Below are 121,896 nucleotides of genomic sequence, written 5' to 3' on the forward strand. Positions count from 1 at the left end.
AGCAGCCTCAGAGGCATCCATGCATGCTGCCCCTGCTGTTTCCTGTCCATTTCCGTGGTGTTTCCATCCTTTTCTGAGGTTTCCAGGTGTTTGGCCAAGCTTCCCTGTGCAGAGCCTTGGTCCCCTTGAAAAATGCTCGAGTCTCCCATTGACTTCAATGGGGTTCGTTATTCGAGACGAGCACTCGAGCATCGGGAAAAGTTCGTCTCGAATAACGAGCACCCGAGCATTTTAGTGTTCGCTCATCTCTAATGTGTACATATTTTGTGTGTGTATATACTTTATGGGGGATATTTATCATACGCTGGCGCTCGTGCGCCAGCGTATGATAGCCCCGCCGCTGCAAGTTCGCAGCCCGATACATGAAGAGGCTTCTGCCTCTTCATGGATCGGGCTGCCAGTTGCGCAGCGTTTATCCTACGCCAGGCCCTGCCTGGCGTAGAAAAAACGCTGCGCAACTGGCAGCCCGATCCATGAAGAGGCTTCTGCCTCTTCATGGATCGGGCTGCCAGTCGCGCAGCGTTTATCCTACGCCAGGCCCTGCCTGGCGTAGAAAAAACGCAACCGGCGACTTTTCACGTATGAAAAGTCGCCGGCAGCAGCGAGTGCGCAGGCGCGGGGGCAGTAACGCCCCGCGCCGGCCCACTCCCGTCCGGCCGCGCCCCCCGCTCGTCTGGCCGCGCCCCCCTCCCCTTCACGCCCCTTCACGCCCCACTGGCGTGAAGGTGGCGGATTGGGAAAAATAATTGCAAAAGCTAGCAATAAGCTAGCATTTGCGATTATTTCAGGGCCTCTGCGCCAGTGGCGTTGCGCAGAGGTCCTGATAAATATGCCCCTATGAGTTTATATATAATGTATATATGAGTGTATAAATACACTCACCGGCCACTTTATTAGGTACACCTTTCCAACTGCTCGTTAACACTTAATTTCTAATCAGCTAATCACATGGCGGCAACTCAGTGCATTTAGGCATGTAGACATGGTCAAGACAATCTCCTGCAGTTCAAACCGAGCATCAGTATGGGTAAGAAAGGTGATTTGAGTGCCTTTGAACGTGGCATGGTTGTTGGTGCCAGAAGGGCTGGTCTGAGTATTTCAGAAACTGCTGATCTACTGGGATTTTCACCCACAACCATCTCTAGGGTTTACAGAGAATGGTCCGAAAAAGAAAAAACATCCAGTGAGCGGCAGTTCTGTGGGCGGAAATGCCTTGTTGATGCCAGAGGTCAGAGGAGAATGGGCAGACTGGTTCGAGCTGATAGAAAGGCAACAGTGACTCAAATCGCCACCCGTTACAACCAAGGTAGGCAGAAGAGCATCTCTGAACGCACAGTACGTCAAACTTTGAGGCAGATGGGCTACAGCAGCAGAAGACCACACCGGGTGCCACTCCTTTAAGCTACGAACAGGAAACTGAGGCTACAATTTGCACAAGCTCATCGAAATTGGACAGTAGAAAATTGGAAAAATGTTGCCTGGTCTGATGAGTCTCGATTTCTGCTGCGACATTTGGATGGTAGGGTCAGAATTTGGCATCAACAACATGAAAGCATGGATCCATCCTGCCTTGTATCAACGGTTCAGGCTGCTGGTGGTGGTGTCATGGTGTGGGGAATATTTTCTTGGCACTCTTTGGGCCCCTTGGTACCAATTGAGCATCGTTGCAACGCCACAGCCTACCTGAGTATTGTTGCTGACCATGTCCATCCCTTTATGACCACAATGTACCCAACATCTGATGGCTACTTTCAGCAGGATAATGCGCCATGTCCTAAAGCTGGAATCATCTCAGACTGGTTTCTTGAACATGACAATGAGTTCACTGTACTCAAATGGCCTCCACAGTCACCAGATCTCAATCCAATAGAGCATCTTTGGGATGTGGTGGAACGGGAGATTCGCATCATGGATGTGCAGCCGACAAATCTGCGGCAACTGTGTGATGCCATCATGTCAATATGGACCAAAATCTCTGAGGAATGCTTCCAGTACCGTGTTGAATCTATGCCACGAAGAATTGAGGCAGTTCTGAAGGCAAAAGGGGGTCCAACCCGTTACTAGCATGGTGTACCTAATAAAGTGGCCGGTGAGTGTATATCTGACTACATAAATGTGTGTATGAGTTTATACATTTGTGTGAGAGTGTATTAATGTGTGTATGAGTATAGAACTATATGTAAATGTATATAAATGATAAATCTGCTATGGGGCTGCGTGGGAACGTAAATGGAGGTTTTTTGGGGGGGGGGGCAGGGGCAGCATTTTCAAGTTTCGCCTCAGGCAGCAAAAAGGCTAGAATCGGCCCTGAAGGAGGTCACCTGCGGCGGCAGGCATCTCAGCAAAGGAAGGAGACAGGCACTTCCATAATGCTGTTTTCACCCTCCACCACTCTATGATGTTGCCACTATGTTTGGTTTCCCCCTTCATTTGATAGGAATTGAGGAAATGAAAAGCCTCAGTACTGATAGCCAAAAGCAGGAGTGGATACAGAACACAGAGGACATGCAAATATCCCATTTACTGGTCATCTTTGTTTTGGATCCACTCCTGTTTGTTTTTGGCTTTAGCAACACTGCAATGGATTATTGACCGATTGAAAGCGAACACTGATGGATGAAATGAATGGCAAAATGATCAGTGCCGTCAATGAAAATTACTCTCCACTCTTTTGGGGGGGTTCTACATGTATCCGCATTAAACGGAACAGGTTCTGTTGCCATCTATGAAATCATCTGATGTCAGTGTAAAAAGAGTGCAATCTTTGATGTTATAGTGGGATCTTGGCCCTCAGCTCAGTCCTTTTGAGCTGACACAGACATTACCTTGTCAGGCTGCATTCCCTCTTATTTGGTGAAGTTGGCCTCTGTAAGTGCACATGGAAGTGAAGAGTGAAGCGATTCTAAGAGGCGGCGGCTGTCATGTGTGTGTCACACTAAAACACAGCATTGTTTGAAGACCAAACCACACTCCCTATGCATATTTAAGCATAGCACAACGTTCTACAACACCCTACAGGCTCCCTGCAGACAGGAAATACGTGTTTTTAACGTTTTTCATCATGATTTGATTCAGGTAGAATAAAAAAATTTTGAAAAATTCAGGTCAAACGAATTTCAACAAATTTACCTATTTGCCTGATGTAAAGCATAATAATCAGTAAAAATCACAAAAATGTTAGGTATCGCCACATCTCAAAATGCCCGTTCTGTCAAAATATAAAAATGGTTATTCCCGGCAGTGAATCCCATAACGGAAAATGGCACCCAAATGTCTGAAACGCTTCTTTTACACCACGTTACATCACATAAAAAATGTAGTAAAAAGTGATCTAAAGGTTGCTCAGTCCTCCAATGGTAGCAATGAAAAATTCAGCTCATCTCACCAAAAAAATGACTCGCACAGCTTTTTGAAGCTTTGCTTTGCACTGCTAGCACTGATCGTGGGTGTTACCGGTAAGTCTTTGCTGTGCTATTACATCACAGGTCGTGAAAGGGTTAAGCTTGTTAAATGCTTAACCATTTAAGCATGGAACATAAATAAAACAAAATGGAGGTTCTATATGGAATCTTCAGATTTTGACAGTAAAATGTTTTATTTAGCCCTAAAGTTTATATGTACATGCAGGATAAAATGAGGAAACACATCTCAGATTTTGTTGTGCAGTTTGTCTAGAGTATGGTAACACCCCACATGTGTATGGGCCCATAACAGAGCACAGAAGGGAAGGAGCGCCATCACGGTTTTGGAGGGCAAATTTCGATGAAACAAATTTCAAGTGTTATGTAACATTAGCTGAACCTATAACACACCAGAACAAGAGGTGACTATACCCTTTTGATTACATGTTATTAACTTTCTTGGTAGGCATGCCAAAAATATATATATTCTGATACAGATTTTTTTTTTTACTTTTTGTTTTATACACTGTATAGCATAGATATTCTGTTATTTATGTTCTATGTGGTCAGTACGATTATGGCAATATCCCATTTTTACAGCTTTTTATGTTTGAATAATTTTGCAGAATAAAAACGCATTTGGAGGGAAAAATCACTTGCTTTTCCATCGCCGTCTTCTATGTGCCGTAACATTTTGACTTTTTGTTGATTGAGCTGTATTAGGGCTTATTTTGTACTTTTAATTGGCATCATTGTGGTGTAAATGTGACATTTTGATCACTTTTTATTGCTTTTTGGCTTTTTTTTTATGGTATTTACAGTATGGCTTCAATAATGATTCTATGGGTTGTTACAGATGCAGCAATACCATATTTGTGCAGATTGTGTGGGGATTTTCACTTTTTTATTATATGTGGGAGTTTTATAAATATGGGGCATTTAGGTGACTTTTATCTTTTTTTTTTGTTTTTTTTTTACATTTTATTCTTTAATTTGTAAAAGTTTGTATCACTTTTATTTTTACTTGCCTACTCTGGGACTTGAAGAAGCAATCATCTGATCACTTGTTCAAACTAATACACTGAAATACTGATGTATGGCAGTGAATTAGTCAGCTCATGCAGATGCATAGGCTGACATGCACAGTGACAGATCCTGTCGGAAACAGGACCTGTCAGCAGCTGAAGACAGAGAGTCAGAGAGTCCTTCATCATACCTTGGGTGTGCCTTGCAGACTATCGGCACCCCTGATCCTGACACGTAGGGGGTGGCGATCAAGATGGGGGCAGGTGAGGAAACCCTATAGACACAATGGTCTTGTTTGTCACATGCAGCCGGGCTCCTGCACACTGTCAAAGTTTACAATTGTCATGGTTACAGTTTCGTGAAGGACAAAAATGCATGTCCAGGTGCGGGAATTACCAACTGTCTTGGAAGTTCCTTTTTAGTCCGTGGGCATCAAGTGGTTAACTTTCATTTGTTGTTTTATACACTGTATAACATAAATGTTTTGTTATTTATGTTCTATGGGTCAGTACAATTATGGCGATATCCTATTTATACAGCTTTTAATTTTTGAATAATTTTACTGAATAAAAACGCATTTAGATTGAAAAATCACTTATTTTTGCATCGCCATCAAGTGGCATAATTTTTTTTTTGTCTGATTGAGCTGTATTAGGGCTTATTTGCGTAATAAGTTGTACTGTTTATTGAAATCATCAAGGTGTTTGGTCACATTTTATTGCTTTTTTTTTGTTTGCATACGCAAAAATCCTAATTTTTAAATTATTCTTTTTACTGTATTCACTGTACGGGAATAATTATGATTTTATTTTATTGAACAGGTTGTTATGGACGCAGCAATATATATTATATGTACTGTTTGTGTGGTGATTTTTTTTTTTTTTTTTTTAATACGTAGGAGGTTGATCAATTATGGGGCATTTAGGGGAATTGTATTACTAATTTTTTTTTTTGTGCTCCTGTACAGCTCCTCCCTCCCCCACTGATTTCAGCTCACTAGGCTGTAACTTCTGTGAAGGAACCGGAGGAAGGAACTGTGCTAGAGCACAAAGGTGGCTGCCAAGAGCTGAGGAGTGAGTAGCACAGACAAGTCATATGTTTTTTGAAACACACCCAAACCAAAGCCTAACTTCTGTGACTTAACAGAGAATTTTGTCAGGGTCAAAGTAAGTTCTAGCACACAATTATATTGCAAATGCTTAGAAAAGGCAGGAAGGCAGATGTGCACTGCAGGTGTAATGGGCTTCTGCAACCTGTCTTTAGTGAAAATGAGGTCCCTGGTGACAGGTTCCCTTTAAGAAATTTATCAGCACAGATTGTCAATACTATTATTTAGACAAAAAAATGTAAAATGTTTAAAAAGCGGATATTCACATTAAGGTTACATTTTCAATGAGCTACAGCATTTTCTCTACATATCAATTTGAATATGTTTATAGAACATATCAATGTTCTATAAAGAAAATGCATATGTTACATGCCCTAAACACCCACTTAATTTTCCCAAAGTGCTGGTAATTTCTATCAGTATCAACGGTTCAGTAAAATATTGATACCTGAAACAATGATGTTTCTGTAACTGGCTCAGGTTGAATTAGGAAGCAGAATTAGGTAGCAGGAATACCAACCAGACATTGCTATAGCTATTGTTTTCAACAGGGGTGCACCAGCTATGAAGCAAGTTGAGCCTCTTGCCTCAGGCAGCACCACCTGCATCAAGATGGTAGTGCAGCATCAGGGGCACAGTTATCTGCTACAAAGAAGACCGTGCTGCTCTTCACACCTGATGTCATGGAGAACTCACATACTATAAAAATAACCTGATACATTACTATTGGATGGGGGGGAAAGGGTTTGGGTTCACCCTAAGTTTCAAACTACAAAGCTAAGACTCCATTATCAGATTAACCTATTTTTCCATCTGAGTAGCAAAAATACACCGGAAAAAAGCTGAATTCTACAATCTAAAGTGTTCATGACAGTATGTAACCAAAAGTCAATATAAGGCTATTGTTCAGAGTTCTATTGAATGCTGCAGCATCATTTTTCCTCCTTAAATATGGTGTCAGTGAAGGCATGCATTTTACCCCTGTCTTAACTTACACAGACACATAATTTGCTTATAAAGTGACAAACCATATTTAGTGGATGACAGCCCTCTGGTGGATGCCTTGGAAAATTACCCCTTATTTATAATCCCTATAGTTTTCTAAAACATCCCAAAAAAGTCTAAAAATGCAAATAACACAAATAAATATGGTGTTTGACAGAAAATCGTTGCCTTCATAAGACTGCATATTTGTGTTTAGCCCTGTCTAAATGACAACATGGATAATAATTGTAATATAGTGTGACACTTTCCCAAATGCTCCATTTTGGAAATATCTCCTGGCCAAATCTGTCAGTTCATATCTAGGCCTCAGCTCTGAAACAACCCTTCAAATCCTGTCTCCTCTGCTGAGCTGAAGACGACATATTATATTACATGTTCTATTGATTTGTATGAGTTACTGTCTCACTGTCAGACTCTCTGAGGATTATTATTTAGAGCCGATCAGGTGGTAGCTGCACACAGGAAATTTTTGCTGCGTCTCTCTATAGAATTCAAGCCATAGTCTTCCAATAACTGTATTGTCCAAATGAAATTGATTTTCCATAAAACTCAGAAGCTGGATAAAGATTTTATGCTGGTATCTTTTTCTGTGCCCACTAAATTAGTTTATTTCTAGTATTCTGTAGAAATCATGTAGAAATCGTATTGTCCATGACTGTTACTGTACAGGAGTGGTGAAGACAGGGCCGGATTAAGGTTGGTGGGGGCCCCTGGGCGCAAAATCTGGTGGAGGCCCCCACTGAGTGTAGCGTACAAACGTCTTCCTGCTTCCTTTCCAATATGCTAGCAGTAACACAGCTACATACAGCCGTCTCGCCCCCAGTAACACAGCTACATACAGCCGTCTTGCCCCCAGTAACACAACTACATACAGCCGTCTTGCCCCCAGTAACACAGCTACATACAGCCGTCTTGCCCCCAGTAACACAGCTACATACAGCCGTCTCGCCCCCAGTAACACAGCTACATACAGCCGCCTCGCCCCCACTAACACAGCTACATACAGCCGCCTCACCCCCAGTAACACAGCTACATACAGCCGCCTCACCCCCAGTAACACAGCTACATACAGCCGCCTCGCCCCCAGTAACACAGCTACATACAGCTGCCTCATCCGCAGTAACACAGCTACACACAGCCGCCTCATCCCCAGTAACACAGCTACATACAGCCGCCTCGCCCCCAGTAACACAGCTACATACAGCCGCCTCGCCCCCAGTAACACAGCTACATACAGCTGCCTCATCCGCAGTAACACAGCTACACACAGCCGCCTCATCCCCAGTAACACAGCTACATACAGCTGCCTCATCCCCCGTAACACAGCTACATACAGCCGCCTAGCCCCCAGTAACACAGCTACATACAGCTACCTCGCCCCCAGTAACACAGCTACATACAGCCGCCTCACCCCCAGTAACACAGCTACATACAGCTACCTCGCCCCCAGTAACACAGCTACATACAGCCGCCTCATCCCCAGTAACACCGCTACATACAGCTACCTCGCCCCCAGTAACACAGCTACATACAGCCGCCTCATCCCCCGTAACACAGCTACATACAGCCGCCTCATCCCCAGTAACACAGCTACATACAGCCGCCTCACCCCCAGTAACACAGCTACATACAGCCTTGCTTCCCCCCAGTAACACAACTACATACAGCCGCCTCATCCCTAGTAACACAGCTACATACAGCCGCCTCGCCCCCAGTAACACAGCTACATACAGCCTCGCTTCCCCCCAGTAACACAACTACATACAGCCGCCTCATCCCTAGTAACACAGCTACATACAGCCGCCTCGCCCCCAGTAACACAGCTACATACAGCCGCCTCGCCCCCAGTAACACAGCTACATACAGCCTCGCTTCCCCCCAGTAACACAACTACATACAGCCGCCTCATCCCTAGTAACACAGTTACATACAGCCGCCTCGCCCCCAGTAACACAGCTACATACAGCCGCCTCATTCCTAGTAACACAGCTACATACAGCCGCCTCTCCCTCAGTAACACTGCTACATACAGCCGCCTCACCCCCAGTAACACATCAACATACAGCCGCCTTGCCCCCAGTAACACAGCTACATACAGCCTCGCTTCCCCCCAGTAACACAACTACATACAGCCGCTTCATCCCTAGTAACACAGCTACATACACACATCTGGCGTGCTGGAGAGGAGGAGAGGTGATCGCGGTTCACCCCTCCCCTCTCCATAGAGAATAGAGCTGCATGGTCGTTCTTACGGCCATACATAGAGCACGCTCTAATTCTTTTGCGGCCACAGCACGAAACAGTGAGTACTCGTTGTGCTCACCGTACCGAAGCACTAAAGACGCCTATGAGGGAAGTATATCCGGTAGCAAATTTGCGGCCAGATATACGCCCCCCATACATGTTCTTATACTGACATGTTTATACAATTACACACTGATATATACACACCTTTATATACTTATATACACACAAATAAAGTTCTACACTCGTATACTTGCACCCATATATACACACAAGTATACATTTATACACACACATTTATACACTCATATACATTTATACACTAATACACAGAGTATATATAAACTCATAAAGTATATACACACATACAGCAAATACACACACATTCAGTATATACAGCAAATACACACATTCAGTATATACAGCATATACATACATACCATATACCCAATATATATATATTTAAATGTACACACATATATGCTTATATAAATATATGCGTGTATAAATACAGTATATACGCCTATACACAGTAGATGCATATATACGCTGTACATACATATATACACAGTATATATATATATATATATATATATATATACACAGTAAATGCATATATACCCATGTAAACAGTATATACACATATACACAGTAGATGCATATATACACAGTATATACATATATACACAGTATATACATATATACACAGTAGATGCATATATACACAGTATAAACATATATACACAGTATAAACATATATACACAGTATTTACATATATACACAGTATTTACATATATACACAGTAGATGCATATATACACAGTATAAACATATATACCCAGTATATACACAGTATATACACATATACCCAGTATATACACATATACACTGTATATACACTGTATATACACATATACACTGTATATACACATAAATAAACAGTATATACACATTTACACAGTAGATGCATATATATACACAGTATATACATCTATACACGGTAGATGCATATATACCCATTTACACAGTATATACATCTATACACAGTAAATGCATATATACCCATGTACACAATATATACACATAAATAAACAGTATATACACATATACACAGTAGATGCATATATACACAGTAGATGCATATATACACAGTATATACATATATACACAGTAGATGCATATATACACAGTAGATGCATATATACACAGTATATACATATATACACAGTAGATGCATATATACACAGTATATACATATATACACAGTAGATGCATATATACACAGTAGATGCATATATACAAAGTATATACATATATACACAGTAGATGCATATATACACAGTATATACATATATACACAGTAGATGCATATATACACAGTATAAACATATATACACAGTAGATGCATATATACACAGTATAAACATATACACAGTAGATGCATATATACACAGTATATGCATATATACACAGTATATACACATATACCCAGTATATAAACATATGCACATATACCCAGTATATACACATATACACTGTATATCCATATATACACACAGATAAATTGATATGTATATACTTACCTTTTAGGGTGACCGGCCGTGGCTTCAGACGGGTGCTTGTTCGTGCGGGGGGTGGGTCTTTCGGTTGCTTGTTCGGCCGGGGAGGGGGTCGGTCGGGGGGGGGAGTGCTTGTTCGAGCGTGGGACGGAGGGGGGGGGGCGCTTGTCCGGCCGGGGAGGGGGAGGGGAAGGGGGGCGGCAGGTGCTTTGTCTAGCTGGGAGCGGGGGGGGGGGTCGCGGCGGGTGCTTGTTCTAGCAAGGGGTGGGGGGGGAGGTGGGGGGGGAGCGGGGTTGCTTGTTTGGGCGGGGGTTGGTAGCTCGGCCATGCTGCATGCGGGGTTGGCGGTCACCTGTGCTGGGAGGGCGGGCGGAGAGGCGAGCGCAGTGTCACCTGTGCCGGGGCGGGCAGGGAGGCGGTGTCACCTGTGCCGGGGCGGGCAGGGAGGCGGTGTCAACTGTGAGGGGGGATGGCGGGCGTTGAGGCGGAGTTACTGTCACTCGTGCCAATGGGGGCGGGCAGCTCCTCCATGCAGCGGTCATCTCAGGAGGGAGGAGGGGGGACGCGGGCGCGCAGGGGGTGCGATCTGGTGGGGGCCCCAAGGGGGGGCAACATGGTGGGGGCCCCGGGGCTCGTGCCCCGGGAGCCCCGCCTATAATCCGGCCCTGGGTGAAGAGATCTGTATTTGTAGGGGGGAACATTATTTAACTCAATAGATTAAGTACATCGCCCAGATAAACCGTGTCCTACCCTGTCTTGGCAACCTATGCATTGCAGATATAAGTTGCCATAGTTTGCCTGTAAAATTCATATGCTGAATGTTCCCATAATAACTTCATTAACTGAAAAAAGTGGTACAAGTGATATTTACAACATAAAAATTCTTAACATGAGGCTACAGGATATACCAACTGCCCTAGGATATACTAGAATCAAGAGTACCAGCATCTTTAGATTGTCGCAATGGCTAGCAGCACAATGATATCACTACAGCAGGAGAACACTGTGGGAGAGATAAGTTGTTTAATTATTTAACAAAAAGAGGGCACGGTATATATGTTTAAATTAATATATGTAAAAATTATTATGTATTCAGTAATTAATGGAGGCACCACATCTGTATTAATGTGTTATAAAGGGCACTGTATATCAATGAATTATTGGGGTACTATAGATGTATTAATTAATTATGGAGGTATTTCAGATGTATTTGCAACATCCCCCACCTGGGCCTACTATTTTCTTGTTGCTTGGAAGCAGCCGGGGCCCAGAATACCTGAGTGGCTGGCTATTGCGGCCTAGGGCGTGCTGATGTCACGGTGCTTGGTATGGGGACCGGAGGGCTGTCCTACAGCCCGGCAGGTCTCCAGCAGGTGGTGTGTGCAAGAAATATGGAGGGAGAGGTTGATGTACTGGTTCTCCCTGGGGCAACCCCTGAGTGCCTGTAAGATATGTCCCTGGGTAATGGATGGGGATCCCGTGGTGGTAACAGCCGTATCCAGGGATAAGAGGGAGGCAACGTTGTGCAAAATAACTCACATTTCTTTATTGAACAACCGCAGGCAACGGGCCTAAATGTTTTTACAGCAGATTCAAATTACTTGAGTGGTCCTCAGGAGAAGTGCACCAGCCTTGTAGTAGATGCAGGCTGGGAGAATTTGGATGGAGCTGTGTCCAAACTGTAGAAGCTGCAGCTCTGGATTTGAGTCTCCTGACTGTGGTCCTGGGATTAGGTTAAGTGTCAGCACTGAAGGTGTACTGAACACTGTCTCTCTCTTCACTCTGTCTCTGCAGACTGGACTCCAAGATGGACTCACTCTGACCATGTGCTCAAAGACAACACCTCTTGCTCTTCCCTGCTCAGGTGTTTTATTCTCCTGGTCAGGTGGTAGCACCTCTCCAATCACACTCCAGTTTAAAATACAGCCAACATCATTGGTCAATAACTTACACCCATTTAACAGCTACAGCTGCTATTACCTGAGATCTCCCTGCATTATCCCTTGCGCAGGCTCAACAGATATAAAGTATAAAAGGAGACATGGGATGAGTGTAGAACAGTGGACTACAACAGTCTTCATACAGCCGAGGGCCCATGGTTCCATGAATTTGCCCATGGGTTAGCGTTACATCAAAATAATATCATTAGGTAAATTAGCCTGCTATAGACCTGCACCCACTTTATGAATGAAGACTAATATACAAGAAAATGTATTTGTGATACATCTGGAGGAGCTTAGTAGGAAACATAACACAGTAACTGCTAATCTGCTCATTTCAACTAAGCTGACAATCACCCACCACAAAAAAGACCCCAAATGCCCGAATGTGAAGGAAGTCATCGGACAAATAAATACTACTTACACTTATGAGGCTATCATACCGTAGCGCAACAAAGTACCACAGATGGCAGCCCAATTGGACGCCTGGAACAACAGCCACACTAAGGAATAATTTCAGAAAATGTATTCATTCCATCTCAGCACTGTTTCCAACTACGTCGACCACAGAAACTTTTCAAACTTTTTAGTTAGTTATTGCAGTCCAGACTATATAAATGTAGATAAACAATAAGCAAAAAAACTATGTCTGGCCTGTAGGTCCAACTTAAGTGTCGGTTCACAACAAATGATTTCTCTACCCACTAACCATTACTAACCGAAACTCACTTACGATAAGAGCAACATGGGATGATAATACTAGTATATGAATGGGATCTATGTTTGGAAGTAGTATTGAGACTATTATTTTCTGCCTGGATGTTTGGAAAAATTTAATTAAAAGTTAAAAACAAAAATAAAGAAAATTTATTTGTTGTGTGTTTCCTTGGTTCTACACTGTATGGCAATAGACCATTTTTTGGCAAGAAAGCTATAGACAGTAGAACTGTTGCTTTCACCAAAGATCCCAAAGGATAGATATTTTTCCTCTACTGTGTGCAGCAGGTAACATTCGGATAGATTGGTCTTAGTGGCAATTGTCCAAACATCTCCCTGGCTGCTGTGACTGTGAGCATGTATAATCCTATTTACTTTATAACACAATGTAGCATTCTGTTTCACACTGGCTCCAGATGCTATATAATGTTTTGACTGCTTTGCATTCTTGGAATATACTTTGAGATTTGATAGCATTTAATTCCTCAACTTATTTAACTGCATTTCTTTTTTTTCATTCTTTTCTGCTTTCACAGCTGTGAAGATTTTTTGAAAAAGTTCCCCCCTAACAATGAATATTGTCTAACAATAGGTATTAGGTCTCACAAGGTGGGAAGGTAGTGACTTCAGAATACATACTATATGAAAGAGCTATATATGGGAAGATCATGGTAAAGGTTGAAGTTTTAGTTGAATTGGTATTGAGCAATATAGTAGGTGCCAATAGAGTTAGAAATGCTGCAACATTATTTTCAGCAGATTCCACAGTTTTTTGAACCGTTATGAGACAGATATATCTATGCACAGTGGAAAAGGTATTCACAGTGGATAATACAAAATGAAGGTTGGTGGGGGGCCCTGGGCGCAAAATCTGGTGGGGGCCCCCATTAAATGTAGTCCAGACAGGGAACAGAAATTGCTATACAAAGGCCACCAGCAATAAGTATATACAGCCCCCTATAACTATATACAGCCCCCCAGTAATCACTATATACAGCCCCCCAGCAATCACTATATACAGCTCCCCCAACAATCAGTATATACAGCTCCCCAAGCAATCACTATATACAACTCCCCCAGCAATCAATATATACAACCCCCTAACAATAACTATATACAGCTCCCCAGCAATCACTATATACATCTCCCTGCAATCACTGTATACAGCTCCCCTAGCAACCACTATATACAACCCCCTAACAATCACTATATACAGTTCCCCCAGCAATCACCAAATACAGCTCCACGAGCAATCACTATATACAGCTCTCCGAGCAATCACTATATAGAACCCCCTAACAATAACTATATACAGCCCCCTAGAAATCACTATATGCACCCCCAGCATTAACTATATAAAGTCCCCCTATAACAACTATATACAGACCCCATAACAACTATAAACACTTCCTATAATAACTAACTATATACAGGCCCATTATTATAACTATATACACAACACCTCCTATAATAACTAACTATAAACCCCCCATAATAACTATATGCACCCCCTATAATAACTAACTACATACAGTCCCATTATTATAACTATATACACACAACACTTCCTGTAACTAACTATATACCCCCATAATAACTATCTGCCCCTATAATAACTATATACACCCCCCTATAATAACTAACTATATACCCCCTATAATAACTATATACACCACCCTATAATAACTAACTATATACTCCCTATAATAACTATATACACTCACCAGCCACTTTATTAGGTACACCTGTCCAACTGCTCGTTAACACTTAATTTCTAATCAGCCAATCACATGGCGGCAACTCAGTGCATTTAGGCATGTAGACATAGTCAAGACAATCTCCTGCAGTTCAAACCGAGCATCAGTATGGGGAAGAAAGGTGATTTGAGTGCCTTTGAACGTGGCATGGTTGTTGGTGCCAGAAGGGCTGGTCTGAGTATTTCAGAAACTGCTGATCTACTGGGATTTTCACGCACAACCATCTCTAGGGTTTACAGAGAATGGTCCGAAAAAGAAAAAACATCCAGTGAGCGGCAGTTCTGTGGGCGGAAATGCCTTGTTGATGCCAGAGGTCAGAGGAGAATGGGCAGACTGGTTCGAGCTGATAGAAAGGCAACAGTGACTCAAATTGCCACCCGTTACAACCAAGGTAGGCAGAAGAGCATCTCTGAATGCACAGTACGTCTAACTTTGAGGCAGATGGGCTACAGCAGCAGAAGACCACACTGGGTGCCACACCTTTCAGCTAAGAACAGGAAACTGAGGCTACAGTTTGCATAAGCTCATCGAAATTGGACAGTAGAAGATTGGAAAAACGTTGCCTGGTCTGATGAGTCTCGATTTCTGCTGCGACATTCGGATAGTAGGGTCCGAATTTGGCGTAAACAACATGAAAGCATGGATCCATCCTGCCTTGTATCAACGGTTCAGGCTGGTGGTGGTGGTGCCATGGTGTGGGGAATATTTTCTTGCCACTCTTTGGGCCCCTTGGTACCAATTGAGCATCGTTGCAACGCCACAGCCTACCTGAGTATTGTTGCTGACCATGTCCATCCCTTTATGACCACAATGTACCCAACATCTGATGGCTACTTTCAGCAGGATAATGCGCCATGTCATAAAGCTGGAATCCTCTCAGACTGGTTTCTTGAACATGAAAATGAGTTCACTGTACTCAAATGGCCTCCACAGTCACCAGATCTCAATCCAATAGAGCATCTTTGGGATGTGGTGGAACGGGAGATTCGCATCATGGATGTGCAGCCGACAAATCTGCGGCAACTGTGTGATCCCATCATGTCAATATGGACCAAAATCTCTGAGGAATGCTTCCAGCACCTTGCTGAATCTATGCCACGAAGAATTGAGGCAGTTCTGAATGCAAAAGGGGGTCCAACCCGTTACTAGCATGGTGTACCTAATAATGTGGCCGGTGAGTGTACACCATCCTATAATAACTAACTATATACAGTTCCCCTATTATAACTAAAAACACAACACCTCCTATAATAACTAACTATATACCCCCCATAATTACTATATACACAATACCTTTTATAATAACTAACTATATACCCCACCAATGATAACTATATACAGTTATATACAGTTTATTTTATAAATAAAATTGTATATCACCTTCCCCAATGCGCGCCGTCCTCATCTTCTTCCCTCTTGGTTATCTTCGGAGGTGTACCAAGATGTCCGTGACCTTACACACAGCGTCGGCACCGTACACACAGGGCGCCGCCATCTTGATTTCCACGGATCGTCAAATGGTAGAGCAGGGAACTTATTGTTCCCAGGCTCTGCCATAGCATTAAGCATTAGTATGCGGCATGCCCCATGTGCGGTAGTTATGGTGGTGAGCTGGGACCCAAACACATAGTGGGCGAATCGGGTCGTCACGCGACCGCTCGAATCGCCCACATTTGGGGGGCCCCTTTAAGGGGAAAGTGGTGGTGGCCCTGCGGCTCGCGCCCCGTGCGCCCCCCCTATGATCCGGCAATGATTAGTCTATATACATCAGTGCAATAACAGGTAGTGCCAAATTGTATTAATGATACATCACACTTACAAAAGTACAATAAAATGGCTCTCTTTATTCATATACAGGCGGTCCCCTACTTAAGAACACCTGACTTACACACGACCCCTAGTTACAAATGGACCTCTGTATGTTGGCAATTTACTGTACTTTAGCCTTAGATTACAATAATCAGCTATAACAGTTATCACAGATGTCTGTAATGAAGCTTGATTGTTAATCCTGGTTCTAATGACAACCCAACATTTTTAAAATCCAATTGTCACAGAGACCAAATAAAATTTGGATGGGGGTTACAATGATAAAGTATACAGTTCTGACTTACATACAAATTCAACTTAAGAACAAACATTCAGACCCTATCTTGTATGTACAGACAACACCAATAGGAAAAGGAGATGAGCATAAATTGTAATAAAAATGCAAAAATTTATTGAAGTCATTTTAAAAATAGAACATAACAAAAGGGTAGTGTAGTTTTAGGTGCTGGGCAGCGAGCACACAATGGCTAACATGGAAATAGACAAGTTTAAAGTGCTTAGTGCATGGCCAAAAAGTGCAGTTACATCACAAAAGCAAGTTATGTAGCAAAATACCGCAATGCATAAACAAGGAGCGCACAGAAGGAAATAATGACCTGTACCTGGTGGGTTTGGAATATGAGAGCGCTGAGGAGAGGACGCTGCCCAGCACCTCCCCGACACGTGTTTCGTCCAGCAGGACTTTGTCAAGGGGTGGTGCTGGGAGGAGGCTGGAAGGTTTAAGTGCTGTTGGCCGGCCAATCAGAAGAGACAACTAGTTACACACCTAGTCTGTGGTCTGCCATACGAAGTCCGAAAAATTGCAAAGAGATATGATGGACTATCAAGTAGGGCGAGTTTATAGATGGACACATGGAAGAGGGCGTACTAGATATAGATCCCGATCCCGATCCATATCGGTTTCATCACAGGGCTCTGTTGGGGGACATCAGAAACCAAAGACTAGGAGTAATACCAAAAAACAGACAGGAGATACAGCTATTCAGAACTCTCAAAACAATATTCAGATTGAACCTCAGAATCTTGGAGCAAAGCGGAAGTGGACAGTGAATAACCAATCAGAGAAGAGATCAAAAAATCAACTTGAGGTGATTAACCTTTCCTTCAGGTCCCTCTCTGACCCACAATGTAGGGGTTTGAATTTTTCCCCAAGTAACAATCTCGATTATTTTACAGCATTAAAGGACTTACATTTATTCTCAAGAAAATTACTTTTGGGGAAACTCCATGGTGGTGGCGAAGCAAGATTGGAAATTGACAATGAAAGGGAAAGGGAGGCACTACAAGCATTGGAGGAACTCCAACAAGAACAATCTATTGAAATTCAAGGTAGGTTCCCTCAGGCCATCATGCCTAGATCCAGGACGTTCCCCTCTCTGTCACTATGCCCCCAAATAGAGATCTTTACTAGACTTGTGGCTGAGGATTTGAAAGCCTTATCAGATTTGAGAGGTAGGAGGAACGATAACCTAACAGCTCAAGAGCGGACAGCTTTGAAGGAACTGCAGTCCTTCGATGATGTTGTCTATAAGGCGGCGGACAAAGGGGGGAACGTCGTGGTGTGGCCAAAAGATAAATATGAGAAGGAGGCCCTGCGACAATTACGCAAAAAAGATACCTATGAAAAGCTTCCCTTTAATCCCATACGAGGATATAATGGTCAAATCATTTCCATTCTGGACTCAGCAGTGGAATCGGGAGTGATCCCAAAAAAAGTATTTGATGGATTAGTGGTGAAGGAACCTAAGGTTCCAACGTTTTATTTACTCCCGAAAATACATAAGGACCCCGTCGACCCTCCTGGGCGCCCTATAGTCTCTGGCATTGGGGGCCCCTGTGACCCTAGTTGCAAATTCATCGATTTTTACTTAAAACCTTTGGTTGAAACTTTGCCCTCATATGTCAGGGACAGTATGGACGCACTGCTGAGGGTCGACGGGATCTGTATTGAATCGGACATGATGTTGGTAGCAATTGACGTGGAAAGTCTATACACGTGTATTAGACATTGTGATGGGTTGGAAGCGGTAAGATTCTTCCTCTCAAACAGCACATTAGATCTGGAATTCCGATCACTGATATTGGAACTTCTGTCTTTTATTTTAACCCACAACTTTTTTACCTTCAAAGATCAGTTCTATGTGCAAAAGCAGTACACTGCCATGGGGGCCGCCTGTGCACCGTCTTACGCCAACCTATTCCTAGGTTACTGGGAGAGAACCATCTTTGGCGATGACTGTGCCAGGTGTCCCCCCATGTGCAGTGCTGGCTGAGATATATGGACGACGTGCTGGTTGTGTGGCAAGGGACGGAGGGGGAGCTGATCGAGTTCATGCGGGAGCTTAATGACAATAGATTTAACATCCATCTTACTTATTCATATAGCAGGACCAGGGTGGACTTTCTGGACATCACGATTGAGGTTGATGCTGAAGGATATTTACAGACCGACATGTACAGAAAGCCCACCTCTGTGAATGCTCTCCTGCATGCTTCCTCGGCTCACCCCCCGTCCACTATACGTTCCATACCTGGAGGTCAATTTCTAAGAGCCCGTCGTATTTGTTCCACAGATGGAAAATTTGAATATCAGGCTAAGGATCTTGAAGAAAGATTTAAAAACAGGGGATACAGCGGACGCTGTATCAAAATTGGCTATCGTAATGCCAAAAAGAAGGGACGAATGGAACTACTACAGCCAAAAAAGGAAACAAAAAGTGACCGCAATATCCGATTTATATCAACCTATAACAAACAATGGGATAATCTGAGAGGTATTCTTAGTAAACACTGGTCCGTTTTGAAAACAGATGCTGCATTGAAAACACTGCTGACGGAGAGACCGTTACTTACGGCAAGGAGAAGTAAAAATTTAAAAGACCTACTGGTACAAAGCCATTACGTCCCCAAGATGGAATATCCCTTTGGACAGAGGACAAAAAAGGTAGGCAGTTTCCCATATGGCAAATGTATATCCTGTCAAAACATACAACGTGCCCACTCTTTTGATGCGGCAGATGGAGGTAGGACATATGAATCAGGGAGTACATCTCATGTAACACCACGGGGGTAATATATTACGCGACGTGTGAGTGCCCAAAAATTTATGTGGGACTTACCTCGAGAGATCTAGGTACAAGAGTGAAGGAACACGTAAGGGATATCATGAAGGCGAAAAGTGCGACCAATATAAGAGAACTAAAACCGGTGCCGCGCCACTTCTACCACCACCATGGATGTGACCTGAAGGGATTTCAGGTAAGGGGCATAGAAGTGGTGCATTGTGGAGTCAGGGGGGGGTAACCTGAAAAGGATTTTAGCCCAGAAAGAATGTAGATGGATCGTGCAACTTGGCACCATGTCCCCAGTAGGCCTTAATGAAGCCCTGAGCTTCGCTCCATTCTTATGAGCTGAATAAGTTGGAAAATTGTCTATATCCGTTCATTAGATTTTAACTATATATATATTTTTTCTTGTATTGAGTAGAAAGATTACATGCTGGGAGGAGCTGGACTTTATGATGAAATAAGATGGGAGAAGGAATAATGAATTAATAGAAGAAATTCACGTTTGTGGAACGAAAATAATGGAATAAAACATAAGAAGCTGTTGGAATGAAGTCGTAATATGCTTTGTATGTTTAACATGTTTTGTATGCTTAGGAAAGAAATTATGTTTGGAGGAGAGTATATTTGTATATATCTTTAATAGAGATGAGCGAACATGCTCGTCCGAGCTTGATGCTCGGTCGAGCATTAGGGTACTCGAAACTGCTCGTTACTCGGACGAATACTTCGCCCGCTCGAGAAAATGGCAGCTCCCGCCGTTTTGCTTTTTGGCGGCCAGAAACAGAGCCAATCACAAGCCAGGAGACTCTGCACTCCACCCAGCATGACGTGGTACCCTTACACGTCGATAGCAGTGGTTGGCTGGCCAGATCAGGTGACCCTGGGATAGACTAGCCGCTGGCCGCGCTGCTCGGATCATTCTGTCTCTGGATGCCGCTAGGGAGAGAGCTGCTGCTGGTCAGGGAAAGCGTTAGGGTGTTCTATTAGCTTACTGTTAGGCAGGAGTGATTCTCAAAGAACCCAACAGCCCTTCTTAGGGCTACAATAACGTTCTACTTTTTTTATTTTAATTTGCATCTTTTACCATTTTGTGAGGAATTAGCAGGGGGACTTGCTACCGTTGTGTTTAGCTCTTAGTGGCGCACATATCCATAGCAAAGACCGAAGTGGGAAAATTCAGTAGGGGTTGGATTTCTATTAGGCAATAACTCAGTGTCATCTCATCTGGCATAGTAGTGTGCTTCCTTTGATACTTGGCTAGAAAATAGCCATAGGAGAATACAAACAGCTTCTTGAAGCCTACAGTAGCGTTCTATATATTTGATTTCTGGTTGATCTGCTGGTGGCTGTAGTTTCTGCAGTGCATGTACTTGCCAATTCTGAGCAATTTGTAGTGAGACTTGCGACCGCTGTGTTCTGCGCTTAGTGGCGCACATATCCATAGCAAAGGCCGAAGTGGCAAAATTCAGTAGGGGTTGGATTTCTATTAGGCAATAACTCAGTGTCATCTCATCTGGCATAGTAGTGTGCTTCCTTTGATACTTGGCTAGAAAATAGCCATAGGAGAATACAAACAGCTTCTTGAAGCCTACAGTAGCGTTCTATATATTTGATTTCTGGTTGATCTGCTGGTGGCTGTAGTTTCTGCAGTGCATGTACTTGCCAATTCTGAGCAATTTGTAGTGAGACTTGCGACCGCTGTGTTCTGCGCTTAGTGGCGCACATATCCATAGCAAAGGCCGAAGTGGCAAAATTCAGTAGGGGTTGGATTTCTATTAGGCAATAACTCAGTGTCATCTCATCTGGCATAGTAGTGTGCTTCCTTTGATACTTGGCTAGAAAATAGCCATAGGAGAATACAAACAGCTTCTTGAAGCCTACAGTAGCGTTCTATATATTTGATTTCTGGTTGATCTGCTGGTGGCTGTAGTTTCTGCAGTGCATGTACTTGCCAATTCTGAGCAATTAGTAGTGAGACTTGCGACCGCTGTGTTCTGCGCTTAGTGGCGCACATATCCATAGCAAAGGCCGAAGTGGCAAAATTCAGTAGGGGTTGGATTTCTATTAGGCAATAACTCAGTGTCATCTCATCTGGCATAGTAGTGTGCTTCCTTTGATACTTGGCTAGAAAATAGCCATAGGAGAATACAAACAGCTTCTTGAAGCCTACAGTAGCGTTCTATATATTTGATTTCTGGTTGATCTGCTGGTGGCTGTAGTTTCTGCAGTGCATGTACTTGCCAATTCTGAGCAATTTGTAGTGAGACTTGCGACCGCTGTGTTCTGCGCTTAGTGGCGCACATATCCATAGCAAAGGCCGAAGTGGCAAAATTCAGTAGGGGTTGGATTTCTATTAGGCAATAACTCAGTGTCATCTCATCTGGCATAGTAGTGTGCTTCCTTTGATACTTGGCTAGAAAATAGCCATAGCAATAGGATAGGATTGTTTGGTTTTAAAAACTCAAAAAAAAACAAAAAACACAATGCTTCGAGCAATTTGTCCACCACCAGTCAGTCTTCCACGCAGTCCACCCATGTCACCGAAATCCCCACTCCTCCAGCTCCTGCACCTCAGCCTCCTCCCCCCCAGTCTGCCCCCTCCCAGGAAAATTTGCCATTTGAACCGGCATACTCTGAGGAACTGTTTTCTGGACCCTTCCCACAGTCACAAACCACTTGTCCGGTTGCTGCTGAGCAATTTTCCGATGCCCAGGTTTTCCACCAGTCACAGTCTGTGGGTGATGATGACCTTCTTGACGTAGTGGAAGTGTGTAAAGAGGTGTCCGACGATGAGGAGACACGGTTGTCAGACAGTGGGGAAGTTGTTGTCAGGGCAGGAAGTCCGAGGGGGGAGCAGACTGAGGGATCGGAGGATGATAAGGTGTCAGACCCAAGCTGGGTTGAGAGGCCGGGTGAACACAGTGCTTCTGAGACGGAGGAGAGTCCTCGACCTGAACAGGTTGGAAGAGGCAGTGGTGGGGCCAGACGGAGAGGCAGGGCCTGAGCTGGTGCATCAGCGCCACTGTCAACTAGTGAAGCTCCCGTGGTGAGGGCTCTTGCGGCGAGGGCTAGATCTTCAGAAGTGTGGAGGTTCTTTAAGGAAACACCGGATGACCGACGGACTGTGGTGTGCAACATTTGCCAAACCAGGCTCAGCAGGGGTTCCACCACTACTAGCTTAACTACCACCAGTATGCGCAGGCATATGAATGCTAAGCACCCCACTCAGTGGCAACAAGCCCGTTCACCTCCGGCCGTGCACACCACTGCTCCTTCCCCTGTGTCAGCTGCTAGTCAGCCCCCTGCCCAGGACCCTGGCACAAAAACCCCATCGTCGCCTCCACGATCCTCCACAGCATCCACCAGCGTTCAGCTCTCCATACCCCAGACGCTGGAGCGGAAACGCAAATATAGTGCAACCCACCCGCACGCCCAAGCCCTTAATGTGCACATCTCCAGATTGCTTAGCCTGGAGATGCTGCCCTATAGGCTAGTAGAGACCGAGGCCTTTCGCAACCTCATGGCGGCGGCCGCCCCTCGGTATTCGGTCCCCAGCCGCCACTACTTTTCCCGATGTGCCGTCCCAGCCCTGCACCAGCACGTGTCAGACAACATCATCCGTGCCCTGACCAACGCCGTTTCTGACAAGGTCCACCTGACCACGGACACGTGGACGAGTGCTGCCGGGCAGGGCCACTATATATCGCTGACGGCACATTGGGTTAACTTGGTGGAGGCTGGGACCGAGTCTGACCCTGGGGCTGGTCATATACTGCCGACGCCGAGGATTGCGGGGCCTACCTCGGTCCAGGTGTTTCAGGCCTACTATGCCTCCTCCTCCTCCCACCCCTCCTCCACCTCCTCCTCCGAACTACCATCCGTGGGCACGGCGCCATCAGTCGGTAGCTCTAGGCACAGCAGCAGTGCCGTCGCTAAGCGACAGCAGGCGGTGCTCAAACTGCTGAGCCTAGGCGACAAAAGGCACACCGCCCAAGAGCTATTACAGGGCATCACGGCGCAGACTGATCTGTGGCTGGCACCGCTGAACCTCAAGCCGGGAATGGTTGTGTGTGACAACGGCCGTAACCTGGTGGCGGCTCTGCAACTCGGCAGACTGACACATGTGCCATGCCTGGCCCATGTGTTAAATCTGATAGTGCAGCGTTTCCTCAAGACATACCCCAATCTGTCTGATTTGCTCACGAAGGTGCGCCGCATCTGTGCGCATTTCAGGAAGTCCAGCCCAGATGCTGCCACTCTCAGGGCAGCGCAGCGCCGCCTCCAACTGCCCGCTCACCGACTGTTGTGCGACGTGCCCACGAGGTGGAATTCAACACTGACCATGTTATCCAGAGTTTACCAGCAGCGCAGAGCGATTGTAGACTGCCAGATGTCAACTTCCACCAGAACTGGTAGTCAGGTCAGTCAGCTTCCTCAAGTCTACAATGAGGAGTGGACGTGGATGTCTGATATCTGTCAGGTGCTGAGTAACTTTGAGGAGTCAACACAGATGGTCAGTGGCGATGCCGCCATCATCAGCCTCACCATCCCGCTGCTTGGCCTGTTGAAAAACTCTCTGGTCAGCATGAAGTCGGAAGCTTTGCGCTCGTCACAAGAGACGGGGGAAGAATATTCCCTTGTTGATAGCCAAAGCACCCTGAGGTCTGTTTCTCAGCGCATATCGGAGGAGGTGGAGGTGGAGGAGGATGAGGAGGAAGAGGAGGAGAATGTTGGCGAGACACAAGAGGGGACCATTGTTGAGTCCTTCACTGTTCAGCGTGTATGGGCAGAAGAAGAGGAGTTGGAGGAGTTGGAGGAGGAGGAAATGGACAGTCAGGCCAGTGAGGGGAGTGAATTCTTACGCGTTGGTACTCTGGCGCATATGGCAGATTTCATGCTAGGCTGCCTATCCCGTGACCCTCGCGTTCAAAGAATTTATTCCAGCACCGATTACTGGGTGTTCACTCTCCTGGACCCACGGTACAAGCAAAATCTTTCCACTCTCATCCCTGCAGAGGAAAGGAGTGTGAGAATGCATGAATACCAGCAGGCCCTGGTGCACAAGCTGAAACAGTATTTCCCTTCTGACAGCGCTAGCGGCAGAGTGCGTAGTTCTGCGGGACAAGTAGCGAGGGAGAGTAGGCGAGCAGGCAGCTTGTCCAGCACTGGCAAGGGTACGCTTTACAAGGCTTTTGCCAGCTTTATGTCACCCCAGCAAGACACTGTCACCTGTCCCCAGTCTCGGCAGAGTAGGGCTGATCTTTACAGAAAGATGGTGAGGGAGTACGTAGCTGACCATACCATCGTCCTAAATGATCACACAGCTCCCTACAACTACTGGGTTTCAAAGCTGGACATGTGGCACGAACTGGCGCTGTACGCCTTGGAGGTTCTTGCCTGCCCTGCCGCTAGCGTCTTGTCCGAGCGGGTTTTCAGTGCAGCTGGTGGCATCATCACCGATAAGCGTACACGCCTGTCGACTGACAGCGCTGACAGGCTGACGCTTATTAAAATGAATAAAGGCTGGATTTCTCCACCAGGTGAAGGAAGCTCAACCTGAATAATTGATCCACTCCTCCTCCTCCTCCTCATTTTCCTCCTTCTCCTCCTCTTTGTACAGTAAAGCAGAGGAAAATGGCTATTTTTTGACAGGGCCCACTGGCTCTTGCTATAGTACTTCATGCATTTAATTTTTCTGGAGGGCCACCTACCCGGTCCTCTGTTTGAAACAATTTTTGTGAGTGCCACATACAGGCACTCAATCTATTCCATTTTTCTGGAGGGCCACCTACCCGGTCCTCTGTTTTAAAAAATTTTTGGGACTGCCACATACAGGCACTCAATCTATTCCATTTTACTGGAGGGCCACCTACCTGCTCCTCTGGTTTGAAACATTTTTGGGACTGCCACATACAGGCACTCAATCTATTCCATTTTACTGCAGGGCCACCTACCTGCTCCTCTGGTTTGAACAATTTTTGGGACTGCCACATACAGGCACTCAATCTATTCCATTTTACTGGAGGGCCACCTACCTGCTCCTCTGGTTTGAAACATTTTTGGGACTGCCACATACAGGCACTCAATCTATTCCATTTTACTGCAGGGCCACCTACCTGCTCCTCTGGTTTGAACAATTTTTGGGACTGCCACATACAGGCATTCAATCTATTCCATTTTACTGGAGGGCCACCTACCTGCTCCTCTGGTTTGAAACATTTTTGGGACTGCCACATACAGGCACTCAATCTATTCCATTTTACTGCAGGGCCACCTACCTGCTCCTCTGGTTTGAACAATTTTTGGGACTGCCACATACAGGCACTCAATCTATTCCATTTTACTGGAGGGCCACCTACCTGCTCCTCTGGTTTGAAACATTTTTGGGACTGCCACATACAGGCACTCAATCTATTCCATTTTACTGGAGGGCCACCTACCTGCTCCTCTGGTTTGAACAATTTTTGGGACTGCCACATACAGGCACTCAATCTATTCCATTTTACTGGAGGGCCACCTACCTGCTCCTCTGGTTTGAAACATTTTTGGGACTGCCACATACAGGCACTCAATCTATTCCATTTTACTGCAGGGCCACCTACCTGCTCCTCTGGTTTGAACAATTTTTGGGACTGCCACATACAGGCACTCAATCTATTCCATTTTACTGCAGGGCCACCTACCTGCTCCTCTGGTTTGAACAATTTTTGGGACTGCCACATACAGGCACTCAATCTATTCCATTTTACTGGAGGGCCACCTACCTGCTCCTCTGGTTTGAAGAATTTTTGGGACTGCCACATACAGGCACTCAATCTATTCCATTTTACTGGAGGGCCACCTACCTGCTCCTCTGGTTTGAAACATTTTTGGGACTGCCACATACAGGCACTCAATCTATCCCATTTTACTGGAGGGCCACCTACCTGCTCCTCTGGTTTGAAAAATGTTTGGGACTGCCACATACAGGCACTATCCAAATTAAATTGTCTCCATAGCAGCCTCCACACGTTGTCTCCATTGCTACCTCCAAAAGTCGTCCATATAGCTGCCTCCATACATCGTCCCTTTATCAAACGAGGTGTGTCAGGCAGAAATTTGGGTTGTTTTCATGGATTCCACATCAAAGTTGTTAACTTTGTCGCCACCCTGCTGTGTTATCCACAAAATATACTGGCAAACTTTTACCATTTAGGGATATTATTTCAGCGCTTTTTGCGCATCTGTTTACATTCCCCTCACCCGGCATATCCTAAACTTATAAGAACGCTACTACACTTGATCTTATACAAAAGGTTCTTAGAAGTGCTGTTTGGGGAGTAGCCTAGAAACAGGGGCTTGGATTGGCGAAAGCTCGCCTGGCTGCAGAGCGCCAGCTCCATCACAAGATCCAACTAACATAGTTGCAGCACCTTTAATCTACTACTAGTTCACTGCCTCCATAATAATAATAATCTTTATTTATATAGCGTCATCATATTCTGCAGCGCTTTACAAATCATAGGAAACAAATACAAATGTAATGTAACAGAGCACAACATTTGTATGGAACAACAGGAGTGAGGTCCCTGCTCGCCAGAGCTTACGGTTTATGAAGATGATGGGGTAACACGAGGTAAAAGAATATTTAATGGTCAAGCCATTCTTCTTAGGGAATAGAAAAAAATATAATAAATGGAATTGCTGTCGCTTGAAACACTCAGCCGTCATCTTATATACCAGGTCCAGGGTGAATGGGACTGCAGAGAAGTCTGGTGCCTGTTGGTTGCTGGATAACAGATGGGAGGACGACACAGGACGGGTTAGTAGAAGAGTTAAAACTTCATGCAGTTAATGAGTGTTATAGGCTTGCCTAAAGAAATGGGTTTTAAGAGCATGTTTGAAACTTTGGAGGTTAGGTATTAGTCTGATAGTCCGGGGCAGAGCATTCCATAGAATTGGTGCAGCTCTAGAGAAGTCTTGGAGACGCGAGTGGGAGGTCCGCACTAGGGTAGAGGTTAATCTAAGATCACTGGCGGATCTAAGAGCACGGGTTGGGCGATAGACTGAGATAAGAGAGGAGAGGTAGGGGGGTGCAGCATTATACAGAGCTTTATGGATGAGGGTTATTATTATTTTAAACTATTCGAAAGGAGACTGGCAGCAAGTGCAGCGACTGGCATGAACTGTAAGCATACATGGTCCCCTTATCAAACGAGCTGTGTCAGGCAGAATTTGGGGTTGTTTTCATGGCTTCCATGTTAACTTTGTCGCCACCCTGCTGTGTAATCCACAAAATATACTGGCAAACTTTTATCATGTAGCGATATTATTTGAGCGCTTCTTGCTCATCTCCTTTGGTTCCTCTCTGCCACCCATTGGTTTGAAGCCTGAGTCCATTTAGGGTATGTCGCCATGCCACTCTCTAGCCTGCCGCTGCTGCCGCTGCCTCTGCATGCCGTCCCCTATAGTGTCAGGGTCAATTATTGGATGTTTTAGATGCTATCTAGCTTCATTCTGTCACTCTGTCATGGCCATGCTGTTGCCCATAATTTTGGCATAATGGTGCGATTAGGCAGCCTCAGAGGCATCCATGCATGCTGCCCCTGCTGTTTCCTGTCCATTTCCGTGGTGTTTCCATCCTTTTCTGAGGTTCCCAGGTGTTTGGCCAAGCTTCCCTGTGCAGAGCCTTGGTCCCCTTGAAAAATGCTCGAGTCTCCCATTGACTTCAATGGGGTTCGTTATTCGAGACGAGCACTCGAGCATCGGGAAAAGTTCGTCTCGAATAACGAGTACCCGAGCATTTTAGTGTTCGCTCATCTCTAATCTTTAAAAATTTAGCACTTTATCGTAAATAGTAGTCTTCTAAAGAGAAAATACGTAACCCCATAGGGTTAAGAGATGGAAGGTAATAGTTAATTGATTGCACTATTATTAGCACTTTTTCTGGAAAAGATAGGGGGATTAATATCCCTCTCCTTTAAGTTGGATAAATATTTGAATATGGGAAGGGGTATATTTTTCTAAAAATTGTTTGTCTGTATATTTCTGATATGTGTTTGTACGACTTATAAAATTGCACATAGCACTTTGTAATTAGCACTTTATACAAACTTTGCACTTTATGTAATATTGGAGATCACTGAGATATATATATTTGTATAATATTGATTGATGTTGGGCACTTTATTTTTGAGATATATATGTATAGTCACAAAATGTATATTTAACACAATTAACATAACATTTAAAATTTCACAATAGGGTAACTTATACCTTCCAAGATGTCTCACTTTGGCATACATGCATGCATATTGCCACTTTTGTTTTGACTAATAATAAATTACGACCTATGTACCTTACTCTATATACACTATTTCCTTACCCTTGACTGATTTCAATCCGGATGATGGCGCATGCGCAGTAGACACCTCTGGCTGGTTGGCATCTCCCGTTGCCTAGGGCGCATCGATAGCGCTGTCGGATTCCGAGCGTGCGCACTAGCTCCCGGGCACCGGAAGTGGGGCATGTTAACACGCCGGAGATCTGTTCGAGGTGCATGCGCAACTCAGTCCATCCGGTGGTAAAACATTTAAATTCCGGCTCCCCAGCGTTTGTTTCGTACCCCCTGAGGAAGCGTGGGCGAAACGCGCGTTGGGGTGTCTGGGAGCTGTCCCTACCTACACTACATCATGGGTAAGACACTGTTCTTTGACTTAAAGTTTCACCAAGGCTAAATTACTATACTTAAGTAGGTGTTTTCCAGGCATATATGCACTTTATTTACTTACTGGGGAAATAAGCAATAAACTGTGATAGACCTATGGTGAACATACCCTCTTGTTAGTGAGGTGGGCAGCATACTCAGACCAATATTATTGGATATCCTCCATTTAACATCCATTATAATTAAAATTTTAATATATCAAGGAAATAAAAAACTTTATGTAATTTTATTGGAGAATTGTGTGACTCCTTATTTTTCTTGTGGTATCTAGTTACACACCTGAATGAGAGCGACGTGTGGAGCTGAGTATCAGCGGCGCATGCTCGGCGGCATGGGCGGAAAAGCGAACCAGGGGGCGGACACAGCAACACCCAGAGCACATCACGTGATCCAGATGATGCGGTGACCGACCCACCCGGAAGCGCAAACGCCCAGGGGTCATCGGGCATGCGCACACTCCTCCAACACATCAAGACGCCATATTTAATAAGGGCAACTATAGGGCAAAGCAATATAGTGTACCAGTGCATGATGGGTTAAACAAACAGTAACATGAATAAGTGTGTGCTTAGGAACGATGTTGTGAGCAACCAGTAAAACATGAGTGTTGCTGAACAGCAACGATAAAAATAAGTAAATGAGTGAAGTGGTGAGTGGGGTATGTAAATGAGTGGAATGTGTATGAGTGGAATTAGAATGAATGAAGATGCCGTATATAGGCAATATTATGCGCGGTACATCGATGACATCTTCATCGTCTGGCAGGGGGATGACAGCCATCTGAAACCCTTTATTGAACAGCTTAATGATAACCAATACAACATCAAGCTGACTTGGTCCTCTAACCCTAATTTTATAGATTTTCTTGATATCCGTGTCTCCAAAGATTCTTTGGGATATCTTCAAACGGATGTCTTCCGAAAACCGACATCAACAAACACCTTATTACATGCTACCTCTGCCCATCCGATTCAAACTATCAACGCAGTCCCAGTAGGACAATTCCTCCGAATGAAACGTATTTGCTCTTCCCCTGAGGAGTTTGAAAAACAAGCGGCTGATCTATCTGAGAGATTCCGTGAAAGAGGCTACAGTAAGAGATCTATCTCTAAGGCATACAAACGTGCCTGCAGCACTGATCGCACCTCCTTGCTGTACCCCAAGAAGGCCAAACATACAGTTCAACCACCACGGTTCATAACCACCTATCATAACAACTGGAAGGATATGCAGAGCATCTTCCATAAATACTGGCCGTTACTCACCTCTGATCCAGTCCTGGAAAAGATATTAACGCCTTACCCCTCATTGGTTTCCCGGAGAGCTCGCAACCTAAGAGATACTCTTGTACATAGTTACCAGGTTCCCGATCCGCCATAACGTATCTTTGGGGCACCACCACCAAGATGGGGGAGCGCCCCCTGCGGTAAATGTATTTCCTGCCCGAATATGGAAAAATCTGAATACTTCCTCTCCTCTGATGGTTCACAACAATTCAAGATTACTTGGCCTATCAATTACGCCACAAAGGGCGTAATTTATTACGCCACATGTCCCTGCAAGATGATTTATGTAGGCATGACAACCAGAGAGTTGAAATTAGAATCCGTGAACACGTCACAGGAATTCTCGCTGCTGCACCTGTGTCCCTTGCGGTGGACATTCTCAAGCTGAAGCCTATACCTCGACACTTCAGACAGTAACATCAATCTGACCCGACTGGATTTCAGGTAATTGGCATTGACCATGTTAACCTGGACCTACGGGGGGGAGCTTTAAAAAGCAAGTTGATCCAACTTGAATCTAAGTGGATCTGGACACTACAGACAGTGTCCACCCAGGGCCTTAACGAAAATTTTGGGTTTTCAGCCTTCTTGTAAGTTGTGTCATTAGTGGTTCTTTCTGCCGTTCTCTGTGCCCGCCCCTTGTGGTGCCTATTGCTGTTGTTTTTAATTTATGTATTTTAACATTTTGTCTCTTTGTTTCTTGTCTTTATAGAACACCCTTTAAGTTGGAAACTGCTGGATATTCTGACCGTCCTTTCTCCTGTAGACCCCATGCACCTTGCTCCTCTCCTGCAGATCGATTCTTCACCTGATGTCTCTTTGCACCATCGGATCTTCACCCCCATTTTTTCACTTTTTTAGTGTCTTTCTGACACTTGGTATTTTTTTCACTTCGGACATATATCCTTTGTGCAGTGTTCACTTTTGCTGTTTAATTCACAGTTTTAACAACAATTCATACACTTCCATGGTCCTAATATATTTTTTCCTTCACTCGCATAATATTGCCTATATACGGCATCTTCATTCATTCTAATTCCACTCATACACATTCCACTCATTTACATACCCCACTAACCACTTCACTCATTTACTTATTTTTATCGTTGCTGTTCAGCAACACTCATGTTTTACTGGTTGCTCACAACATCGTTCCTAAGCACACACTTATTCATGTTACTGTTTGTTTAACCCATCATGCACTGGTACACTATATTGCTTTGCCCTATAGTTGCCCTTATTAAATATGGCGTCTTGATGTGTTGGAGGAGTGTGCGCATGCCCGATGACCCCTGGGCGTTTGCGCTTCCGGGTGGATCGGTCACCGCATCATCTGGATCACGTGATGTGCTCTGGGTGTTGCTGTGTCCGCCCCCTGGTTCGCGTTTCCGCCCATGCCGCCGAGCATGCGCCGCTGATACTCAGCTCCACACGTCGCTCTCATTCAGGTGTGTAACTAGTTGTCTCTTCTGATTGGCCGGCCAACAGTACTTAAACCTTCCAGCCTCCTCCCAGCACCACCCCTTGACAAAGTCCTGCTGGACGAAACACATGTCGGGGAGGTGCTGGGCAGCGTCCTCTCCTCAGCGCCCTCATATTCCAAACCCACCAGGTACAGGTCATTATTTCCTTCTGTGCGCTCCTTGTTTATGCATTGCGGTATTTTGCTACATAACTTGCTTTTGTGATGTAACTGCACTTTTTGGCCATGCACTAAGCACTTTAAACTTGTCTATTTCCTTGTTAGCCATTGTGTGCTCGCTGCCCAGCACCTAAAACTACACTACCCTTTTGTTATGTTCTATTTTTAAAATGACTTCAATAAATGTTTGCATTTTTATTACAATTTATGCTCATCTCCTTTTCCTATTGGTGTTGTCTGACTTTTGAGCATTTTTGCAATTTTTGTGTCCTCCTTGCATTGCATTGCATTGCGCATGTTTATGTATATGTAAATGGTCCATTGGTATTTATAGGTTTTGTGTGCCTATCTTGTATGTAACCCGGGGACTACCGGTTAACATCTTGTATGAATCACAATCCAACCCCCCCACCCACCAATCCTTGGCCGAGTACGCTGAAGAAAACAAAAAAGAAAAGCCATGTAGAACGGACCCAACCACTCTCGAGAACTCCGTCTCTTAAACCTTCCATTCCTTCCATATTTCAGCTTCTTTACCATCCATTCTGATGCTAGATTCGTACTTTCTGACTTTCCCCACTAAGTTCTGCCATTTATTAACCTCCGTTTTTTTTTCTCCATTCCAATCTTTAATGATAACCAAAGACCCAGAAATAGCAATTCTGATACTAAAATTTTCTGATTTTTCGGCGTGGCTATAACTGAGGTATAACCCAGGATTCCCAGAATGGGTTTGAAGGGCAGGGCAAGGTCCAAGCCTCCCTGAATCTTTGCAAAAATTTCCTGCCATAGCTCCGTTATAAAAGGGCAGAACCAGAGGATATGTGCGATATCAGCAGAATTTTGTTTACATCGGTGGCACTTTGCGTGTACCTTCAGACCAAATTTCAACAATAAATATGGTGAATAGTATACCCTATACAAAATATTTATTTGTATAAACTTGAAGTTATCATTCAAGGATATCCCTTTAATTCCCCTATAAATCTTATCCCAGTGTTCGTTACTTAACCCACTTTCCCCATTTCACCTGACTCGGGTGTACTATCCCTTTGTTAATTTCATCCATTATACCCTTGTATATTCTGGATAAGTGGAGAGTGGAAGGGTTAAACTTAACGCGACAGTATGAAGTATCATCTGGCAGCAGCGCAAGGTGCAGCCGGATTGGGATGGGGATGGGTTTAAATATATTCCATGAGGGCGGCGCATGGGCTGAGGGTAATCTTAATAAAAATAGATATCTGAACCTCTTAGCCTGAGTCTGTTTCTAGGTAATGCAGCTATGGGTAATCTTAATGTGCATGTATGTCTAAGCCAGTGGATTGACCCTTAGGTAATAAATGAATATGGGGAATCAATTCACATGTAAGACATCTGGCAAAAATTGCATGGAAAGGTGCCCTAAAGGGTAGGAAACATGGTAGTTTCTAGCGTGGATGAAGATGTATTCTTATTATTCTTTAATGCACGCATTTTGGTTGGTGCCAAGTTTCTTTAGGGTTGGCACTCTTCTAAAAGTGAATTTTGGGTAATCACTGTGTCAAATAAGCATGCGTATCTGTGTAGTATAGTCCAGTGTTTTTTGGATTCCACCGTTTTGTGGTCTGTGGAATAGGTTGTGATGAAATTTAGACTGCGATCAGTGTTTTGGGTGGATACCCCTTTTGTCGGAAGTGTTCTCTCAAGATATTTAATTGTTGTCTGTAGATAGTTGCGTTGGTACAATTTTTTCGTATCCGTTTACACTGGTTGTACAGAACGTTAGTAAGCCATTTCCTGTAATGCGAACTTGAAAAATCCAGGAAGCTATTAACATCTACTGACTTAAAGAACGTTTGGGTCTTTAGTTTCGTACCGATCTGATCCAGGGATATTAATAGATCCAGGTACTCTATGCTCATGGAGGAGATATTAATTGATATTGAGTGCAGGATCTTCAAACGGGATGAAGTTCACGGTGATACAATATACCTCATAGATTATCTTTTATGGGCAGGGGAATGCAAAAAAGAAAATCTATTCTGTCATTGATTTTTAGTAATGTATTTTTGGGCACTCTATTAACATCTTGCCTTCATTCTATGGTCAGTATGAATATGTTATTACCAAATTTATACAGACCCCGACTTAAGGATACCCGACTTACAGACCTCTCAGCCCATTGTGACCTCTGGAGAACTTCTCTGGATACTTTACTTTAGTCCCAAATATAGCTGTTCCAATGTACATACAAATTCAGTACAAACCTAAGAACCAATCTTGTACATAACCCAGGGACCGGCTGTATAGCGGTTTATGTTTAAGTAGGTTTGTAGAAAACTCATGTGGGGAACAGATAAATCATTTGATTTTGCACCACCATCCTTAACTCCTTAATCACGGCCGTATTGAGATTCTACAGCGGTCATTAAGGGTACTATGGCGGCGTTTCAGAAGAAGATTGCAAGTCATCTTCTTCAGATTCTGTGTGATTAACCCCTTCGATACTGTGCTCCCTCTGTCATCCAATGGCAACCTGCGCCTGTAATCACAGGGTGCTGATGGTGTCACATGGGAGCTTAGGGTCCAATAATATATTGTATTAAAGCAGGGGTAGGGAACCTATGGCTCGGGAGCCAGATATCGCTCTTTTGTTGGCTGCATCTGGCTCTCAGATCTTTAAATAAATGGTGATGGCTGCTGTGTGTATCTTAGACTGATCACTGGACACAGGCAGCGATGTTACCACTGTCTGCGTCCTTTGTACGACCCAGGTGCCATCGCCGCCATCATCTAAGCCTGGGTCAAAGAGAAGAGCATGGGAGCAATGAGGAATTGGCTGCAGGGAGCGCTGGTAAGGAATATTCTTTTATTTACTACTGGGAGTATATGCTGCGGGTACCTACCGTATATACTCGTGTATAAGCCGAGTTTTTTCAGCACAAAAAATGTGCTGAAAAACGTCCCCTCGGCTTATACACGAGTGTATTACCCCAAAAAAATTACCCACTTAAAAAAATAAACTTAAATACTCACCCTCCGATGTCAGCGCGGCTCCCCGATGTCGGCACGGCTTACCGATGTCCCCGATGTCAGCGCGTCCTGTCTTCTTTCTTCTCCGCGGCTCCTCTTCTCTCTTCTTTCTTCTATCATCGACGCGGCCATGTTTTCTTCATGGCCGCGCATACTATGACGTCAGCAGCGGCCGCGTCATAGTATGCGCCTGCTAGAAGAAAACATGGGCGCCGGAAGAGTGAAGAGGAACCGCGGAGAAGAAAGAAGACGGGACGCGCTGACATCGGGGACATCGGCAAGTCGCGCCGACATCGGGAAGCCGCGCTGACATCGGAGGGTGAGTATTTAAGTTTATTTTTTTAAGGGCAGTGGGGGCAGGCTGTATACTACTAGGGGCAGGCTGTATACTACTAGGGGCAGGCTGTATACTACATGGGGGCTGCTGTATACTACAGGGGGGCTGCGGTAGACTACAGGGGGGCTGCCGTAGACTACAGGGGGACTGCTGTATACTACAGGGGGGCTGCTGTATACCTCTAGGGGCTTGCTGTATACTACATGGGGGCTGCTGTATACTACTAGGGGCTTGCTGTATACTACTAGGGGCTTGCTGTATACTACATGGGGGCTGCTGTATACTACTAGGGGCTTGCTGTATACTACAGGGGGGCTGCTGTATACTACTGGGGGCTGCTGTATACTACTAGGGGCTGCTGTATTCTTCTGGGGGCTGGCAGGCTGTATACTACTGGGGGGGTTTGACCAATGCATTTCCCACCCTCGGCTTATACTTGAGTCAGTAGTTTTTCCCAGTTTTTGGTGGTAAAATTAGGGGTCTCTGCTTATACTCGGGTCGGCTTATACTCGAGTATATACGGTATCTACTGGGACGCATGTGGTGGGTGTCAGGATTTGGAGTAGTGAACCCCCTGGACCACCGCAGACGATGATGTAAGCAGACAGCTAGGACCGGAATCTAAGTGGCACCTGGTCTTCACTGGAGCCTGCCACAAAGGAGGATGGTCTTGCTGCAGCGTGGTACCACCAGGTCATTACACAGGCGTGACTTGTCCACGGTGGCAACCAAGGTTGAGGTACAGGATCACTAGGCAGTCTCAAGGTCAGGAACAGGCAGACAGTGAAGGCAGGTGGCAATGATGCGAGGTCGGAGCAAGAGGTCAGGGCTGGCAGCGAAGGAGCGGAATCAGGAACTGGTCTGGGATCACATCGGGAGGTCAACACTTGGGAAGGAAACACTGTGGAAAGCTTCCTCATAGGCATGAAGCACTAAGATCTGTTGGGGAAAGCTGGGAGCGGGTGGCCTTTATAGGAACCCATGAAGTGGGTAGCGCCAATCAGCGGCGCACTGGCCCTTTAAATCCTAGGACAGGAACAGGAACGCGGAGAGGTGAGTGAGCTCGGAAAGTGGCGCCACCACGGAAAGGGGCACGGGTATGCCTGCGATCCGAGACGTAGATCACAGGAGCACCCGTGACACTTGGACTACCTATCTACTTGGGGGAATGTGCATATTGTACGGATCTCATGGAATAACATTTTAAAATATTTGGCCTTCATGGCTCTCTCAGGCACAAAGGTTCCTGACCTCTATATTAAAGGGTAGGTTATCACGCTTATTTATATTTTTTATCACTATTTTGCCTCCTAATTTGTGTTGTTTGTCTCTTTAATTAATTATTGCACAAGATACTTTATTATAGTTACGTCATCATATGTAACTGCAGAATGTATTATTATCTCAATATATGTATTTTGTATAAATATGTCTTTTGTTCCATCTATGGAACAATAATAACAAATATAAATAATTTTCTTTTTTAATGTAATTCCCACATCTATGCACTTATGTTTTAATATGCCTATTCTTTGTATATATCCTTGAACTACCTTGAGTTAATACTAAGATACGTATCAACATTATCTTCTTTTGCACTAATCTTGCGACCGTCGCACGGCCTGTGCATGCACGGCTCTCCCCAGTTGGAAAAGGAGGGTAAAACGCAAGCAAGAGTAAGAACACCATCCGCCAAAGGCATACACGCTAATTGGATTGCTGTATATATATTATGATTATTTGACACCAGGTTACCCCTGAGGAAGCCACAGGTGTGGCGATACGCATGGGGCATTTGCCTACACTCCCCCTGAATGCAGACTTGATTTGGGTAATATATATTTTGACCGGTGCTAGCATGTCATTATACCTGTATGGGTAGGCTATTCAGTTTTATCAAAACTTTTTGCGATTCTGTTTGAACCAGTCATACATATCCGCATTTGTATTTGTATATTTTGTGCTTGCATTATCATGGCATGGTGGTAGTGTGGAGGGGCACAACTTTTGGTTACATAATAACCATTCACTGCACATAATTTGGAACATGCATATTAAATGTTTTTATTGCTGTTTCAATACATTTGTGTTTACTTTTGCAATTAATCCTATTTTATGAGGACTTTTTTTACATACCACCCTGGCTTCATGTAGTTTATGGTAGTTTATGTAGTTTATGTTTATGGTGTGGGTCCTTTTATGTATGGACCTTATTATACAACATATAACAATCAATGACAGGACATATATTGAATATTAGGAAAGAATTGGAACAAACTATTAACTGAACCCAAATTGGAGGCCTACATTGATACTCGCAAAAACAATTATTTCAAGAAGGGCACGTAATCTTAAGGACATCTTGGTCAAAAGCCATTTTAAATGTCCTGTAAACACAATCGGAGGAATCAGATTAAAAGGATTAAATGCCTGTGGCAATTTTAATATTTGCCAATATATGACCTCGACTGACCACGTTGAGGACCCTGTGGATGGCAAGAGATACCAACTTAAAAATTACATCAATTGTCGTACAAAATATGTTGTCTATGCAATCATATGTTCTTGCCCCAAAGTATACATAGGGCAGACCTCACAAGAATTGCGTAAAATAATTCAAAAACGCCTATCCACAATCTCTACAGCGAGATGGGACTTTGGCAAAGACAGATGCCTCACCACGGTTGCCTCACACTTCCATTGCCACCATGGAGGTAAGATTAGAGGGATCAAAATTGTGGGATTGGAGAATACAGGCGGTCCCCTACTTAAGAACACCTGACTTACAGACGACCCCTAGTTACAAACGGACCTCTGGATGTTGGTAATTTACTGTACTTTAGTCTTAGTTTGCAATAAACAGCAATAACAGTTATCACAGGTGTCTGCAATGAAGCTATATTGTTAATCCTGGTTCTTATGACAACCCAACATTTTTAAAATACAATTGTCACAGAGACCAAAAAAATTGTGGTTGGGTTTACAGTTATAAAATATACAGTTCCAACTTACATACAAATTCAACTTAAGAACAAACCTACAGACCCTATCTTGTACGTAACCCGGGGACTGCCTGTATCTTGAATATAAGGAAAACTAAGTGGATTCTCCAAACCCAATCTATGACACCTAGAGGACTTAATGAAGAATTTCTTTTTAGTGGATTTTATTAAAAAAAAACAACATCAACTTTGATATTTTCTTATACAGTAGGATGTTAATTACACACCGAGGCATTATTTTAAAATGCATCTGTATGTTAACTTGGATACGTATATACAGTATAATGCATGGTGGCATGGTATACCCATAGCCAAGTATATCATATTGTATTAAAGGGTTATCACGTTTATTTATATTTTGCCTCCTAATTTTTGTTCTTTGTCTCTCTTTTTACTTTTTTTTTCAGCACATTGTAAAGATATACTGTAATGGAACATGCAACAGACAACTCTGTTCTTAGTAAAGTGGCTGAACCAAGTCACTGCAGTTTACACAAATTCCAGTTAATGGAAACTTATACAGAGAAACCTGGTCTGATCACTACACAGAAAACTGAGCTGTCTGCCTCCTGCTTATAAAGCGGTGTGAGGGTTCCCCACTAGTGATGAGCACAATTCAGGTCTGTATCAAATTTGTTGGGTTTGGCATACACAAACCCAGAGACAAAACAAGCACTGCTGCTCAGGATCTGGGTCCATGTTCAGGAAAAGGCAGGAAGTGGACAATGAAGCAGCTTCCTGTCCCTTAGCAACCACAGACATGTCCCCTGTAGGCATGCTGTGAAGAAGACGCATGTGCAACATCCCCCACCGGGGCCTAGCCCTTGAGGTGCGGCCTGGAGACAGCCGGGGCCCGCGGTACCAGAGTGGCTGGCGGTTGCGGCCTAAGCACGCTATGGTCACGGTGCTTGGTACGGGGGAACCGGAGGGCTGTCCTACAGCCTGGCAGGTCTCCAGCAGGGTGGTGTTGGCAAGAAATGATGAGGGAGAGGCTGCTATAGCGGATCTCCCTGGGGCAACCCCTTAATGTCCCGAGTGTGAGTCTCTGGGTGATGGACAGGGTGCCGGTGATGAAGGCAGCCGTATTAGCAGGGACCAGACGGAGACAGAAGTTGAAGAAAACAACTTACAGTTCTTTATTTGAACCGGCAGGAACCGCAGCAACGTGCCTTTAACAGGTAGATGGAGTGCTGAGATGTGAGTTGGAGGGAGCCTCAGGAGATATATCCTGCCTTCCCAGCCTGGATATAGAGGGCAGGCTGGGAAGGCAGCTGTGTCCTGGAAGGAAGCTTCAGCTTGTTCCTGGATCTCTTCAGGTATCACCTTTAAAGGTAAGATGATACCCCTTTTCCTCACTACACTAACTCTAGTCTGATGCTCCACTCTTCAGAGGCAGGGGCTAGGCTCTTCCTGCTCTGGTATGGGCTAGACTGAGATTGCTCACGCACTCACTGATCTCTAGGATTCTCCTACACTGGAATCTCTCTGAAAGAAGATCTCCAATTCCTCCAGAACATTCCTGGCCAGGGGGTTTTATTACCTCCCTTTTGTCAGGTGGTGGCTGCTCCTCCAATCACATCTCAGCTTACAGAGGACAGGATGTAACACAGATCATTGGACAATAGCATTTTGCATCATACAAAATACTTAACCTCTGCCTTGCCAGGCAGGATTCACCACTGCAATATCCCCTATGTCCTATAAGGACCATGTAGTGTAAGGTGATTACATGCAGGTGGGACGTATTCGCAAACCCTCCCTCGCCATTGCATCGGCGAGGGTGTTGCATACCCCGGGGGCAATTGAAAGAGCCGCCCTCGGCTCGACTACAGATGGTTTGGGGCACAGAGGGGGCTAAGGGCACTTCTAGGAAGTGCAGGCTATGTGAGGTGTAGGGACAAACCGCCCATGGTCCTGGAGACAGGCACCTGGGTTGGTGTCGGACTAAGACAAAACATGTAGCTGTATGACAGTTGGTCGCTGACGCCATTAAACCAAACTGTACAGTAGGAAAGGTGTGGTGTCATGTCCTGTAATCCACTCCTTGCACCAAGGCCTGTATATTTGTTGTATCAACACTTCTTCCCTGGCGGCAATTATATAGTGTGTGTATATGCATTACATTGGCATATGTGACACGAGTACCTCCTGACTGACAACCTTACCCATGTATGGGTGGCATCCAGGTGCTAACTCCGTAACACCCCCGGTCCCTGTAGGACCCGCAGTTTACGGACTACCCCCACGTGCAAACCTCGGTTTGAGGGATCAGGTAGAGGTCAGTGTTTTACACAAAAAGACGGTCCGACACAGCCACACTACAACCTGAAAAGCCTATGAAAGGGTTAATGCAGACTACTGGCATATATGACAGTGTGCAAACAGGTGATAAATTCACATTGGCTTAGGAGCCCAATGGGTACACATCTTGAACGTTACAAACGTTACAGAAGTAGATAGGCTACTCAGGGTAGCACGATAGCAAATGTCTCTTTTCCTGCAAAGAAAAGGCATGGAAGTGCAAACATAATGTCCGTACCTAAAAAGGAAGGCATTAAGTGCAAAATAATAATAAGTTAAGTGGCAACTTTTCCTTGGTAGTATATGCCAAAAGTCTCACAGAAGGTCTCTAATGACAAAGTCCATCTTCTGGGTACAGCCCTTGATGTGGGGAAAAGTGCACTGAGATGCAAAGCGTCTCCTCTGGTGTAGAGGGACAGAGTCCTTTGAAGAAAGAAGCTCTTGACTGAGATAAATAAGGGTAAGAGTCTCAGGAAAGTCTCTGGCTCTTTGGGGAAAGGACAGAAATATACAATATGTACATGGTACAGTACCTGAAGTGGGCTACAGCCCTTCAGGGGTTACTCTGCATCTTCGCTGGGTTCAGCAGGGACAGGATCCAAAGTCAGCAGGGAATCCTGTGCATCCTCAGCGGGAGTAGGTGCCGGCTGGGGACACCCGGTGGCAGTAGCGGGTACTGCAGGTGCAGCAACATCCTCCGGACCTTCAGGGGGAGGAGCACTGTCGCCCGGGGTGTCGGCTGTTCCAGCCGGGGGCTCAACTGAGCCAGGGACCACGGAGGGGTCCAGAAAGAAATAAACTGGGACCTGCGGCAGCGCCGCAGCTCCCTCCAGCTCCGGTTCTTCCGGGGCCGGGTCATCACCCCATTGGTAACCGGCAAGGGGAGATGTGGGCCTAGACGGAACCTCCGGACAAGGTTCGCTAGCCGGGATGTCTTCTCCCACAGAAGAGCCGCGGGACCTGGCAATACTCCCGGCCGGGGAAACGGTGGGGGTGGCGCCCTGGATCATGCCCGGCCCATGGATGGCAATGGGACCCGTACTCACGATTACCGTGGATGGGGCATTCACGTGGGTCACCGCCCGGGGACTCGCAGCCGAGGAAGAAGAGGTGTTCGGGGATTCCGGCCACTCGTCGTCCTCATACCAGTCGTCATACGGTGGGTAGCGGTCCTCATCGGAGTCGGGGATCCGGATCACACCAGCCGCCCAGGGTCCTCGGGGCCCCTCTTGCAGGGAGAATTCAATGCACTCGCCTGGCTTCAGGTTGTGCTGGCTCTCCGGCAGATCAGGCCTCTTGACAGACCGGCGGGGTATAAATACTTCCCGTCCGGTGTAGTCCTTGGTGGCGAAGCCATAGCCACGCTGCTTATCGAAGAACCGGACCATGCCGGGGGTGCGGTTCTTTTCCACCAAGGCTCCAGCTGTAGACCGGCCGGCCATGTAGCGTTGGGCCTCCTTCTCGCGGCGTCGCTGCTCCGAGACAGCGTCCCGGAGTCGCTGGCGGGCGGCCTCACCTCGACCTCGAGGCTGCGGAGGTGCCGGTGCTGGGGCTCGTGGCTCCGGTGCAGGCTCGGATCTCCGTGATGGTCGGGCAGGTGCCGGAACAGGAGCGGGAGCAGCCGGAGGATCAGGAACCATCACAGCAGGGCTAGCAGGCCGAACAGCAGGAATGGTAGGCCTCGGAGCAGGTGGAGCGGCAGCAATAGGCCCAGGCGCTGGCTCAACAGGAGTCGGGGCCTCCCCACGTGGCGCCTCCACGTGGGCCTGCGGTACCGGAATGGTAACCGGGATAGGTACGAGGAACCGCCCGGGTGGAACTTGGTACTCCGTCACCGTCTGGACATACCGCCGGGTGACGAATGCTCGGGTCAGTCCTCGATGCAGCCGGTGCCCAGCAAAGGGCCTCCGGACCGGCTGCGCAGAGACCACCACCATGGTCTCCAGCACTTCAAAGAACTCAGGACGCTCCACAGGAGGGAAGGGCGGAGGACCCCACATGATGCTGTCCTCACTGTCCAAAATCCACTCGAGTTCTGGCGTTTCTCTGAGGCGGGGCAGGAAGTCCGCCTCTAGCCAGTGGGAGGAGTCCAAGTCCTTCCCGCCAAGAGCTGTGGCGGGCTCTAACTTTTCCTGCGCCACAGGAGGCGGGGTTCGCGCCATTCGCGCGTGGGTGGAGCTTGGTGCGTCATCTGGGTTTCCCGCCAGTGAAGGTTTTGGCGGGCTTGAATTATTTGCTGCGCCACAGTTTCTGAGGTAAAATCTTCAGGTGCGGCAGCGCCGGATGTAGCAGAGCTGGTACAGTTCTTGCAAGGATTAACCTCTTGAGTGCTGGAGCGGCGCTCGACAGCACGTGGCAGCATTAACACAGTTCAATCCAGAAGCACACAAATACTTGGGCCTAAACCCGGATGGCAGCAGGGTTAGGCAGCACAGTCTTTTTTAATAAAGGAAAGTCTTTAATGCCGTCATAAGGCACAGAAGTATCAATCCTGTTCGTGACGCCACTTGCAACATCCCCCACCGGGGCCTAGCCCTTGAGGTGCGGCCTGGAGACAGCCGGGGCCCGCGGTACCGGAGTGGCTGGCGGTTGCGGCCTAAGCACGCTATGGTCACGGTGCTTGGTACGGGGGAACCGGAGGGCTGTCCTACAGCCTGGCAGGTCTCCAGCAGGGTGGTGTTGGCAAGAAATGATGAGGGAGAGGCTGCTATAGCGGATCTCCCTGGGGCAACCCCTTAATGTCCCGAGTGTGAGTCTCTGGGTGATGGACAGGGTGCCGGTGATGAAGGCAGCCGTATTAGCAGGGACCAGACGGAGACAGAAGTTGAAGAAAACAACTTACAGTTCTTTATTTGAACCGGCAGGAACCGCAGCAACGTGCCTTTAACAGGTAGATGGAGTGCTGAGATGTGAGTTGGAGGGAGCCTCAGGAGATAGTTCACCAGCCTGGATATAGAGGGCAGGCTGGGAAGGCAGCTGTGTCCTGGAAGGAAGCTTCAGCTTGTTCCTGGATCTCTTCAGGTATCACCTTTAAAGGTAAGATGATACCCCTTTTCCTCACTACACTAACTCTAGTCTGATGCTCCACTCTTCAGAGGCAGGGGCTAGGCTCTTCCTGCTCTGGTATGGGCTAGACTGAGATTGCTCACTCACTCACTGATCTCTAGGATTCTCCTACACTGGAATCTCTCTGAAAGAAGATCTCCAATTCCTCCAGAACATTCCTGGCCAGGGGGTTTTATTACCTCCCTTTTGTCAGGTGGTGGCTGCTCCTCCAATCACATCTCAGCTTACAGAGGACAGGATGTAACACAGATCATTGGACAATAGCATTTTGCATCATACAAAATACTTAACCTCTGCCTTGCCAGGCAGGATTCACCACTGCAATATCCCCTATGTCCTATAAGGACCATGTAGTGTTAGGTGATTACATGCAGGTGGGACGTATTCGCAAACCCTCCCTCGCCATTGCATCGGCGAGGGTGTTGCACATGTTTTTTTTTTTTATAGTATTGAAAACTGTTTTTCTGTACCTCTTGTTGTGGTACATTAGTTTCCTGGTTTGGTAAACTTCTGTGTGAATGAGTGTGAATGACTTCTTATTCTACTTCTCTCATTAGGCCGGCCACCTAATGCTCTATTCTCTTCTGTCTAGTATCACCACCTGGGAGCTATGTACCAAAACCAGGGAATGTGCTGTTACAATGTAAAACTATGTAATATTTGTGCAATATATGTTATGTTCTACTTACCTGCAGCATGGTGTGTCTGCTCTGACCTTATAAGAGGCAGGCCAGCAGCAGCTCTGGTGTTTTATAGGGTAAGCTGCAGAGAATTGTGGGAATTTTCAATTGTATAAAAGGTGTCACTGACCAGCAATCTGGGGTATTATGATTGTGGAGATTTGTGTTTTGCCTTCTGCTGGTCAGTGGTCTGGAACTACAAGAGCCTGGTGTTTATTGTACCTATAATGTTATATACGGACTTTTCAAAATAAACACCTTTGGATTATTTTCATCAAGCAAAGCCTGGTTGTGCATTGAAAAGCTTATGCCTCACACATGCCTGTGATTGGCTGGGCTGGACTGGACACGTGACTCTGTAGTATAAGAGCAGGGTCACATGTCCAGAGGCCATTACACACAAGAGATAGCTAGGGAGAAGTTGCAAAGGTTCAGTATGATAGGAAAAGTCTTCTAAAAAAACAGCAATTGCCCTTTTCAGGGCACTTGGGTTCATAGCACGGGCTTATTAGTGTACTTTTCATTAGGCTACTCAAAGGCTGCTATAGTTCAGGGATATTCTTACTGATTATAGAAAATTATACAGCAATACTTGGAAAAACCACACAGGATCATTAGCATTTCCTACATCATCCTGCAAGATCTTTAAGGTCCTGTCTCTGTATAGTATTGAGCTCCATAAAAATCATAAATCATCATCATACCTCGAACATTCCTTGATTGTAGAGTTGTTCCTGTCAGTAAACAGCACGTACTAATAGATGGATCAAAAAAGTGTTGTTGTCAGCAAATAGTGTGCATTAATATGTGGATCATATAAGTGCTCTTCTTAGTAAATAGTGTGAAGCAACACGTGGATCGTAAACATGCTCTTCTCAATGAATAGTATGCAGTAATACAGGGATCATAAAAGTGTTGTTGTCAGTAAATAGCGCACAGTAATACGTGTATCATCAAAGTGTTGTTGTCAGTAAATAACGCAGTAATATGTGGATCATAAAAGTGCTATTCTCAGTGAATAGTGCACAGTAATGCATGGATCATAAAAGTGCTCTTCTTAGTGAATAGTACAAAGTAAAATGTGAATCAAGTAAGTGTTTTTGTCAGTGAATGACGTGCAGTAATACATTGATTCTAAAGCTGCAATCAAGTATAGTTTAGTATTTAAAAGTATTTAAAAATTAGGGAAGTATGAATTGAGGGTCAGGGACGTAGCCCTGGTGATGCTTGTGGTGGTGATGGAGCTGATGCTGCAGGGAGAGGACATGTTCTGTCTCTGCCTGCTCCAAGTTCCTCTGGTCCAAGTAGGCACCAGAGTGTGCAGCATATACTGGTGGGTCCAAACAGGCTACAAAAAGTTGCGGTATTGGTCATTTACATGGAAGACAGTGCATCAGCACTGTGGGATTATCTTTATCATGCCCATCCTCAGTTGTAATTTCAGAGCCCACCACCTCACCTCCCTTTCAAAGTAGCAAAGCCATTTCAGCCACAAGTCATAAAGCAGCCACGCCCCTGCTGTAGTAGCAGAGATACAGTTCCAAGATTCCCAAGAACTTTTATTGGAGGATAAGAGTGTGGGTAGTGGACCTTCAGAAGAGACCTATGGTGAAGATGAAACACAATTGCCAAAAGCTGTGGCTTTGGCTTGCGCAGCTGTGGCTTGCGCAGATGGTGAAGGAGGGTACCTATGAGTGCTTAATGGGAGAAGAAGTGATGATACTAGACCTGACATGGGTAGAAGGCAGTGATACATTAAACAGCATGCCATTTTTTCTTACAGAATGCACGTGTCATTTGCATACTGTGACACAAGTCCATACAGCTTGGCAAAAACCATCTGAGCACCTCATCAGTTAACATCAGTTAGCAATAGTGGCTGAGAAACCAAAGAAAAAAACCTAAGGTGCTGAAAATGGTTTGTCCAGCTACAGAACTACCAGGTGAGTTGAAGTAGTTATCAGCAGCACTTCCCCACCAATGACTAGGCCTCCATGAGGTGGTTTCATAACCAAAAAGAGAATCCACTTATCTACAGCCAATGTGGACATCTTAAAATGCATTAGGATGAACAAAGCATAGATCATAGATTGGTTTTGCCATTGTCTGAATAAGTTCCACATTCCTGGAACTTCAACTTTGCATAACTTGGTCTGATCACCCAGAGCGTCATTGACCGCAGTGAGAGGAAGGGTTTGTGGTTTTCCCATTGCTTCTTTTACCATCGAGAGAAAAAATGGGTCTGAACACCCACAGAGACCTTAACTGCTGTGACATAATTTTATTTTTTAATGATATTTTTAATTATTTCTTTTGTGATTTTTTTTTAATGTTATATTATTATTTCATGTACTTTCCCTAGCCCATTGTCGGCAGGGCAGCTGCCCTGTATTCCCACCATTTTTGCAGTCCTCTGGCACTTACTAGCCCCAATATACAGCCATGAACCGAATATTCATGAGAAATTTGGTTAAGCCAATTTTGAAAAACCCACTCATCTTTATCCCTAGCATTCTGATATTTAGGACCTATTTTATGCTCATGTTTTCAATATCTGTAGCCCAATAAATACATGAATAAAGTATACCATCAACATCAAGCAGAGTAAATCGTGGCACTTACTTATAGATCTAGGCACTGTGACTGTGGTCATCTTCTTACTTATGGCCTCCTTCCTTATAAAATCAACTTTTAAAACGATGCAAATGTTTCACAAGGGCTCTGGGGGACATTACAAGTGCTCTTCCATGCTGCAGATTTACAGGCTGTTTCCTGCTCCCTCGGCACTAAATCTCGCCTCCTGCTCTCTCAGCACTTTACCCTCCTAGTGCCTGCTGTAATCTCACAGTAGGAGGTGGGAAGTACTCATGCAAAGGGTAACAGCCTCTCCACCTGTGGCACATTGAATGCTCTGATAATAACCCCAAAGTATGAATAGAAAAATTTATTTTAGAAGGAAGGATAAAAAATATAAGAAGATTACCACAGTCACAGTGCCTGGATCTACGAGTAAGTGTCCCTGGCTTATCATGATGGATTTCCATGGTCGATTTCCTTTAACAACATAAACTGCAGCATTATCTATTTCAATATAAATATGCAATTAAAGATAAATGTCTATAATAGTCAAAACAATAATAGTTGTTGGCCATTTACAGCTGTACAAAATTCCCTTAAATCATTCATTTATTCAGCAATAGTAGCCAATTATATCTTGTTCTACTGTGAGCCAATTAAATTTTTTAAAGGGGTTGTTACATGGGGAATGAGCTTTTGTTTTACTAATAATCCATAAAAATAGTCATATATTCAAGTGAATCACAAGAAATAAACAACATTATAATCCTATTATAACCCTGGGAAAATATGCTTCAGTCATCATATATCCTAGTTATCAATCTATCTGTGCAGAAAATATCAACTGTGGTAAGACATTACATATATTAAGTTACAAAGTGTTAAATGTGTACACAAAAATCTCTAATGCATATCTATATCTGCATAAGGAAGAGGATGCCCTCTCATAATTCCTCCACTTAGAGATGAGCTATATGCAGGAACATTTGGCATTACCCCAAGCCATGTTGTACCTGAGGGGGCCCTTAATGCACAGCTCGAATGCCATAGTCTTAAAGGGGTTTTCCTATGAAGACAATTTAGGCCCTATTCACAGGATAGGACCTAAAATGCTGATCAGTGGAGGTATCAGTGCCAAGGCCCCCGCAGATCACGACAAACGAGGAGTCCATAGGAGCAGGACTAATGGAACAGATGGCCGCGCATAACTGTTCTGCTCCAACAATCGGGCTCGGCGATCTCTGTCAGCTAATAGAGATAAATGTTGCAGAATGGTCAAGCCCCGCTGTATGCTCCATTACTATTATGGAGTCGGACCCCTCGTTTTCACAATCTGTGGGGGTTTCAGCATTGAGACATCCACTGATCAGCAAGTTAGGCCCTATGCTGTGGATAGGGTCTAACTTGTCTTTGTGGGAAAACCCCTTTAATCTGATATTTGTCCTAAATGAGAAATGAGCAACTCCTCTTTATCGTTGTAATATAGACTTTATTGTCCTATGGATGCCGATACTGGGGATGGATGTGGATCACGATCTGGGTCACCATCAAGCTGTATCTCATCGTTGTGGAGCATGGACTATATTATGGATAATAATAATGTTCCTGCTTCTATTTTCAATCAAATCGAACATTCATGTTAATTCATGGAAGAATTTGGGGTGTTATAGGACCAAAGGGTCATTGTCTCATGGTTTGTATCATGTAGTTTGTAAAGTGATGTGGAATTTTATGGCGTCACTAAGAAGGGGCACCATATTTGATATGTGACAATTCTAAAGAAAAACATAATGGTCTAAAATTAGACAATTAAAAATACCATGAAGGGTTTTTTGGGCACTTTAACTAATAATGATCTGTCCATAGCTTTGAATATAAAAATAACGTTAGATTCATTTTTGTTAGTAATTTTTGTTATTTTGGGTATTTTTCTGAGTTTGTGAATTTTGATTATTAATGTTATTTTTGTTTCTCCCATTATTCATTTTCTAGCTCTTGTCAAGACAAAACAAATATTCTCCAACTGTTTTCATTATTGGTTCCATGCGGGATGGAAGGAAGAAGGGAATGCTGGGTTATTTGTTGGTCTACAGATCCTCAGCTGGAATGTTCAATAATGGTGGAAATATCTATGTGACACTGAAAATACACAGCTTGCTTCTTATAACTAACCAGCATGGAGACGACAGAAATGAAAAAGATGCTACAATGTATCAAGGAGCGAACGTTTCACTCGTGTTTCCACTTAATTATCCAGGACCATAGATGAGAATTTTGGAATTATTATTATTTATAAACTATCATCTGTAAAAAATGTCCAAAACGTCTGTTTCCTGTAAATTATTATAGGATATGATATTGTTCAATGACTACATACAGTAGTTTTGCTAATATTTTTCCCCAAATACTGCAGTTTCTCTGTCAGCAACTGACGGGACTGGTATCCCCTGTCAGGATTCAGGATGAGTGGATCCACTGGACCACTGCGGGAGGTGGTACTAGCCGACACCTGGGACCGGAATCTAAATGGCATCTGGTCTTCACCAGAGCACCAAAGCGGAATGGTCTTGCTGTGGCAGGGTACCACTAGGTCGTTCCACAGGTGCGACTAGCCCGCGATGGCAGCCGAGGTTGAGGTACCTTAGCAAGAGACAGTCTTGGTCAGGCTCAGGCACAGGGTCAGGGCAGGCAGCAGAGATGCAAGGTCAAGTCCAATCCGAGGTCAGCAACAGGAGGTCCAGGCAGATGGGAACAGGAACACGGGCACACGGAACGCAGGAACACAAGAATGCAGGAACACACAGGAACGCTGGAACATGGGAACACAGGAGCAGGAACACACAGGAACTCAGGAATATGGGAACACAGGAGCAGGAACAAGCAGGAATATCACTGGGGAGCTTTCTGTAAGGCTGTGAGACACAAAGATCCAGCAGGGTGTGATGGTAGAGGCCGGTTTAAATGGCGCTGGTCATTTTACCAAATGGCTAATTAATGGTGCGCTGGCCCTTTAAATTTCCAGAAGCCAGTGTGCGCCCTAGGACACTGGGATGCCTGCTTATGGGGTGAGGATGGGAATCTGCAGCAAGGACATGTGAGTGGCACTGGCGCCTGTGGGCAGCGAGGAGCACCGGTCAGCCTGCAACCCACAGGAACTCCCATGACAGTACTCCCCCTTCGGCCTCTCCCTCCTCTTGGGCTGGAGAAATCTCTGCAGGAGATCATGGTCCAGGATGCTGTCCTCAGGCTCCCAAGATCTCTCCTCCGGCCTAAACCCCTTCTAGTCAACCAAGAAGAACCGTTTACCCTTCACAGTCTTCATATCGAGGTTCTCCTTTACTTCATAGATGTCAGAGGAGTCGGCCACAAGAGCAGGAGGAGATACTTGCAGGGAGAAGCGGTTCAGGGCAACAGGCTTGAGTAGGGAGACACGGAAGGAGTTTGGGATGCACATGGTGGGAGACAGGCGCAGCTTGTAGGACACCGGATTGATGCGAGTCAGGACCTCGAAAGGACCCAAGAATTGTGGACCAAGCTTATACCCGGGAATCCTCAGCCGGATGTACCTACAGGATAAACAGACCTCGTCACCAGCAGAGAAGACAGGAGGAGGCCTTCGTCTCTTGTCAGCCTGGGGCTTGGTACGGTCAGAAGCCTGCAACAACGAAAGGCGAGTCTGCTCCCACAGGGACTTCAAATCTCGTACCAACTCCTCAACAGCAGGGACATCCGAGGACACAGGCAAAGGAAGAAATGGGTGTGGATGCTGTCCATAGACAATGAAGAAGGGAGCGGAGCCGGAACGTACCAGTCGTTTTAACTAGCAGAAACAAAATGACGGAGGTGGTTAATCCTCTCCACTTGTCCATTGGATTGAGGGTGGTAAGCTCAGGACTTTACCTGCAGTTGGCTGCAAAGACAATGCCAGAAGCAGGAACCAAACTGAACTCCCCTATCAGAAACAATGTGTTGAGGAAGACTATGTAACCGGAAGATATGTTGAAAGAAGAGGCTGGCGCTGGAGACATGGAGCACATGGCAGATGGGAAGGCTTATTACAGGCACAGGAGTTGCAAGATCCCACAAAGTCCCAAACATCCTTGACCAAGTCAGGCAACCAGTAGTAGCGGGAGATGAGGGCCACAGAGCGTTGCACCCCAGGGTGCCCAGGCAGGCTTGAAGAAAGTCCCCAAAACAAAATCCTCTTCTGCAGAGCAGGTCGGACATACGTCTTGCCAGGGCGAAGCTGCCGAAGATCCACTGGAGCGGCAGCAACCAACTGTTCCGGAGAGATAATATGCTGAGGAACCGGCTTCTCTCCAATGACATCAGAGGCATGGGAAAGGGCATCCGCCTTGACATCCTTCTCCACAGATCGGAAGTGGATCATCAGGTTAAAGTGGGAGAAGAATAGTGACCAACAGGCTTGCCTGGGATTAAGACGTTGAGCTGTCTGGAGGTAAAAGAGGTTTTTGATCTGTGTAAACGCAGACTGGATGGCGAGCTTCCTACAAAATAAATCGCCATTCTTCCAGGGAAAGTTTGATGGCCAAAAGTTCTCTATCTCCTATAAAGTAATTCTTCTCTGTGGGAGAAAAGGTTTTAGAAAAGAAGTCGCATGTGAGTGTTCAGGCCTTAGGCCCTATCTGGGTGAGCACCGTCCCTGCACCTACAGAAGATGCATCCACCTCCAGAATAAAAGGCTTCTCTGTATTGGGCCTAGAGAGAACAGGAGCTGTGGCAAAGGCGGACTTTAACTTTGGCCTTTGGTGGCTGAAGAAGCCTTCACAGAGGCGTGGATTAGTGCTCTTCTTGGTGAGCGCCACGACGGGAGAGACCAGAGTAGAGAAATGTGCAATAGACTGCCGGTAGTAGTTCGCGAAGCCCAGGAACCTCTGAATGGCATGAAGACCTTCTGGACGCGGCCACTGCAGAACTGACGACAGTTTGGCTGGATCCATCTGGAGACCTTTGTTGGAGAATATGTAACCGAGGAAAGGTAGGCTTCATTGGTGAAACACACTTCTCGAGCTTGGCGTAGAGATGATTATCCCATAGGCGGCCAAGAACTTGCTGTACATGAGACTGGTGGGACTCAATTTCCGGGGAGAAGACCAAAATGTCGTCCAAGTAGACCAGGACACACATATACAGCAAAAGATGTCATTGACAAATTCCTGGAAGACAGCTGGAGCATAAAAAAGTCTAAATGGCATCACAAGATATTCTAAATGTCCATCTTGGGTGTTAAATGCTCTCTTCCATTTGTCACCCTTGCGGTTTCAGATGAGATTGTAGGCCCCACGCAGATCCAGCTTGGAGAAAATCCTGGAACCACGGAGGCGGTCGAAGAGCTCCGTGATCAACAGCAGAGGATAGCGGTTCTTAACCATGACCCTGTTAAGACCACGATAGTCAATGCAAGGATGCGAGGAGCTGTCCTTCTTGGTAACAAAGAAGAATCCTGTGCCCACAGGAGAGGAGAACTTCCATATGAAACCTCTTTGCAGGTTCTCCTTGATATACTCTGACATGGCTGTGGCCTCGGGAATAGAGAGCGGGTACAACAGACCTTGGGGATCTTGTAGTATAAAGCCAGCCCCCTGTAATATAGTTAGCCAGCCCCTTTTAGTATATAGCAAGCCAGCCTCCTTTAGTATATAGCCAGCAAGCCCCCTTTAATATATAACCAGCCAGCCCAATGTAGCATATAGCCAGCCCCCTGGAGAATAAATATTAAATAATCTAAGTACTAAGTAAACTAAGTACTCACCTTTCTGTCGTCAACTGCTACTGCCCTTGCCCAGGTACCCATAAAACAAAGGTAGCCCAAGGGTGTCTGCAGCATGGCATTTTCTCTCACAGAATGCTGAAGACAGAACAAGTATCAATTGCATGCTGTACCACAAGTCCAAAGCCTTAGAAATCTGAGAAAGTCATGTATGACCAGGCACCTGTAGTGTAAACATGAGCTTCAGTGGTTAAGACACCAAAAAATCACCTAAGGCTCCCCCGGCTGCTTCAGTTGGCCCAGACTGTTCCACCACTTCCCAAGTTCACACATATGTCGGCAACAATTATTGAAAAAGTTTCACTACCAAAAAGGGGAGGTGACTGGCGAAAAGCCCTACTCACTAGAGAGGCCTTTTGGATACTTACCTTAAATACCAGCCACCCCCATGGTTTAAACTTACGATCCAACCTCATGCACTTTTACTAAGTCCATATTTATACTCATATACTTATGTTTTGGACAATTTTTCAAATTTTTCATTATTTATCGTATTCTTTCCAATACCTGTGTTTTCCTCTTTCTGAAGTGCGCTACATCATTTCCTTGTTTCCTCCTTGGGCGTTCCCTTTGGATTTTAAATGTCTCTTGTTTCCACATGCACTCACGCCAGTATGACTAAGGATTAACTTCCGAAAAGTGTCATGGCTTCCTCCTCTCCCATGTGCACATGGTTTTTTAACCTTATGGATTAAAAGTTAGTTTTTATGCTCCCTTTTTTCTTTTGATTTTCTCTATACCCACTTTTTTGACCTACATTTTTTGGATCTTCGCTGGAGTTTTTTCACGTTTGGTTTACTTTCTGTTTCAATTAACTGCTTTACCCGTTTTGCTGTGAGACAGGGGGCATTGTCCTGCATGAAAATTGCTGGCTGATTGAGTGAAGAATGCAAGGAAGGAACCATGTGGTGTTTTGAAACACACTTGCATTCACTCTGCCATGTAGCTGTATAAAAGGTTCAGCTCCTGCTGCAGAAAATATTCCCCAAACCTTGGCACTTCCTCCACCACCTTTCACTGACTTTTTTTTAACACATTTTTGGTAGTCTGTTTCTTAACAAACATAATGTTTCCCATTAGATCCAAATAAATTAAATCTGCTTTCAACACTAAAACGAACTGTGGGCCACTTCTCCTCTGTCCACACAACATGATCCTCAGCAAAGGTTAGCCCTTTGATTCTGCTAAATGTGAAGATTGGTCACTGCAGATTTGGCTTTCAGTCCAAATGCTCTAAAACCAAGTGACACTGTATGATTGGACAGATTTTTACCCTGTTCAGTCCTGAATTGGCGAGCAATTCCAGATGCAGTGTTGACACATTTAGTTAATAGATCCTTAAAATTATCCCGTTCTCTCTTGTATTTTTTTTTTTGTAAAGATGCAATATTCTAGAAATCACGACTTGAAAAAGATCAGCTATGACTGACAGGGTCACCCCTTTTTACTTCATTTGGACAACCTTCTGCCGAAGGTTTCAGTCCCTATGGAACGGCACACCATTTTTGCAAAGTCAGCAAATTAGAAAGTTTGGCCGCAATTTAAATAGGGTTTGTCAGATAATTAAGGAAAATAGCACCGGGCGCCAGATTAACACCAATAACTTGCAGGTATCTGAATTTTGTTCAGTGTTATTTTATAATTATCACAATTGCATTTTATTATGTGTTTAAGAATATGTACAATTTATGAAATAAGCTTAAAATACTGTTATTTTACTCATGTTAGGATATATTCACAGAGGCTTGCACAATGACATTGATGTTTAGGAAATTGTGTGTTGTTCTCTAATTTTCATCTCCAGTGTATATTGTCCATTATCCGGTTGAGGCCAAGTCCACACAACCCTGTGGGCTGTGTGACACTCATCTGTGAACCATATGACAGATATTTCCTTCTTCTATTCCTGCTTCTATTGGAATGACCTACCTCAATTACAGTGCGGTGGGAAATACAGCCATCCAAATGGATCACCATATTCCCCTTTAAAGTCAATGGGGCCTTTTGCAAGCTGTGCATAAAATGGCTAGTACACGGTCATACAGTTGTGTGCATACGGCCTAATAGAGAAAGGCTGTACAGCTAACATGAATATGCTGATACTATTGAAGTTAACTTCTATTTGTAAGATGTGTTTTGTTACTAAGGGACTTTTGGAATCTAGATGGAAACAAGTGAAGGAACCTTTTATTATTTTGAATTATCGCACAATGTTAAAAAATCTCCCTTTTAAGGTCAGATCTATTTAAGGCAGAAAACAATGATACACATGTTAACACAAAATTTACACTTATTGTATTCATGTTAATCAGATTAATTGTCAGGAGCTGTGAGGGGACTATTTCTTATTCAATTGTAAAGAACAAAATCGAAATCTATGCTGCTGAAATTCAATGTGTTCCCTTTAGCAAAGCCTATGTCTGATGTTTAGGTGCTCACAATCACCTTTATCACCAGGGACTGGCCTGGATTCAGTGTTACCATGTTATTTGCCTCACTCATGTCATTGGGCATCAAAAGTTTTACAGCATAAATGTTTCAACCATGAAGATGATTAAAATCTTTTTACATTTAATAAAGCTTTTGGATACAAATATAATAAAGTGAAATTTAATTACATTTAATAATCAAAGTTGTCTTCAATATTATTGTCCATAAAAAAACTTTTTCTTTAAAAAAAAAGAAGGCTTTCCAGTTCTTACCCATGCATTGATTACAAAGGAATCAGATCATAGAAATGGCCAATATTAAGCATAAAATAGATGTAGCAATCTTCAGGACTGAATTGGTTCCAAAGCATTACCAGCAATGTGTCATGCATGAAGATTTTTCAAAATTTCCATTGGCATGGAATTTTTAGTCCATTTTATTATTAGCTTTTGACATCTGCAAGGACCTTGGCAGGATATGGTGGATTTGGAAGGTCCGTTTTGCAAAGTTATCATAAACCCAAAGAGGAAAATAACGGAACAAACAAGGGATAAGATATGCACACCTTCCTGGAGTGTAGGAGAAATAAGGTTCTTCTGCCAAAAGAGCATGGCATACATCCTCCAGGACAGGGGAAAGGTCAGGCGAACTTACTGTAGACATTGTATGATGAAGGTCCTTCAGACTAGCCAGGTATTCCTCCCCATAATCTTCTTTAACATCTGGCATAAGGTTATCAAGAATTTTCTGGTCTTGACTGGACCAATGATCTTTGGATCCAAAAATATCTGCAGGCAGATGAAATGTCTAGTTTAAGCTTAAATTCATGCATTAGGTATCAATTATACAGATGGATGATTATAGCTTTGAGCAGTGCAGACTCGTCATCCACTATAATAATCTTCTTCTCTAATTTTGTTTGAATGAAGATGATAATTATAACAACATTAGGATGAGATAATGTGGTTTAACGTAAAATATTAAACAAATTTCACATGGCACTGGTGTACATAGAAGAGAGCTAGCTTCATGGCTAAATCTTAAATGGAATTTCCCGTTCTCATATTCAAATTTTTACCCATAGAAATTCATTTACAACCACTCACTAGCATACAGAACCAGGGGTGGGTCCCTTCTCTCTAAGGCCCCCATAGCAGCTGTATCATCTACCAATATGGTACTATAAAACTTTATAAACTTGCTACTTATCGTATATGTTGACATTCAATTATTACCTCTCGTGGCAGCATGGTGACTGACCAGGCGATGCCAATAGAGAGCAACATACCAAGAAAATTAGCATTAGGATATTCAGTAGGCAGCGCTAAAGACCTAATAAGAGGCATGCAAGTGGTATATTTAATTTTATTAACACATATATATATGTGGCGTAGAGATATTAAATAAAGAGCCATTAAGTGCCACCTCTATAAAGTTTTTTGTATGAAGTATTTCTTGCCAAGGCCCTTTTTCGTTTTGGCGTTTCTATTTTTTACTCCTCAACTTCAAAAATCTATAACTTTTTATTTTTCCATGTAAAGAGCTGTCTGAGGGCTTGTTTTCAGCGTAACAAATTGCACTTTATAGTGACGGTATTAAATATTCCATGCTGTGTACTAAGGCAGGAGAAAAATTCCAAATGCAGTAAAAATAGTGAAAAATCGCATTTTCTTGTGGGCTTGGATTTTATACCTTTCACTGTGCACTCTAAATGGCATGTCTACTTTATTCTTTGGGTCAGTGCAATCACGGTAATACCAAATTAGTATAGGTTTTATAATGTTTTCATGCATTTACAAAAGTGAAAACCACCTGTACAAAAAAAAAATCTTCATTTTGCCATCTTCTGGAGCTAATAACTTTTTCATACTTTGGTGTAGGGAGCTTTGGTGTGATTTATTGCAACTTTTGATGGCGTTTTCAATGCTACCATTTTTAGCACTGTATGGCCTTTTGATAATTTTTTATTGACTATTTTATATTTTTCAAATTGGCCAAAAAGTGGTATTTATCGCACATCTTGGGACGCGGCGATACCTAACATTTTTATAATTTTTACTGTTTGTTTATATATATATGAGTTCCCAAAAAATTTGGGGGGGGGGGGTCATTTGATTTTTAGGTTTTTTTTAAATAATTTTTTACTTTAATTTTTACTGGGTTTTTTTAGACCCCTAGGGTACTTTAACCCTAGGTTATTTCATTGATCCAACTATATACTGCCATACTACTACTACAGAAGTGGACATTTTTCTCATCATTAATTATAATGTGCAAATTGCACATTAAAATGAATATGTTAAAATCAGACAGCATGGGATCTTCTTAAGACCCGAGGTCATCATGGCAACTGATCTCCCCCTCCTCCAATGACCTCAAAGGGGGTGGTGATTGAATCCAAGATGGTGGCGCCCACGTACCGCCAGGATTTAAATGCCACCTGCAGCTTTGCCGGGAGTTAACACTCACGATGGATACCAGCACTGACCACGGGTGTTATCGGTGGGTGTTTTCTTCAATATGCCCACTCCAGCCCTCGATCCCTCTCCATACACCCGCAGGCGGCATATGACGTAATTGTACGTCACATGTCGGTAAGGGTTTAACGGGATTTTCCCACGAACAAAAGTTAGGTCCTATCCATGGGATAGGGGCTAACTTGCTGATCAGTGGGGGTCTCAATGCTGATACCCCCACAGATCACGAAAATGAGGAGCCGTCGGACTAATGGTCGTGCATGACCGTTCTGCTCCATTAGTCTGACAGAGCAACGAGGGGTCGAACAGAGGTACATGGGTCCCCATCAGACCCCTTGTTTTCGGCATCTGTGGGAGTCTCAGCACTGAAACCCCCACTGATCAGCAAGTTGGGGGTAACTTTGTCCGTGGGAAAACCCCTTCAACCCCTTCCCGACAATTGACGTACTATTACTGCATGGCGAGAGGTGCGTTCCCGCAATATGCAGTAATAGTACGTAAAAATGCTGGTCCCGGCTCCTGAACGGAGCCGGGGCCAGAAGCTGCGGGTGTCGGCTATATATTATAGCCAACACCTGCCTCTAACACCCCGATCGGAGAAAGTGACACAAAACATTTTCATATATACATACTTGTTTTAAAACCACTTGGATAAATGGCAGACACTTTCACACCCCACTTGAAAAGATCTTGACGCATCACTGCAGAGAACATGGACAGAGCTGCTTTAGATGCTGCATAAGCTGCAAACCCAGGTAGTGGAGTGTGTCCTGAAGACAAAATAATATTATTCTTTAAAAAAATCGATCCTATTATATGCCAATCCGAGTCTAGTGGTATCTTAATAATTTTCGAACGATCAAGTCATACCTGGAGGTGTAATGTTCTATAGACCGAACATGATATAAATGTTTTATGGTCATATCTACTGGTTGGGTCATGTTTGGAGGTATAGCACTGTTCTGTGAAAGGGATATCAATTACTGAATTTTGACCTGCAATGATCAGCTGTAAGAGTTATTAAAGGTGTCTGCAATGTAGCTTTATTGTTACTCCTTGTTCCAATGACAACCTATAATATGGAAAATCCTATTATCACAGTAACAAAATATTTTTTTTGTGTCTGGAGTTAAATACAGAAACCTACAGAACACATCTTTGTTCCAAATCCAGGGACCACCTGTATTACAGAATTGTATAATATTCATCAGCAGTAGTTGCTCCATGTTGGAATATGTATTGTCATATGTGCAGTGTAAATGAAAACTGTCTAATGGTCAAAGCCAGTGGTGGATATTTTGGCTGTCTACTTTTGGAGTATAAGAAGAACATACTATGATCATGCCTTTTTGGCAGGTCTAGTTGTAAAAATGTAGTACGCTATGTTGAAATTGTGGTTAGGTGATATCTGAGATGATATTGGGGGTTGTAGTGTTCTAGAAATATAAGTATAATTATATTTAGCAGTCATGTACTGCTTGTGGAGTGTTCAGTATTATATTAATCATATACATACCTAGTGTGACCTAAATACAATCTCTCTACAAGCTGTTCCAAGAGACCTGCAAAACACATCTTCATGTTGGCAGCTCTGGGCAATTCATCTAACAGATGTTTGGGAAATTCACATATGAAATCAGGAAACAGCAAAGTGGACCAAACCAATGATCAACCCCCTTCTTCATCGCTCCCTGCCAATAACATACAGTAGATCACCTATAGATCGCACTATTTACAGCACTGAATACATCATTGCCTGGCTCAAAGAACGTTCTTGCATTTGTGAAGTTTGTCTACGCCCCAATGGAGGATTCCGTTGTGCTAAATTCTTTAAGGCTCCTTCTATTTTGCACAGAAAAGTTAATCCCAATTGAAATGAATAGCTTATTGAAGGTCACAGTGACCTCATATCCAGTTCTTTCACAGCCTTGGGTTGTACATGTCAGAGGAAATAACCACACGTACCGTTCATTGTGCAGAAAAACCTTTTCATCTGATAACAAGCTAGAACTTGCATGCACTGTGTTACCCTGAAGTGACTAAGACATGTTAACTAATCCAGCATAGACACATTGTCTTATCACACAATTTTAAGTTGGTTCATATTTGGATCTGTTCTAGGTAAAAAGACACACAAAAACAAACATAATGTAGTTTTATCAATTCATAATAATAATTCTGCAGCAATGCAATCTCTACTGGGATCTGGCATAGCCTTCCTTAAAGTAAAGTGGTCTGCGTGCAGCGATTCACTAAGATTGTGCGCCAGAAATCATGAATGTGTCGCTTCCCCGCACTGGCTCAACAAAGTTTATGTGGTGCACCTTCAACATAGGGTGTGCAATACAGTCGGACCGACCGATGGTACACCCCTAATTTGTGTCGCATATAAGCCAGTGCAGCTGTGCCACAAAAGGGCGGCAGTCATCCCTGGACATTGTGACCACCGTCACCTACACGCGGTAAGGACTGGCTCTAATTCCCTCCAATGTTTCTTTTATTTCGCTAGCATTTGGCTTTTCAACACTAAGTACCCATGTGTATATTGATTTATCAATACTGCTATTTGCCCTATGCTGATTGATACCAGTCCTTCCTTTTTATCTAATGGTTTCATTACACTGTCCCCATGTCCGGGCATGACTGCCTTTCTCTGTTGTACATCACCTGACAACCCTGTCATGTATAATCTAGCAATTTTTTAATTGTGTGCTTTTTGTTATATGTCTGCAAAAATAAAGTTTGTTAATCCATTACCCCTCTATTGAAAACATTGTTTTGCCTCAATTCTTCCTCTAAATTTGAGTGGTACAATAGGTAGTTAATATTTTGTGTTTCTTTTGGGAGGTATTAGTTTAGGTGTGACAACCTATATTGGACCTACAACTAAATACTGGCACCTATTTATACATATACACTAGTCCTTTTGTATTTCCTGTCTCTAATTTTTGTCTTAAGTTAAATATGGCGCACGGTCAAAATCAGTCGGACCGACCGATGGTACACCCCTAAGTTGTGTCGCATATAAGCCAGTGCAGCTGTGCCATAAAAGGGTTGCGTGCGACACAATCTCAGCACAGACACTTCTTAAAGGAAACCTACCATTTTATTTGGTGCATTATGAAGCAAACATACCTTGAGAATGCTGTAACTACACTGATGCAGAGTCATATCCTAGGGTAATCCTCGTGCAGAGTGGTTTTGCTGAAAAAACTATTATAAAATTATGATAATGAAGCTGCCTCACTTCTGTAGCTGCTCCAGTGCTTCTCCTAGCACATTAGTTATTCACTGCTTCATAGGATGATGTAATACCTGGGCTGTGCCTGAAGGCAAAATAATCAATTGCTGCAGAATAATCACCAGCTGCTGTGTATGATTGATCCAGCTCTAGTTGATTAGTCATGTCTTGAATAAGCTCCATGTGTAATGTGTTTATGTAGACAGCAAGCCTCACCCAGCTTTCCCAAGGTCCTGAATGTTATAATTGTTTTTTCAGCAAAACCACTCAACTCAGGGATGAACAAATATATGATCCTGATCCCTCTCTTCGCTGCATGGCTGCAGTGTTCTCTCCCTCCTGCCCCCCTCCCACATAATGAGACCAGTTCACACACTTCCTGCCAGCAAGCTTAATCTACTGGCTACAAAAAGATAAGGTCTTTATAGCAGAGCTGACTGTGTGTTATATTGACTAGGTGATGGAGCAGAGCTTCTCTGTGTGCTTATAGTTATGTTAGCATTAAAAAAAAGAGTGGCATTGCGTTATATCCATTTAATGGATCTCATAATCTCTCATCTCTGAACGGTCTCATTTTTTTTTTGCTATGTGTCAGATACAAGTAGAATGTTTAGAAGCTAAATGAAAGTGTAGACAAACTCTGAACCATGATAATCTAAGCACATTGTAAGCACACATCTCATGGCACAGAGGAATCATGAAATGTCTGCTCAGAGAGTCCCTGTCCACATTTGGGAATTTTACACTGAGCAGCCTAGGAAATGATAGGAGCTAAAACAGCAAAAAAACTGAGTAAAATTGTAAAATAACGGGGTTAAAAATTATCTTAATTGTGTAAACATCACTAAGGGATTAAAATTGGAGAACTTTCTTTCTTGAGCAAACCCCTTTAAGAACAATCTTATAGAACCTATCTTGTATGCAACCCAGAACTGCCAGTACTGTATAATATTATCTGAATCATAATTTTATGGGTCAACTGGTTACTGTGTATTATGTTAGCATTATGTAATGTGTTTATGTCCATGGTATATGGCTTTTTTTTTTTTTTACACTATAAGGCACTTAGGTAAAAGTTCTAATTCAAAGGGAAGCATTCCTTTCTTAAAACAGACTATCCCTTAATTAAGTAATTGTCTGTGGCAAATAGCCATGATGAACGCAGATCATCACAATCAAGTTTTAGTTGTCTAGCAACAATGTCAGTAATCATCATATTGCTGTTCCCCATGTAGAAGAGAGATTATATATGTGCAATTACAATCACATAACAAACTAATGAAATAATCAAAGAGCCAATTACTGAGCGGTGACAGACACTTCTGACAATCTAATGAGCTTATTCATTAATAGCCAGGATCTCAGACTTGGCGTCAGAAACTTGATTGATCCACCCTCTAATATTTCTGTACATAACTGACAGTATGATTGTACGTTAACAGTATGGGGTAGTAGATAAGGACTACATGAGCACAGGGCATCATACCATAGTGGCTGTCAGTCACCTGCCTTCATCTGCATTCTGATTAACACAGTCAGGATTTACTCTCAATGATCTATTGTGCTATATACGCAGAATAAACACAGGTGAAAGGATAAAGGCGGTGCTGAGAAATGGATATTAGGTAGAAGAACACAATTTCCCAAATGTATTCTTCACACTGTGCAGTCAGTGTATGAAGTCGTGTTGATTAGGATGCATTTTGGACAACAACCATGAAAAAGCTGCACCAAATTTAGCAACATATTCCACAGGCGTAAAGCAATTGGTACAGTTCAAGGGGGTGTCCCCTTTCATAAAATAATTGATATTGTTTGTGTAATAAAAAGTTATACAATTTTCCAATATACTTTCTGTATCAATTCCTCAGTTTTCTAGATCTCTGCTTGCTGTCCTTCTATAGAAAGCTTCTATGTTTACTCAAGTGGATAGAAATCTCTCCATGGTCATGTGATGGACGGGCAGGTGTATTAGCCATTAGGCTCTGATTACTCTTTTTTGATAAATATGGCTTTTGCACCATCGTGTCCATCTTCCATCTATCCACTAGAAGTAAACATAAAAGCTTTCTATAGAAGGACAGCAAGCAGAGATCTAGAAACTGTGAGGAATCGATACAAAAAGTATATTGGATAATTGCATATTTTTTCCTTACACAAACCATGTTAATTATTTGCTGAAAGTGGACAACCCCTCTAACAAGTTAACCCAAAAAGTAAGACCTTTATAAAAAGACAGTTTACTCAACAGAAAAAAAATGATCACAGAGACTGGAATCTTAAATCTTGGAAAAGCTAGAGCCTTGTGTGGGTCAAACAGTGTCCACAAATTGCTATTAACCCCCAACAGCTCCTCTTTCATTAGCTGTGTCAAGACTGCAATTGATGAACTGGCCCTTCTCCTGAAAATACAGATCCTAGACTAGAATATTGGAATATGATTTCATATTTGGGATCAGAAATAATTTTTCGTTCTGATCTTAATTAATTTTTTGTTGGGTCTTATTGTACTCTCAACGACTTACCTGCCATACTAGATATGGTCACAAGTCTCCCTTTGGCTTTCCTCAATAAAGGCATAAACATCTTAGTGACTTGAACAACTCCAATGAAATTTACATCCATACATTGCTTGTAGACACTTAAAGGCAACAGTTCTCCATCTGCCATGTAGCCAAGCACTCCAGCATTGTGTACTATACCCCAAAGGCCTAGACCATTAGACAAAAAATAATGTATTAATACTTGATTTAGGGATGTATCCTACATTATTTTACCAATATAAATACCAACTTGCTATAAAAGATGCATGATGTTGGTCATCTTGCCATCACTTATAATATCAGATGTTTTTTAAGCCATATGTGGATATAAACTGTTTTTCTTCACGTCACAGTCAATAGAAGGGAAGTGGCTGTGGTAGGAGGAATTAAATTTATTATCAGTATAAAATATGAAAAGGTTTTACATATTCCAATCCAAATAAACGACTCAGGAGACCAAGGTCCAGGACATTCCTCTAATCTGTCAAATATCAGCATTTAGTTACCTGTATTGTCCAAATGTACTACATGTCTTACTAGTCTCCACAGACTGTACAATAGCATATGACGTTTCTAAGGTCTCCCAGGGTTGGCCATGTTTAATTCAGTAAAAAATATTCAACAGTATTCACAGTCACAGAAATATATTCACAGTCACAAGACAATCCGTCCACTGTGTGCTTGCACACAAAGTGTATTTACATTTAGAGATAATGTATTCAGTCTGTATCTCACCAGTGCCATATCTCAATGCATAATCCTAGAATTAAAGACTGAGCAAAGAAAATATCTGCTTCCTTAATCTGCTTAAAGTCAAATGCTGCAGATAAAGGTGTCTTGGAAACCAAATAAAGTCCTCTACCATGTGACATTTATTTTTTTGGCAGCTGCAGATAATGGTACCAATGCCATTTGTTGTGGGGCACTTCAGAGGATTCATGGTCCCTCTTCTCCTAAATACTGACCCCAGCAGACACCTATACCCTTCCTATAGATAGAGGATAAGAGTATATTGTGGCACAAGCCCTTTAATGAATTATTACCCTTTCCCAACAGTAACAAATCTGCAGATTTGAAGGTTGGCTACCAGCACCCAACTGCTCATAAGCTGCTGCCAATGACAGACACACTCTTGCATAATGGGATTATTGGTGTCCTATGGGGAATTTTTCTGGATCAACAATGTAGACCCACAGGGTTTTTCTATTTCTATTTTGATAAGGAAGGATGGTGTTTCATTGGATTGGTGGTGACCTTTTGGTGTTAAGGTGTTACCTGCATCTTGAACCTGATTTCTGACTCCATTGTAGGCATTCTTTATCTGTTCTGGATTGGTGACATCAAGTTGGATCAAAGAAAGCCTTGGAGAAGAAACCCTACTAAGTTCTTCGGCACCTTGACCTTTCTTGTCCAACACACCAGCATAAACAAGAACTCCTATTTCATCCAAGTACTTAGCTAGTGCGTGTCCAAGTCCCGAATCACACCCTTAACAAAGGAAAGAAAAGTGAGAGAATTTAGCATAGCCCATCCAAAGCAAACACCTCTCCCTACATCAGCCAGGAAACACGTTTGTATTGAAAGCAATTGAAGCTATCCCGAGCTGTGAAACTGAAAGATGCTTTAACTGACTGGAGACTTCCACATGAGTAACATATAGCCCAAAGCTAGGCAAATTGGAAAAGACATTGTTTTTCCTTCAGAGATAATCCTTTAATTTAACAAAATACCAAACACCTTCTGACAGACTTTGTGGTCAGATTTTACATTCCAATGGAGAGAATTGTGTCTGCATGTCTGAGGATTGCACAGGAACACGGAGGCACTCCAGACAAGAAGAAACGAAGTCTTATTGATCGCTATCTTTTAATTAGAAAATTCTGATCTAAATAGGTTACATTTTTAAAGTGCCAGTTACTTCTACATGTAGGCCACCATAGTAGTCAACCTTAAAGGAAACCTGTCATCATGTTTTTCACAAATACAGGTAGTAGCAGGTTCCTATAGAGCTCTAGTAACTACTTGACACCCTGCTTTTAGCTAAAAGTATTATACGCGCCCGCCAACAGGAAGTCTCTGTGTGAGTTGGTCTTGGAATACAAGGGTGCAGCATCAGACAGGAGAACCAGAAGATTAACGGTCGGATCCCAGGCAATTGAAATTGTGTACAACCGGACTGATAGAGACAGTTTGGAATCATATCTGTGAAATGCTGCATTTTTGTTAATAACATAGAACTAGAGAATGTGTTATTTTGTTATCCTGAATATATTTAAGAATCTTGTCTTTGTGGGAATACCCAGCTTACAAATCACAACACAGTTGTATATACTATGGAGGAGTATAAGCCACCTCTGCTGTATAGATATTATCTTCTAGAAGAAATGTGCATAAATAATTATATGCCACATGGTCGATCTGTGAAGGTCAAAAGTATCTTAATAAAGTAAATCCTCCATTGAAGCAAGCTGACATTCAGCTTCTGCTTTTCTATGGTTGTATGTTGTTTCCTTTTACCTATGTATCTATATATAGGAACAGCAATGAAGATGGCGCATGCATCCTGTCTAGAAACATCCCGTCACTGGCCGCCACTAAGATACACCACTGAGTTCTCTATAGGACCACTGTCCATGGCGTGATCAACCTGACATTATTTATGCACCTTGTCTTATTTCCCCTGATGAAAGATCCTCCTGGATGGCAGATCTGGAAACTTGTTGGGAAGGCATTCTGTGGCAATCCTAGGGACCTTTAGATTCTAGGGATCTCCTCGGACTGTCCTTGTTAGGACTGGCGCTATTCTGGGGAGCAGGGACAGAGCAGCTTTAGGGATACCTGGATGCAGTGCCTCCTGCCTTGTCTGTTGACAGTAGCCGCTCCATATTCCTGCTCAATTTCTGTGGCTCCTGTCTCCTCGTTATGGGTGAGATCTTTCTGGTTTATTATCCTTTAATCAGAGATCTTTCCATTGTGTATTGATGTAAAATTGTCTGTTTTATTACTGCTCTCCATTTCTGTTAAATAGATTGTGGCTCTGGTCTGAAGTACTTTATGACCTTTTATTGAATATATTAAAAGTTATGTTTTAATAAGCTTTAGTTCACCCTTCCATGTTTTTTATTGGTGAATTTAATTTGATGTAGGGAACTGATATCACCTGTTGTGGTCTTTTCAGTCCTGCTTCTTGTATCTATCTAGAAACAGGCTACGTATGACGGCAATGAAGATGGCGCATGCATCCTGTCTCGATCTGGCCAACACCCTGCAACTACTGAGACTGCACAGACTACGTCACCACGGCCAAGATGACAACACCAATAATGACTGTTTAAAAGAGTGTGTAATAAAACTTTGGGCTCAGAATTCATTAGTGCATCCAGCATGAAGGAAGAGCTATAGACTGACTCTTGTGTCCGTGTACAGTTCTTACCGCCGTGCACACATGCTTGGTAATTGATTTGGAGCAACCGACTCTTGAGCAATTAGTGACCCCTTGTGGTCAAGCCCAACAGAAAATTGCACAAATCTTTCCCAATGGTGCTGCCAAAATATTCATATCCAGTATAGCCCCATAGATTTTTATGGGGCCATAATACTGATGTATATCCTGAGATGTAGGGCTAATAGATATATGGGGATATCTGTAATATCCTCTCAGCTTTTCCTGAAGTGGGCAGGACTTCCTGGTTGTGACGTTCATTCATTTGAACGTGCGCAAACCCAGCCAATCAAGACAAAGAATCAGTGTTATTACTTGTACAGAAATCTAGTGCAGAGCAAGCCAAAGTAGACAGAGCACTGGAGCTCTGCTACATCTACTACATCACAAAGAAAAAGTTATATTAAGGGTGTGTTCACACATTGTGGTAACGCATAAGAATAGCTGAGAAGAGGAGATTTGCCTGATTACATAGCTGTTAACAATGAATTAACAAAATGCATGTGTTAATGTAATGTTAACACGTGTGTTTACACATTACTTAACATAGTATTAACATAGCATTAATGCATGCATTTTTAACATGATGTTATCAGTTATCTTGGCATAATATTAGCATAAAGTTAACATAGCATTAAGGCATGCATTTGTGATGCATGTGTTGTTCTGATGCGTTTGAAAATGTATGCATTACTGCCACGCGTGAACGCACCCTGAGGGTGAAGCCACAAGTTCAGTTTTTCAAGCCTAAAGCAGGTGGGGATTATAATGGGTGAGGACATATCATTAAGAAGTGCTACTGAAACTGAACATGTGAATGCACCCTGAGGTTGCATTCAAACGCTCCGTTTTTCAGGTCCAGCAGCTGCCGGGAGCTTTTGAATCACATGGCAATCCAACCAAGCCAGACAACCAGAGACATAAGGTAATACCAGATGACAAATGACTGCAGATAGCTAATGATTGTAAATTAGAGAAATTGCTTCTTTTAGCTTAGTGCAGAGCTAGGCAAACGTTTTTATACAGTTGCACTTTAAAAAAAGACTAAACCCAAGTTACAAGTTATATCACTGTTGAACATGAACAAATGTATTTCCCCAATGTCAGTTGGCCATGGGTCAGAGATCCAGGAGAAATTTCCACCACTCAAGAGTTTGGTTCTTTAAAAAAGAAGTCTATCTCAATGGGTTATCCACAAAAAGTATCATTCACTTACACAGGCAGCATTTACAACATCTTTGCAGCTTTCAGTTGAATTATATTGAGCTGCAATACTGTTTCACACATGGTCTCATCATTGCAGGTCTGTTGTTTGTAAGTTAATCAAGATAGACTTCAAAGGATCCTGAGTTGGCAGGGTCAATACATGGAACGTCAGCCTTGTTAATATGTGTCATGGTGAAAAATCTAGAAATATATAAACTTAGATCTCACTCATCATCTGACAAGACATCAGGAAAGATCAAATATATATGATGATATTAAAGAGCAGAATCGTAACTGTGTGTCTTCGATTCTGTGCATTTGATCAAGACCATTACTAAGTTGTTACTTTGAAGAACATGAAGGTTCTGGCACATTCTTAATACACAAAATAAAACATTAAGTTTCTTATAAAGAGTCAGATAACTTACTTCCTTTTATAATAACCTTCTCATTCTTTTTACATTTATACAGTAGGAGCCTGGGATCGAGGGACTCTGGGGGCAAAGCTCCAGGTCCCAGATAGAGTGACAGGAGGTAGAAACAAGGGAAGAGAGGCGCAGCTATCGTGTGATATCGTAATGGTCAAATGGTATAGAAGAGTAAGTCAAGACTCTCACCTTAATGAAGATGGTACTAGCATGTAGTGAATAGCTATCAGCAGCTGCCACTCCTAGGAGACCACGTTTGCCAAGGACCAGGATCCCGGAACGATGTGGAATGGAGGAAGAGCCCGAAGAGAGGTTTAGGAAGGCGCTTGGTGCAAACAGCAGGCATAGAGATCCAATGGATAAAGGAATCTCTTTTATTGTTACTAAAAAAATGTTTTCCCTTATAAAATGAACATATACATAACGTATTAAAAATGCAGTGCGACGCGTTTCAGCTCTGGACTAGGGCTTTCATCAGGCATGGTGTAAAGAAGAAATCCAACAGATTTATAGCTTACCTCGTTATGGAAAAAACCGGGAAGTCCGTGATCATGATCACGTGACCTACCGGGGGTCAAAGTTCAGGGTTTTTCCTTTCGTGTACGGAACCCTCCCAGTATTCTATTGGTAAAAAGTACATTTCATCTATATAGGTAGGCGGGATTTATACATAGTATTTTTTCTTTGATATAGCAATTACGATTTGAAAAGAACGTGTAAATTGTCAGAACGATAATCCATCTATATAAACAATCGATAAATACATACAACAATGGATAAATACATACATCTATAAACCTATATATGAGGACATTCCAGAAGGGCAAAGACAAGTATATGGTGTGATGAAGCGAACCTAAGAAGATATAGTGTCTTGCGAGGTATTCCGAAGCAACCCGCTGTAGTAGCGTCTGGATTGGGTGCTATGGATACCCGAACTTCGGAAAGCAGCATGTGACAGTTTTAAAAAGGCGAAATCGGTCCTGGACGGGACTTGAACGTGTAATGCATCGGGGGAAGGTGAGTGGAAATGTAATGTATATGGATGTTGAATTGAAACCTGATCTGGAGTGATCAGGGGTAAGCGCTACTATCTTGGCAAAAAACGAACTACAAATAGTCAAACAGATGATAGGTGAATTGAAACCTGATCTGGAGTGATCAGTGGTAAACGCTACTATCTTAGCGAAACACGGACCACAGGTAGTCAAACAGATGATAGGTGAATAAATGAATAAATGAGCGCAATGGTCATATGGCTTTTGATGATGGAACTACTGTTAGATAGATTCTATGACTTCATTCAGACCATGTGGGCTTAGGGTATCGAGTTTGTATATCCAATATGACTCTCTTCGGTTAAGCATTTTAATTCGATCAGGGACTTTTTCTGATATTTCCTCGATCGGGGTAACTTTTATGCAGCTGAAATCGCCTCCATGTACCTGTGTAATGTGTTTAGAGAGGCTTTGTTTTAAAAAACCAATTTTTGTTTTGTGTCTGTGCCCATTTATTCTCATTCGCAATGATTGAATGGTGCGGCCAACATATTGTTGGCCACATGAACAGTCAACCAAATATATAACGAAGCTGGATGAGCAGGAGAGAGTGTTTTTGATTTTAAATATCTCTCCTGTTTTCCTAGAAACAAATGTGTTAACGCCACTATTGATGGTATCACAACAGAGACATAATTTGTGTCTGCATTTGGTTACTCTGGGGGCCTTAGGGCTCGAGGTCTGCGTAACAGACTTGGTAGCATTTTTGCTTTTTAGTCTGCTGGGTGCGATCAGGTTCTTGATCGTCGTGGCTTTCCTAAATGTAATTATTGGCTGTTTTGGCAATATATTCTGTAGAACAGGGTCCTTTCTTAGGATTCCCCAGTGTTTGGCCAGACATGCTCTGATTTTGGTATTACCTCTATCATAGGTAGTGATAAAGTTGAGAGGACGTTTTGCATCATTTTCCACTCCTTTCCGTGTTTCTGCACTTTCTAGACATTCCTTCTGTGTTTTTTTAGCATATTTAAGATACGCTTGCTCGACTAGTTCTTTGGGGTATTTCTTCTCTCGAAACCTTTTTTTCAGTATCAAGGATTGTTTTACATAATCTGTCTGTTGTGTACAGTTCTTACGGATCCTGTGGAACTGGCTAAAGGGAACATTCCTCAGCCATTTGGCGTAGTGTGCACTATGGAATTCTAAGAAACTATTGCTATCTACGCTTTTAAAGTGGGTGATAGAAATGATTTTCCCACAGTTTTTTATCAGTTCTAAATCTAAAAACACTATTTTTTCTCTACTGAGATTCATGGTAAACTTAAGACCCCAATCATTATTGTTGAGTTCTCCGACGAATTCTTTTGCCTCAGCCTCGCTACCTTGCCAGATAAAGAACAAATCGTCAATGTAACGACGAAAATATACAATATTCTTTGGCCAAAAAGTTGAGTTATAAATAAAAAGGGATTCAAAGTGCCCCATAAATAAATTTGCGTAGCTGGGGGCCGCTCGGGTCCCCATAGCCGTTCTGCGACATTGATGGTAAATTTTTTCTTGGAATTCAAATGCATTGTGTTTGAGGACGAATTCCATTCCGGCTGTCAGAAATTCTACTTGTTTAGAAGGAAGGGTAGTGCATTTTGACAGATACCATTGCATGGATTGCAAACCTAAGTGGTGAGGTATATTGGAATAAAGGGACGAGATGTCTAGTGTCAAAAAAAGGTATGTGTCTTTCCATCTGAAATCTTCTAGATCTTTGATCAGACTGCTAGAGTCACGGAGATACGAGGGAAGTTTTGTAACAATGGGCTGCAGAAAAAGGTCGACATAATGCGACAAATTACATGTGAGGGATCCGATTCCTGAAATGATGGGACGGCCTGGGGGTTTTTCTTGGTCCTTGTGTATTTTTGGTAAGTGGTAAAATGTGGGCAGAGGTGGGTGACTTACAGATAAAAAACCTTTTTCTTTTTTATTGATTATTTTGGATTCGTAGGCTTCTTTGATGAAAGCATTGTATTTCTTTTCAAAGGAGGGATAGGGGTTGTTCTTCAGGAGGTTATAATAGTTGGTGTCTCCTAGTATGTTGTATGCTTCTGTCAGATAATCTGCCCTATTTTGTATCACCACTCCTCCCCCTTTGTCTGCGGCACGAATTATGATTTCCAGGTTGGAGCTTAGTGTCTTTAGTGCCTCGGTCTCCCCCTTTGTTAGATTGTTACTGGTGTTCTGGAAAGATTTAATATTTTTAAAATCGTTGGCCACCAACGAAAAAAAAGGTCTCTCCATTCACGATCATGCAGGCTCCTTCTCATGCCACCATGACCCCAGGGAAAATATAGAAGCTGATGAACTTCCATCTGTCAGTGACATTTCCTCACCCATTAGCAATTCCTAATATTAAATCTTTCCAGAACACTAGCAATTCCAAATATTAAATCTTTCCAGAACACCAGTAACAATCTAACAAAGGGGGAGACAGAGGCACTAAAGACACTAAGCTCCAACCTGGAAATCATAATTCGTGCCGCAGACAAAGGGGGAGGAGTGGTGATACAAAATAGGGCAGATTATCTGACAGAAGCATACAACATACTAGGAGACACCAACTATTATAACCTCCTGAAGAACAACCCCTATCCCTCCTTTGAAAAGAAATACAATGCTGTCATCAAAGAAGCCTACGAATCCAAAATAATCAATAAAAAAGAAAAAGGTTTTTTATCTGTAAGTCACCCACCTCTGCCCACATTTTACCACTTACCAAAAATACACAAGGACCAAGAAAAACCCCCAGGCCGTCCCATCATTTCTGGAATCGGATCCCTCACATGTAATTTGTCGCATTATGTCGACCTTTTTCTGCAGCCCATTGTTACAAAACTTCCCTCGTATCTCCGTGACTCTAGCAGTCTGATCAAAGATCTAGAAGATTTCAGATGGAAAGACACATACCTTTTTTTGACACTAGACATCTTGTCCCTTTATTCCAATATACCTCACCACTTAGGTTTGCAATCCATGCAATGGTATCTGTCAAAATGCACTACCCTTCCTTCTAAACAAGTAGAATTTCTGACAGCCGGAATGGAATTCGTCCTCAAACACAATGCATTTGAATTCCAAGAAAAAATTTACCATCAATGTCGCGGAACGGCTATGGGGACCCGAGCGGCCCCAAGCTACGCAAATTTATTTATGGGGCACTTTGAATCCCTTTTTATTTATAACTCAACTTTTTGGCCAAAGAATATTGTATATTTTCGTCGTTACATCGACGATTTGTTCTTTATCTGGCAAGGTAGCGAGGCTGAGGCAAAAGAATTCGTCGGAGAACTCAACAATAATGATTGGGGTCTTAAGTTTACCATGAATCTCAGTAGAGAAAAAATAGTGTTTTTAGATTTAGAACTGATAAAAAACAGTGGGAAAATCATTTCTATCACCCACTTTAAAAGCGTAGATAGCAATAGTTTCTTAGAATTCCATAGTGTACACTACGCCAAATGGCTGAGGAATGTTCCCTTTAGCCAGTTCCACAGGATCCGTAAGAACTGTACACAACAGACAGATTATCACCAAATACTTGAAAACAGAAAAGAGGCAACACCCTCAGGGTATATTACAAATCGTATACTTTATTAAAGACATAAAAAGACAATAGTCAAAAAAGCAATAATGGACAGATACCAATGTAAAATTAAAATGCATGTGTCCAGAAATAATCGCCTTCAAGGGCATACAGGTAGGCAAGACAAAGCCACTACACAATAATGTTAACCCATGGAATAGGGAGGTATAGAGTGATAAATGACACTTAGTAGACATACAAATGGTGAGACTAGGCTAGATAAAACCATACCAAGCAGAGAGGACCACATGCAGCTGACCCCGACACGTGTTTCGCTGTCGCGCTTTATCAAGCCTACCATGACCATAACCAAATGTCTGATAGAAACCAAATAAAACATACTGTATTGAAACATTGGGGGTGATTTAACAATGGGATTTAATTACCAAGGGTCGCAGATCCCACTTTCGTCAGACTTTGCACCTTTTTTTGAGGATTATAGGGCTTTGACAGGTATTTAACAGGTGTCTGTGCTGGGATAGTGTCGCACGCGTTCGTTTTTTGGCACAGCAGCGCTGGCTTCAATGTGACACAAATTGGGGACATCCCGTTGGATGATCTGACGGATTTGGATTGAGCACGGGATTTAACTTTCAAATTGTGCCGAAAGCCCAAGCCCTAACATGTACCACTAAAAAGATGGTGAACTCTGTTGGACCTGAGCGGGGAAGCAACACATGCAGGATATCGGGCGCATTATCTTAGTGAATCACGGCACAGTATATTATTATCGGACAATGCACTTTCTGTGATCTCCATGGACCAGGTAAGTAAATGTGGCCCACTGTGTCTCAGGTTCCGGCAATTTCTAGCTGGAAAACACTAGTCTTTAGCTGCACCAGATTTAGCACTGTGATCATGAATTCTGGTGCAGGATAAGACTGTTGGTTCCTACTTTAGGAACTACCTGAGGAATTCATTTAGTGGATTGTGAAAGTATAGACCTGGGCCGTAGGTCCAGAGGAAGCCTCTGGATAGAGAAAGAGAACAAATACCTACAAAGAATAGGGAGCTCCCCTAGTTTTTTGTTCTATGAACAAAAATGAAGGAACATGTAGTCAATTGGTCTCTAGACAGACAACACTATAAGAGAATAATAGTCCTGGCTTGGGGCTATTTGTGGCCACCACAACTTAGTTCCAGGAAACCAGGGGAAAGTAACTGAAGACCCAGCAGGAGAGACAGGGGGCTACTAGAAAGTGGTCTGCCCTGTAGTCATCATAAACCTGAAAGTGTTGGGGGCACTGTTTGGCCACGGAAGCGTGAGGCAGCACCGCTCTTGAGCTCCTGTGTTTGGCCTAGCAAACCAGGAGCTTAATCGGTGATACCTATGGCTATCTCCCCTCCTGTATGGGTGCTAAATGCAGAAAAGGCCCAGGAGCACACCTAACTCACCATACCCGCTCTACAGCCCGGTGCATTAACTCTGACATGACCGGCCACCAGCAGCACATACCTCCCACTTCTCCAAGACTCCAAGACCCCAATACCCCAGCCTGCAGGTACCGGGGTCGGGACAGCCTCTGCTGGACTTTCTAGTGACCGTCCGGGGAGAGGTTCCGCTTCAGCCTGCTGTAGCAAGTAGTCCCGGCAGTGCACGTGGCGACCTCAAGATGGCAGCCGCCATCGAAGGAGGCACGGTCCTAGATTATCGACGCAGATGCCTGCGTCAGTCATCCCTGGGCACGCTAGGGAATCTGTCGCACCAAAGAGCGACACAATTTTAGTTGCAGCATGCGACTTGACGGGGGAGCATCCCTTGTCCAGGGAGCGGGTGCGTCAGGCCTGGGGGAGATCTGGGGGCCCCCACATCTGACAGCCCACTGCTACCACCTGAGATATGTCCCTTTCCCAGCCACTCACTGAGAGCATCACCCCACTGGGGATTGGCAAGGAGTTCTCCCTCTCTCCAAGAGGGGCTGACCCCAGCTGAGTGGCAAACTTCCCCAGAAGGTTTGAACCCATGCGGAGGAATGGCGGGAGCCACAAGACCCTAACCACACGCCCCGACAGGGACTGCACGACCCTCTGCCCTCCGGCTGCTCCTTGCAAAGCATGGACCATGACGACACTATACAATCTGCTACAATTAGTCATATGTATACGACTAGAGTCCTTATGGACATGGAAGTCCTAGCAGATCTTAAAGCACTGAGGGTGCATATACATACTATACCCACAAGAGAAGATTTATGTCTCCAGACTTGAGCATTCTTACAAAACTGAACTGTCAACTTTTTCGTGATGAAGTATTGAGGAGAGAGTTTCCACGGTGGAATCCTCCCACCGCCAGGTGCAACAGCTCACTATGCTCAACTATCCTCTCATGCTGCGCAACTCCAGTCCCTGGCTGATCATATGGATGACCTAGTAAACCAAGGTTGTAGAAATAATATAAGAGTGCGTGGCCTGCCTGAATCCATTTAAGCTGAAGCCATTTCTTCTACATTACAGGAACTCTTCAATACAATCATGGAAGTTCCAGTTGACACCCCTCTTGAGCTTGACCGCGCTCACCGCTTGCTAGGCCCCAGGCTGGCGGACCCACACAAGCCAAGGGATATTGTATGTAGAGTGCATCGCTTTCAACTTAAAGAATCCATCATGCAGCATGCAAGAGAGAGGAGAGAGATCTGCTTTAAAGGCTCGACGGTACAGTTACTCCCTGATGTTTCCAAGCTTACCCTGTTAAAAAGAAAGGCTCTCCGCCCCCTGTTAGACTCACTCCGCCAGAAAAACATTCTGTACTCATGGGGATTTCCCTTTCGTCTAAAAGTAAAGCACAATGGCCGCATGCTCGTGGTCCGCCATCCAGGAGACATCCCAGCATTTGCCACAGCCCTTGCCATCCCTGCAATTGGAGCTCCGGATTAGCCGTCTCCTGTTCTAGACAACCCATGGGGCCCTCTTCCGAAACCTTAAAAACACCCTAGATGACGTCAACGAAGACCCTCCGGGAATGGCCAGAGCCGGGAAAGAGACGATCCGCCACCATAAACTTTCAGGTGATAGATCACCTAATGGTGATCTTGGTTCACATTACAAAGCTGTTTATGTATTCATGTCTTATGGTTAATGTTATGTAAATGCTCCTGTTCTGAGAGATAGATAGCCTCCCGCTGTCACGCATTTATATATTCTCTCACTGGTAATCCCTAGGCCCTGGGAGCACGTTCCATGGAAACTACCCTTCCCACTAGGGGTTTTACTGTCAGCTGGCCTAACTGTGACCTAAGTTACCATAACCCCAACTATTTAGTGCCATTTTAGCCCAGGGAAGAAACCTTTATATAAATATCAGTGTACATGCTACCACCTATACAATTGCCAATTGGTACCTACCTAATTTGAACCCGGTTCCTGTGTGCCGGCTGATACTGCGAACCCAGAGTGAATTCACAGAAGGGGAACTGATAATAGGGGGCAACTTTAATTTCACACTAGACCCTGCGATTGACACCTCCTCCGGGACACGCTCCACACGTTCTCCCTGTCCGCAGTGGAATTGAGGACCTCTGCGGAGCGGTTCCTTCAGGAAACGCCGATGATAATACCCCACTACCCCTCATATGGGAAACCCCTAATTCAGGGGGGTGTTCATAAGGCATGGTTCCAGGCTAAAAAGGGAGAAATCTGCTAAAATAACATCACTTCTACAATCAATCGCTGACTTAGAGAGACATCATAAAGACTCCGGGGACCCAGAGGTTCTAGCCACCCTTAGGCTCCTTTCACACTTGCGTTGCAGATCACGTCAGAGTTTGATCAGGGTGCGATCAGGGTTTGGTCAGTGAAAAACGCACATTTTGCATCAGAGTGCAATCAGTTTTCAGTCAGAGTTTGTTCAGTGTCTCAGTTTTTAACGCGCGTTTTCAATGCAATTGATGCGTGAAAAACGCATTGCACATTGCAAGTGTCTCAGAGTGCAATGCGTTTTTGATGCGTCTCCATAGACTTGTATGGTGCGTTTTTCACGCGAGTGACTTGCAAAAGTAGAGCATGTTAAGATTTAAATGCGCGTTAAAAAAAATGCACGTGTGTGCGTGAAAAAAAATGCAAGTCTGAAAAGACCCATTGGTTACAATGGGTCAGAGTGCAATGCAGGTTCTGCGCGTCAAAAGCACACGCAGAAAACGCGCGTGAAAAACGCAAGTGTGAAAGGGGCCTTACATTGAAAAGAGAGGCGCTTTGCTGGCTGCTTGATCAAACCCACTTGCACCATAGGTCCCAATTTTCCCTTTACTTGTATGAGCATGCAGATAAACCGTTTTTGCGATTAAACGCCAAACTAGCCGCGCAGCAAAAATAACCAGCTTTCCCTCATCTATCTTACCAATCCAGATGTTTTGCTGCGCCTAATGATATTCATCACTTGTAACGTTTTCATTTAGGCGCAAAAAACGGGCGCAAAAACATTCCAGCCCGAAGGTGGCGTTATCTGAGAAGAAAACACTGAGCCCCTTTGCAGAACAGCTCATTTCTAGCAGCAAAGCTCAGCCAGACACTATAACAGAAAATAGATACATTAGATACACTGCAGACACTAGAACATATAATAGATACATTAGATACACTGCAGACACTAGAACATATAATAGATACATTAGATACACTGCAGACAGGAGCTGCAGACTCTATTTACAGTTCATCACCTTCTATTTACAAAACATTCTGCAAACTCCTGAGCTCAAAGCAAAAGAGCTAAGAACTTTGCACAAGTTTGCAGAATGTTGCAGATACGACATACAAGTGTCTCCCATGTAATTCTGCACAGAATCCCCCTCAGACACCAGTGTTTCTGAGGGGGATACTGTGCAGAATTACAGGGGTGCAGCAGGAGACCAGCACTGGGGGATCCCCTCCAGGAGAAGCCACTGCTGAGGAGGTCACTGGGTACAGGGTGTCACACACCTGGGTGCTGCTGTGAGTGTCATCTTCATTCTGGGCTGTGGGAGAAGCAGAGAGGAGCTTGTAGCAGGATCACATGTAAGAGCCTGAATCTAACATTGCGCCTAAACTGCGCCAAAATTGCACCTAAACTGTTTTAAAGTAAAGTGATTAATAAGAGTCAGAAAATATACCTATCACAGATGGTTGTAGGTTGTGATAATTCTGGCAAAACAGTGCGCCAGAATTTAGGCGCAACTACTACACTTAGGCGCACAAAAGTGATAAATGTGGCCCTATGTCCCTAAAATCAGAAATCCTGCCATCGTGATAACTCACAACCCCCTTGAAATTCTGGATACTTTCCGTACCTATTATGCTAACCTTTATCACATCCACCACCAGTTCGCAGATCTGGATGAGATCCAGCACGCAAGCCGCATTGACACCTATATTTCAGATACGGCCCTACCGATGTTGCTAGATGAGACAGTGGAAGCCCTGGAATCACCCCTTGATGAAGATGAACCTCACCACATGATTCAACACACTCCAGCCGGTAAGAGTCCAGGCCCTGATGGGTTCACCGCAGCTTTCTATAAGTTTTCTAGGGAATTCCTGACCCCATTTCTCACAAAAGTTTTTAATTCTATCTCAGATGTTTGCCAATTTCCCTCACAGTCCCTCGAGGCGAATATAAGTGTAATTCCAAAACAGGGGAAGGAGCCGGTGGCCCCCAGCAGTTATAGGACAATATCTATATTAAATGTAGACGTCAAAATCTACTCTAAAGTCCTCACTAACAGGCTAAGCCCCCTCCTCCCATCCATCATACACAACGATCAAGTGGGATTCATCCCTGGCCGGGAAGCGAGATTAATAAACAAGCATATTTGATATCTAAAGCAAAATCCACAAATACTCCCTTATGCTTGCTCTCCATCGACACGGAAAAAGCATTCGATCGGGGCTCCATGCAGGCTGCATCCACTGGGGCTTCATGCAGGCTGCGCTAAAACAGGTTGGCATTGGCCCTAGTTTTCAGAATAAAATTTGCAGCTCTATACTCTTCACCAACGGCGCGAGTCAGAGTCAACGGCGCCCTGAGGAACCCACTGCCCATTCGAAACAGAACCAGACAGGGGTACCCGTTGACCCCTTTCCTGTACGCCATTGTGATGGAGCACAAAGCAGTGGTGATCCGTAAGAATCCAAACATACACGGAATCAGTGTTGGGGAATCAGTGTTGAGGAGTCAAACTGCAAGATCTCCTTGTATGCAGACGATCTTCTGGTTCAGATCTCACAGCTCAGGATTGCTTTCCCTCTTTGCTCTTGGGGTATGACCGTTATGGTCACCTGAGCAATTTTAAAATAAATTACTCCAAATCGGAGATCCTCAATATATCGTTGCCTCAGGTTGATGTCCTCCATAGCGCAGAGGAGTTTCCGTTCTGATGGCATATAGGAGCCTTGAAATATTTAGGCATATAGATCCCCCCCTGATCTACATTCCATGTACTCCCTTAATTATGCACCTTTAAGACAAAAAGCAACTATCGTGGTTTGGGCGTGTTAATGTACTCCCTCGAATCCTGTATTTATTTCAGGGGGCTCCAATTCCCCCCCCCACTTCCTTCTTTGAGAAATTGTGGACCGCAATGCTAAGGTTCGTATGGGGCTCATCTAGACCTAGAGTGGGGTGGAAAATTCTTACACGCTCCAAGACGATGGAGGGAGTGTTGTTCGAAATGTACCCATTGCTTGGAGACACCATTATGGTCCAATCTAGTAAACATAAGAGTACCGCTGCCCTTGTGCCGCCCAGGAGAAGAGCTACAAGATATTATCTTGGTGGCACCGTGTACCCGTAGTTTTTAATTCAATCTATCCTGAGGTGTCAGATATGTGCTGGCGCTGTAACAACTCCAGGGGCACGATGGCACATATTTGGTGGCAATGCGATGATTTACGCCCCTTTTGGGAGAAGGTGTTCTCCACCTATAATCTGGTTACTTTCCGAGGCACGGATGCCTCAGCAAAAATAGGGTTACTATAAATCTACCACAGGTGGTATAGACATGCAGAAAAAGACCCTCCCTCATTTCTTTCTCACGGCTCGCTCAATCATCCCTCGCTATTGGAGAACCTTGACCCCCCTCCCTTTGTAGAGTGGGTACAAGAATTAATAAATATATGTAGAATGGAGGAATTCACAGCAGAAGTGAACCTGGCCACCGAAAAGTTTACCCGTATCTGGCAACCATGGTTCCTTTTTAAAGGGAAACCCATATATACTGCACGGTTTGCTTAATTCTGATTTTTCAGAGATCTTGATGGAGAATTCTCTCATCGGATAGTTTCTCCTTCCCCCTTCCCTTGTGTGTTTCCGTCCCGTACCCCCCCCCCCCTCTCTCTACTCTCTTTTTTAATTACCTATTATTCCAGAATTGAACATTACCTCTTAGTTGAGGTCTTGCAGCATCATAATGAGCAAATTCCTATGACAACGTTGTACTTTAATCCCTCAAGACGCAGCCATTTTGTAGCTTAAGGCTCAGCCCGATTTTATATGGTTATAACTTTTGTTTTTATTTACAAAAAAAAGAAAAAATGATTGTTTTTTTTTAATTTGCCATTTTCGAAATTCAAAATCATTGCGTTTTCTCCCAGTTAGATTTACCACCTAAATAACTTGCTGAATAACATTTCCCATGTCTACTTTACATTTTCATAATTTTTGAAATGTCTGTGCAACATCCCCCACCGGGGCCTAGCCTTTTTTCGGGGTCTGGAGTCAGCCGGGGCCCGCAGTACCTGAGTGGCTGGCCGTTGCGGCCTAGGCACGCTAGTGTCATGGTGCTTGGTATGGGGAACCGGAGGGCTGTCCTACAGCCTGGAAGGTCTCCATCAGGGTGGTGTTGGCAAGAAATGATGAGGGAGAGGCTGCTATAGCGGTTCTCCCTTGGGCAACCCTTTGGTGTCTACAGTATGAGTCTCTGTGTGGTGGACAGGGTGCCCGTGATGGTGACAGCCGTAGTAGCAGGGACCAGACAGAGGCAGACGTTGAACAAAAACAACTTACAGTTCTTTATTGGAACCGACAGGAACCGCAGCAACGTGCCTTAACAGAATGGTAGAATGCTGAGATGCAGTTGGAGGGAGCCACAGGATGTAGATCATCAGCCTGGATGCAAACGCAGGCTGGGAGGTAGCTGGGTCCTAGAAGGATGCTTCAGCTTGTCCTGGGTTGCTTCAGATATCACCCTTGAAGGTAGGATGATATCCCTTTCCTAACTAACTGTCTCACTACAGTCTTCAGCAGGGAGCTGGGCTCACCTGTTCTGGCCTGATGTGCAAGCTGCACTGACTCCTCAGAGTCTCTAATCTGAGAGAGTGAACTCTCTCCTCACACTGCACTCTCTTCTTCAGACTCCTCGGTCTGACTCCTCTAGAAGTTTCCTGACCAGGGTCTTGTTACTCCCACTCGTCAGGTGGTGGCTACTCCTCCAATTACATCTCAGCTCACAGACATACAGTATAACACATTTGATTGGTTGCTGGAATTACATCACATAAAACAATTAACTCCTGCCTTACCAGGCAGGCTCTGCCTCTGCAGTGCTCATTTGTGTTATGTAGTGACTATGTAGTGACATGCTGTGGGGCTGATCAGACCCTACACAGGCTGCAAGCTACATGGTGGGAAGTATTCGCAACCACCACTCTGCCTTGCATCGGCGAGGGTGTTGCATCCGGATAATTTATTTTGCTCTCACGCAGTTTACAAATCGAATAGCGATTTTCCGGATTTGACTATTGACTTCCGGATTTGAATTGACTATTTTGGGCATAAATACAGTTTTGAATGAAATTTTACATATTTAGCATCAAAACCCCCTATATCACCACCCCATTTTCAAATCTGCACCCCTCAAGCTATCAGAAACAGCTTTTACGAAGATTGTTAACCCCTTGAGATCTTCATAGTAATTGAATCAAAATGGAGGTGAAATTTAGAATGGTCAAATTGTGCCGGTTAGACGTTCATTTAGCCCTAAAATGTACACATTTCCAAAAGATAAAAAGAGAAAACCCACCATACAATTTGTTCTATAATTTCTTCTGAGTACAGAGACCCCCCTCATGTGGCCGTTACTTGTTTTATGGGGGCACGGCGAGGCGCAGAAGGGAAGGAGCCCCCTGCAGCTGCCAGGATTTTAGTTTCCTCATTGGCCCCTTTTGTAGGCTATAAAATTTTAGCTTTTTCCTTACTGGGGCTATGTGACGGCATTTTTTTTTGTGGGATGAGATTTTTTTCCATTGTTACCATTTTGAGGTTGGTATCCCCCATTGTTGAAATTTTTGGAACTTTTTTTTTGAGAGCAGGAATAGAATAGCATCAATTCTGTACTGGATTTTTTACTTTTTTTTTTGGTGGATTTTCCTAATTACATTACTGTTAACATTTGAATTTACAAAACGCATAGTAAACGTAATGTTAACACATGCGTTAATGTGACGTTTATTTTGAATTTTGTAAATGCAAATGTTAACAGTAATGAAATAAGGCAAATCACCTCCCCTCAGCTGTTGTAATTAGTTTCAAAATGCATTAAAAACGCAATTAAACAGCTACGTGTGACCTCACCCTTAGAAGTGACCAATAAAAAAAAAAAAAATGCAAAAATTTACAAATTTTGTCAAAAGAGGTTACTGTGCAAAATGAAATCATTTCAATTTAGATGTTAAAATCGGGTCCATGAAAAAAAAAATTCCTTTGCACCTGCCCTGGACCAGGTGCAGAATTGCGCCGAAATTGGCGCAAAAATGGTAAATGTCGCACGGAACATCTGGAAAACAAAGATACATAAGGCACACTGCACAAGGTGCAGACCAAGGCGTACTTGAAAAACAACAGAGTTAAAATTCGCAAAAATGGCGCAAAAACCGGCAAGAGTTGCCAAAATCAGACAATTTGGCTAGCTGAAACTATGATACATGTGCCCCTAAAAGTAGTAATTAGACTGAATCTATTGCTATAATAGCAATAAACAGCAGTTTATGAGCATTTGGCTAGTCAGAAATAATTTTACAGAACAAGTTATGCATGGTCTATTGTCCAACACTTTTTTTAATGACACAAAAGTGATTCCTACTTAAATAAATATGTTGTAGGGCAGTGATTTTCAACCAGTGTGCCGTGGCACACTAGTGTGCCGCGACACATGGTCGAGTGTGCCGCGGGGAAAGTTCCCCAAACTATGGTGCCCCCTGTGTTTTGTTTCCCGGCAATGCGCAGCGATGCACAGTCACGGCTTCTTACAATTTAGGAGACGTGTACAATAACACATGCGCAAGCTTTGAACCTCGCGCGACAAAATGACGTCACCGAGGCTGGCGCATCATCCTGAGAGCGGAGAGACTCTTGCATCTGCCCACCGCCAAGGTAATGCCCACCAATAACGCTGACTATATGAGCTTTTGCCTGAGTATATGAACTGTTGGCAGAATACTCAGCATATGAGTTGGTACTTTTAGTACTCCAGCAGTATACTGCATATAACAATGATAAATGTAAAATGAGAAATACTATAGTCATGAGGCTGGAGTACTACAAGTACCAGCTCATATGTCATGGCCATAGTACTTCTCTTCGTACCCCTTTATTTTGCAGTATATGAGCCACATAATAATCAGCACTATATACTAAAAACAGGGAGAAACTGAGAACTGTTGAGGAAGATCTTTGTGTGTGTGTCTTTCCACTATTCCTGCCAGGATATCCCTTTTGTGTTTATCGAAAAAGGACAGGTTTCACACTGAGTGAGTAAAATAAATTTAGAATCTATATTATTAGCTATATGTATAATATGACTGTTTTTGTGTCATTTTGTGCTATTTTGGTTGGTGGTGTGCCCCAGGATTTTCTAAGTATAAAAAGTATGGCGCGGCTCAAAAAAGGTTGAAAATCACTGTTGTAGGGCTTGACAAAAACAGAACCACACCCATTTTAGTGCACAAATTTCCAAAGTGTCGAGAAAGTCGGACACACGACTATTTTCTGTCAGACTTTCTATATAAAAAACAGAACCACACCCATTTTAGTGTACAAATTTCCAAAGTGTCGAGAAAGTCGGACACATGACTATTTTCTGTCAGACTTTCTATATAAATATGTTGGAAAAGGTGTAAGACACTTTTTTGGCAGTAGTCGGATTAATAAATACCCCTTATTATGTGTATATTGGCCCAGATGTATTATTATCTGCATCAGTTTTATTTCCACGTTTGCAGGAAAAAAAAGTGTCTTTGGTGCTTGCACATGTGAAGTATTTATTATGTTCTTGCACCGCAATTGTGCCTCGGTTGCATTATGTCCGACACTTTTTAATACTGCGTACCTAAATGGCCATGGTAGTGTGTGTTCATAGTTTGTGTTAACTTTATTATTGAGATACAACATAATTCTGCTGCAACAACATGAAGCAAAGTGCAAGAAAAATTTGGGGCAACTGTGAGGAAAAGAAAGTGCAAACTATAACTAGGCACATTGCACCAGTTTTATATATCTGGTCCATTGTGTATAATGCAAAATTATACATGTTGGATCATTTATATCCCCTTAAAATAGTTTAACCCCTTCCCGACGCGCGCCGGGTCCCGGTGCATGGAGAGGGCTCGCGGGCCGAGCCCTCTCCATAGCCGGTAAGTCTTTGCTGCATATTGCAGCAAAGGCTTACCGGTAACACCCGCGATCGGTGCTAGCACCGATCGCGGGTGTCTTCACCTTGATCAATGTGCTAATTGCACATTGTAATGCATGGGGAGTAAAATCCACATATACTGCCATACTGTAGTATGTATGTATGTATGTAGTATGTAGTATATGATAGGATCGAGCAGACTACCTAGGGTTAGAGTACCCTAGGGAGTCGGAAAAATAGTAAAAGTAAAAATAAAAAAAAGTTTAAAAAAAAAAAATTATAATAAAAAAACCTAAAAATTCAAATCACCCCCCTTTCCCTAGAACTGATATAAAAATAAATAAACAGTAAAAATCATAAACACATTAGGTATCGCCGCGTCCGAAAATGCCCGATCTATCAAAATATGATAATTTTTTTTCACTACGTTTAACCCCGTAACGGAAAATAGCATCCAAAGTCGAAAATGGCATTTTTTTGCCATTTTGAAAAATATAAAAAAATTAATAAAAAGTGATCAAAAGGTCGCACAGTCCCAAAAATTATAGTAATGAAAACGCCATCAAAATTCTCAAAAAATGACACTATCCACAGCTCCGTACACCAAAGTATGAAAAAGTTATTGGCCCCAGAAGATGGCAAAATAAAAAATATATATTTTGTACAGGAGGTTTTAATTTTTTTAAATGTATGAAAACATTATAAAACCTATACAAATTTGGTATCCACGTGATCATACCGACCCAAAGAATAAAGTAGACATGTCATTTGGGACGCAGAGTAAAAGCTGTAAAATCCAAGCCCACAAGAAAATGTGACAAATGTGGCTTTTCACCATTTTCACTGCATTTGGAATTTTTTTCCCGCTTCCCAGTACACGCCATAGAATATTAAATACCGTCACTATGAAGTGCAATTTGTTACGCAGAAAATAAGCCATAACACAGCTCTTTATGTGGAAAAATAAAAAAGTTATAGATTTTTGAAGTTGGTGAGTGAAAAATGGAAGTGAAAAAGCTAAAAAAGGCCAAGTCGTTAAGGGGTTAATCAATACTATTCACATTAGTAAAGAAAAAAAGTTTAGAAAAGTTGTCATAAAACCTTTCTCAACTTTCTTATAAAGGAAGCCAGAATTATAAAATGTTCAAAAAGTTCTACACACTCAGGCTGATGCAGTTCTTCTCAGTACCTCTTCTTAATAGTTCTGGGATTCACTACAAGAAATCTACACAATTTGGACTTGGAGAAGAGAATGCAATGTTAGATAATAAGAAAAAAACACAGGATCACTTATAATATGGAGTCATTAGCAGCTTTAGGGGTTTACCAGCACATGAACAAGGTCAAGAAGTGATCCAAAGTGAGAGAACGTGCATAGTAAAATACTTTAGGTAAAATATCTAGCAGTGGATAAATAGTAAAAAACCCTTTTAAAATTTTTTTTTAAAGCTATATTTTATATATATATCCATTAAATTCCATATTTTCCATTAAAGATTTTAATTCAATCTCCTCTATTGTCACATTGTCAGTCGAAACTACAGTTAGTAATACAGTGATATACCACAAAAAAATGCTGTATAAAGTCTTGAATGAATGAATAATATATCTATCCCAAAGAAAAGGCCGCACTCTGCAATTTCAAAAGTGAAAATTGAAGTGGGCTGAGCCCATAAGCCCTATTCATACTTCCATAATAGCATTATGACATACAAGTATGATGTAATGCGTTAAGGGGTTAAATTCCCAGTCCACCCTTGTTCCCCTGTTACCAGTACATTGTACAGAATGTCAAATGCTGTTGCTGGCCAGTACGATTTGTCCAACATAAAACTCACCATCTTTCAGCTCTTTAAAAAAAAAAAAAGTTATAGCTTTTGGAAATTGTGAAGTAACAAACTGAAATGCTAGGGGCATTGGCACTGCAGTGAGGTGTAATGTTGACAGATAACTAGCAGTCCATGGGTTGCGTCCTCCTTGAAGTGATTAGGACTGAAATGAAACACCAATTCATTATTAAGAATACCACAGCTTTTTCAGAGAGAAATCCTGCTGTCCTTTTATTTTAAGTTTCAACAACCCATTTTTAAGAGTTACAATTTGGACTTGTTTAACGGTCTTATTTTTTCATAGAGGAGGATATTTTCCAGACATTTTTGAACTACAGCAAATATAGGCTACGAAACCTCATATGATTTTTTTCATTCTTCAAATCACAAACGCTTTGTAAATCTTCCCATATCCTCGTCTCTGGTGGTAAATAAAATATGGATGATTTATGTAAAGATTAATGGGCCCAGTGACCAGACAGCTTTAAAGACGTTCTCTATCAAATTAAACTGTCATGCAGGTCACAAATGTCTAAGGTGTCCAGATGGGACTGTGCTTTATTTATAGTACCTCTCTGTGTCTAACATATGGTATGAGAAGCAGCCAACCACATAGCTTCACAGGGGGATATGATTGTCTCTAAAACAGGACAGAGCTCTTCTTTTATGTAGTAACAAATAAACCACCCTCAAAAAACTAGAATGACCAGGATCTTGGGTAGCTCTATGGTTGCTGACGATCCACCGGCATATGTCCTGTGCCAGCATCATTACAGTGTATTTATGTAGTAGGATAATCTATAGACCTATGACATGGTGCCTTAAATGGGTTGTCCATTTATAGTTTAAACTTGTCTCGTAAAGGAATGTTCTTGTTACCTGCCTACTTCTTTGACTTTCTAATTTCCAAAGTTTGTTTCCAAAATCCTATCCACAGTATGGAAACAACACTGGCCTCAGCTTAGCATGTCCAGTTTCAAAACAGACAGCCCCTTTAAGTGGTTAAAATTTAAGTAGTTTTTTCATTAATTTACAGCAATATTCCAGCTGTGATAGTTTGACGAGATACATAAGGGCTCGTTGTATTGTTTTAACATCCCCGTTTTGTGTAAATCTAGTTTAAGTGGTATTTATACTATTTTGGTGGGATAGGAAAAAGAATGCAAGCAATCTCCTAAGTTTGCCTTGTTTTATAGTATGGAGAGGATTAATGAAACTGTCTAAGAGAAAAATTGATTTATTCCCATGCCGACCAATCACAGTGAAGCTTTGATTTTCATAGGGCACTATAAGAAATTAGATTGGTACTGCGATAACTTTTGCTTATGGCAACCTTTCTTTTATTTTTCACAATTTAGAATACCAGCCGAAATGCTTTGAAATGCTTAGTACTCCAAAACATTGCCTGCCCGTGTTAAGCAGCCCAATATGATTGTATGTATGGAAAACCATGTGGCCATTGTTAGGTCCTTAGTTACCATTGTCATTCATTAGCAACCTACAACAAGGCACAGGAGTCTGACGGATAGACAGATAGATCCCTCTCTGTACCATTCAAGTAATTGGGACCTAGATGCAATACCAGCTTTAGCCATTGACCATAGAGGCTAAAATCGGTTGATAAACTAAAAGCATTTAGAATTTGCCAATTGCCACTGACTTTCTCTCTAAACATTTTAGACATCCAGACAAGAACGTCAAGGGGAAGGTGGATGTAATCTTGTGCTTTTAAATAGTGAAATGTAACTACCTTTTCATCATCTCATGGCATTATTGAAAAATAAAAATGTTGTTAAAAAGGCGTATCACGTTCTTCCATATTATTATTTTTCAACCCTCCTAAAAATACATTGGATCTTTCAAAAAAATAGGAGCTGGGATGGGCCATTATATCCAGAATGAACTTCTATTTTCTGGATTTGTCACAGTGCCAGAAGCTGTCTAAACCATTCGGTATGTGTGGGCCCTGAATGCTATTCCCTCTATTTTCTAATGTTGCTGATCTATGCCCTAAAGAGATCATCAACATCACAAACCTCTAATATCCCTTTAATAAATTCCCTAAGAATACATTTATACAAAACACTTTTTTTAAAGTATTTCCATATTGAATTTTTGGCATAAACTTGTAGCAAATCTGTAGTGCTTTAAAAAATACACAGCTTTCTTTGAATCCTTAAAGGGGTTATGCCACGAAACAAATTACTTCACAAAACTCCCAAAGAGGTTAAAATATTTTAAAAAGCCATTAATAATGGTAACCTGGAATGGAAGATAACGTTTTATTTGTTATTATGATGCGTGTTCAGCCTCTATTCTTTTCCACACAGAAGCAGATGTGGGAGGGGCCTAGCACACACATGCACAGCACTGACAGCGGTAGTTATTCCACATCACTGAATTTAGAGTCTCCTTCCACCTGTGGAAGGAGGATGGCAGGAGGTTTTGGAGCTCAGGGGATGTCACAGTTCAGCCTGATGCTTTTTTTTTTTATCTCTGCAGCCTCCTGTGTGATCTAATGGTGGATACTTAGGGGGAAGGAAAGGGCTGTTACACAGCAATGAGGTTACAGCCATGTTGTTAGGGCAGGACTGCCCTCTGTACAGGCAGCAGGTACCTGGATGTGCACATCAATGAGGTTACAGCCATGTTGTTAGGGGAGGACTGCACTCTGTACAGGCTGCAGGTACCTTGGATGTGCACTGTAATGAGGTTAATGCCATGTCATTAGGTGAGGACTGTCCTCTGTACAGGCTGCAGGTACCTGGATGTGCACATCAATGAGGTTACAGCCATGTTATTAGAGGAGGACTGTCCTCTGTATAGCAGGCTGCAGTTACCTTGGATGTGCACAGTAAGCACCTGTGGAACTGAGGCTTGCAGTAAGCAGTGGAGATCACAGGCATCCCTCGTGTATACAGCTAAGCTCTCTGCCCTTCCTCCTCTCTCACTTCCTATTGGCTGCAGTGTGTCAGGTGATCTCTCAGTGTGGAGAGGAGCTGTGAGCCCATGGAGTGATCTGTAGTGCAGACTCCTTGTGCGCAGACTCGGCCATATCAGCTGTAGCTCAGGACGGGACACAGCTACCACCAGGGGGCACCAGAAACCAGAACAAAAGGAGTTATCTCAGTAAGCCTGAAGATTTTGTAATAAGTGTAAATGGTGAAAGTACTTGTCACAATGCATTGGACCCAATTACAGCCATTTGCTATGGTGACACAACCCCTTTAATGACAAATTTCCCTACGTATTCTTTTTAAAATGTTAGGGAGAACATTTGCTGGGTATTCCAGAAATGTCAACAAGAAATAAAATTATTGGAAAATTTGCTAAATTGTATAATTTTGGGGGCCGTTAGTAGACTTCTGACGTAGAACTTAATATTTTAATATAAGAACTGTAAAATATATTTTTAAATAATACATCATTAAATGCAGCAGAGGAATTCTTATAGCAAAGGACTAACATATTCAAATAGCAAAGGACAATTTGATGTAATGGTTTAGCTGGTGGAACTTTCAAAAGTACATTAAAGAGAAATACAATTTCCTTTAGTTATGGCGTATGGGAACATTGGTTTTTATAGACTTTGCCTGGGATTTATGGACAATCTCTGTATTCTGGAGTCATTGGCGGCCTGTGGCAAGGAGAATAAGGTACAGCAGGATTGCTGAGGCATCTAAACAGGGTCTGTAAAAACATATTCTGTACTCTGTTTTCATCAGGACATTATCTCGTCCCATGGCAACAAATACAGCTCTTACATTAAACATTCAAAAGGTACTTTACCCCCAAGAAATGAAAATTCAGTATAAGTCTTTAAGCCACCTTTTCAACAAAACTATTCTGAGCTCCATAACAGCTCACACCCAGCCATAGATGACAAACTTGACTAATTATGGTGGAAGATGAACAATACAAAATTCCAAAGCAAAGCTCATGTAACCCACTACACGCCATGTCATTTTCACTTTATGGGAGGGTCTCAGAAAAAAAATAAAACAGAAAATGTATGGGCTTGATGCATGAACAGGAGCATTCCATTTCAATCCATGAAGCCCTGAGGCGCCATCTAATCTTCACTATTTGCCTTTACCCTGTATGGATATTTGTAGAACCATTACTAAGGATCCAGCAGAGTGGCTTGGGTCCTGACAAAGTGTCTTGACAAAAGAATATAGAAGTGTGGTGGGAGTTGTGTCTCCCTTGAACGCCAGTAAAAGGGAGCAGTTTTAACCCTATCATACACATTTTGGGCCAAAAAGATTCCACACAGAGAAGTGCTCTCTTTTGAGTTGACCATGCGTTCCTGAAACACATTGCTACAGTGTAGAAGTGAGAAAAAAATTCTCATTATCACATCAAAACTTTGTATGTAGTTGATGTTTACCAAAAGTAAAGTTTCTATTGTAGGCTTCTGCAGCTTACAACTGGCTGGTTTGATATCACTTTCACCTTTTTCCCTACATAGCTCCATGCTATAAATATTTTACAAGACACAGCTAAAATATAGTTATGTGAGGCAAAAGGGAAAGACCATAATGTCCTATCTTGTAGTCATGTGTTTGAACCACCAGATAACATATTTTGTGCAGGATCATTCAACCTATTACAAAGAAGAAAAAGTGCAGTCCCACTAGCAACATAAGGGTTAAATCCCAGACCACAAGTCATCTGGCACCTGTGATATAAGCCATGTTCAGTTAAGCGGTGTAATTTAATGCTGACACTCCAGTAATCCCTTCCACTGTTAATCAAATAACCGGAGATCAGCACACGTGGAACGTATAAGTCGCAGACTGCTCCCCTGGCAACAGTTATTTATGAGGTGAAATGCAAATCGTGGCTCCAGGTCCTGATTAATACAAATACCCTCAAATACAGGAAAACTGCTGGACTGCAAATCATGTATATGAAATTTATTGACAGATTCTGACTTTTAATAAAGAAGAATTATTTAAGACGTTCACACATGGGATGAAGTATTATTTTCTTCCACATATGCCTACGTGTCAACCAATATGGCTGCCCTTATAGGTCTCATCTTAAAGATATCAACAATGTTTGTTTATTGCAGATTTGCTAAGTGATATACTGTGTCTCAATCTCATGTGGAAATACTGATGAGAAACTGAATGGATGGCTTAAGTGGTGGGAATAAAGGAGTATGGAGGAGTAAAGACTACATACTGGAGTATGTGACAGCCAGCATGGGTTTACTAAGGATAGAAGTTGTCAGACTAACCTGATCTGCTTCTATGAAGAGGTGAGCAGCTGTCTGGATGGAGGAGATGCTGTGGATATTGTGTTATTGGACTTTGTGAAGGCATTTGACACTGTCCCTCATAGACGCCTAATGGTTAAAATAAGGTCTATTGGTTTGGCAGGAATCATTTGCAATTGGACTGAAAACTGGCTAAAAGATCACAACCAGAGAGTTGTAGTCAATGATTCCTACTCGGAATGGTCACCAGTTATGAGTGGTGTACTCCAGGGATCTGTGCTTGGCCCACTACAATAGAGTGTATTCATTAATGATATAGAGGTAATTGCACCGTGTCTATTTTTGCAGATGACACCAAGCTGTGTAGTGTAATACAGTCTATGGAGGATGTTCATAGGCTGCAGGTTGACTTAGACAAACTGAGTGTTTGCTCATCGACTTGGCAAATGAGGTTCAATGTGGATAAATGTAAGGTTATGCACCTGGGGACTAATAATACACATGCAATGGTTAAAAAGTGTAACAAAGGCTGTTTTGAATAGTTTGAGGGTTGCTATTTAAAAATGTGGTACTTTGAGTGGAGTTTCTACTAAATAGAACTTTTAAAACCCATATAAATATGAATAAGCCTCTAAAATAATTGAATCTTAAATTTGAATGAAAATCTGGAAAAGTGCTGATTAATTTGTTCACCTCCTACCATGCTAATAAAATAACATTAAAAAAGTATGTCAACATGTGGTTAATGCTAGTTACCAACCAATTTGGGGGTTTGAACTAACTGTGTGATAAGCATAATATCTAGAAATCAGAAAATCGCTAATTTTTCAAAATGTTCACCAAATTTTACATTTTTTTTCATAAAATAAATGCAAAACATTTCAACCAAAATATACCACTTAGGTAAAGTACAACATATCGGAAAATCACCTAGGTAAGTTAAAGCTTACATCCTCCTTACAGGAGTAAATGTAATGTATGAGGAGTAAAATCCCTATATACTGCCATACTGCAGTATGGCAGTATATGATAGGATCGATCAGACAACCTAGGGTTAAAGTACCCTAGGGAGTCTGAAAAATAGTAAAAATAAAAAAAAGTTTAAAAATAAAATTATAATAAAAATCCTAAAAACTCAAATCACCCCCCCCCCCTTTCCCTAGAACTGATATAAATATAAATAAACAGTAAAAATCATAAACACATTAGGTATCGTCGCGTCCGAAAATGCCCGATCTATCAAAATATGATAAAGTGTTTTCTCTGCGTTTAATCCCGTAACGGAAAATCGCGCCCTAAAAAATTTAAAATTCTATGAAAAGTGATCACAAGGTCGTACAGTCCTAAAATTGAAAACATTGTAAACGTCATCAAAATCTGCAAAAAACTACACCACCCACAGCTCTGTACACCAAAGTATAAAAAAGTTATTAGCGCCAGAAGATGGCAAAATCCCCCAAAAATTTTTTGTACAGGAGGTTTTAATTTTTTAAAATGTATGATAACATTATAAAACCTATATAAATTTTTTATCCCCGTAATCGTACGACCCAAAGAATAAAGTAGGCGTCATTTGAGGTGCACAGTCAAATCCGTAAGATCCAAGCCCACAAGAAAACGGCACAAATGCGTTTTTTTACCATTTTCACTGCATTTGGAATTTTTTTTCCCGCCTCCGAGTACACGGCATGGAATAATAAATACCATCTCTATGAAGTGTAATTTGTTACACAGAAAACAAGTTGTCACACAGCTCTGGACATGGAAAAATAAAAAAGTTATGGATTTTTGATCATGGGGTGTGAAAAATTAAAATGAAAAAACAAAAAAGGGCCAGGTCCTGAAAGGGTTAAGGGGTTTCCCTCGGGGGTACAATAGGTTTGATGTATAGTTATCAGCCGTAATTTTGGATGCACTATCTGGGGATCTATACGAGTTGAGAATAGAAATGTGATGACCCCGCTTTTCCTGTTTCAATTTTGTTTTTTGTGTACAGCAATCCACTCCAAACGTTTAGCAGAGACCTAGCCACATGGATGAGATTGGCGTGTGCTAGCGCCCTCTACGTTTCAGGGGTCCTCCCCCTTTCTCATGAATGCAGATGGGACTTGCAGACAGACTAAGGCCCCTTCCACACTAGCGTTTTTCACGCGCAAGTTCTGCGCGTGCTTTTGACGCGCAGAACTTGCATTGCACTCTGTCCCATTGTTTCCAATGGGTCTTTCCTCATTTGCGTTGTTTTGCACGCGCGTGCTTGCGTTTGTTTTGACGCGCGTCAAAATCGCAGCATGCTCTACTTTTGCGTTTCACGCGCGTTTTTCCCGCCCCATTCAAGTCTATGGAGACGCATCAAAAATGCATTGCGCTCGCAAGCATTGCAAGTGCAATGCGAGTGCAATGCGTTTTAAATGTATGGGTTTCTAGGTGACATGAATGATTCCCCTGCTCGCGATCGCGCATTTAATTTAAAAAACACAGTGAAGAATAGAATAAAAACAGTGAACACAGTGAACACAGGATCATTTAAGTGAAAAAGACAGTGAAGAACACAGTGAAGAATAGATTACAGATGTTCTTCACATCTGCTAACTTGTCGGGAGATAATATACGCGCGGAACAGTGAAGAAAAGATTGTAGATGTTTGCATACATCTGCTAACTTATCTGAAGACATTCTTTTTCAATTAAATAAAAAATTTTATTCCCGAACCATGGTCCCTTTGAAAAAGTCCAATTGACTTAAAAAAACGTGCGTGAAAAACGCACCGAAAACGCAAAAAAACGCGAACAACGCGTGCGTGAAAAACGCAAAAACGCTAATGACTCCAAGGAAAAATGGAACAAAAACGCAGCCAAAAACGTCAGTTTTTCACGCATTGCACCCTGACGTGAAATGCAACGCTAGTGTGGAAGGGGCCTTAAGCACACACCTAGTTTAAAAGGGAAAGTACCCTGTCTTAAAGGGAAAGGATCTATCAAGTACTGGGTACTTTCCCTTTAAAGAGGACCTTTCACCCAAATTTTCGGCAATAGGAGCTGCTTACTAAAGTAAGCAGCTCCTAGTGCTTGAACAAATGCCGCAGTTACCTCCGGTAACGCTATCAAACACTGCGGCGGGGTACAATGTAATCATCGGATTACGCGCTGCCTCTTCCCCGGACCGCCCCGCTCGCGCCATAGGCCGGCAGTGACTGCCGCGCGCTAGGCGGCAGTCACCGCCCCTAGCCATGCCCCAACCCCTCCCCCTCATGAATACGTCGGACAGCTTTGCGAGCTGTCCGACAATTACACTGTACCCCGCCGCAGTGTTTGATAGCGTTACCGGAGGTTTTCAGGCAATGCTATCACTATAACACTGCAGCGTTTGTTCAAGCACTAGGAGCTGCTTACTTTAGTATTTGGGTGACAGGTCCTCTTTAACCCTTATGTCCTTACTTAAGAGGGCTATAACATTTGCTCTTTAGCACCTAGAAACAACCTTCTTTTTGCATATGAAAGAAAAGAATCTCCGATTTTTCAGTGTCAGGGAACCAGAGATGTTTACGTTTAAAGTGAGAATTTTGGGTGCAATTTTTTTATGCATAAAAATCAATCCCATCCACACTTTAACAGTTAATATCTTCGTTTTCCTGAAACACAAATTTAAATTCTTATGAAATTCTCTTCTTTCATAGGAAAAAATAAGTGAGATTCTAGGTGTCACAGAGCCAGAGAAATAGCCCTTATATACACTCCCCTTCCAGAATCTTAGCCATTAGGCTGCAGGGAGAATTTGGAGGATGCTGCACACAGGAGCTGCTGCAGCTCACAGATGTTACTAAATTTTGATAGGGGATAATTTCAACTAATGTTCATGTTTTTAACCCTCTCCTCTCCAGAACCATCACTGTTTTTAACCCTCTCCTCTCCAAAAACCTCACTGTTTTTAGGAAAGTATATTTTCTTTATATAAGTATTCTGGATTTGTACATATTTTAGAGGAAATTATGTAGCGATTTCTGAAAAAAATTGATTTTGATGGTTTTTATTTTAGCATTTTTGGGATAATAAATTCTTGTTGATGTTATTATGTATTGTAATATATATAAATGTGCTCACTTTGTGTTATTATTTTTAAATGCCTATTTGTGCGTAAACTCTGCTTTTATGTAAAAACTAATGTTGTCAAGGCATTTTCAATCCAATTTTTAAAAATAATTTGTGTTTTGTCACAAAGTTACATGAGGGTGGTACAGGCTGTCAATAGAGATGAGCGAACACTAAAATGCTCGGGTACTCGTTATTCGAGACGAACTTTTCCCGATGCTCGAGTGCTCGTCTCGAATAACGAACCCCATTGAAGTCAATGGGAGACTCGAGCATTTTTCAAGGGGACCAAGGCTCTGCACAGGGAAGCTTGGCCAAACACCTGGGAACCTCAGAAAAGGATGGAAACACCACGGAAATGGACAGGAAACAGCAGGGGCAGCATGCATGGATGCCTCTGAGGCTGCCTAATCGCACCATTATGCCAAAATTATGGGCAACAGCATGGCCATGACAGAGTGACAGAATGAAGCTAGATAGCATCTAAAACATCCAATAATTGACCCTGACACTATAGGGCAGTGATGGCTAACCTATGGCACGGGTGCCAGAGGTGGCACTCAGAGCCCTTTCTGTGGGCACTCAGGCCATCACCAGAGAGGACTCCCGGTATCTTCCTGCAGTCCCAGACAACCCAGGACTTGCTGTGCACAGAGCTATTTTAAAGTGACAGCTGTACCAGGAACTATTTTCTGCTTTATTGGTGTCCTCAGGTGCAGGTATCAATGAAAACTGTGACAGAGAAGGGAGTATAAATCACAAATTAAATTCCTGTGTTGGCACTTTGCGATAGATAAGCGGGTCGTTGTTGTAGTTTGGGCACTCGGCCTCTAAAAGGTTTGCCATCACTGCTATAGGGGACGGCATGCAGAGGCAGCGGCAGCAGGCTAGAGAGTGGCATGGCGACATACCCTAATTGGACTCAGGCTTCAAACCAATGGGTGTCAGAGAGGAACCAAAGGAGGTGAGCAAGAAGCGCTCAAATAATATCGGTACATGATAAAAGTTTGCCAGTATATTTTGTGGATTACACAGCAGGGTGGCGACAAAGTTAACATGGAAGCCATGAAAACAACCCAAAATTCTGCCTGACACAGCTCGTTTGATAAGGGGACCATGTATGCTTACAGTTCATGCCAGTCGCTGCACTGGCTGCCAGTCTCCTTTCGAATACAGTTTAAAATAATAATAACCCTCATCCATAAAGCTCTGTATAATGCTGCACCCCCCTACCTCTCCTCTCTTATCTCAGTCTATCGCCCAACCCGTGCTCTTAGATCCGCCAGTGATCTTAGATTAACCTCTACCCTAGTGCGGACCTCCCACTCGCGTCTCCAAGACTTCTCTAGAGCTGCACCAATTCTATGGAATGCTCTGCCCCGGACTATCAGACTAATACCTAACCTCCAAAGTTTCAAACGTGCTCTTAAAACCCATTTCTTTAGGCAAGCCTATAACACTCATTAACTGCATGAAGTTTTAACTCTTCTACTAACCCGTCCTGTGTCGTCCTCCCATCTGTTATCCAGCAACCAACAGGCACCAGACTTCTCTGCAGTCCCATTCACCCTGGACCTGGTATATAAGATGACGGCTGAGTGGTTCAAGCGACAGCAATTCCATTTATTATATTTTTTTCTATTCCCTAAGAAGAATGGCTTGACCATTAAATATTCTTTTACCTCCTGTTACCCCATCATCTTCATAAACCGTAAGCTCTGGCGAGCAGGGACCTCACTCCTGTTGTTCCATACAAATGTTGTGCTCTGTTACATTACATTTGTATTTGTTTCCTATGATTTGTAAAGCGCTACAGAATATGATGACGCTATATAAATAAAGATTATTATTATTATTATTATGGAGGCAGTGAACTAGTAGTAGATTAAAGGTGCTGCAACTATGTTAGTTGGATCTTGGGATGGAGCTGGCGCTCTGCAGCCAGGCGAGCTTTCGCCAATCCAAGCCCCTGTCTCTAGGCTACTCCCCAAACAGCACTTCTAAGAACCTTTTGTATAAGATCAAGTGTAGTAGCGTTCTTATAAGTTTAGGAGGATATGGCGGGTGAGGGGAATGTAAACAGATGCGCAAGAAGCGCTGAAATAATATCCCTAAATGGTAAAAGTTTGCAAGTATATTTTGTGGATTACACAGCAGGGTGGCGACAAAGTTAACAACTTTGATGTGGAATGCCCTGTAATAGCTCTTGGGCGGTGTGCCTTTTATCGCCTAGGCTCAGCAGTTTCAGCACCGCCTGCTGTCGCTTAGCGACGGCACTGATGCTGTGCCTAGAGCTACCGACTGATGGCGCCATGCCCACGGATGGTAATTCGGAGGAGGAGGAGGTGGAGGAGGGGTGGGAGGAGGTATAGTAGGCCTTTGAGACCTGGACCGAGGTAGGCCCCGCAATTCTCTGCGTCGGCAGTATATGACCAGCCCCAGGGTCAGACTCGGTCCCAGCCTGCACCAAGTTAAGTGTAGTAGCGTTCTTATAAGTTTGGGATATGGCGGGTGAGGGGAATGTAAACAGATGCGCAAGAAGCGCATGATGCGCATGGAGCTGGCGCTCCGCTGCCAGGCGAGCTTTCGCCAATCCAAGCCCCTGTCTCTAGGCTACTCCCCAAACAGCACTTCTAAGAACCTTTTGTATAAGATCAAGTGTAGTAGCGTTCTTATAAGTTTAGGATATGCCGGGTGAGGGGAATGTAAACAGATGCGCAAGAAGCGCTGAAATAATATCCCTAAATGGTAAAAGTTTGCCAGTATATTTTGTGGATAACACAGCAGGGTGGCGACAAAGTTAACAACTTTGATGTGGAATCCATGAAAACAACCCAAATTTCTGCCTGACACACCTCGTTTGATAAAGGGACGATGTATGGAGGCAGCTATATGGACGACTTTTGGAGGTAGGAATGGAGACAACGTGTGGAGGCTGCTATGGAGACAATTTAATTTGGATAGTGCCTGTATGTGGCAGTCCCAAACATTTTTCAAACCAGAGGAGCAGGTAGGTGGCCCTCCAGTAAAATGGAATAGATTGAGTGCCTGTATGTGGCAGTCCCAAAAAATTTTTCAAACCAGAGGAGCAGGTAGGTGGCCCTCCAGTAAAATGGAATAGATTGAGTGCCTGTATGTGGCAGTCCCAAAAATTTTTTAAAACAGAGGACCGGGTAGGTGGCCCTCCAGAAAAATGGAATAGATTGAGTGCCTGTATGTGGCAGTCCCAAAAATTTTTCAAACCAGAGGAGCAGGTAGGTGGCCCTCCAGTAAAATGGAATAGATTGAGTGCCTGTATGTGGCAGTCCCAAAAATGTTTCAAACCAGAGGAGCAGGTAGGTGGCCCTGCAGTAAAATGGAATAGATTGAGTGCCTGTATGTGGCAGTCCCAAAAATTTTTCAAACCAGAGGAGCAGGTAGGTGGCCCTCCAGTAAAATGGAATAGATTGAGTGCCTGTATGTGGCAGTCCCAAAAATGTTTCAAACCAGAGGAGCAGGTAGGTGGCCCTGCAGTAAAATGGAATAGATTGAGTGCCTGTATGTGGCACTCACAAAAATTGTTTCAAACAGAGGACCGGGTAGGTGGCCCTCCAGAAAAATTAAATGCATGAAGTACTATAGCAAGAGCCAGTGGGCCCTGTCAAAAAATAGCCATTTTCCTCTGCTTTACTGTACAAAGAGGAGGAGAAGGAGGAAAATGAGGAGGAGGAGTGGATCAATTATTCAGGTTGAGCTTCCTTCACCTGGTGGAGATTGGAAATTCTGAGAAATCCAGCCTTTATTCATTTTAATAAGCGTCAGCCTGTCAGCGCTGTCAGTCGACAGGCGTGTACGCTTATCGGTGATGATGCCACCAGCTGCACTGAAAACCCGCTCGGACAAGACGCTAGCGGCAGGGCAGGCAAGAACCTCCAAGGCGTACAGCGCCAGTTCGTGCCACATGTCCAGCTTTGAAACCCAGTAGTTGTAGGGAGCTGTGTGATCATTTAGGACGATGGTATGGTCAGCTACGTACTCCCTCACCATCTTTCTGTAAAGATCAGCCCTACTCTGCCGAGACTGGGGACAGGTGACAGTGTCTTGCTGGGGTGACATAAAGCTGGCAAAAGCCTTGTAAAGCGTACCCTTGCCAGTGCTGGACAAGCTGCCTGCTCGCCTACTCTCCCTCGCTACTTGTCCCGCAGAACTACGCACTCTGCCGCTAGCGCTGTCAGAAGGGAAATACTGTTTCAGCTTGTGCACCAGGGCCTGCTGGTATTCATGCATTCTCACACTCCTTTCCTCTGCAGGGATGAGAGTGGGAAGATTTTGCTTGTACCGTGGGTCCAGGAGAGTGAACACCCAGTAATCGGTGCTGGAATAAATTCTTTGAACGCGAGGGTCACGGGATAGGCAGTCTAGCATGAAATCTGCCATATGCGCCAGAGTACCAACGCGTAAGAATTCACTCCCCTCACTGGCCTGACTGTCCATTTCCTCCTCCTCCAACTCCTCCAACTCCTCTTCTTCTGCCCATACACGCTGAACAGTGAAGGACTCAACAATGGTCCCCTCTTGTGTCTCGCCAACATTCTCCTCCTCTTCCTCCTCATCCTCCTCCACCTCCTCCGATATGCGCTGAGAAACAGACCTGAGGGTGCTTTGGCTATCAACAAGGGAATATTCTTCCCCTGTCTCTTGTGACGAGCGCAAAGCTTCCGACTTCATGCTGACCAGAGAGTTTTTCAACAGGCCAAGCAGCGGGATGGTGAGGCTGATGATGGCGGCATCGCCACTGACCATCTGTGTTGACTCCTCAAAGTTACTCAGCACCTGACAGATATCAGACATCCACGTCCACTCCTCATTGTAGACTTGAGGAAGCTGACTGACCTGACTACCAGTTCTGGTGGAAGTTGACATCTGGCAGTCTACAATCGCTCTGCGCTGCTGGTAAACTCTGGATAACATGGTCAGTGTTGAATTCCACCTCGTGGGCACGTCGCACAACAGTCGGTGAGCGGGCAGTTGGAGGCGGCGCTGCGCTGCCCTGAGAGTGGCAGCATCTGGGCTGGACTTCCTGAAATGCGCACAGATGCGGCGCACCTTCGTGAGCAAATCAGACAGATTGGGGTATGTCTTGAGGAAACGCTGAACTATCAGATTTAACACATGGGCCAGGCATGGCACATGTGTCAGTCTGCCGAGTTGCAGAGCCGCCACCAGGTTACGGCCGTTGTCACACACAACCATTCCCGGCTTGAGGTTCAGCGGTGCCAGCCACAGATCAGTCTGCGCCGTGATGCCCTGTAATAGCTCTTGGGCGGTGTGCCTTTTGTCGCCTAGGCTCAGCAGTTTGAGCACCGCCTGCTGTCGCTTAGCGACGGCACTGCTGCTGTGCCTAGAGCTACCGACTGATGGCGCCGTGCCCACGGATGGTAGTTCGGAGGAGGAGGTGGAGGAGGGGTGGGAGGAGGAGGAGGCATAGTAGGCCTGAAACACCTGGACCGAGGTAGGCCCCGCAATCCTCGGCGTCGGCAGTATATGAGCAGCCCCAGGGTCAGACTCGGTCCCAGCCTCCACCAAGTTAACCCAATGTGCCGTCAGCGATATATAGTGGCCCTGCCCGGCAGCACTCGTCCACGTGTCCGTGGTCAGGTGGACCTTGTCAGAAACGGCGTTGGTCAGGGCACGGATGATGTTGTCTGACACGTGCTGGTGCAGGGCTGGGACGGCACATCGGGAAAAGTAGTGGCGGCTGGGGACCGAATACCGAGGGGCGGCCGCCGCCATGAGGTTGCGAAAGGCCTCGGTCTCTACTAGCCTATAGGGCAGCATCTCCAGGCTAAGCAATCTGGAGATGTGCACATTAAGGGCTTGGGCGTGCGGGTGGGTTGCACTATATTTGCGTTTCCGCTCCAGCGTCTGGGGTATGGAGAGCTGAACGCTGGTGGATGCTGTGGAGGATCGTGGAGGCGACGATGGGGTTTTTGTGGCAGGGTCCTGGGCAGGGGGCTGACTAGCAGCTGACACAGGGGAAGGAGCAGTGGTGTGCACGGCCGGAGGTGAACGGGCTTGTTGCCACTGAGTGGGGTGTTTAGCATTCATATGCCTGCGCATACTGGTGGTAGTTAAGCTAGTAGTGGTGGAACCCCTGCTGAGCCTGGTTTGGCAAATGTTGCACACCACAGTCCGTCGGTCATCCGGTGTTTCCTTAAAGAACCTCCAGACTTCTGAAGATCTAGCCCTCGCCGCAAGAGCCCTCGCCACGGGAGCTTCACTAGTTGACACATTTGGCGCTGATGCACCAGCTCTGGCCCTGCCTCTCCGTCTGGCCCCACCACTGCCTCTTCCAACCTGTTCTGGTCGAGGACTCTCCTCCGTCTCAGAAGCACTGTGTTCACCCGGCCTCTCAACCCAGCTTGGGTCTGTCACCTCATCATCCTCCGAGCCCTCAGTCTGCTCCCCCCTTGGACTTCCTGCCCTGACAACAACTTCCCCACTGTCTGACAACCGTGTCTCCTCATCGTCGGACACCTCTTTACACACTTCCACTACGTCAAGAAGGTCATCATCACCCACAGACTGTGACTGGTGGAAAACCTGGGCATCGGAAAATTGCTCAGCAGCAACCGGACAAGTGGTTTGTGACTGTGGGAAGGGTCCAGAAAACAGTTCCTCAGAGTATGCCGGTTCAAATGCCAAATTTTCCTGGGAGGGGGCAGACTGGGGGGGAGGAGGCTGAGGTGCAGGAGCTGGAGGAGTGGCGATTTCGGTGACATGGGTGGACTGCGTGGAAGACTGACTGGTGGTGGACAAATTGCTCGAAGCATTGTCGGCAATCCATGACATCACCTGTTCGCACTGTTCTGGCCTCAACAGTGCTCTACCACGAGTCCCAGTAACTTCAGACATGAACCTAGGGAGTGTATCTCTGCGGCGTTCCCCTGCTCCCTCATCAGCAGGTGGTGTCTCACCCCGCCCAGGACCACGGCCTCTGACCCCTGCAGGAGTTGGACACCCACGTCCCCGCCCTCGTCCTCTACCCCTAGCCCTCGGGTTAAACATTTTGAAAATGAAAGTTATAACTTTAATTTTTTTTTTAACTTTTTTTGGGTTTTTTTTGTGTTTTTTGTTTTTTTTTGTGTTTTTTGTTTTTTTTTGTGTTTTTTGTTTTTTTTTGAGTTTTTAAAACCAAACAATGCTATCCTATTGCTATGGCTATTTTCTAGCCAAGTATCAAAGCACACTACTATGCCAGATGAGATGACACTGAGTTAGTGCCTAATTGAAATCCAACCCCTACTAAATTTTCCCACTTCGGTCTTTGCTATGGATATGTGTGCCACTAAGAGCTAAACACAACGGTAGCAAGTCCCCCTGCTAATTCCTCACAAAATGGTACTAGATGCAAATTAAAATTAAAAAAGTAGAACATTATTGTAGCCCTAAGAAGGGCTGTTGGGTTCTTGGAGAATCACTCCTGCCTAACAGTAAGCTAATAGAACACCCTAACGCTTTCCCTGACCAGCAGCAGCTCTCTCCCTAGCGGCATCCAGACACAGAATGATCCGAGCAGCGCGGGCAGCGGCTAGTCTATCCCAGGGTCACCTGATCTGGCCAGCCAACCACTGCTATCGACGTGTAAGGGTACCACGTCATGCTGGGTGGAGTGCAGAGTCTCCTGGCTTGTGATTGGCTCTGTTTCTGGCCGCCAAAAAGCAAAACGGCGGGAGCTGCCATTTTCTCGAGCGGGCGAAGTATTCGTCGAGCATGTTCGCTCATCTCTAGCTGTCAACTGTTATTCAAGGCAAATGCAATCGCCTGGTTGTCTGCTTTCAAAAAAAAAAAATATAGGTTTTAGTGCCTTTTAGAGATGAGCGAACATACTCGTCCGAGCTTGATGCTCGTTCGAGCATTAGCGTACTCGAAACTGCTCGTTGCTCGGACGAATACTTCGCCCGCTCGAGAAAATGGCAGCTCCCGCCGTTTTGCTTTTTGGCGGCCAGAAACAGAGCCAATCACAAGCCAGGAGACTCTGCACTCCACCCAGCATGACGTGGTACCCTTACACGTCGATAGCAGTGGTTGGCTGGCCAGATCAGGTGACCCTGGGGATAGACTAGCCGCTGCCCGCGCTGCTCGGATCATTCTGTGTCTGGATGCCGCTAGGGAGAGAGCTGCTGCTGGTCAGGGAAAGCGTTAGGGTGTTCTATTAGAATAGTGTTAGGCAGGAGTGATTCAACAAGAACCCAACAGCCCTTCTTAGGGCTACAATAACGTTATACTTTTTTTTTTTTTTGTTTGCTTGTGGCAGGGCTTGCTGGCACTAGTAGTGCAGCTAGTACCATATTGTGAGGAATTTGCAGGGGGACTTGCTACCGTTGTGTTTAGCTCTTAGTGACACACATATCCACCTCAAACACCAAAGTGGGAAAATTTATTAGGGGTTTGATTTCAATTAGGCACAGTCTGCCAGTTTCTTTTTATTTTACGTTTATTTTTTCATAACTCAGCGTCATCTCATCAGTGTGCTTTCATACTTGGCTAGAAAATAGCCAAAGGAGAATCCAAACGGCTTACTTACGCCTACAATAGCGTTATATATTTTATTTCTGGTTGATCTGCTGGTGGCTGGCCTTGCTGTAGTGCATCTACTACCATATTGTGAGGAATTTGCAGTGAGACTTGCGACCGTTGTGTTTAGCGCTTAGTGACGCACATATCCATCGCAAAAACCGAAGTGGGGCAATTTATTAGGGGTTGGATTTCAATTAGGCACAGTCTGCCATTTACTTTTTATTTTACGTTTATTTTTTGATAACTCAGCGTCATCTCATCTGGCATAGCAGTGTGCTTTCATAGTTGGCTAGAAAATAGCCATAGGAGAATCCAAACGGCTTACTTAGGCCTACAATAGCGTTATATATTTTATTTCTGGTTGATCTGCTGGTGGCTGGCCTTGCTGTAGAGCATCTACTACCATATTGTGAGGAATTGGCAGTGAGACTTGCGACCATTGTGTTTAGCGCTTAGTGACGCACATATCCATCGCAAAGACCGAAGTGGGACAATTTATTAGGGGTTGGATTTCAATTAGGCACAGTCTGCCATTTACTTTTTATTTTACGTTTATTTTTTCATAACTCAGCGTCATCTCATCTGGCATAGCAGTGTGCTTTCATACTTGGCTAGAAAATAGCCATAGGAGAATCCAAACGGCTTACTTAGGCCTACAATAGCGTTATATATTTTATTTCTGGTTGATCTGCTGGTGGCTGGCCTTGCTGTAGTGCATCTACTACCATATTGTGAGGAATTTGCAGTGAGACTTGCGACCGTTGTGTTTAGCGCTTAGTGAAGCACATATCCATCGCAAAGACCGAAGTGGGACAATTTATTAGGGGTTGGATTTCAATTAGGCACAGTCTGCCATTTCCTTTTTATTTTACGTTTATTTTTTCATAACTCAGCGTCATCTCATCTGGCATAGCAGTGTGCTTTCATACTTGGCTAGAAAATAGCCATAGCAATAGGATAGCATCGTTTGGTTTTAAAAACTAAAAAACACAAAAAAAACACAAAAAAAAAGTAAAAAAAAAAATTAAAGTTATAACTCTCATTTTCAAAATGTTTAACCCGAGGGCTAGGGGTAGAGGACGAGGGCGGGGACGTGGGCATCCAACTCCTGCAGGGGTCAGAGGCCGTGGTCCTGGGCGGGGTGAGACACCACCTGCTGATGAGGGAGCAGGGGAACGCCGCAGAGATACACTCCCTAGGTTCATGTCTGAAGTTACTGGGACTCGTGGTAGAGCACTGTTGAGGCCAGAACAGTGCGAACAGGTGATGTCATGGATTGCCGACAATGCTTCGAGCAATTTGTCCACCAGTCAGTCTTCCACGCAGTCCACCCATGTCACCGAAATCGGCACTCCTCCAGCTCCTGCACCTCAGCCTTCTCCCCCCCAGTCTGCCCCCTCCCAGGAAAATTTGGCATTTGAACCGGCATACTCTGAGGAACTGTTTTCTGGACCCTTCCCACAGTCACAAACCACTTGTCCGGTTGCTGCTGAGCAATTTTCCGATGCCCAGGTTTTCCACCAGTCGCAGTCTGTGGGTGATGATGACCTTCTTGACGTAGTGGAAGAAGTGTGTAAAGAGGTGTCCGACGATGAGGAGACACGGTTGTCAGACAGTGGGGAAGTTGTTGTCAGGGCAGGAAGTCCGAGGGGGGAGCAGACTGAGGGATCGGAGGATGATGAGGTGACAGACCCAAGCTGGGTTGAGAGGCCGGGTGAACACAGTGCTTCTGAGACGGAGGAGAGTCCTATAGCAGAACAGGTTGGAAGAGGCAGTGGTGGGGCCAGACGGAGAGGCAGGGCCAGAGCAGGTGTATCAGCGCCAAATGTGTCACGTAGTGAAGCTCCCGTGGCGAGGGCTCCCGCGGCGAGGGCTAGATTTTCAGAAGTCTGGAGGTTCTTTAAGGAAACACCGGATGACCGACGGACTGTGGTGTGCAACCTTTGCCAAACCAGGAACAGCAGGGGTTCCACCACTACTAGCTTAACTACCACCAGTATGCGCAGGCATATGAATGCTAAACACCCCACTCAGTGGCAACAAGCCCGTTCACCTCCGGCCGTGCACACCACTGCTCCTTCCCCTGTGTCAGCTGATAGTCAGCCCCCTGCCCAGGACCCTGGCACAAAAACCCCATCGTCGCCTCCACGATCCTCCACAGCATCCACCAGCGTTCAGCTCTCCATACCCCAGACGCTGGAGCGGAAAAGAAAATATAGTGCAACCCACCCGCACGCCCAAGCCCTTAATGTCCACATCACCAGATTGCTTAGCCTGGAGATGCTGCCCTATAGGCTAGTAGAGACCGAGGCCTTTCGCAACCTCATGGCGGCGGCCGCCCCTCGGTATTCGGTCCCCAGCCGCCACTACTTTTCCCGATGTGCCGTCCCAGCCCTGCACCAGCACGTGTCAGACAACATTATCCGTGCCCTGACCAACGCCGTTTCTGACAAGGTCCACCTGACCACGGACACGTGGACGAGTGCTGCCGGGCAGGGAAACTATATATCGCTGACGGCACATTGGGTTAACTTGGTGGAGGCTGGGACCGAGTCTGACCCTGGGGATGGTCATATACTGCCGACGCCGAGGATTGCGGGGCCTACCTCGGTCCAGGTCTCAAAGGCCTACTATGCCTCCTCCTCCTCCCACCCCTCCTCCACCTCCTCCTCCGAACTACCATCCGTGGGCATGGCGCCATCAGTCGCTAGCTCTAGGCACAGCAGCAGTGCCGTCGCTAAGCGACAGCAGGCGGTGCTCAAACTGCTGAGCCTAGGCGATAAAAGGCACACCGCCCAAGAACTATTACAGGGCATCACGGCGCAGACTGATCTGTGGCTGGCACCGCTGAACCTGAAGCCAGGCATGGTTGTGTGTGACAACGGCCGTAACCTGGTGGCGGCTCTGCAACTCGGCAGACTGACACATGTGCCATGCCTGGCCCATGTGTTAAATCTGATACTTCAGCGTTTCCTCAAGACATACCCCAAGCTGTCAGATTTGCTCACGAAGGTGCGCCGCATCTGTGCGCATTTCAGGAAGTCCAGCACAGATGCTGCCACTCTCAGGGCAGCGCAGCGCCGCCTCCAACTGCCCGCTCACCGACTGTTGTGCGACGTGCCCACGAGGTGGAATTCAACATTAACCATGTTATCCAGAGTTTACCAGCAGCGCAGAGCGATTGTAGACTGCCAGATGTCAACTTCCACCAGAACTGGTAGTCAGGTCAGTCAGCTTCCTCAAGTCTACAATGAGGAGTGGACGTGGATGTCTGATATCTGTCAGGTGCTGAGTAACTTTGAGGAGTCAACACAGATGGTCAGTGGCGATGCCGCCATCATCAGCCTCACCATCCCGCTGCTTGGCCTGTTGAAAAACTCTCTGATCAGCATGAAGTCGGAAGCTTTGCGCTCGTCACAAGAGACGGGGGAAGAAGATTCCCTTGTTGATAGCCAAAGCACCCTCAGGTCTGTTTCTCAGCGCATATCGGAGGAGGTGGAGGAGGATGAGGAGGAAGAGGAGGAGAATGTTGGCGAGACACAAGAGGGGAGCATTGCTCAGACCTTCACTGTTCAGCGTGTATGGGCAGAAGAAGAGGAGTTGGAGGAGTTGGAGGAGGAGGAAATGGGCAGTCAGGCCAGTGAGGGGAGTGAATTCTTGCGCGTTGGGACTCTGGCGCATATGGCAGATTTCATGCTAGGCTGCCTATCCCGTGACCCTCGCGTTCAAAGAATTTATTCCAGCACCGATTACTGGGTATTCACTCTCCTGGACCCACTGTACAAGCAAAATCTTTCCACTCTCATCCCTGGAGAGGAAAGGAGTGTGAGAATGCATGAATACCAGCAGGCCCTGGTGCACAAGCTGAAACAGTATTTCCCTTCTGACAGCGCTAGCGGCAGAGTGCGTAGTTCTGCGGGACAAGTAGCGAGGGAGAGTAGGCGAGCAGGCAGCTTGTCCAGCACTGGCAAGGGTACGCTTTACAAGGCTTTTGCCAGCTTTATGTCACCCCAGCAAGACACTGTCACCTGTCCCCAGTCTCGGCAGAGTAGGGCTGATCTTTACAGAAAGATGGTGAGGGAGTACGTAGCTGACCATACCATCATCCTAAATGATCACACAGCTCCCTACAACTACTGGGTTTCAAAGCTGGACATGTGGCACGAACTGGCGCTGTACGCCTTGGAGGTTCTTGCCTGCCCTGCCGCTAGCGTGTTGTCCGAGCGGGTTTTCAGTGCAGCTGGTGGCATCATCACCGATAAGCGTACCCGCCTGTCGACTGACAGCGCTGACAGGCTGACGCTTATTAAGATGAATAAAGCCTGGATTTCTCATAATTTCCAATCTCCACCAGGTGAAGGAAGCTCAACCTGAATAATTTATGCACTCCTCCTCCTCCTCATTTTCCTCCTTCTCCTCCTCTTTGTACACTAAAGCAGAGGAAACTGGCTATTTTTTGACAGGGCCCACTGGCTCTAGCTATAGTACTTTATGCATTTAATTTTTCTGGAGGGCCACCTACCCGGTCCTCTGTTTTAAACAATTTTTGGGAGTGCCACATACAGGCACTCAATCTATTTCATTTTTCTGGAGGGCCACCTACCTGCTCCTCTGGTTTGAAAACTTTTTTGGACTGCCATATACAGGCACTATCCAAATTAAATTGTCTCCATAGCAGCCTCCACACGTTGTCTCCATTGCTACCTCCAAAAGTCGTCCATATAGCTGCCTCCATACATCGTCCCCTTATCAAACGAGGTGTGTCAGGCAGAAATTTGGGTTGTTTTCATGGATTCCACATCAAAGTTGTTAACTTTGTCGCCACCCTGCTGTGTTATCCACAAAATATACTGGCAAACTTTTATGATTAACCGATATTATTTCAGCGCTTCTTGCGCATCTGTTTACATTCCCCTCACCCGCCATATCCCAAACTTATAAGAACGCTACTACACTTGATCTTATACAAAAGGTTCTTAGAAGTGCTGTTTGGGGAGTAGCCTAGAGACAGGGGCTTGGATTGGCGAAAGCTCGCCTGGCAGCGGAGCGCCAGCTCCATCCCAAGATCCAACTAACATAGTTTTAACTGCAGCACCTTTAATCTACTACTAGTTCACTGCCTCCATACATGGTCCCCTTATCAAACGAGCTGTGTCAGGCAGAATTTTCAGGTGTTTCACCACATACATAGTGGAACTCGGCGCGTCTGTCGCCGCCATGCTGGAGACCTGCAGTTGCAATCATAGAAGCGCAATATGGATGCCCCATACTGTCGCTCTTAATCATGGAAGTCCTCTCCATGGCTGCCTACAAATGTCGTCCCCTTATCAAACGAGCTGTGTCAGGCTCATTTTTCGGGTGTTTCACCAGATACGTTATGGAACTTGGTCACTATGTCGCCACCATGCTGTGTTATCGACTAAATATACCGTCAACCTTTTGTTCACAGAGGAAATAATTTCAGCGCTTCTTGCTCACCTCCTTTGGTTCCTCTCTGCCACCCATTGGTTTGAAGCCTGAGTCCATTTAGGGTATGTCGCCATGAGACTCTCTAGCCTGCCACTGCTGCCGCTGCCTCTGCATGCCGTCCCCTATAGTGTCAAGGTCAATTATTGGATGTTTTAAATGCTATCTAGCTTCATTCTGTCACTATGCTGTTGCCCATAATTTTGGCATAATGGTGCGATTAAGCAGCCTCAGAGGCATCCATGCATGCTGCCCCTGCTGTTTCCTGTCCATTTCCGTGGTGTTTCCATCCTTTTCTGAGGTTCCCAGGTGTTTGGCCAAGCTTCCCTGTGCAGAGCCTTGAAATATGCTCGAGTCTCCCATTGACTTCAATGGGGCTCGTTATTCGAGACGAGCACTCGAGCATCGGGAAAAGTTTGTCTCGAATAACGAGTACCCGAGCATTTTAGTGCTCGCTCATCTCTAGTGCCTTTGCCTTTTAATCTGTCTTATTGTCATATTTTGCAGGTTGTGACGGTCTTAAAATTTCTAGATGAAAAGCAGATTTAGTTAGTTTAGTATTAGTGATACTATGATGATTTATTCATGTGAACATATAACTATGAGGTATCTCTGAACTTTACACATGATAATCTATTACATTTAAGAGATTATCTATAACATTTAGGAGGTTATCTCCAAGCAAATCAGTTTGGAGAGCATTTTTTGCCATCAAAGTAAAATTTTATGTATTTTTTATAGAATTTTACACTTAGAATCAAAATTGCATGAAGGCACCTATGTCTATAAAATCTTTAAAACTATTTTTAAAATGGGGCAAATGTCTGCTTTCAGAAAATATATGGTTTGTTGGCGTTTAATATATACTCAAGTGTAAGCCTAGTTTTTCCAGCACAAAAAATGTGCTGAAAAACCCTAACTCGGCTTATACTCGAGTCAAGGAAAAAAACAAAAAGTGAACTCACTTTCTGACGCTCCCCGGCATCCATTGCGGCTCCGACATCGGGTCCTGGTCCGTCACAGTCTTCGTGACTTCAGCCGCATCGGCACACAACATGTCTTCGCTTTAATACACTGGTCAACATTTGGCTTGTGTACTTTTCTGCCTCTTTGCTGCGCTTGTCAGGAGCACAGCATAGAAACAGAATCCAAAACTTACCTTTCCTCGTTCTCCTGAAGTGGTGCTCCACACTGTATGCGGCGGCTCTGAAGCTGGCGCACATCATGATGTCGTCACATCACTTGTGCCGGCTTTAGAGTTGGCGCGTATGGCAGACGCATGCTGAAGAAAGAAGGCAGCTGTTCCGGCGCTGCTTTGGGGAACAAGGAAAGGTAAGGTTTTTTCTTTCCTAGAGGGTTGGCAGTGTGTCTACAGGAGGAGGGGGCAGGGTGGTTACAGGGAGAGGGAAGCAGTGTGTCTACTGGGGGATGGGGACGGTCTGGCTACTCAGGGGAGGGAGGCATTGTGGCTAGGCGGGGTAGGACAGTGTGGCTATGTAGGGCGGAAACATTGTGGCTACTGGAGGGAGGCCCACGAAGGGGTCCACTAATGCTCTGTCGCCCAGGGGCCTACTAAAACCTGGAGCTGGCCCTGATTGCCACTTAAAGGAAATCTACCATTTGATTTCATGCATTACGAACCAAACAAACCTTGAGAATGCTGTAGCTACACTGATACAGAAATATATCTTGTTAAATCCCTAGGCTGAGTGGTTTTGCTTAAAAGAAACAATAATAAAATTCAGGATAATGAGTCTGTGTTGCTCCTTTGCTTGGCTCAGCGCTTCACCTCTTACACTGCTCAGGAGAATGATGTAATCACTGAAAGGCAGAAGTAATCAATTCCTGCACCCTGCCACAGTTGCTGTGTATGACTGTCTTAGCTCAAGTTCATTAGTCCTGTCTGGACAGTGCAGACAGCTTGTGTAATGTGTTTATCTACTGCAAGAAGCATGCAATCCACCTTTCCCAAGGTCCTGAATGTTATCATTTTTTAGAAGCAAAATGTCTCAATTCAGGGACTAAACAAGATATGCTGCTGCATCAGTGTAGCTACAACAAGGTATATTTGATTTATAATGCAAGAAATCAAATGGAAGATTTTCTGTAAAGTGTTTGTCAAACTAATTTGAGAATTAGCAAATGAAAAGAGTGGAATATTCAGCACACTTAGCCACGCTGGAGTTGTAAATTTGCTTCTTTCTTTATTTAGTAAAAACCATGCTGGTTCAGTAGTAGATACATAGGATTCGTCTGGATCAACGCTTTCAACACAAAAGTGTCTTATTCATGATCTGACTCTGACAAAAAAACATTTCTAATTAAAAAACCTGCCCGTCTATGTCCACATCAGTGGGAGGCACCTGAAATGAATCACCTGTGAATTAAAGGAAACCTACCACAACGGATCTACCTATAATGGGCAGCATGGTGGCTGAGTGAGTAGCACTTCTGCCTTGCCTTGCAGCACTGGAGTCCTGGCATCCCACAGTTGCCGCAGATTTGTCGGCTGCACATCCATGATGAGAATCTCCCGTTCCACCACATCCCAAAGATGCTCTATTGGATTGAGATCTGGTGACTGTGGAAGCAATTTGAGTACAGTGAACTCATTGTCATGTTCAAGAAACCAGTCTGAGATGATTCCAGCTTTATGACATGGCGCATTATCCTGCTGAAAGTAGCCATCAGATGTTGGGTACATTGTAGTCATAAAGGGATGGACATGGTCAGCAACAATACTCAGGTAGGCTGTGGCGTTGCAACGATGCTCATTTGGTACCAAGGGGCCCAAAGAGTGCCAAGAAAATATTCCCCACACCATGACACCACCACCAGCCTGAACCGTTGATACAAAGCAGGATGGATCCATGCTTTCATGTTGTTGACGCCAAATTCTGACCCTACCATCCGAATGTCGCAGCAGAAATCGAGACTCATCAGACCAGGCAACGTTTTTCCAATCTTCTACTGTCCAATTTCGATGAGCTTGTGCAAATTGTAGCCTCAGTTTCCTGTTCTTAGCTGAAAGGAGTGGCACCCAGAGTGGTCTTCTACTGCTGTAGCCCATCTGCCTCAAAGTTCGATGTACTGTGCGTTCAGAGATGCTCTTCTGCCTACATTGGTTGTAACGGGTGGTGATTTGAGTCACTGTTGCCTTTCTATCAGCTCGAACCAGTCTGCCCATTCTCCTCTGACCTCAACAAGGCATTTCCGCCCACAGAACTGCCGCTCACTGGATGTTTTTTCTTTTTTGGACCATTCTCTGTAAACCCTAGAGATGGTTGTGCGTGAAAATCCCAGTAGATCAGCAGTTTCTGAAATACTCAGACCAGCCCTTCTGGCACCAACAACCATGCCACATTCAAAGGCACTCAAATCACCTTTCTTCCCCATACTGATGCTCGGTTTGAACTGCAGGAGATTGTCTTGACCATGTCTACACGCCTAAATGCACTGAGTTGCCGCCATGTGATTGGCTGATTAGAAATTAAGTGTTAACGAGCAGTTGGACAGGTGTACCTAATAAAGTGGCCGGTGAGTGTATGTCTCTGTACACATAAAGTGTAGAGGCAGGTAACGGAGCAACACAGATGTTTTTTATCTCCTATTGAAACACATCTATGTATACATCATGCAAACAATAGAAATACAGAAATATTAACATTAAAAATAGAACTCATTATATTACAGGAACATGATGTCAAGTATATATCCGATGTATAAAGCATGTTACAATTAGTCAAGGATAGGAGACGTCAGTCACATTTATGAATAAGCTGTATACGGAATGGGAAACAAAAAAAATGAAAAGCTATTAAATAGGAACAAATGTGTACTATTTGCATATACACACTGCCATATTGATGTTCTAATTTAAATTAGACAAGACTGCTGAAATATTGGTCTAATACATACATACACTACATAACACTTATGCAAATAAGTATTATTGTTATGTAGTGTATATATGTATTAGAAATGCATTTATTTGTATTATCCAGGCATAAATTATTGAGCTTTATGCAAACAAATATGAAAGCCATTTAGATTGGTGTCCCTTAGCTCTAAAGGGAGGCCTATAGGGCAGATTCAAGAAAAATGTTGTAGGGTAGTGCAGAGTTAGAGTAATATAAAAATATGTTTTCCAAGGTGTTAAATGGAAACAATGCCTCCTTTTGCTACCTTGAAAGGCAGCCCCCTCAACACCAAGCATGATTTACAAGAAGCCTGATAACATGAACTGGCATTATGCAAAACCAGTATATCTGTTCCAGAAGGAAAAGGTTCACTACTATGGAAAGCACTGTTTAAACCAGGTTGGGTCTCCTCAGTACAGCGTAGGGGAACTGGCTTGGCTGTGTGAGAGGCTATTGACTAGGGCAGTGATGGCTAACCTATGGCACTGGTGCCAGAGGTGGCACTCTGAGCCCTTTCTGTGGGCACTCAGGCCATCACCAGAGATGACTTCAGGTATCTTCCTGCAGTCCCAGATAGCCCAGGACTTGCTTTGCACAGAGCTGTTTTAAAGTGACAGCTCTACCTGGGACTATTTTCTGCTTTATTGGTGTCCTCAGGGGCAGGTATCAATGAAAACTGTGACAGAGAAGGGAGTATAAATCACAAATTAAATTTCTGTGTTGGCACTTTGCGATAAATAAGCGGGTCTTTGTTGTAGTTTGGGCACTCGGCCTCTAAAAGGTTTGCCATCACTGGACTAGGGTCAGGAACACACTGTTACGGCAGTCTAAATTAACAAACTCTCCATTAGGAGACCGCTTACTTCCAGGCAGTCTTATACTCTGCTAGATTATATAAGAGTCTAATGCTGAATGAGAAATCTGGTGTAGTATAAAACTGTCTAATCATGTTTTGCACTATCTATTGGTTGGATTATATTATTCCAGAAAACTCAGACAAAATTCTGCCTTTTTGCTGCATAGCCACGCTACCTAATAAATTTCCACTCTAGTAATTTCTACTTATAAATGCTGGGTCAGGCGTCTGCAACCATGCCAGTCACTGTGTGACTGTATGAAAATACCTACAAACTTAAGAACTACATCTAAAATTATGAGAGCAGAACTTGATATTAGGTTATTCTGACCTGATTTACATAATCATGTTTAGACACAAGTGAAGTTGCAAATGACTTTCTGTACACGTGGAAATCATTAATCTGTAGCAGAGCGGAGACCAGACTATATATATATATATATATATATATATATATATATATATATATATATATATATATATTGCTCAAAAAAATAAAGGGAACATTCAAACAACACAATATAACTCAAACAATATAACTCCAAGTAAATCAAAGTTCTGTGAAATCAAAAACTGTCCACCTAGTAAGCGACACTGATTGACAATTAATTTCACAGGCAATTAGCAAGACATACTCAATGAAGGAGTGGTTCTGCAGGTGGGGACCACTTCTCAGTAGCAATGCTTTCTGGCTGATGTTTTGGTCAATTTTGAATGTTGGTGGGGCTTTCACATTCGTGGCAGCATGAGATGAAGTCTTCAACCCGCACAAGTGACTCAGGTAGTGCAGCTCATCCAGGATGGCACATCAATGCGAGCTGTGACCGGAAGGTTTGCTGTGTTTGTCTGGTAGTGTTCAGAAGCGCTACCAGGATACAGGCCAGTACACCAGGAGACATGTAGGGGTCCATAGAAGGGCAACAACCCAGCAGCTGAAGCTATCTCTGCCTTTGTGAAAGGAGATACAGTAGGGGCCCTGCAAAATGACCTCCAGCAGCATGTGTCTGCACAAACGGTTAGAAACCAACTACATGAGGATGGTAGGAGGGCCGTATGCAAACTCACAGCCCAACACCGTGCAGGACGCTTGGCATTTTCCAGAGAACACCAGGATTGGTAAATTTGCCACTGGCGCCCTGTGGTCTTCACAGATGAAAGCAGGTTCACACTGCGCACATGTGACAGAGGGGAGTCTGGAGATGCCGATGAAGGTGATCTGCTGTCTGGAACATCCGTCAGCATGGCCGGTTCGGCAGTGGGTCAATAATGGTGTTGAGGGGCATTTATTTTGAGGGCCGCGTAGCCATCAGAGGTAGCCAGGACTGCCATTAGGCACTGAGATAAGCTCTTCAGACCCCTTGTGAGACCATATGCTGGTGCAGTTGGTCCTGGGTTCCTCCTGAGGCAGGACAATTCTAGACCTTATGTGGCTGGAATGTGTCAGCAGTTCCTGCAAGATGAAGGCATTGAAGCCAAGGACTGGCCCACTTGTTCCCTAGACCTAAATACAATTGAGCACATCCACCAATGTCATGTTGCACCACAGACTGTCCAGGAGCTGGCAGATGCTTAAGTCCAAGTCTGGGAGGAGATCCCTTAGAAGACCATCTAAAACCTCATCAGGAGCATGCCAAGGCATTGTAGAGTGGTCATATAGGCACATGGAGAACACACACAATACTGAGCCTCATTTTGACTTGTTTTTAGATCAAAGTTGGAACCCTGTGGGTGACTACAAATCCAGACCTCCATTGGTTTAGAAATTTGATTTCCATTGATGATTTTTTGTGATTTTGTTGTCAGCTCATTCAACAAAACAAAACATTCAATGAGAATATTTCATTCATTCACACCTAGGATATGTTATTTGAGTGTTTAATTACGGTAGTTTTTTTTAGAAGATATATATATATATATATATATATATATTCACACACACTGTATATTAGATACATAAACGGGTAAATAATATGTGGACAAATGACATAAATGAAGTAAAAAAAAAAAATTATATATATATATATATATATATATATATATACACATACATACACACAAACATACATATTCAATAGATGATAGATAGATTGAAGAATAAAGAAATAGATAAAATACACAAAATAGATGAAAAAGTATAAGATACAGATGGATCGATTGATAAATATGAATACGATTTAAATCAATAAATAAATAGATAAACTTTAAAAAATACATAAAAAGATATAAGAGATGGATTGATAGGTAGATATATGGATTTAAATATGATGGATATAAGAATAATGAAATAAATAAAATATACAAAATTCAAGAATAGATGTCACCAGGGACCTCATTTTCACTAAAGACAGGTTGCAGGAGCCCATTACAGCTGGATTGCTAATATATAATACAATTACAATTGTGTGTTTTAACTTACCTTGCACCCTGACAGAATCTTACGCTGAGTCCAAGGTTTTTTTTTTGTTTGGAAGCATTTCAAAGTAAAAACACAAGACTTGTCTATGCTACTTGCTCCTCAGCTCTCAGCCCCCACCTTTCTGCTCCTCTACTGATCCCACTGATTTCAGCTCACTGCATGGTGAGCTCTGTCCCTGTGTGAGTGAAGGAGCAGGAGGGAGGAGTTGTACAGGAGCACAAAGGTGAGGAGTGAGCAGCACAGACAAATCACATCTTTTTTTTTTAAATGCATCCAAACCAAAACAAACTTGGGTTTCAGAAAATGATTCTGTCAGGGTGCAAGGTATGTTAAAGCACACAATTATATTGCACTTCAAATGCACAGAAGGGGAAGAAAGACATATTTGCAATACAGGTATAATGGGCTTTTGTAATTTGCCGTCAGTGAAAATGAGGTCCCTGGTGGCAGGTTCCCTTTAAACAAGAAGAACTGAAATATCACATAGTCATAAATATTCAGACCCTTTGCTATGACACTCATATAATGTTCATGTTGTCCATTTGCTTCTGATCCTCCTTGGGATGGTTCTAAGCCTTCATTGGAGTCTAGCAGTGTTTAATTAAACTGATTGGGCTGGATTAGGAAAGACACACACCTGTCTATATAAGACCTTGCAGCTCACAGTGCATATAAGAGTACATGAGAATCATGAGGTCTAGGGAACTGCCCAAGGAGCTCAGAGACAGAATTGTGGCAAGGCACAGGTCTATCCAAAGTTACAAAAGGTGCTTTTTCTAAGAGCACAGTGGTCTCCATAATCCTTAAATGGAAGAAGTTTGGGATGACCACAACTCTTCCTCAACCTGGCCATCCAGCTAAACTAAGCAATCAAGGGAGGAGAGTCTTCGTGAGAGAGAGGTAAAGAAGAACCCCAAGATCACAGTGGCTGAGCTCCAGAGAAGCAGTAGAGAGATGGGAGAAAGTTCCATAAAGTCAAATATCACTGCAGCCCTCCACCAGTTGAAACTTTATGGCAAAGTGTGCCAACAGAAGCCTTTCCTAAGTGCAAGAAATACAGTATACAAAAAAACACAGGAAGGACTCCCAGACTATGAGAAATAAGATTCTCTGGTCTGATGAGACAAAGATTTAACTTTTTGGTGTTAATTCTAAGTGATATTTGTTTAGAATACCAGGCACTGCTCATCAGTAACCCCAACAGTGAAACATGGTGTCATCAGTATCATCCTATAAGGGTTTGTTTTTCAGCTGGATGCAATTGAGGGAAAGATGAATGCGACCAAGTACATAGATATCCTGGATGAAAACCTCTTCCAGAGTGCTCTGGACCTCAGACTGGGTCGAAGGTTTGCCTTTCATCAATATGATGACCCTAAGCACACAGTTAAAATAACATAGCAGAGGATTTAGAACAACTCTGTGACCAATCCTGACTGGCCTATCCAGAGCCCTGACCTAAACCTAATTCAGCATCTCTGGAAAGACTTGAAAATGGCGTCCACCATCCAATCTGAGAGAACTGGAAAGCATCTGCAAGGCAGAATGGCAGAGATTCCCCAAATCCAGGTGTGAAAAACTTGTTGCACCATTCCCAAGAAGATTCATGGCTGTACTAGCTCAAAAGGTGCTTCTACTCAGTACTGAGCAAAGGGTCTGAGTACCTATGCCCACGTGATATTTCAGTTTTATTTGTGTAATAAATTAGCAAAAATATTGACTTTCCTGTTTTTTCTCTGTAAAGATGGGGTGCAAATTGTACATTAATGAGCAAAAAATCTCACCGATTGGCTGCAATGAAATAAAGAGTGAAAAAACGTAAAGGGGTCTGAATATTTCCCATACCTACTGCACTTTACTTACTACAATTATTACCATCAAGGGGCAAAAAATATTTGCCAAACTCCAAGCCCCATGATTTCCATTTCATTTTCTGCAATCTGTCTTTGGGATGACCAGAAAGATTATTTTAGGGAACTGCATGTCCAATAATTTAATTTAATAAACTTTTAAATTATGCTAATGAGCCTGAAGAGCTCTGGGCATGTGACAGAAGCCCTCTGGCTCCATAGGCTGTTGTTACACTGTCTCTCCCCCTCCCCTCTGCACTTCCTGTAAACTCACAGCAATGAGCACACAGTGAGATGGGGAAGGGCTCCCTCAGAATTTAACAGCCGGTGCATCTGCAGCACAGAGGGGCTCTAATAACATGCACATTGCCTTTCTGGCTCATTAGCATAATTTTAAAAGTTAATCTTAAAAGGAAGGAGACCATGGATAACAAATATACAAAGATGTCCCCAGCCACAGTATCTACAAGTAGGTGTTCCTGGTTCTATGAAAAGTTTTTTGGAATGAAAGTTTTACTGCAATCTGCTATTTGGTTTTTACAGCTAATACATGCACAATTTTACTTGTAATGTTATGGAACATTAAAGTAGCAAGTCTGAAATAAAATAGTAACATAAATATGCCTCCATGGCTGCCATAGAGAAGTCTCTTCATTTTTTTTCAGATCACTTTACAACCTCTCAGCCCTGGGGTATATATTCAGAATTTCTAGTCCATCAAATAGTGGATTGTGGCAGACAATGAGGCAAAATTACAAACATTGTCTAAGGCTGCGGCACATGGGCCAGAATCACGGCAGCTACGAACAGTCACACCAGTGTAACTATTGCTTTGTCTTGTAACAAGCCATGTACCTGTGTGTCCATCACATGACCATGCACTGGTTTCTGTTCACTGTAAGTAAGCAATAAGTGACGGCAAGCAGAGATCTAGAAAACCATAAGGAACCGGTACAGAAAATGTATGATTTTTCATTATACAATCAATAACATTTGTTTTCCCACAATGGACAACTCCTTTATGAAGCAATAGGTATTTATGCAGTTCATTAATAATATGAAGTGTAGATCTCATAAAGAGAATTGAAAATACACAAAAGCAATTGTTATTCATGCCATTCTTAAATACAATTCTTAAAACTTTTATGACTTTACTGGAGCCTTCTTACCTGTGATGAGAACTGCCTTGCCTTGAGTGGTCAGCATCCTTCGGACAGGTATACAGGCATAGTAGAGGGTACATGCCAAGATAAAGAGGGTAAGACCCAGGCAGCTGCAGAGGACGCAGCAGCAGAAGATCTCCAGTAAGAGCAGGGGCAGCAGACAGGACACAGCAGCATTTTCTATCTTCACATTGTTCCTAATTAATTTATGAATGACTAATCCACTGAAGAGAGCGCTGAGTACGATGTACAAGAGCACAGAGTCACACTGGAGCATTTCCATACTCCAGAGTAATGCTGCCGGTTATGACAATGTTCAGGAAAACTTCCCTCCTCAATGGGATCAATTGCAAGAGTTGTTAATAACCTGCTGCTATAAATGTTAATTGTCTTCCCACCTCTTTTTATGTGTCTATGTTTTTGTAACCCCCCCCACCCCCCTCTTTGTTTGACATGCGGGCTCCTCCCTTCAGACTTCATTCACTTGTCTAAGAAGTTTCACTAACCCATTCATTACTACAAGACGTGACTTAAGAATCAGCAAAAGGATCTGAGATACAGGACGTAGGAGTGATCACTCAGAACTGGAGAATAAAATCAACCGAAAAAGTTATGAAGAGAGTAGGAGACATTTAGACTGCAGATAACATATCACAAATTAATAGTATATCCATTGTTCTATTCCATTAAAATACTAAACGTGACAGCTCCTTTCTATAACAGACACACTCTGCGACAGCGGGTTTCCATCAGAAAGCAAGGTATTTTCTTGGCCATAATAGAACAGCGTGCTTTTTATTTAAGTCTCCTGACCAGTCTCTGGACACATGGGGCATTATCGCTGCTCGTTGGTTGTGTAAAAGACTTGGAGTGTAAAATGACTTAAAGCATGTCAATTCTTTGTGCAGATTTTAAACTTTTCATTGCAATTCTAAAAAGAGAAACAGCAACAGAACAGAAACCAGCAGATGATTTCTTCCGTGTCCTTTGTGACCAACCTGTGAGTATCCCAAGGCTAAGCTAGAGTTAAAAGGTCATATAAATGAAGTGTACAAGCCCGGTTACTGCTATACCTGTAAAAAGGTTTGGTGTATTTTTTATTACTCTATAATCTCCACAGCGTACAGCTGAGCTCCCAATGCAAATGTGAACACAGCCTAAGGGCTCTTTCATACTTTCGTGAATTACAGCTGAATGAAATCTTCACTGATGCTTAATTCGTACTTTAAAAATTGTGTGCTACTTTATGCAGACTACGGATTTCATAGAAGTCAATGCATCTGCAAAAGAAAGGTGAATGTACAATTACCTCATCCGCCTGCAGTCTGTTTTTTTCTCAGGTGATTCTGTAGGACCAGGTTCTTTTCCATCTGATTGAAGCCAACAATCTTTTTTTCATGTAGTCATGTAAAAAACAGATAACATATGGACGAGAATAAAACAGATACAACACAGACACTGATAACTCATGGGC

General features: G+C 43.7%; 1 protein-coding gene and 1 long non-coding RNA gene across 2 annotated transcripts; one reads left to right on the top strand and one right to left on the bottom strand.

Moving 5' to 3' along the window:
- The first annotated feature begins 32,173 nt into the window (after nucleotides 1–32,173).
- LOC140068896 (uncharacterized) lies at nucleotides 32,174–49,528 on the top strand. The gene is made up of 3 exons (XR_011848617.1): nucleotides 32,174–32,259; nucleotides 46,474–46,633; nucleotides 49,260–49,528. It is a non-coding gene; the product is annotated as an uncharacterized lncRNA (long non-coding RNA).
- Nucleotides 49,529–55,607: 6,079 nt separating this feature from the next.
- On the bottom strand, nucleotides 55,608–120,825 carry HSD17B2 (hydroxysteroid 17-beta dehydrogenase 2). Its single transcript, XM_072114256.1, has 5 exons — nucleotides 120,429–120,825; nucleotides 65,025–65,237; nucleotides 63,732–63,917; nucleotides 58,598–58,735; nucleotides 55,608–56,276 (listed from the first exon to the last, which is right to left on the bottom strand). The coding sequence occupies exons 1-5, from the start codon at nucleotides 120,703–120,705 to the stop codon at nucleotides 55,915–55,917; spliced, it is 1,176 nt and encodes a 391-aa protein (XP_071970357.1). The 5' UTR covers nucleotides 120,706–120,825; the 3' UTR covers nucleotides 55,608–55,914.
- Nucleotides 120,826–121,896: the final 1,071 nt, after the last annotated feature.

The sequence above is a fragment of the Engystomops pustulosus genome, chromosome 7 (assembly GCF_040894005.1).
Source record: "Engystomops pustulosus chromosome 7, aEngPut4.maternal, whole genome shotgun sequence".
NCBI classification, from domain to species: domain Eukaryota; kingdom Metazoa; phylum Chordata; class Amphibia; order Anura; family Leptodactylidae; genus Engystomops; species Engystomops pustulosus.

Coding starts and splice junctions, on each gene's coding strand:
- HSD17B2 (XM_072114256.1), bottom strand. CDS start 120,705: ATGGAAATGCTCCAGTGTGACTCTGTGCTCTTGTACATCGTACTCAGC. Junction 63,918..65,024: donor AAATCAGGTTCAAGATGCAG/GTAACACCTTAA, acceptor CTAATGGTCTAG/GCCTTTGGGGTATAGTACAC. Junction 56,277..58,597: donor TCCAAGTGGTTTTAAAACAA/GTATGTATATAT, acceptor ATCTGCCTGCAG/ATATTTTTGGATCCAAAGAT.